The following is a 144,179-nucleotide window of genomic DNA, read 5'->3' as shown; positions in this document are numbered from 1 at the left end:
GTAATGCTAAATTATTGCATCTTTCTTCTGGTTATTGTCTGAGAGATATCGCTTCTAATAGACTGTTTGAATTGTATTGGACATATTTGTTTTCATTTGTAATGAAACCAACTTATAACTTAAGCATTTTAATTTAACCAACTTCAAAAATGGTGGTTGATAATTTTTTGTATGTTTTATACCTCCAAAATCAAAGAAAGAAATAATGCGAATAATTGAACTTTTTTGAGATAAAACTCAATTAAAAGCTGCAATAGCTTTTTATCATAATATTTTGGGAACTGAAAGTGTTTAATTTTGAAAATTCTATTAAAGTAGTAAAGGTCTAAAATTGGAGTTGAAGCGGAGTCACTAAAAATGCGCAGAATCGAACGGCTGCAAAGAATGTTTTTTGTATCGCCCGACCATAAAAAATCATGATGTAACACTAATGATCTAAGGCTTGATTCTGCGTCCAACTTACTATAAGTAGTTAGGCTATAGTTAGGCTGTAGTGCTGTAGCAAAGAACAGTGGCCCATTGTAATGGGACGCCTATCCGCCATCCTACTACGCCCGGCATCAAAATGTAACGACGGAGGGACAGCAAAAAAAGCATTAAAAATTAATTATTTTAAGGTGCAATTAAATTATCCTCATCTTCAGGTCATTTACGCCCTTATTCACAAATATTACTATGAGGTCTCACAGTGCGTGTGAACGAACAGGGTGACACACGAACCAATCACAGAGCTCTATTCTACGCTGTGCGTTCCATTTGCTACTTCACTTAAACAAGCATCGTTTGTGAATATGCTAATACTTATTTACAAAATGATTTTGGGGCAAACTTAACTCTCGCTATGTTCTTCAAAATGCATTACTTATTTTAAGGCGCAAAGCTACTCAAGATGTCACTCAGTGAAAAGACTAAGGTATATTATTATGTGTAGCACAAGGCTGAAGTATATACCAGCTCCAGCATCAGATGGCAAGGAGCAAAATTATAATCAGCTCATTTGTGCCCGTTTTCATCATCAATCCCTAATTTTTAACAAGGCAACACATGAAATTTGTTTTCATAAGGGTCACTTAAAAATTAGGGATTAATGGTGGAAACGGGCATTAGTCTCCACTGCAGGAGCGCGATCATCTTTTACAATTATATTAGGCAAATTGAGGATTCGGCCTGCACTCCCTACACTTGCCAGACTGGTTGGGTAGGCTTTCAAGCCTAGACAGCTACATAACAGATTAGTTTCAGTTTGATGTTACCGATGTTACACACAATAATTAGACAGAACCTATTATGGTAACAAAATAAACAATCCCCTAACGGATCCCTAAAGCCCGTTCGAAATACATTCAACGATTACCGAGATTTTATTGTTTCAACGAAAATGGTCAACGCACACCGCAACGTAACAACATGGCCGCCGATTTGTATAAACCTTTGCAAAATATTATCGCCGCAAACACGTGAAACCGCAATCGGAAATAGACGGTTATCTATGGATATTAAATTTGTTTAAATAGGCACTTTATATCCTTCTAATAGTATTTTTAATCGATATAAAAGTTGGTGAGGATGCATGGATGTTTGTTACGCGTTCACGCAAAAACTACGGAACGGATTTTGTTGATATTAGCGGACGAGGCGAAGAAGATCGGCAAGACCTGGAGCGAGATCAAGCGAGAAGCTCAAGACTGAACGAGATGGAGGACTGTTGTGCACGCCTTCTGCCCCATCTAGGGGACATAGGACCATAAGTCAAGTAAGTCAAACGCCAGTGTACTCGCGAGGCCTCTAATCGACAGAAAGCCATCGACATGGAGGCACATGGAGAGCTACCCTCGCAGATGACATCGAACACTCCACCGTGTACCTCGTCAGCGCAACCACGACCACTCTGACAAGAGTGCCAAACTAACGCCCATGTTCACAAACCTTACTATCAGGTCTCGCAATGCGCGTGAACGCACAGGGTGACACACGAATCAATCATTGAATCAATAACCGAGCTCTAACCAACGCTTTGCGTTCGATTTGCTGATTCACATGCAAGTATCGTTTGTGAATACGGGCGTAGGAAGACAGAAGTTTGTTGCAAAATCTATCTAATTAAAGCTACATAACCTCCCTCCCACAGTGAGACCATTTTAAATTTTAATGGCCTAAATCTTAGCAAAAAACTTAAAACCAGACCTTTTTTGTGGACGCTACGAACAGTAATATAGAATAAAAAAGTAGTGCAAGGAAGAAAAGTGGGAGCTTTTCCTGTATTTTCTGCAAGAAGTTGCCTGAGAGTTTAATCATGCGCGAGATAAGCAGGTCGCCGCCAGGGCTGCCTCCAACTGAAAATAATAAAAAATGTTACTTAAACCATTTTTCGATTATAACTTTGGTCATAGTTATTTAATTTTTAGCGTTAAGTGTCGCATCTCAAACTAATTTGAAAATTATAAATTTGAAAAAATCGAAATTGAACCCACGACTTATAACTTTGGTAGCTAAAGAGCTTCTATTCGTTGGCCTCCAGAGGGCCTAGTGTTTTACATCGTGAGCGCGTCAAAAAATTTAATGTGATGTATGACGGATTGTACAGCGCCCCTAGCGGGAAACGTTCAAAAACTAAAATTATCATACATTTTTTTAAACGCTCTCATGTAAACTTACACTCAGCCCACATTACTGGTCGTTGTGAAAATCCTTGGGGGAGGCCTTTGTCCAGCCATAGTCGTTATCTGAGTGAGGGTGGATTCGACCAAACAAGACTAAATTAATTCTCAGTTTTGACAAATTTCGCATACTGGAACTGTCAATGTGCCAGTTATGCCAGGAGTTATTCTCGGATAAAAGTTTGGTCGAATCGGGCCTGAATGAAATATTTTATACTTATTTTAACTATTTTTTACTATAGTAACTGCCACGAAACTAATAAACCCTTGTTAAATAAGAAAATATTTATCTAAATAAATATTTAGATAAATTATTACACATAACACTTTAAATGCGGCCAAATAACTGCCGTTCTATTAAAAAAAACTGAAACATTTTTTAATTTGACGCTTGCCAGACGGGGTGCCCAAGTAGCAATTGGTATTAATGGCAAAATCTTACTTGTCTTAACCCTATCTAAATTTACACTTAAGCTAAAACCAAATTAACTTAGAATAGAGATTTTTTTCTTTTAGACTTTATATTCTTCATCGAGCGCTACTTAAGCAAATTAAGAATACCCAAAACCAAGTTAAGTATTCTTTAGATAATTTGGTCTAAAGTTATTCTTAGCTTAAGTTAAAAAAAACTTATTTTACTAAATTAAGATTTTTTGTATGCTCACTTAATACTAAATAGTATAGATAAAGTATTATTTAAGTGTTGCAAAGTAAATAAAGTATTCGTAGATTTACTTAGGACTTTTTAAAGACCATTGTCTTAGAAATAGTTTTCTGAAGATTAAGTTAATTACTTTTTGACTAGAATTAGTACATTTTGAGAAAAAATACTCTTAACGGGACGATTTCGATAAAACAGGATCACGCACGCCTATTAATTCAAGGTAATGCACCTGCGTGCGCAGCTTATTGTATTAATTTTTGATACAAAATGCGTGCGGTCGCCCGCAAACTAAATTATGCTAACACTAGCGGCCGCCCGCGACTTCGTACACGTGGATCCCGTTTTACCCCCTTCATCTATCTTACGCGGTTTAGATTTTTTCATACAAATGTTTTTTCCCGCTCACTCCCGTTACGTGAGAATTTTGCAATATCCTGTTGTAACTAAGCTTTAAGTTTACTAAGATACCTGCATGCCAAATTTCAAGCGTCTACCTTAAGCGGTTTAGATTTTTCATACAAAAGGATTTTCCCGCTAATTCCCGTTCCCGTGGGAATTTTGCAATTTCCTGTTGTAACTAAGCTTTAAGTTTACTAAAATACCTGCAAGCCAAATTTCAAGCGTCTAACTTAAGCGGTTTAGATTTTTCATACAAAAGGATTTTCCCGCTAATTGCCGTTCCCGCGGGAATTTTGCAATATCCTGTTGTAACTAAGCTTTAAGTTTACTAAGATACCTGCATGCCAAATTTCAAGCGTCTAACTTAAGCGGTTTAGATTTTTCGTACAAAAGGATTTTCCCGCTAATTCCCGTTCCCGTGGGAATTCCTAAGTATATTATAACCTGCCCAGGAGTACGAAGAATAATTGTACCAAGTTTCGTTAAAATCCGTCGAGTAGTTTTTGTTTCTATAAGGAACATACAGATGGACAGACAGACAGACAGACAGACAAAAATTTTACTGATTGCATTTTTGGCATCAGTATCGATCACTAATAGTTATTTTGAAAATATATTCCATGTACAGAATTGACCTCTCTACAGAATTATTATAAGTATAGATAAGTAAACTCAAAAATAATATGATTTACTAAAATATTATTGTCTAAAATATTTTCGAAATTGTATGGTAAAGTTGGGTACAACATGATATTATACAATTTAACTAACTAGGTGACAGTAGGCCTACCTTTAAAAAAATCTTAACATAATAACTACCGAAAAATATTTACGCTTCTCAATCTTCTCATTGAATAAATTAGAAACACTGTGTTATTAAATTTAACAAAATCACAAATTGTTAAAATTCCATAAAAACACTTAAATAAAAACTTTTCACAATAAAATACGTCATGTGTTCATTAATACGGCAAAAATCATATGGCCGATATTCAATAAATTTAATTGCTTATCTCTGAGTGTCGCAATTACAAAGTTCAAAGAATACTTTACGAAATATGCGGGTGGTGCAATTTACCCGTCCTATATGTTATAACAAAACTAAAAACGTAAAACCCAATTAAAATCCTATTAGAACCATTTTCGACTTCCACACGGACAATCCGAGGAAGAAATCATGTAATTAATAAATTAGTTAGTAAAATAATGAATTGTTCTTTAATGTATAGCAGGACCAATAATTTAGCAAGACTGAGACAGAACGAAAACTATATAGTTTTAACTAAATAAAACTAAAGATCTACTTGATACCATATGCACTTAAGTAATACTTCATCAAGTGAATTTTAAGTGTAAGTTAAATCTAATGTTTCTAAACTAATACTATGTAAAGTAAAACTTGACTCAACTCTTTCTTCACTAAACTTACTAATTCAAAATCTTCTATACTCTTGCTACATTAAGACAAATTAGAATTACCGCCATTATGAGCTATGTGTAACAAAAAATAAATCAGAAATTAACCAATAATATCATAACAACAGGACATTTAAATTGAAGTACGTCTTTGTTACACTTTTTCTAGTTGCATAAATGTCTAGGAACGTTTGCATAAAATAAAATCTTATTTTATAACCTCAAAGTTTTCTTTTACAATACAATTTCGTAATATTTTATTGATCTTATTAGGTTTTTTTCAAGGCCCTCCTGTTTTATAACATTATCCACTGATTTTACACGAGAAACCACAATGCGTTTTATATTTCCTATGCAAAAATGACATTCACGGTCTATTCTAGACATAATATAAATTAGTTATTAAAATAATTTAATCGCCATTTTCATTAACCTTTATCTAAAGTTGATTTAGTGTTAAAGATCACAATGTTTACTAAATTAAAGTTCCTCTTTAATAAAAAGTGTCTTACATAGTTCTTCATGAAGTTAAATAAACCTTAGCTGTAAAAATAATTATTACTCTTAAATAAGTATTCAAGATATCTTCAACTCTATTTCCTTGTCTACAGTCATACTACAAGTTATATTATAGTACTTGTTTAGAAATTCTTAAAACTACACTCTTAATTAGGGTTCAAGTCTGCCTTAAGCATTGTCTTAACTCTGTCTCAGTGATTTCCAAAGGATTGTGCCCTTTTTTGCTTACCATTGTCTTGGGGCATAACTTCAAGATTTCTTGAGTGCGACTATTGTCTTGGCCAAGACAACGGCTGGAATTAGGCTACTAGTCTTCAAGATATCTTCAATGCCTTATGAAGATAATCTGTTGCTACTTGGGTGGGTAGACTGGATGTTCGTATATAAACTGTCCCTTAGTCACGTATCAGGCCACGTCTACGGGAATATTTTTTTACTAGGTGATCTCTTACCACACTCAGCACCGTATCTCATCTCGCAGCGATTCTAAAAGAAAGCGCCAACCCTATACTTTTTCGGCGGAACCCATCGGAACCTTTGTGTCTCCCTGCAATTCAATTTAGTGATAAGGGATAAGCGGGCCACGATAAACGGGACAAATAAAGTGGCCATCGGCAGAAATAATACAGGGCTTACGGCTCGGACGTGCTGGGAATAGGGCTGTCACAAATACAAATAATGGGACGCATGTTTGGGATATGACGTGTTTGGGGAGGGCAGGAAGTCGATATGTTTTAGGTTTAAGAGGAAATAAGGTAAATACGAGATTATAAGATAGGATCTATGGTTGATCTACGGTTTGAAGTCTATGGTTCTGCAAATGTAGTATTATATTATTTGTATTTGCATTAAACATTGACGGAAAATGTGATCTAAAACGTTTGAAAGCTGAAAAAAGAGTTTCTAAATCTTTTTCTTTCATTATACACAATATTCCTGCCCTTGGTCCCAACGGCCATCAGCTCTACGAGCTACTTATGTGCCCCTTTCGGAAGATACAGTGTGGGCAGGCCTCCTACTAGGTGGACCGACAGTCTGGTGGAGGTCGCGAAAAATACCAAGATGCGGGCAAGAAGGTCGAACCTTAACTCGAACTCCTCCTATGCTCTTCTGATGAATTTCGTTGCGGGTCCAATGACAGTTTAACTTTCCCCCCGAGACAAACTTGACCTTCACTGGTTGGGTTTTATTGGCGGTCAAGCTGTAGAACCTGGCTACACAGGAGTTGCAGCGGTGGGAACGAGAGGAATAGTCCCGTTAAATACGAAACTATCTGACCACAGAGTAATGTTGTTCAAAACACATCCGTATGATAAATGCCAAATTGGCAACGATAACAACAACGCGTATACCCGTATCATTCGAATTAGAAGTTGCGGCCCGCGGGATGAGTGACGACCGCAAAGCCATATCGTATTGCTTAGTGCTGTGCCCGACGCCCGTGGTATCCGAAAATATCTCTAATTCAAAATAAAATTTCGTTTTTTACGCATAACAAGGCAGGTCTTTGACCGCAATCGCACCTGGTGTTAAATGAGATGCAGTCTAGAAAGGTACATTATTCACTCTCGCCTTGAAAAGGCCCGGATTGTCCCTTGTCGTTTTTGCAACTCCTGTAAGATCAACGGCTTAGTTGCCAATGGCTGAAAATAGATTCCGGGCAGAAATAAATACAATAGGGATGTTTCCTGGGTCAAAAAGCAAGAGTTTTAATTAGTCCGTCAATTAACTTATCAAAAAATACTCTACACGTATTTTTCACTTTTTCAAACTAACTAAAATTTAAAGAGATAAAGCGCGCCAAAGTTCATAAGAAGAGGCCCGTGCGTGACGTCAATGCGTGCATAAAAGTGCCGCACGTTGTGGCGTCGTGCGGAACTTCAACGCACCATAACTATGTAATTTTATTTGTTAGATTGACAAATAAAAATATACGTGTCCAATATTTTTTGATATTAAACATGACGGACTAAAAAAAATTTTTTTAGGAAACTAGCCTATTCATACAATCCAGTTTATTTGGTTTACGGATATCAAACAAAAATATCCGAAAATCCTTTTTTTATCGTTCACCACTAACATCTGATAGCCAATGACCTATTTGAGCCTTCCCGACCCAAATAGCGATCGCTATCGAATTAATCGATTAATAGCTGCATCAATCGAATAGTGTATCGATGTTCAAAGCGAGCTCTGATCGGATGACTCGGGTTAGGATATTGTGCGATGATTTGAGCGAAATAAATGAATACATTTCGAACAATAGTTCGTAATGGACGGATTTGGTGGGATTTCGGTTTTCGACTATAGAACATAGTCGGACACATCAGCCTACACATTATCGTTGCAAATTCGCCCCTATCACAACTGCAGAAGGAACTACTGTATTTAGCTTCATATTCAGTCGTCCATACATACTCATAGATTGGTGAATAGAGTATCTAATTAATAGAGATATTATGGTCTAATAAGAATGATTTTCCTACCCGTCTGGCCAGCGTGGAGAGTACAGGCTAAATCCTCCATTTGCCTCTGGTAAATTAGAGAAGTCAGAAGTACTTACCTATATTTCTGCAGTGAAGATTATTAATATGACCTGATGATGATGACGATTTTAATCTACCCTCAGAATAAATAGATTTACCAATCTAAAGTCAACATCATCATCATCATTTCTGCACAGGACGTCTACTGCTGAACATAGGCCTCCGCCCGCGGCTACGCCCGCGTGCAATTTTGTCTGCCACAGAAAAACGTTATCGCGCGCGTGCATGTTTCAAAAACCAGGATGAAAACTATCCTATGTCTTTTCCTGTCTTTTCCCGGGACTCAAAGTATCTCTATACCAAATATCATCAAGATCGGTTCAGTGGTTTAGGCGTGAAAGCGAGACAGACAGACAGACAGACATAGTTACTTTCGCATTATTAGTATAGATAATGTGAACAGCTACGGATTGGAATTCCTGCCTGCTGCTATCTTTCCCGAACACTATAATCCGGGCCACTTCAAGGCCAGAGTGAATAGTAATAGGTAATAGGCAGGTATGTACCATCCTAGACTGCATCTCACCTAACAACATGTGATTGCGGTCAAATATTTGCCTTGTTCTGTATGAAAAAATCAATGTGTGTTACAATCAATGTGTGTTACCAGTGATAACTTATGGCTCGGAAACGTGGCCTCTCACTATAGGCCTTATACAGAAGCTCAAAGTTGCACAGCGTGCTATGGAGAGGGCTATGCTTGGTGTTTCTTTGCGAGATCGAATCAGAAATGAGGAAATCCGTAAACGAACTAAAGTCGCTGACATAGCCCGACGGATTAGCAAGCTGAAGTGGCAATGGGCAGGGCACATAGTGCGCAGAACTGACGGCCGATGGGGCAGCAAGGTTCTGGAATGGAGGCCGCGTACCGGAAGGCGCAGCGTGGGACGTCCACCTACAAGGTGGACCGACGACATCGTGAAGGTAGCAGGGAAGCGCTGGATGCAGGCCGCTACCAATCGATCAATGTGGAAAGCATTAGGGGAGGCCTATGTTCAGCAGTGGACGTCCTATGGCTGACATGATGATGATGATGATGTATGAAAAAAGTTTTTTTAAACAATTTAATTTCAATCTCTCACAACATCACACACGCAGGTCATCAAACTCATACAAACTTGAATATAGTCGCATGCTTTTAAAAGTACAAACATCAAGTAAGTCTACTCGTTACCTACCACACTTCCTCCGTTCCAGCAAAAACGCCATTCGTTAGTATTTTCAGGGTTCCGCAAACACGAAGATAAAATATAGAGATATATAACACGAAGATGAAATAAGATGGTGACAATGTTTTATCCTACCTAGTGTTTTTTATGTTTCAAGATAATGTAACTAAGTAAGTAGTGTCGGCCGTTTGGTGTATCTAGTGGTTCGAAACGGACTACTATTCCAGAGGTAGCGGGTTCGATTCCCGCACAGTACAAGCATTTGTGTGCATGAACATATTTGTTTGTATTGGACTGGGTGTTTTCTATGTATAATAAGTATGTATTTACAAAAAAAAACTATTTAAGTACGTTTATATCCGTTGTCTAGTACCCATAGTACAAGCTTTGCTTAGTTTGGGACTAGAAGCGCAGTGTAAAATGTCTAAGGATATTTATTTATTATTATTTATTATTGTTATCTAGTTGAGCCCTTCACTAGAATTAGACTTAATTGAGGGTTAGTAGCGTTTAAAGTCTTGAAATACTTACCTAATACAATAAAAACTGAAGTCCTAGAAACCTAAACTGCTTTCCATATATGCTGCCTTACATTTATATCATTACAACGGACAGTAAGAAAAAAAAATTACATGTCTTTAATTAAAAAACTCTTTAAAGATAGTATTTTCCATAGATATAGGACCTCATCAGATCAGACTTTTTAAATATTTGTTTTATCTTAGCATAATTAATTACCATGTATGGAACCCCGCTTTTTATCTCAATTTGTACTTGACCCGGCTTTAGTTTATTTAGAGACCCGGCCGGGATAATCGCCGGATGCTGTGCCGAATCTTACAATCGTTATGAGTTAGTTGGGATCGGTTAGTGTGGAGTCGGCTTTTGAATTAACTAACCTTGATTTAAACATTGTTGATTTAAACATTTATAAATCTTTCTCAATTATTGTGCTATAAAAACTTTTGTCTTTCTTAAAACTATTTAACCAGTGTATTATGATCTAAGGCCCAGTTTTTTTATTCATAGTTAAAATAAGTAATTGTTAAATTTTGCTACTAATGGTTAAATATTAACAAAATGTAAACCAATAGTTAAAAAAATTACTAAAAGTCAAGCTAACCATTGTTCGAAAAAGATTTTTTTCTGATATTTAACCACTTGTCATTTGACGTCTGTCAAATTTGACCATTGGTTATTTTAACTACGAATCAAATTACCGGGCCTAAGACCACAAAGCAAGAAGTGAATACGAAGGAATTAACCTTATGGGGGTTATTTGCCAACAACCCACCATATGTTTTACTCGGAATCCTATTCCGATTCTTAATCGTTAAGATTATTGTTAGGCAGTTCGAGTCAGGAAATAAAGGTAGGAAGAACACGGTGGAAGGAAGAATGTTATTAGCGGATTGGAAATTATATTTAACAACAGGAATAGCAAGGGATTGATTAGGATACAATAGCAATAAAATTATTTAAATCTTAAGAGTAAAGCGATCGCGGAAGAAGTGTCACGACGACATATTTCAAAATCTCTTCAACGGCGATGAGTGAGCGGAGATCGGTGACCGGCGTTGAAGCGAGACGGCAGCATACGTCTTCACGGGTGTGCGAGTGACGCAGATGTATTGTGACGGCCGCAGTACGCATGCGCCAACCATTCGGTCACGTTCAGTCAGGTCGGGGCTGGCCCAATCTCACAAGCGGAAGCGGATCGCTCCGAAATCTAAGGCGGTGGTCCAAGTTAGGAATGTGGCGGATGGCCGCCACAGTACTCCCCTCCGCAGACCGTGACTACGGTCGATAAAAATCGGGCAGCCGGACTCTTCGACCACTGGAAGTCCGCATGACGTCTTCTTCGGCAGGTTGAGCCGTCCTCTGAACTTCTTTGGACTCATACGCTGCCTTGAGCCGGTCAATGGAGACATTGACATTCTTGGCGTTGACGTCCAAGGTGAAGTACTTAGGTTGTCGGCTGAGAACCTTGTAGGGTCCAGCGTATGGTGGCTCCAGGGCGCCTCTCACGCGATCTTGACGAACGAAGACATGGGAAGAGGTGTGGAGATCGCGTGGAACGTAGAAGGCCGAAGTGGAGTGCCAGGTGGTAGGACGAGGAGCAAGCTTCGCCATGCACGCGCGAAGACGAGTCGCGTACTGGGTGACGTCAGCTGTGAGGTAGTCGTCCTTGGGGCACAGGAACTGACCGGGTAGGCGAAGTGCTTCGCCGTACACCAGTTCGGCAGGGGAAGACTGGAGGTCTTCCTTCCAGGCACTACGCATGCCTAGAAGAACCAGTGGCAGTGCTTCAGTCCACTGCGAAGCTGGAGCGTGGCACATGATCGCTGCCTTGAGCTGGTGGTGGAGTCGCTCAACGATACCGTTGGCCGCTGGGTGGTAGGCTGTGGTGCGGAGATGGCGCGCACCAACCAAAGTAGTGAGGGCCTGGAACAGGTGGCTCTCAAACTGGCGACCACGGTCTGTGGTTACCCGCTCAGGACAACCGAATCTGGCAATCCAGCCAGACACGAGGGCAGCAGCACAGGTCTCCGCGGTGATGTCCTTCAGCGGATACGCTTCAGGCCACCGAGTAAACCTGTCTATGACAGTGAGAAGGTACCTGTAATCACATGATAAAGGTAATGGCCCTACGATGTCGAGGTGTATATGAGAGAACCTCGAGGAAGGTGGAAGAAAAGAAGATAGAGGAGAGGTAGTGTGTCGGGAAACTTTGCTTTTCTGGCATTTTAGGCATTGCCTAGACCACTCTCTACAGTCCCTGCGAATCCCTGGCCAAACAAATCTTTGTGTCACCAGTCGCACAGTAGCTGATCTTCCTGGGTGGTGTAAGTCGTGTAGCACATCAAAGACTTGCTTCCGGAACTCGGGCGTAATGTACGGACGAAGAGATGGCAGAGACGTGTCGCAGTAGACAGGCGTGTTGCTCGCCTCAGTGGCAACTTTTTGGAGTCTCAAGGCTGTTCCATGCTTGAGAAGCTCTTGCAGCTCTGGATCACTCTCCTGAGAACGTGCAAGAGACTCATAGTCCACGGCGCAAGCTACTTCTTCGATCCGTGATAAGGCGTCGGCGACGATGTTGTCGCGTCCAGGAATGAACCTTATGTCGGTGGTGAACTGTGAGATGAAGTCAAGGTATCTGAATTGTCTAGGCGAACACTTGTCTCTGTTAAGCGAGAATGCGAATGTGAGTGGCTTGTGATCCGTAAATACAGTGAAGGTTCTGGCTTCAACCATATGCCTAAAGTACTTGATGGCTTCGTATACTGCAAGTAACTCTCGATCATACGGGCTGTACTTCTTCTGGGAGGCACTCAGTTTGTGAGAGAAGAAAGCCAAGGGTTGCCAGACTTGATCCTTGAGTTGCTGTAGCACGGCTCCTATAGCTACATCTGAAGCGTCCGTGACTATGGCAAGTTCAGCAGAAGGGTCTGGATGAATGAGTTGAGTGGCTTGCGATAGAGAAGTCTTGCAGTCTTCAAACGACTTCAGCATTTCCGGCGTCAAAGTAATAGGCTGTGAACCCTTGATCCGAGGGCCAGCAAGAATACTGGTGAGCGGTGCTTGGATCTTAGCAGCATTCGGTATGAAGCGTCGGTAGAAGTTGAGCATACCGAGGAAACGCTGAAGCTCCTTGACAGTCTTCGGTGGTGTGAAGTTCTGTATGGCTTCTACTTTAGTCCCCAGAGGCTTAGTTCCAGCTGCAGAGACTTGATAGCCGAGGAACGTAATCTCCGACTGGCCAAGATTGCACTTCGAAGTGTTAACTAGAAGCCCGTACTCTTTCAGACGTTCAAACAGCTGACGCAGGTGATCCAGGTGGACTTTTGGGCTGCTGGAGAACACCAGGATATCATCGAGATACCCGAAACAGAAGTCAAGGCCCAGAAGAACTTCATCGACGAACCGCTGAAAGGTCTGCGCAGCGTTCCTTAACCCAAACGTCATGTATGGGAATTCATACAGACCAAACGGCGTGGTGATGGCAGTCTTGGGGATATCAGCTGGATTTACCGGAATCTGGTTGTATGCCTTCACCAAATCGATGGTGGAGAAGATGGTACATCCTGAGAGCTGGTAGGAGAAGTCATGTATGTGACGGATGGGATACCGATCTGGAATAGTCCTGGCATTAAGCGCACGGTAGTCGCCGCATGGTCTCCATCCGTCGTCCTTCTTCCTCACCATGTGCAGAGCAGAAGACCATGGACTCTCTGAACGTCGAGCCGTACCACACGCAAGCATGTCCTCAAACTCCTTCTTCGCTGCTTGGAAGCGAACTGGATCAAGACGTCGAGGCTTGCAAGATACCGGTGGACCAGGGCTGACTCTAATGTGGTGCAGTGTGTTGTGCTTGGGTGGAGAACGAACGCCTGCTGGTCTGGTAATTTCTGGGAACTCACGGAGAAGTGCGTGAAACTCGGTCTCACCAGTTACAGCTTTGACAGAAGCGATGTCGTCTGAGGTTCCAGAAGTAACAGCTGCTACGGACAGGGTTGTGATTCCATCGACCAAACGTTGATTTCTGCAGTCCACGAGCAAATTGTAGTGACTCAGGAAGTCCACACCGATGATGGGCTTTGAAACGTCTGCTATGATGAAGTTCCAAGTAAAATCTCGCCTGAGTCCCAAGTTCAGGTGTAACAGTGCAGGTCCATAAGTGTGAATGACAGAGTTGTTCGCTGCGACGAGATCATACTTGGTCTTAGTACAGGGCGTCTTGATAGCAGATCGCGGGAAAACACACAGGTCTGAGCCAGTGTCCACAAAGAACTGCATTTTCGATGTGCGATCCGTAACGAAAAGACGGCCTGTTGCAGAGGGGCAGTCGTGGGCCGCTACTTCCGACCGCCCTTGAAGTTTTCCGACGGGAAGCTGCAAGGCTGCTTACACTTCTTCGCCTTCGTACCGTAGGTGTAGTGGTAGAAGCAGTGTGGATGGTCAGGTGGTGGTTGTCTTGGTCTAGAGCGGCTGCGTGAGCGATTGTACCGGTTGTTATTTTGAGATCTCGCACGCGATCGGTTCTCCGACTCCTCAATCCTGCTAGTCAGCATAGCCACTTGCTTGGTCAACTCTGCAATCCGGTGTTTCATGTCGCTGTAGGGAACTGCAGCAGAGGAAGTGCTGGCGATTTGCGAGACTCGAACGCTGACTTTTAAAATTTCCTCATTGCCCATTGTTACAATTTGAAAAATCGCTCACCGCTTATGACCACACCGCGGCCTTATCCTTTTGTAGAATTTTTCCAAACTTCGACTGCTTCGGAAATTCTCCTTTTCCGTCGTCGGGGTCACCAGATATGGGGGTTATTTGCCAACAACCCACCATATGTTTTACTCGGAATCCTATTCCGATTCTTAATCGTTAAGATTATTGTTAGGCAGTTCGAGTCAGGAAATAAAGGTAGGAAGAACACGGTGGAAGGAAGAATGTTATTAGCGGATTGGAAATTATATTTAACAACAGGAATAGCAAGGGATTGATTAGGATACAATAGCAATAAAATTATTTAAATCTTAAGAGCAAAGCGATCGCGGAAGAAGTGTCACGACGACATATTTCAAAATCTCTTCAACGGCGATGAGTGAGCGGAGATCGGTGACCGGCGTTGAAGCGAGACGGCAGCATACGTCTTCACGGGTGTGCGAGTGACGCAGATGTATTGTGACGGCCGCAGTACGCATGCGCCAACCATTCGGTCACGTTCAGTCAGGTCGGGGCTGGCCCAATCTCACAAGCGGAAGCGGATCGCTCCGAAATCTAAGGCGGTGGTCCAAGTTAGGAATGTGGCGGATGGCCGCCACAACCTTTATTATGTACAGTCGATTATAAGACTTTACATTTTTGTTGTAAAAAAACATCTATAACAACAAAATAAGAACTCACATTGTTTAGCTTGGTGTGCTGTCGTCTGTGCATACTACAATCAAATCTGTCTCACACCCGTTTCACACAAATGCTCGATTGTTTTTAACTTTTTTTTCCTATACCATAAACGTTCACGTAAATAGGCGTAGACCACCAACTTTAGGTTGGCCAATAGTCGAACCTTAATTTCGAACTCTTCCTGTTCTTCTGATTAATTTCTTTGCGGGTCCAATGACAGTTTAACTTTCCCCCGGGACAAATTTGACCTTCATTGGTTGGGTTTTTGTGGCGGTCAAGCTTTAGATCCTGGCTACACAGGAGTTGCAGTGGTGGGAACGAGAGGTGGGAATAGTCCCGTGGCAAAAAGTTGGGTCGAGCTGAATCAGTATGAAGATGTTACGCAGATTACGCAGATTTGGTATCGGCTGATTCTTCATATAAATTAGAATCGGGCCCAACTATCGCCCAACTATAAGTCGGTGGTCTGCGCCTAGGCTTACGGTGGAAATCGGGCATTGGTTGAATCGAAGTTTAGTCCTCTTCCATACTAACCTACCTATCCTATTGTCCGTATGTGGCTCAGATCAAAAACAGTAGAGCGGCAAAAAACTCCGAAATGAGGGGTTTGCCGCCTCTGTGTCCGGTTGTTACTCTATCTCACGAAATTGGGGGGTCGCGTGGAGTGGGGAGGAGCTACGAAGGAAGGAATAAGTTATTCCAACTTACTTAATCCAATCTTCCTTTTGTTGAAGTCGGCTAAAGTGGCAATGGGCAGGGCACATAGTACGCAGAACTGACGGCCGATGGGGCAGCAAGGTTCTGGAGTGGAGGCCGCGTACCGGAAAACGCAGCGTGGGACGTCCACCCACAAGGTGGACCGACGACATCATAAAGGTAGCAAGAAGGCGCTGGACGCAGGCCGCTACCAACCGGGCAGCATGGAAAGCATTGGGGGAGGCCTATGTTCAGCAGTGGACGTCCTGTGGCTGAGATGATGATGATGAAGACTTAATTCAATTGATAAGTTTAGATTTTTTAAAAGTTAGGTAGGTACGTTACGGCTTTTACACCAAGAAATTTATTATTATGCCAATGAAGGAAAGCTAGTTAGAGTTAGTAAACTAGCACTTGCCATGTTTGAATTTGTACACAAAATCATTGGGTACAAATTAAAACATTCTAATGTTTCCGGACTACTTAAGGCCCGATTCGACCAAACTTTTATCCGAGAATAACTGTTATAACGCCTAACTACATTGGTTTTAGAGGTTCTGCTAAATCCTTATGTATACGAAACCTTCGTTTTCCACAGTGGCCTCTCGAAGGGAACGCACATCTCTTTCTGCATGACCCGTGGTTGACTAGCAGAGAATGCCATCCGGCATTAAGTCCGCCACAGTGCATTGTTTGTATGTGTGCTAAAAGTTTAAATAAATAAATAAATTACACATTGACAGTTTCAGTATGGGAAATAAAATAATGTCAAAACTGACGATTTACTCTTGTTTGTTCGACGAATCCACCCTAAATAAAATAGTCCAGTAACCCATACTTTGAAAGTTTATGTTAAGCTAAATATTTCTAACTCATTTAAATAAACTATTTATTACACACAACTTACTTCGTACACGGTAGCATCATAGCCTACCTATTAAAACAGTAAATTAAAACCTCCTTTTGTTGAAGTCGGTTAAAAAAACATAGAAAATACCAGAGAGGTTAACTCTATAGAAATTTATTCCAGCTGACTATATTGACAGGATAGTTGAGAAATAGAAGTAGTTTGTTTTGTTTTGTTGTTGCTTCGTAACTCCATGTTACAAGAAAGGTGGTTCAATGCCGTAGTTAATTGTACCACGAAGACTGTTTGTTTATTGTTGTAATTAACTGGCATTTCTTTGGTCTGATGCCAAAACATAATATTTATAAAACCCTGAAATAATAATAAGGTACTTGATACAAATAAGGCCTACGTTCTAATAAGGCCTATACATCAGAAAACACAGATAAACAAATCCAACTGGGATAATACTTCAAGGACACGTACTCATATGCCCTACAACCCGGTAGAGTGCAAGAGCGTCCCGATCCACGATCCCAGCACCAATTGGCACGCGTTCTTTTAAGGTGGTGGGTGATTTCGTGCTCTCTTATAAAAATCTGGCGATTTCATCTTAAATTTTCGGTAAAATAACGCTGTTTTAGATTAAGCTTTTCTTAGTAATCGTTTCTAAATATTTCTTACTAGCTAATAATTACCTTAATTTGTACTACTGGCTAGAGATGCATTATTTGTAAATTTTTAAAGACAACAAGAGCGAAATATCTAATAAGGCCTAGGCCTTATTTCAGCATGGTAGGCCATATTGGATACTTATATCAACACCTGATTACGGACAAATTCATTTAACTAAATGAGTAAAAGAGTAACTAAATATTTATTTAATAAGAATGTTACTAACAGCACAGAAAATAAAAAGAAAACAGAGTAAAAAAAAAATTACTAAACCTGTAAAAAAAGAAACAAAATACAAAACCAATAAAAAATAAGAAAAAAAAGCCGTATGTATAATTCTAAAGGATTAAAGCTAATATTATCATGCCTGTCTTGAAGACAATGTAGCAGATATGGTACCATAAAGGACTGCTTTTGGTGGTATCATAAAGATTGTGTAGGAGTTCGTAAAGATGATTCAGAAGCCTTTTTATGCCCTGGTTCTAACAAAAATTGAGATCTCATTTTGTTTACAAAAATTCAAGACTAAATGATGTTCCTAAACTGATTTATTTAAAAGGTTTTATGTGTAGGCCTTATTCAAACACGGTGTTTTAATAAGCCCTATACAAAAAAATAATATTGTTTGTTTTTGATATTTTTTTTTATAATTTAAGTAAGGAATCATTACTTTGTTACTATGAATATTTAATTTTATCTATAATTTATGAATTATTCTTAATAAGTGGAATTTAAGTTTATCTAGAGATATACAGTATATTTCTGTTTACTTGGTATGTAAAATTTTGATAACGCAAACAAATCGACGTGTTTAATGTTATAAGACCGCATTTTGTTTAATACAACCTCAATTTTAAGGTCTACAGGTATTTGAATCATATAGGCCTTATTCCGTGTAGGTGATTTAATAAAGCCAAAATCAGTGGTTTCGTAATTTGCTTATTTTAAATAGATTTAGTTAAAAATTGTGTTATTTTTTGTAATATTGCTAAAATTAAAGGATGGAAGAAGTTAATTAACCTTGTTTTTGTTGACTGGCCTTAATATTTATTGAAATATAAGCATTTAAAGTTAGGTAGGCCTTATTTGTATCAAGTACAGTTTTCATAGAAGTGATGTTGAAATGTATGTTATTTGACTGCCTGTTGATAAAAATTAAATAATTAAGTTATTTGGTCAGTGAATTGTGATTTACGAAGTATCGACTAATGAAAATATCCTTGGACCAGAAATAACTTACATTTTACACCTATTAGTCCTACTAATTTCTAAATGCGAAAGTTTGGATGTCTGGATGTTTGTTACTCTTTCACGCAAGAACTACTGAACGGATTTGTTGAAACTTTACAGTATTATTGTTTGTAACCCAGATTAACATATTAAAGGCTATAATTAATAATTATGCCGATCTGTGACACAAAAGCTAGTTTTTAATAAAACTTGTATTACTTAAACTAATATTAAAACCCACTTTAACACTTTCTGCAAATGCGTTTGATACAAACAAACTCTAATATAGTATACATAGTTATGTATAGATTCTGAGTCCATAAGATCTTACAGTGTTTATCTTTACATACACAGACGTACATAATTATATGTACTCAGTGCTCAAAGACAAATTTCCACGAATATACTATCAAGACAGCATAGATGCGGGTACTTAAAGGTTTTCCTGGGAATACTCATCTTCTACTATCCTTTAAAGGTCCTTTTGAGGTATATTATAACATAACGTACTTTGAATATGTGTAAGCTACTTTAGATTCTAAAGGTACACTCGTGAGTTTCGTGAGTTTTGTGAGTGAAAGACACGTCACGTTATGTATTAAGTTTGTAATTTGGCTGAAAATCTAATAAGAGACTTTTATTTAAGGTACTGGAAAGCGCAGCGAAGGACGTCCGCCTACAAGGTGGACCGACGACCTCATAGAGGTAGCAGGAAGGCGCTGAATGCAGGCCGCCACCAACCGGCCATTGTGGAAATCATTGGAGGAGGCCTACATTTAGCAGTGGACGTCCTGTCGCTGAAATGATGATGGTTAGCTAGCAATCAAGCCGCACTTGACCTCTTGATTGGGCCATTGTGCGCGATTTGTGGTTTATATTCTTACTCCAACCATCTCAGATTCCCCCAGAAAGTTGCGCTTCGAGCAATAGTTAAGGTGCGCCTCAAAATGGGTGCGCTTCAAGGTATACCTCATTGTCACAAACCTTGCTTATTTATATTAGTACCGATAGTAACTGACGCCCGTATTTTACAAATATTACTATGAGGTCTCACAGTGCGCATGGACGCACCAGGCCAGGGTCACACACGAACTAGAATAACAGATCTCTATTTTACGCTGTGCGTTCGATTTGCTGATTCACTTAAGCAAGCATCGTTTATGGATACAGGCGTTAGTTTCTTGCGCTGCTTCTTCTCAGCACTGGCCCATTTATTGTCCCGAAGCAGTAGTAGAGTTGATACTGGGACGTGTCAAAGTGCTTTTTAGTTAGCCTACTTGCAAAAATAAAATGAGTTTTTAAATCTGAAGCTCAGACCAATATTAATTATCATAATACAACACGAATCCCCACGTCCGTCAGTTGGTCTGCGTAGCCGAGCTTAATTAAACTATTAATTATTGAAATTAATTTGCCTGCGCCGAATACTTCTGGAGTAATGAATAAAACCGCGTTATTGTGATCCAATTAATCCAATATTTTGTGTCAAACAGTTGCGACTAAAGTATAAATTTTCAATTATTATCTACACTATCTTATACGTATACGGCTTTGCCCGCGTAGGCAATGGTACCAATTAACAGAAGGTCTTCATAATCGAGCTTTCAGCTTATCAAAGGCGGAAATGTAAATTTAACCCCTTATACATTAATATTTGGTGCCCTTACTTCTATGAACTGTCAAAATGAAACTTCCATAGATTTTGGAGGACAATAACGTCACTATTTGGCTAACTCAATTAACTAATTGTTTATCAATTACAGAGCAACCAAAAATCATAATATTCAGTTATTACCTTTGACATCTATTCCACTTTAGTACACGAAACGCCACTCTTGTGGCGGAGTTTTGGGCTGACACTGTGTAGGTTTGTTGTCGACACGACAAGAAGAAGAATACTTAAGACAGAAAAATCTGCTACTTAAACATGAGGCTTCACTATCCCAAGAAATCCACCGCACGATAGTTCCACAAGCCTAAAATCACTCTTAACCACTTCGCCGCCAGACAAAGTCGCCCTAATGTACATTTTCAAGCCCCTTACTTAAGAAAATATTGTTAATTTTTAAGAAAATAACGATAATCGTTTGAACAAAATATTCAACAAAATAAACATGACTCTTCCCTATCCCTATAAGAAATCTACACGATAGTTCAAGCCTAAAATCACTCTTAACCACTTCGCCGCAGACAAAGTCGCGCTGATGTCTAGACAATAATTTACATGCCGACGCATTGTCGCCCCAACTCCGAACTCGCAGACGAAGCGAAAAGTTGCGGATTCGCGCCACAAGTTGTGACAACTTGGAGGTAGGGATGGGTAGCTGACAGCTGTCGATAAATTGGTAATATCGAATATTTGTAAAAAAAAATGCATAATCTTTAAAAATCCATTTTGTGGTACATTCAGACAAATAAGTGAAAACTCTAGAATAAATGAACAGTAAAATATCAGGAGTATTCATCCATAACACACTCCTCTTTCACATCTAATAATCGTTTTTCAATACTTCTTTTTATCTTAATTATCTACTCATTATGTTTATTTCACAACAAGTATCTGATTACCTAATCGTCGCCGTCGCCGTTTGTTGTCTGTAAAGAAAGCATAACTACTATTGTTTTTTTTATTCGTAAATGGTCGAAATAGTCTGGCTCAATCAGACTAATATGGCTTAACGTGGTTGTCTTGACAAGGTATCATTAAACATGACACCATTGAGTCATTACGTTTTTTTCATTACGAAACTTAGAAATGTCTTCAAAATTTCGTCCATCAAATACGATAATAATGCTATATGCTTACTCGTGTCATGGTCAATCATCCAAATCGACTGGAGTGGCTGTGCGCAGCTGTAAAGTTGCTACAGCTGTGTGCCCTAGTTCTAAAAATTGATTTATTTCAATTATAATAGTATCGACAATGTTATCGACTGTCACACCAACATCCCTATATCACCCAAGTCGACCGGAGTGGCTGTGTAACGATTTATAACGCACGGCCGGCATTAGGGAAGTTCTCAAACTTGTTTACAGAGGGCGTTGGAGCCTTTTTGCAGAGATTTATGAATTATTGTTGGGAATAAAACAATCTGTTGGGACAACTGTGCTACTTTTTGGATAAAGGACTGAATATTGAAGTGAAAATATCTTTATTACTTTAATCTTATTGTAGCACTCACTTAACTTACTACTCTCACTCTCCTAACTAACTTAACCGCCTCTGTGGTCTAGTGGTAAGACCAGACGCAGAGGTCCCGGGTTCGATTCCCAATGGGGCAAAATTTTTCTGTTCGGTTTGGTTGGTGGTAGGGCTTGTTCTAAGTCCGCCTGGCTAGCTACCACCATCTTATCTAAGTCTGTTGCCATAACAACAATGTTAACAGCATTGTTGTATTCCGGCAGTGAGAGTTGATAGCCAGTTCCTCTGTGGTTGAGGATTCCGGGTGAAGCTCGGTTCCACCTTCGGCCTGATCGTCACTTACCATCAGGTGAGATACAGGCCAAGAGCTTCCTCGTTGTGGATAAAAAAAAATAACTTTGTAGCTTTTTTCCACAACGAGGAAGCTCTTGGCCTGCATCACACCTAATAGAAATAATGATCAGGCTGAAGGTGGAAGATAGCTTCACCTGGAATCCTCAACCACAGAGGAACTGGCTATCGAACCTTAATTCCGAACTCCTCCTATGTTCTTCTGATCAATTTCGTTGCGGGTCCAATGACAGTTTATCTTTCCCCCGGGACAAACTTGACGTTCATTGGTTGGGTTTTTGTGGCGGTCAAGCTGTAGATCCTGCCTACACAGGAGTTGCAGTGGTAGGAACGAGAGGTGGGAATAGTCCCGGATTTTACCTTCAACTGTCGGCACACGACAGTACTCTTAAAGAAACCTACTTTAATTTTATTATCGTCTCTTTTTATTCATCTCTGTAACATTTAAACTTTTGTATACCGCCTACTCCAATATCTGCTTGGAGTGCTTGGCCCCAAAGGTGAACTGGAAGAAAATGCCATAAGGCATAAAGTTTTCCTTTTGTACCTTGTTCAACGTGCAAATAAGTTTTAATTCAATAGGTAATAGATTGAGGTGTTCTCGCCAGCACATAGATTCCCCTATATGGTATGTTAGTACATAGGTCCTATACAGGGTGGAAACGATAAGTGATCTCACTCGATTATTTCTAAACTGCACAACATATCGAAAAACTGGTTACTGTTCCTGAAAGTGCATCACGAGCTCTATCAAATGGTATCAATAATAGGTTACAGAATAAACTGGATCTTTAAGAAAATTCAATGTTTTCAGCTTCCATACTACTTTCATAATCAAGTGAGATCACTTATCGTTTCCATCCTGTATACAGATCAAAAGGGTTGGTGAGATCTGATGTTCACAGAGTAAAATTGACCCTTTTACGACATCCACGGAATAGTGGAGATGGACTTACAATCTTATTACATACTAGCTTTTGCCCGCGGCTTCACCCGCGTGAAATTTATTTTGTCACAGATAGTCATCAATTATAGCCTATATGTTATTTTGAGTTATAAACAATAATACTGTAAAGTTTCATCAAAATCCATTCAGAAGTTTTTGCGTGAAAGAGTAACAAACATCCAGACATCAGAAATCCAGACATCCAAACTTTCGCATTTATAATATTATTAACTAGTAGGAAGTAGGACTAACATAGACTTACCTAAACATAACTAGACATAACAAATGAGTCACGTTCTTAATATTTTGAGCAGTCAAACGATCAATAACTTAAATATTTTATGCAATCAAACAAACAATAACTTTGTGTCGAAAATCATTTAATAGAGCTATAAATTATTAACAAAACCCTCTATTTCTATCCACATCCGCTTACAAACGAGTTATTAAATAATTCATAATTGTGCTTAATTAGTTAAGAGACTTATATTAGGAACCAGACTAAAGCAAATACAAGGAATTCTTAATTTGGTCGTAAATATTTGAAATCTTGAATCTTTTTGGGCTATTGCAAAACGCAAATAATCTTTGATTTTGTCTGTCTGTAGATTATATCTGTCGATTTAATATTAACAGCTCATTTTAAGCCGGAAGACGTCCACTGCTGCACAAAGGCCTCTCCCATGGATTCCCAAATGAATTCGTGTGCTGTTTGCTTCTAGATGATTTCTAATATCTGAAAGTGTAAAACTAACCTGAAATCAGCTCTAGAATAAGAAAATATAAGCTGAAAAATCGTATGTAGTTTTCACTTTAATACACCTTCATCGTAGCGTTCTAAAAGTCGAAACCACGACACGAGTAATTTATTTTTCGAAAATTGGGGCTGCACACGCCAACTAAATATATTTAGGTACCTATTTAATTTATATTTTAGAGATCACCAACAAAATTACACCAATAATAAACTAACTAAAACAAAAAATGACCCATCTGAGAATCTCAATTTTATATCTGCATCTCTGCTCTGCATTGAAGTTGAACGGAGTTAAGAATTTTAATATTGTATTATTTCATCATACTAAACTTCTGTAAACATTTTTATTATTACTACATAATAAATAAAAATAGCAATTTAGTTACATAGTTACTAATTTATCAATATTAATTTGATAAACTATTCGATGACCCAACGAATTTTCCTCATCAGCACGTTACGTTTCCAACACAGAGAGGTACCTACCTCCTACCTATTTACCCACTATCCAAACTAAAGCAGACGAAGCCGGGGGCAAAGCGGGTATACAAACAAAATAGACCTCATCACAATTAACAAACGTGTATAACATTGTAGAAACACGAGATACAATGGCTGGCCTTATTTGGTCACTCCTACGCAAATTCTGTGAGCTTTTTTGGTGGGCGTTGGTTTTGTATGGATAATAGTGATACTTTTTCTTTACGAAGATAATTTGTATGATTATTAGGATTACAATAATTTCACAGTCATAAAAGTATTTTTTTGTTGCGAAGTAGCTCTTAGATATGTCGAACGTTTGCAATGGAGGAAAGTCGAACCTTAACTTCGAACTCCACCTATGTGCTTGTGATTAATTTCGTTACTGGTCCAATGACAGTTTAACTTTTCATCAGGTCAAACTTGACCTTCATTGGTTGGGTTTTTATTGGCGGTCAAGCTGTAGATCCTGGCTACACAGGAGTTGCAGCGGTAGGAACGAGAGGTGGGAATAGTCCCGAGCTAAATTACGTCCTCTGCTGGACAAAGGCCTCCCCCAAGGAGTTCCACAACGACCAGTCTTGCGCTGCTCGCATCCAGGTTCTTCCCGCGGTCTTCACCAGATCAAATTCAAATTCTTTATTGCACATTAAGGCCGAATTGCACCATCTTACTTTAACTTTGGTAAACGTCAAAAGTTTATCAAATTCCATACAAAAAACACCAGTTTTCGTTATAGTTACGGTCAAAGTTAGGTGGTGCAACTCAGCCTAAGTGACACTGTCAATGGGGGGCTTGCTGACACTCTTCCTTCTTTCGATCCGTTACATAAAAAACAAAAACCTAATCTTCGGTATGTCCACACTATGCTATAGTAAAAGGTGCGCCACCACGGCGCCAGAGTGTCGCGATACCTCGCAAACCGTTACCATCATCTAACCAAACTAGTTGACGTGCTAGTGTAGCCCGCGGGTTTGCTTGGTAAGGCCGAACTAGTAGTTATCAAGGTCACAGTTTACATGCCATGTTGTTGTTTTTAATAAGGTTATTTTTAGAAATAACTAGCGGCCGCCCGCGACTTCGTACGCGTGGATCCTGTTTTACCCCCTTTTCCCGAATTTTCTTTGCTATAAACCTCACGGAGCCCGAGACCTTTCCAACGAATGCAAAACCGTGGAAATCGGTTCGTGCGTTCTGGAGTTATAGCGTCAGGGAGGAAAACCCGACTTATTTTTATATAGTAGATTATGTGTAACGCAAGTAAAATATTGAATAAACAGATATTTTGAACATAGTTTACACTAGCAGCTGCTTGCGACTTCGTACGCGTGGATCCCGTTTAGGGGTGGACTTTTGCTAAATCCCGTCTTAGTGAGCACCTACGTTCTAAAAGGAACCCCCATGCAAAATTTGAGACTCCTAGCACTTGTAGTTTCTGAGATCTCGTGATGAGTGGGTCAGTCAGTGACCATTTGATTTGGATAGATAGTCCCCTAAAGTGTCAATATTTCTTGACTCTATCATAATATGTGGAAAGCTAGTTCAGTCTCTATGCCAGGTATGATTGCGGTCAAATACCTGCCTTCTACTAATGAAAAACATCTTCATTGCAGAAACACTATCCTCTCCAATTTACCAGAGAAAAATGCAGGATTTGGTATACTCCCCACGCTGGCAGAAGGGTTGGGGAAGTCTTGAGCCCTTGTCGCTTCTTACGACATCCACGGGAAGAATTGGAGTTATTCTATTCCACTCTTTCGGAATCACATGGATATATTTTTATCATATTGTTTCTTACACAAAATTGACAAAATCTATTCCCACCTACGCGTTATAACTTTTTCATAATAATATCAAAAACACGTGTAGAATTCGGGTAGCAAAATTCCGTGAATGCCAAGATTAGTTTTCCCCATAATTTGAGTTCAAAAGTTACTTGTTTTGAAACTTTTACGCGACGATTTGAGAATTTCTGAGAAATAAGACTCACTAAAATATGTATTTAGGGTTCCTTATTAAAAATGAAACCCATAGTATTGTTACGCCAGTATTCACAAACGATGCTTGCTTAAGTGAAGCAGCCAATCGAACGCACAGCGTTGAATAGAGCTCTGTGATTGGTTATTGTGTGACCATGTGCGTCCACGTGCACTGTGAGACCTCATAGATAACAGTAATATTTGTGAATCCGAGTTTAGATAAGAAGTTCTCTCGCTAAAAACAAAAATACTCTACAAAAAAAAATCACAAGCCACTAGAGTTTTTTTTTAATGTAACAAAAGATTTAGGCTGAGTTGCGCCATCTTACTTTAACTTTGACAAACGTCAAAAATCTGTCAAACTTCATATAAAAAGCACCGGTTATCGTTATAGTTACCGTTAAAGTTAGGTGGTGCAACTCAGCCTTAGTTGCCTTTCAGTCTGACCTTATGTGACTCTATCACATTCACTTTAATAATACACAAACAAAATTCAGTCAAATTGTGAAATAAATCGTATCTCCAAAAAACAAGCCTCTTTATAATTCAAACAAATGAAGGAAAATTTTATACTTTGTACACAAGACGTTGAAAAATACGTAACTACATTTCGTTTGTGTTTCGCTTGAAATTTGAATAACGTATCGCAAACTTTCACAAAGGATTCGTAAAGTTTTATCGAATTGTATGGAATAGCGAAATTATTCTTTGCTATCGCTTGTAATATTTAAATAACGTTGAAGTTATCCGCTTTGTCCAACCAGCCTTTGGCCAATTCTAAGAGAATATTTAAGTGGGTACGTTGTGTCAATTCAAGATTTCCTCCAGTCTGATTAATTAGAGATTGTAAGTAACTTTACCTCTTTATTTTAACTCTGTTATTCGTAATATTAAAACGACTTCGGTATAAGGTCTTATTCCACAAAATATCGATTTATGAATCGTATTTATTTAATTAAAATGCAAGTGAGCTTACAGATAAAGCGCTCATATTGCCAATTTGAAATTACATTCCAGGTAAAAACCTGCCTACTAAACTATTCTCTACACGATTTAACCGAATTTTTTATCACTGTCGCTTCCATAAAAGATACTATACACTACACATATTATGTATTTAGGTACTACACATTGTCATCATTTAATTTTCATTATGTAACATTTTAAACTTCATAATGTTTAAGTAACAAAATTGTTATCTTTCTAATATCGAATTTAACATCGATTTTCTTAAGCAACTGAATCGATTCTCTGATCAATCGAAATTAATCATCTCTACTTCGACATAGAAGAAAATTATTTTTTCTATGGACTTCCCAAAATCTGAACATTACATAAAAACGTTGCATCATCCTTCGAAGTACATTTCCATGTAGAATATTATTCTGACCTCTACCTTACTTGTAACTTTGCTACCGACCAGTTCTATTGACCCTTCCACCTCCAAAAACTTAAGGATACTTCTACGAGAAGTTTGAACTATCATAGCTCAACTTATCATTGCCTCTTGTTGCCGTGGTCCACCACAGTTTTTGGGAGAACTTTTTGAATCTTATTCCCCAGTCATAAGGACGGTTTTAAGGAATGTGATGGCATAAGAAAGTGGTATATTCGTTACTTGACTGACGTGGGGCTTTGAAAAATGATGTCTCTCTCAACCCCACTCAGGGTATGAAAAGGGAAAAGACGAGCGAGATGGAGCCAAGAAATTATGAGGCTTTGATTTTTTTTAATGAATTGAACTTTGTAACTACTGTTATTTCTTGTCTTGATTGACAAAATTATTTAGTGTAATCAGCTTTGACCTCATGTACCTATTTGGATCTTTCACAAACAATATAACTAAGAACATTCGTACAAACTTACGTTTTAATTAAGTTCGATAAATAAGTACCTACTATTTATTGTACCACACACAAAAGTGACTAAAAAGATATAGGTAGTAGGTATTTAGTCAATTTTTATCACATTTTATGATCCTTTAAAACTTCTTTACCGACACTTGAACTATCTAGGAAAAAAAGACCACCTAAATATTCTATTTCTATCTTCTTACCTGTAAAATTATTTCATATCTTCGTTCATTCGCTTCAGCCAAAAGACCTGCCTCCATCCAGCGCCTTCCTGCTACCTTTATGAGGTCGTCTATCCACGCCTAACCAAAACCTTTGGAAAAAATCAACCCTATAGAAATAATACCTGCTGACGTATTGCATAATCCGCTCCCGCACCTACCTGACAAAATACATGATTAAACTTCAGGTTGAAATATGATCGCATTGACTTTAACCATTACTCAACGCGTCCGTCAATGATTAAAGTTTGCACATCCATCTTGGGGACAATTTCCAGGAATTATCTTTAAACTTATAATGGGGAAGCTAGAGCAATGCCAAGGAGTTTTAATTTGAATTAACATTAAGCCTTCACTAGACAAAAGCCTCCTCCAAGGACTTCCATAACGACCGGTCTTACGCTGCTCGCGTCCAGGCACCTCTCCTGACCCTCACCAGATCGTCGGTCCACCTAGTGAGGACTTGTACTCGTATAATGTTATTTGCATGTCACAATATCTGGGAATCGAACCCATGACCTCCAGATGGATACCCAAATATTATCCAATTCTTTTACCACTAGACCATAGACGTGTATTGCTTCATAAAACCTTAATCTAAAAACATGTAATAAGCATATCCCCAAGCATAAGAGATACAGTCAACAAAATCAAACATTTTGAAGCAAAATCGTACATATTACAACTGGTTAAGGTACCAATAAGTTTAGCCTAAAGTGCTGCCTTTCGTACGTAAATAGGAGGTATTTTTAATACAAGTGTTTTGCTAAAAAGAACTTATTATGAGTATAACATCTCTTACAGGCTAAATAGCCCGTTATGTGTCGCCCTATCCTGAAATATCCAGTTAATGCTTGTTTGCGAATTAGGGTTCAGTTGGGTGTTAAAAATATAAAAACTGTAGAAAAGGCTATAAAAATAATTTTACCAACGAAGAAGCTTTTGGCCTACACACTACCTAGGGACTGCTGAAAAACATAGTGTAGGCAGGCATCCATACTACTTGGTAGACCGAAGGTCTGGTGAAGGTGCAGGAAGCACTTGGAATAGAAATATTTTGGCGAAACCTTGGTCCAACTACACGAGTACAAACCTACCTCCTAGGCAGAAACTGTTTGTATAACAAAAATATTCACTTAAGGAACCCCTTCATAAAAGATCCTCACTCCTACCCAATTTGTACGTCGCTGTAACCCAGCTTGCATCTTAATATCGTTGCTTTTTAGCGTCAAATATGATCATTTGCGACAAAATGAATTCGTATTTTACACAATTATTAAAACACCAACCAAAACAAATTATCAAACGAGGCTATCAATTCTCGCCCCTGAAATTCCTGTGTAGCCACAATCTACAGGCTAACCGCCAATAAAACCCAATTATTGAAGGAACCACGCGAGGTAAGTAAAAAATAAAATACATAAGTACGAGCATACTAACTTCATATTTGATATTACATACCGACTAAAGATGTTCTACTGTACGACTAAGAGTTCTATGTTCTTCTGATTAATTTCGTTGCGGGTCCAATGACAGTTTAACTTTCCCCCGGGACAAACTTGACCTTCATTGGTTGGGATGTTATGGCGGTCAAGCTGTAGATCCTGGCTACACAGGAGTTGCAGTGGTGGGAACGAGAGGTGGGAATAGTCCCGTGTACGAGTACGAGTACATTGTCACTATGTTTCAATTTGATTTTTGATTACCACTATGTGTGCTCCACAGCTGGACTATTAATAACATTATACCTAATTACTGATCTGATTATAATAACATTCATAATACATAAATATGTTTACGCTTTCACGATTATGTCATCGAAAAATCTGGCTTTCTCATATTTAAATTCCAACTTTGTTAGCAATAAACAATATTATTGTTTATAATTCTCAGAAACTACTCATACGAGTAAACAATATGATAAAACAAACACGCGAAATGTTTATATTCATGTGTCTCGTAGTTCAACTCCCAGTGTTCGAGCGATTGTGTATACGAGTGCATTGTGGTGATAACTTGTAATAGGACAGTGGGAGATATTGTGCAGAGGTAATTTGGCTTCTAGAATCAAGCTGTGTTAATAAAAAATCATTTTAAAGTTGTTGAAGATCATAGTTAGTCACTAAAAGTTCTTTTAGAAGACATTCCTAACCAGTGAAAGAAGAAATTCGTTGTAAAATTTTACTGCTTTACACAATCTAAAGTGAACTTTGAAATCTTCAAAAGACGCTCCAAATTCATTACCTTTTCAGATGGAGAATGTCATTATTCTCCTAATGACAACCTTAGTGCTGACTGAGGGCACCCCGGTCATGACGAGACAGGGTCTTCTCCGGCAAAAGAATCGCGAACAGTTTTGCACCAGTTTACTGAACTTCAACAACTTTTTCTACTCGATGGAGGAACGCAGAAACGTCAGCGGAATCCCAGCTGACATGAGCATCCATTGGAAGACTGGCAATGTGTTTTTCACGCTAATAAGTGAAGAAATGAAGATGAGCCTTCAAGTGTTACACCCCAGTGGGGAATTCGAGACTATTAAAGTTGCCGGGCTAGGCCAGTCGACGTGTGTTGATAACCTCAACGATATTGTTTATCTGGCTACTGATAACGGCGTTTATAAATACAAAGAAGACGGCTCCATCGAATTGTATACAGCTTTGGGAGAGGACGTGATGTATATTGCTGTGACCAGCGATGGGAATGCAATGTTCATAGCCACTTGGCCTCAAAACAGAGTTCATAAAATAACAAATGAAGGTCAGAAACAGGAGACGTTTGCAGCGATCCCCAACGGTCATGGATTGACTGTTGATACAAGAAACAACATATTTTTTGTAGCTACGAAAACGTCTTATGTTCTGAAGAACGGGCTGAATATCCCTATCAAAATCAAAGGTCTTCCAAGCGATAGGATGACAGGGGTTTTCGTTAGTCGATCAGATGAAGTCTTTGCTATGGATGAGAACAGTAATTTATACGTTATTGATGCAGAAAATGCTAGTGCACGGCATTTGGGTAGCTTTAATGTGGCTGGAGTAAATTCCTTCGCTATGGATTCTGCTGATAACGTACTTATTGGAGTCAAAGGAGCAATAGTGAAGTTTAATGCGTACGAGAAGAATCCATGCTCCGATTTTGACACGTAATTATTGATTGTTCTTATGAATGTGTCTTGACTAATACTCAATTAAAATGTATCTTGTTTTTAGTTAGTAGTTTGTTAAATGTTTTGTAAATAAAGAACATAACCAACACCAATCAAATGTTGCTACTACGGTCGACGGCACGTCAATGTAAACTCTAAACATTCTAGCTTTGTAGTAACTACATAGCACATAGTTCACACGTATCATATAGGCACTGTTGCATGCATTATAACATCTCCAACTGCTGTAAGTAAGTAGGTACCTACAGTCGACAGGACATCGGATTGTTTTTTTTTATTGCGAAATTGCCCCTATGATAAGTGCGTAAGATGCCACAGTGTTTATTATGCCATCGTCTCTGTAACCTACTTTAAAATTATTACAATAGTAGGTATACTGGCGTGCTACCACATTTCCCATTACTGTTCAGGACTATCACATAGAATTCTACGACGAATTCTCAAAAGCGCCAAAAAAACAATTTTCCTTTTCAATTGTTATTTATTATTTTAAATAGAAGTTTCCTGTAGCCAAAATAACACCTTTCTACATATTTTTGTGCTAATATAAGTATGTTACTACTTAAACAGCTAAGGAGACAGTTATGTTTCAAAGACTCTTCTTACATGCTTATTTTTTAATTAAACTAGTTACTAAACTTTTGGGGGAGGCATATTGTTCAGTAGTGTAGGTATATTTACTAAGGCTGAAATGATAACACTGATGATCTAAGTAGTTATGATCATAAACAATAAAATTAGGTATATTCATTTGTCTCAGGCGCTGTTTTCTTTTTTCGCACCCATTTTAACTATTTAAAACACGATCAGAATTAATTAACAAGTAGTATATTAGGTACATTAAATTTATAGGCCAGTTTCACCAGTTGCTGAAAAAAGTTCCTGATAGAACTTATTTGTCAAGGCCCAGAGTAGACGGTGAAACGCAACTGCAACGAAACTGCAGCTTTATGATGATTCATATGAATGAAACTGAAAGTTTCAAACTGGTCGCGTCATGTGTGGTCTCTCAACGGACGCTATGGCAGAAACTTAGATGCAACTCAAAAGTAACTAGCAGTTGCAGTTTCGTTGCAGTTGCGTTTCACCGTCTGTTCTGGGCCTAACAACACCTTTTGGTTTCACAGGTCTCGGGTAGAGACATCTGGCAGAAAAAGTAAACGGTAATCAATTTCTTCTTTAGTAGAACTTGTCTGTTTTATTTGGAACTGGTAAAACTGGCCTATTTATTAGTTTAACCACGATGTTCTATCCTACCTAAAGTAAGTACTTAGGTACTATTAGAGGCCGGCAGATCTATTCTCATAAATAAAACACTGGATACTTAACTTTCACATTATATTGCCTTATTTTAGATACAATTCATCACTTAGCACAAAAGCGCGCGGAGTCGTCTCCGCGCATCCCTCTATTCTGACGTTTGATGCTAGCGTGACATTGACGTATTGTCAATGTCACTATGACAGCATCTCATTGGCCACAACTATACCGTTATTTTAACGTTTTAGATTTTTCATAATTAACAGTACCTATCACTAGGTACCTAGTAAAATGAAGATGATGGGTTTGGTGTATTCGTTTAGCGTCCCCAACTTGTAGGTATCCCAATATTGACATCAAATAAAGTTAATTATTATCTTTTAGACCAAACACCACTAAGAAAGGAAAGAGACATAGCCGAAGGCGCAAACACAAGAAACGCTCTACGACCACCACTGAAGCCAACGATGATGATGAAGAGGAATAAAATTTAAGCGATATTAAATAACAATAAGGAATAATAATAAGTTTCAGATTTTGAGAAATGCAATAAATTATGTTAATTTACAATTGTTTATTTAATGCCATCTAGCGAGTCAATATGTTACTAAATCATCCATGGCGCAGAGACTAACGCCATCTGTGAACATAATTCAGAACTGCTTCCTGCTTCTTGACAAATAGTACTGGACAGTGCGATAGATGGCGGTAGTCTTTTATGATCGTGCTAAAATTAAAAATAATTGAAACAAAAATTCAGAAATTAGTAAATTTTAAGCTTTTTTTTTTCCTTGTGCATAAATATAAATTGCCCCAAATAATATTTAATTTTATTTACATTTTGGAAAAACGAAACGCAAAACTGTATTGCCTTCACATTGCGTATTTCCATAAATATAGGTAAAATGTTGTCTTGTCTACCTAGTTGTAATGTATTGAATTTTTATCTAAAAACCAGATCTTAATTCCTTGAAATAATAAAAAAATTAAAAAAGCAAATAATTAACTTGCTTTAAAGATTAGTTCTTAAAAATCTAATAATCATTGCTTTACACCAACATTCAATACAAATGATAGATTTTCTTATCAAAATGAGTATTATTATTATTAATTTTGAATAAATTGTGCTCAATCAATATTTTTTTAAGCAAAAATATCGTCGCGGTCAAGGGTAACGCGAGTGCAATTTTATGGCAACATCGATTACTCCTCCATTTGTAACCTCCATTCACAGTTCCGTTTGTCTGTCATTCATTTGTCAAATTGTCATACGCGTCGGTGATGTGTTCGTGCGCGATCGTTGCTCGTTGTTAAATGTTTTGTAAATGTTGTGCGTTTATGTGATAATGAGAAAACACGCGCTAGACTACCTAATTATTAAGTGATGAATGTGTTATAAGTTCAGTGTGCTGTTATAAATTTGTTGTTTTTTGTATGTCACCGGACTCCAACATGGCGGCACCACGGCACAAATCACAACAGAAAAATATATCTTCGATATTTTCGAAGTTGCACGGTGCTTTCTCGGATGCCGTATGCCCGACGAAGCTTGCGACAGACAAAAGAACATTGGACAAGACTTGGAAGTTGATGGACAAAGTGGTGAAATTGTGTCAACATCACAAGATGAATTTGAAAAACAGCCCGCCTTTCATTTTAGATATTTTGCCGGATACATATCAAAGGTTACGTGTAATATATTCTAAGTACGAAGATAACATGCAGGCGTTGAATAGTAACGAACATTTTAACATATTTATAATAAATTTAATACGGAAATGTAAGCAGGCAATAAAGCTTTTTAAGGAGGGCAAAGAGAGGATGTTTGACGAGAACTCTCACTATAGGCGTAACTTGACGAAGCTGAGTTTGGTGTTCAGCCACATGCTGAGCGAGCTGAAGGCCATGTTCCCTAACGGAACGTTTGCCGGAGACCAGTTCCGCATTACCAAGAGTGATGCAGCCGAGTTTTGGAGGACTAACTTCGGTAACAGGTGAGTTTCTTTACATTTTATTGCAACAGTAATGGCATAATATTATCTGAATTGAAAAGGCAGAGCTTTTTCCTTAACAAGTTATCACGATCCTGTAGCAAAACTGTTCTTTGCTACATAAATTCACTATGCAAATATGAATTTAATGTCTTTTCTACTTACAAATAAATTTTATACAGGTAGGTGTCATTATTATTTTTGGTACTAAGGATTAAAAACCAATTATAATCTAATTTTGAAGTAGCGCTCATTATAAAAGTAGCCGAAGTAGGTAATTATGTCAGTATCCTGTTAAAAATTCCATTAGCTCGTATCCGGTGATAATTCTGACTATTCTCCAGTTTGCAGTTATTTTAAATATCAATAAATTTGCCTGATATAGGTAGGTAATTAAAAACAAATGAGGAAAGTCATCAAATACACTTTATGAGTAATCATTGTGATGATGATGAAAGAAGAAAAGTCGTCATTATCATCATCATTACTATGACGTCACGTACCAGAAAATGCAGAGGAAAAGTATGATAATAATAATAGGGAATAATTCCTATTATATGAGTAAAAGTGTTCTTTTAAACTCCAATGAAAACAATCATAATGTAGGTTACTGTAATTTTTCCTATGATTTCAATTAAAAGTGTACCTTGCAATGTAATGCACCACAACAATTAATCTTATCATTGATTTTAGATCACACCGGCAAGGGCTTGTGGTTTAAAATCAACTAATAAAATGCCTTGATTCCTAAGCTAGCTTATTAGCTTATTTACCCCACTCATCAACTCTATACTGTAGTGTTGTGTAGTTAATGTGGCTATTAACTCACACATTTCTTTGCTAATGACAACACTAGAGACAATGTGACATCCATTCTTATGACTTCCTATATTCTTGTACAGTCCCGAGCGATCTGTGTGTTAAATTTTGAACTCTAACACAATGGCTTAAGGATTTGAACTATTCTCCAGCTCAATGTCACTGTACTTCCTTATTGACTGACAGTCTTTCTCATGGGAACAATTCCTGGATGTAATTAGTTAGGTGTTTTCGCAACTGCAAAAGTGCATTAGATAATTAGTGCATGTCCCTAATGACAAGAGTTGACGTTGTAAAAAAATATGCAACGTTTAACACATACATGTCAAGTGCAAAAAATTGTAATTGCTTTGTAAAATTAATTAGATATTAAAACATTTTACTTTTTATTGTCTTAAATCTTACCTAATAGTGTTGGCACATCAAGTTGGACATTGCTTGCATTGGTTTCTATAAATAAATAAATACCGTGGACCAAGCTAAAAGTGGGCCAAATCACTGGAAGGCTCAAAAAAATGTAAGTTTGATAAGCTGTAAAGCCTTTAGGCTTAAAGACTTAAAATAATAGGAATATTTATTTTGTGCCAGGTTTGTGATACATGCCTAATTTATGCGTGCCTACATCCTAAATAAATACAGTATCTCGCAATAATGTAAATAACTAATGTTTTCTAACAATTACACCAGCTACCTCCAGGCTCTAAATTAAGCAGAGTTTATGCTTTAAACTTACCTAATGGATGTATTACATACACAATACATTAATTTGCTCTCTGCAGGATACCATATGGTGGTATTTCACCAGCATTACATGTTAAACCTAGTACATAATTAATATATGGCTGGAGTTATAAAAATAATAAAACAAAAAATAAAAAGCTTTTATTTCCACAAGCATATTTACAATAAACTAGCTTTCCGCCCGCGGCGTCGCGCGCGTGGACTACATTTCTTTGCTATAAACCTCACGGAGACCGAGACCTTTCCAACGAATGCAAAACCGTGGAAATCGGTTCGTGCGTTCTGGAGTTTTATAGTGTCAGGAAGGAAAACCCGACTTATTTTTATTAGTAGATTAAGTTAATTAGAAATGTTTGTTCATTCTTGTGGTACCCTGTATGGGCAAAAGCCTCCAGGCTTTTGGCTGGAGTTATAGTAGAAACAAATGATTATGTAGTATTATTATCTTTAGTTATTACATAATTTATTTGTTAGTAATGGCCTAATGTCATCTGTAGGTCACCTCATTTTGTATTTGGGCAGGATAATAAAATTTTTCCTTATACTGAAACACAGTGAATCATTTATGGTATACCATAATTAATACCAGACTAAATTCAAGAACAATACAATTGTTTCTAGCTACGGCATGTCATTAGTATAGAAAAATTTGCATATAAATGCGTAGAGTTCATTGAATGCAGTTTTTATTGTTCCTGTTGTGATAAACTTTGAATTGTTTGTCTGTCTATGGATCAGTTCAAGGCCTAATTTGTTTTTTGTTACTGTAAATTAAACCTAAAAAGAAGCTTTAGACTCCCCGCAGACCACCGACTATTAGACGACTTTATCGGCCGACAAAAAGTCGGTGGTCTGCGCCTAGGCTTAAATTACTAGCTGTGCCCGCGACTTCGTACGCGTTAAATTAGTTTGAATACTTTTTAATTTAATTTTTAATTTATTTGGAAAACAAAACAGATTACATTCTTAACATGGTTTAAACAATACTTAAATGTAGATATAGTAGACTAAAATGTGACCCTAAATATGTTTTCACAGATTCGTTATAATACATGCATTAGGTAAGAAAAAAAAACCCGTTTTCGATACATTTTTCATTCATGTTCCGCTCCTATCAGTCGTAGCGTCATGTTTTAAAGCCGATAGCTGCAAGGACCAATAGTTCTGAGTTTAGCGCGTTCAAACAAACAAAAATTTTCAACTTTCCTATAAAATCAAGGCTATAAATATTGCATTAACATGACACCCGGTCATTGGTTCTAAAACATGATAACTATAGCCTCTTCGAAGCTCTCTAGGTATATATCGTGGTGTCGTGCTCACTGCTATTGGAAGGTAGTGTTACTAACGTTTGTCTTAGTATCCGATGTCCCGATGGACAATGTTGACTTGCCTCTTTATTGACGGCAAATGATCAGGTTTCGTTGATAAAGGGTCATTTTTTTGTTTTTACAGTCATAAGCACTGCTAAGTATTGATTTCAGACAGTACAAGCTATTTTAGAAAATGAGCTGTGTCTTTCTGTTTGTTTGTTGATGACTAGCTTATGCTCGCGACTTCATCCCTTTGAATTTGCATCTGTCATGTTCTTTGACAATAACTACAATATTTGAGCATTTTAAGCGCAAAACTAACGGGACTATTCTCACCTCTCGTCCCTATCGCTACAACTCGTGTGTAGCCAGGATCTACAGCTTGACCGCCAATAAAAATCCAACCAATGTAGGTCAAGTTTGATCGCAAAACTAGCAATTGTTTTTTCCTAAATAAAAGAAGCCTAATGCTAATGCAACTCTTAAACATTAGTATATATGCCCCAGCTGGTTTGGAGATTAGCAAGGACATGCAGCGAGTAAATAGGTACCTAAGAGGTCTTCTCCTCGCTTCCCTTCTTGTACAGAGAACAGCACATCAGATCAGATGCAAAATCGCGCATAATACAGCTGTATAAAAAAATAGGAGAAGCTTGATGTGCCATCGGTTACACTAAGCACTTTCACGTGTATTAAACATACTTGCCATTAGTACATTTAGTACATCTCCGCATGCGTCAAACATTATTGAACATGCGATAAGATTACAGGTTTCCTCTATGTTTTCGATTAATTGCAGGAAGTGACGCCGCTACATGGGAAACGATCCATTATGATATACCTAAAAACAACACCGTAAGGCCTAATATTGCGTGTTATCAGTAATAAAACACTGGGGTCAAGATTATCATAAGCTTTATATCAGCTACAGACATCGATAAAAAATATGAATGAAGGTTATCTATCCATTCATGAAAACGATTGAATGATTCTTTCATATTGCGATTTCTAGCGAAGGTTATCTAGTGCTTATCACAGGAAATACTTTATGCCTACAGTGATAGAACTGCATGCGTATGCGCAAAGGTATGGACTAGGGTTTTTCCACCATGTGTCGCGAAAATTGCCGAAAACACCCAAATTTCGAAGAACTGTAATTGAAACAGCTGTTATGAAAGAATTCGTCTATAAAGTCTGGATAATAGTTTTTCGTTTTCATACTATGGAAATTATTACCATAACATTAACGTTGAGTGGTAGAAGTTATCAATGTGGTAAGGCCATTTTTTCGTGAAAATTACTTGAAAAATTTGATTTGCAAACAAATTCTTTCTCAAATCTTAAGTCAAAAGCTTAAAAAGTTCAAACACATTAAAATCGTATCCCCCTGAACCTGAATCAAACAGAATTTATTACATTGAGAACATTAAACGAACCCGAAAATCTAACAAACATTGACATCAAAAGGTAAATCGCCCAATTCCAAAGCGGAAGTAGGTTAAAAAGCTATTTAAGTATTTATTTGAATTCGACTAAGTGAACCGATGACGTTTCCGCTGCGCGCCGTTTCATTCACGAATCTGGGGGTATTCCCAAAAACGTTTTCCAAAGTTTCGAATTCGAATGTGGCCATCCCTTTCACGTAAGCGTGATGCCAGCATGAGAGACAGTGAGCATATTATATCGCGTAGTAGCGATTTAAATTCGATTGGGATTTTCAAAAGGCCATTTCGAGTTTTGTACACCTTTCAAAGGCCAATAGAATCGGTATCCGATCAGTTGATTCGTGTTGATTGGTCAGGAACTACGACAAAGCAACAATAATTCTCAGAAACTTGAGTGAAATGGGCATTCATTTGTGTGAAAGTTAATTGGGTTATTTTTCGCAGTTCTGAACATCTGTTGTTTTAGTTGATGGAAATCTATCAAACTTTCCTAATTTAGCTTTAAATATTAAGAATAAGCATTTATTTTAGCAAATCTCTCAATAAGGTCAGTGATGATAAAATTACTTATCATCATCCCTTCAGTCCATGGCGTGGTGATGTCCAAGGAAGTTGGACTCTCTTGATCAGTGAGACCTCGTTTCGTTTCGATCACCAGATGAGGCAACACATTGAAAACAGTTTGGTTACGAATTTTCAGGCTTAAAATGACCTGAACATCAGAAAATATTCCGTGCTTCGTTAAGCCTTCGTCGTATACTTTACGATGTTGAGTTTATTAATCTTATGTATTATGTACTACGCATGTCTCGGTGTGCAGACGACAGCACATTACTAAACATGTTTGTTCCAAAATAACTCCTATTTCAACTACATAGGATGTGAGTTTAGCGTGATGTGCTGTCGCCTGTCCATAGTTTCTTATACCACGTACGTTTCTAATTTCGATACATACATGTTTTACTCAAATTATTCAAAAGTAAGTATGTCCGTTTAACTAATGGATCAGTAACTTTAGACAAAACATTTGACGGATTCAATTTCGCGATCGCTTCGCATCGTCTTTTTCTACATTTTTATTGCAAAGTGGCACCTATTTAAAACTACATAAGTTCCCGCTGTGTTTGGGATTCTCAAATAAAATTTACAAATGTTACTCAAGTCTACAGTTCAACGCACTTTTGTCAGCTGGCGATACCTTGAATTAACAACATTATTAGCCAAGTATAAGGTAACATTACACTGCATATCCACACTTCCTCCACAAACTTGCGCTAAATACGGGTCTTTTCATTACCACCGTAACGGAAGTACCTATTACGCCAAATGGTTAATAACAGCTGGTCAGTTCAGGCATTTTGTGCACCTTGTACCACGATGAAAGGTGCAAGCAACTGCCATTTGCACTGGATATGGCTTCGTTATTTAGGCGGCAATTTCATTAACTGTCCCATGCTGTTTAACTTTCAAATGCCTTTTGTTTTTATTACTGTGTCATCGGACTTTGACATTTAGGTGGCTGACCAAGTCATATAAATTAGAGCTAAATGGATGATCAGCTTCCAACGATAGAGGAATTCCGTCTCAATTTAATACTTTATGGACGCAGAAAGGATCCATTCCAAAAAATGCTATTACCGAGACTAAATATCAAGATCTTAGTAAAAAACTACACGGTGAATTGGATTATTCCCGTGTCACTAGGCGTAGTGTAGACTACAGGATCGTTATAACCCATGACCGACAAGGAAAACTTGACTCTTACATAATCAGTCTAGCTAGACTATTATTAGATGCTCTGTGACTGACCTGAACTTTAAATGGATCTGAGTGTTGTCCTTAATTACAAAGTTCATTAGAGGATTTCCTCTTCATTAAATTCATTATTTTAAGACGTAATGTAAAGCTTCCTGTTACATTTCAATTTGAAGTCGCTAGTGCTCCGTATTTTGCAATTATTTTACTTCTAGGTTTTATGTACATCTTGATGGTAATGCCACTTTTTATCAAAATATTTTCAAGAGGTTTAACAGGATCTAAGATCAATCGTCAATACGATACGATAAGAATTCAGTTGACAAAAAATGCACCAATCGTTTTTTGCGGAATTCACAACAGGATGTCTGACTGGTCCTGTCAGTTCTGCAGTAACTTGTTTGTTTATCAAACTTATGGTCATTAAAATTTTATAATAATCCACAATTTGACACTTCACAGCTATAAAAGAAGCTTGCAGACTCATTAAAGTGTCAACGACACATTTTAATCCAGCGATTCTCAAAGTTCAAATCCTAAAATTATCTTGATAGCCTCAACTCTTCCTGTGCCAACTATAACTCCCCTCAAAATTTATTAGGTCTCATTTAAAACCGACTACTAATACTGTCTTGAAGTCCAAATGACGAGATCACACCAGTTTGGGAATCTTTGTAGGAAGCCATCGCGGAATGTTGCAATATTTATTTATAAATGTTAATAAGATGCTAATCTTTAAATTGCAACTTAAGACAGAACAGTTTAATTTACTGCTAAATTAATGACCATACTAAAAATTTTATGGCGATGAATCGTTAGTTTTATTTAAAAACTATCTTTTCCTGCAACAACCTTCTTGTTTTTTAAACCTTATAATTAACGAAAAAACTGATGTTATATTAATTCCAATGCGGTCACTTATATAAAGGTGATAAATGAGTGGAAGTTGTTAGTGGATTCCACATTTTTATAATTTCTCTTAAATTATTTGAATTGTGTTCCGGTCAGAAGTAAGATAGCCAGTTCCTTTGTGGTTGAGGATTCCGGGTTAAGCTCCTTTCCACCTTCGGCCTCATCGTCACTTTCCATATGAGATGCAGATCCTCGTTGTGGATTTTGGAAAACACTGGGGATTCATGTTGTATGCGTAAGAGATGATTTTTGACCGGCTTCAAAAAGGAGGAGGTTCTCAATTCGGTTGGTATATTTTTGACCTATAGATTCAACCGTTGTTTAATTAGGTGTTTCCATGTCTAAGATATCTCTCTGTGTTTTATTAGACCCACAGTTCCAACGTAAAGTAGTCCAAACGCGGGAATCCAGTCGAAATGCCCGTCGGGAGCGGGCGGCGTACAAAACATCCGGCCGGGCTACCCATTCACGAGTGACGTCACTACCGGCGGCGACTCGCGGACTACATAAAACAAATGCCAGCGGCTATGTAAACAGTTTCCCAGTGAATGCACGGGAAACTGCGAAAGCAACGTGCAGAAGTTACTGTTTCGGAGTTGACTGTCAAACTATACATTTATGTTGCGAAATAAAACCTATTATACAACTACATAAGACGTCCCAGTGGTTACCTTGACGTGCCGTTGTATGGCTTATGGAAAATTTTATGAATGATGACTGGGTCTGGGCTCTGTACACGGATCTTTTTTGTTATTAGGATGTAGGCTATTTCCAGGGCACTTATTCAAGTCCCAAATATAGCTTTGGAACAATACATACGAATTTTGCACACTTTTTGATTGGTTCAGATATTTCAGAATAAAATTGAAATGCTTCAAAAATAAATATCGCCCGGAAACCTTTCTATTCAATCCCTTTGATTAATAACTTCCTATCTGGTTTCCTACGCTTCAAAGAAATAAATTAATAAAATTTTAATTATAGCAATTAATTAATGATGCTATTTGATAAGCCTATTATTCGATTATGTTTCATAAAACCAGCCCGAGCTAATATTAAGAGTATATTATAAATTCAATTACGCTGCATCTGACCCTCTGATTATAGTTAAGGGAAAACGGCCAAACACTAATGTTTAAATACATAAAAAAAATCTCTATGTGACTCTTTTCTATTTGAAAGTCTACATTACGTACTAAGCTCACTCCGTAGTCAGCACGTCCCACGTTATTTAGCTTTAAGGAGACAAAAAACGTAAACAATTAGGCGTAAATTCGCTGAAATCTTTCCATTTTAAGTGCATTAAGCACTTAAGTGCAAGATTATGGGCATATGATTCAAAGCATAGGTTTTACCGGAGCTGGAGTCAAATTCCACAAAATGGAAAAAAGTGAATCAGATCTTACTTTTATGAAGGTATGATGCAGGTTTGATGAGTCAATTGATTGGGAAATAATATTTAACATTTCCTTTCCTAACATACATACAAGTCTCTTTAACTGTGTTCAAATGGAGTGTGCAAGCAACTACCCAAGTCTAGAAGGCAAGTGTGGTTGTGTTCCCCAGTCGATGAAGCATATGATGTCGTGCCCTGCGTGCCCAAACAACTGCACGCAGGAAGATTTAGTGAATGCTACTGACAACGCCACTCTTGTAGCAGAGTTTTGTGCTGACACTGTGTAGGTTTGTTGTCGACACGACAAGAAGAAGAAGACACTGTTCTGTTGTTCTGTTCTCTTTGAGCTATCTCCCCAACTAAAAGCATAAATTGAAATCCTCCCAGTCGTAACTACGTTACCCAAGTACGGAAATGAAGCCTTTAAAGTTATGCTGTTACGGGTGTAACTAAAATTAAGAGTTCCGTTTCAACTTTAACATTTTGCGAGGATTCGTTTTGTTAGTTTGATGCAGTATTAGCAGTATGGTGTTGGTGAACTTTATCTCTAGGGTAGGGACTGCTATTGAAAATTCACGAATGTATATGTAGATTACGTCGTTATATTGAAATTGCTGTTTCTCGTTCTAATATTAACACGCGTATTACAAAACCACGCTAAAAGTTTTACCCCTTTATAATAAAAAGTCACACGAGTCATTTCCATGTTAAATGTCCCGTTAAACAAGTGTTTAACGCGCGTGTAACTTTTATTACCTAGTAAGAGAATTTATCTCAAGTATGGATTCAGGTTGAATTGTGGTATTTAGACCAAGTATAAGAATCTGAATGAAGGGTGTATGTGTGAGGGAGGATTTCTGACCTGAATATAAACGCTTCGTAGAAAGATCTGCAGTATGTGTATGAGGCTATCACGAGAAAGCAAGATAAATATGGGGTAGTAACAAAATAATAGCTATATTTACGCTTCCACCGGTCAAAACAACATGAAGCTTAAAATTTCATCAATGATTGCTTCATCCGTCCCACAGGACGTTTACCCGATCTCATACATCCATACATACACAGCATTATACGTTTATTGCGCTACAAAAATAATTATGCCGACGGGAACCGTTGTTTTTCACCAACTTCGTGGCGGTCGGTATATCAAAGAGCGTAGGCGTGTTCTTATAACAGCTTACTATAACAGCGGGTATAAGTTGTATTCGGAGGTTGAGAAAACAAACAAATATGTATTCCATTATTGAAATAATCGCTGTAGTTATATCTAAAAATATGTCTCCTAAAGAAAGGTCTCTTCTAGGTATTTTGGAGGTGCGCAGTAAATAAATGCTATCATCAGAATAAAACAATAATTGTTCCGGATTTGCAAAAAAAAACCCCTTCTAAAATATAAAACAAGCTTCCCTGTACGAAGCTACGGGGACACAAAAATAGTACTTTATTGCTTGATAAGAGAATTACGTAACCAAATAACAAATGGCTTTAGTTAGGGATTCTCGCAAGATAATAAAACGCCATATCACGTACGTATCCAAGAATGTGCTGTACAAATAGGGGCCATAAAATTAGATAACTGCGAGGGATTAATTACTTTGATAATATGAGATACGCGAGACGCGAGCTAATAGTAAAGTTTTATAGAAACTGAACACTGAGCTTCGGTGGGCGGGTAAACTACCTACACAATCCAAAAGAAGAAGATTCGTAAAAGCTAATTCCCTCCGGCGATATTAAACATTCCGTTAACAAACGCCACGTTGCTGTCTCTTTGTATTTACAATCACATTATTCCGTCAAATTGGTATTTTCCTTTGACGAATGAGGCAAAGAATACGCAACAAGAATTATTAATGGAAAACGAGATGGGACCCCCATCTCAAGTTTCCAACCCTGCCAGGCCTTGCTTGATGTTTTATCAGTTTCGCTTTGACACTTTTGGAGTTACCCTTACCGCAAAGCTCAAGGAAATTAGGTCATAATCCTAATATGATGTTATATGAGACTTCGCGTAACAAGTTATAACGTAACTACTAAGTACGAGTAGATCATCGACGTATAATGAAAGGCCTTTGTAACTCTGGATTACATGACAGGCGCGTATCCATCGTTATGCGATGGATCTGACAGTATATTTAAAAGTTAAAACTTTCACAATTTCATGAGAAGTTTGATACCAAAATTTACCAAACCAGATTGTGTAATACACAAACAAATAATTTGGCTATCTTTAAAAATAATACAAGAATAACCACAGTTATTATTGTTCCATACTTTTTAACGCATTCAAATTCAAGCAGTCTTTCACTTTGATAACAAAAAGTAATTTTTTTGCATAATTTTATATTCTCTCCGTTTAAGCACTCATGTTCTGTTAGATAAATCAACTCCTTTATCAGATCTTTTACCTACAAGAGTTGCAAATTACCAAAAAACAGATAATTGTTGTTATCATGAACACTTGCTTGTATGAAGAGCCAAAACCACATGCCTTTCCCACATTTCTCAACATAAAATCGTTTGCCGGTTCCCATTAGACCGGTTTGCAACAAATCGAATGCAGATTCGTGATCTCTCCAAATGTCATGGTTTGCAATCTTACGTCCTGTTGACATTTAACTTCATCCAACATAGCGGAGCTAAGTTGCACGGATGTTTTGGTATAAACACACAATAGATATTAGGAGACTCGTAAATGTAACAGTGGACAGTAAACGAAATAGGTTATCCTAGATAATACTGATATTTTTACCGTTATCTAGCAAGGTAATTCGCTAACGGGACTAATCCCACCTCTCGTTCCCATCGCTACATCTTCTGTGTAGCCAGGATCTACAGCATAATCTACAGCCTGACTCCCAATTAAAAAGCAAAGGTCTAGTTTGTCCCGGGGAAAATTAAAACCGTCATTGGACCCGCAACTTCATTAATCAGAAGAACATTCATGCCCATCACGATTACTACTGCTTATTTTCTTGTCTAAAACTAGCCAGTGGCAATTTTTAATTCCTTTTTCGTGCCTCTTTTACCGCAAGAAATTTGCAAGTAGCATAGTAACCGTAAAAGGGTAATGTTACTTCAAATCTATCGATATAAATAATGCTAAGACCATAAATAAGGCGACACAGACAGTTGTACACCATCCCAACGTTACATAAGCCCAAAAGACCTATAAATTCACACCTCCTAAGTGCTTTCCCCTCCGGATGAGCCCACGGATGCCATGCTGATGGAATGGGATGTGTTTCAACTTTCCGCTTCCTCGTACCCGTATTTATTTTGGGTGATAGAAAAACGGTTTTATTAATGTCGAGATAAAGCTGTAATTGTAATGAATCTCGGAAAAGTGTGTATAAATTCTGGAGCCTTTGAATTTGCTGTTCAATTTGTCAACATGATTCTGTATCATGTAATTCATGTAGTCAAGTGATATTAGGATGATTACGCTGTATGATTTTCTTTGGAAATTCGGAATTACCTGTATCTTCAGTTAGCTAAGTTAAGATTTTCAATTGACCTATTCTCAAAATATTTCAAACAATCCCAACTAAGTTCTAAGACATCTCTGTTTGCGATGAACTGAGAGCCATAAAAAGGTCGTTGCGGTCAAATTATACATTTGTTTTAATAAATGCTTGCGACGATTCTCTTTAGTGTAGTTAAAAGTATCAGCCCATAGCCGCTTGGTAATAAACCAATTGAGATCGTCTTTGCGAACTTGACCTCTCGTAAAAACTGTAACGACACGCTTCATTCTCGCTGTGTAACAGAATGATCGCATTCCAATATCGTCTTTACTAACAACGATACAAGCTCCAATTTGGGTTAAGACGCCAGCTCGTTCCATTTCACTAGAGCGGATATGATTCTCGGCATTTAACGTAACGATTGAAGGTCGAATATCGCTTGCTACTTCGATTTTGGCATCAATTGATTCTTATTTTTTTCCACCTTACTCTTCTTGAATGGATTATTTTTGTTCAACTGTAGGTACTTTCACATGCTCGGCACTGGATATGTGCCAAGGGCTTAATTTTATCGAATGCCGACAATTCTCCTTTTACGCTCTCAGAGTTATTAATACAATTTATTTTTGTTTTTCTTCCTTTCTTTTTGTATTCCAAGAATATTTGTTGCGTGCTCTGTTGTGCAGAGAATAAATTATATCGAATTAAGAAATACTTCAAAGATTCGCTTGAGCTATAAATACAGCTACTGTTAAATGTAAAACAAACATTCTGTCCGTCTAGAGAGGAAGTGACACGTCTCCATGTAACGCCCTTGACGCACATTCGCTTGTTTGTACGCCCATTTAATACATGAATGGTACGCAGTTTTCATTGATACTGCGAATGGGCGTGTCTAGATTACTAATATCATTGGATGTTTATGTTTTCGAGTACGTCACTCTCTCTGCACTTGAATATATTGCTTGAGTATAATCATTGATTCTCCGAAGTTTTGTTTTAGTCTGATTTTCCTTCTATAAATCGCACTACATTGAGACAGATTAGCATAGTATTAAATGCATAGTAATCTCGAACAGGAAAAAATATAGAAACGGAGTAGTGGTTTGCATCAAATGACTCTTTAAAATCATTCGTATGGCAGTAAGTAAGGCAAGAAAATTAAATAATTAATTGTCAATCACTATTGCGGTCTGGTCTAAAACATATTCTTCCCCATCAGCAATTCATTTTACAAAACCCATTCCCAATTCAATTTGCTTGTCTGGTCTATGTAGACGACCTTCTTACCCCCACAAATGATTGAAATTATCAATGGAAAACAGTAGGCATTGGCTTCTGTTGTTTACTTGAAACTTCTTCGCCTCTGTTATTCCATGGGGCCGACGATGAATCAATCTAGTGAAATGCTGTTTTTGTTTTGTCCAAATTCGTAAAGTTTTGTTTTGTAAACAAGAAATTTCCCGTTAGCCAGTTCAAGGTTGTAAACTATTTTACAGGCGTGCAAATGCGTAGGAATGAATGAATCGAGGTGTCAGGTTTGATTACGCAATCGATCATATGGTTATCAATAGGACTTTACCTTTTTTATCTGTTATTGAACGAAGAATGAATGCCGCAATCTTAATCCGAAGATATTGGTTATCAGAATTAAACGGAAACCTTCGCCCATTGAGAAATTGTATGTTCATAATTTCGCGATAATACAATGTGTTAAAAAATATTCTGGGTAAAGTTCAAATTCACTAAAATTTTGCGCTTTCTCTGTATTATTTATAGGAATTTGTGGCATATTTACAGACTTCCACATTTTATTTAGCTGTTAATAACAAGTAACAACTTTGATTACTTACTAAAGGAACTCATTAGAGCGCCGTATACATATAGCAGCAACTATCCACCATATAAATTAACTGAGTTTGACACCTAATCTTATGTGGGCTGAGTTGAATTTCTTCTTATGTTTATCATGTATGGGTGTTATTGACAAAGTTCTTCAGAACTTCCTAACGCCGATTATATTTTTTCTCGTTTATAATTTTATGTCGATCATCAATGCTGCTCATGCAAGCCACATAGCCCTATACAAGAATCCCGCTATGACTAAGAGTAAAAATATAGTATAGAAAATATGAAAATGGTGTTTAATATTGAGAAACTCCAGCTCCAATTTCAAACTTTTACTGGTTTAATGTAGTCCCTTTTCAACCTTCTTGGCAGGTAAACATCCAGTATTCCAGTGCTTTAGTTCCTTCTGAATAATGTACATTAACGAGCAAACCTTCCTTTACAAAGTAACAGATATTCTGTATTTCAAAGCAATACAACAAACAAAGCCCTACAGACTCCGATGTACAAATGGGATGAAATATCACGGAATGTTATGTTGAAAACTGCTGTTTCAGCGTACGTTTCGGTTTCTGAGAAGCTGATATTGCAGATTTTTTCTGCTTGAGGAAGCATAATAAATAAATACCGAGTCGAAGACGCTGTTAAAGGAATTAAAAATATGTTCGAGCTTTGTCATTTTCGTTTGTGTTCGTTCATGTATTTTTTATTGCTGTTGAAACGAAGATTGAGGAATAATCCATATTTTTAACATTTCGTTTTTTTCTTCAATATTACTTTCGTAGCTGGAGTGGTGATGTTCATTAGAATCTAATAACGTGGGTGGTTTCATTGATATTTAATTGCTTAGTTCGTAAAATTGTGTTTGAAGATAAACTATATTATTTGGTACATTATTTAATAGCCGGCCTCGCCTTTGTCGATATCTCTATAATAACTTGAATGGTATCTTATCTTTGACGCAATCGCAATCACTCGATTGCACTTGAAAATCGTTCATTCAGAAAACGATTATTACTGATTTCAATGAATAAGTGATGTCATGTTTTTTCCAGTCTAAAAATATATTCATTGTTACTGGGTACAATTAAAATTCGACGACATAATAATAAGAAAGGAGAATTTACGAAAAGTAAAAAGAATAGCAGCGGTGACAAACAATAGATCTACATTCAAAACACTTTACTTTGGCTTCACAATTCACATGTTGCGGTTTAACACGGTGAGTTATGTATGCATACGCTATACATTATACAAACACTGATTCAGTATTTAACACCCAGTAAAGAACTAAGCAAGTGATAAAACTTGAACGTGTGAACTCGCAGATACCCCTTAAGACTTTAATTCTGCTGGTAATTTGGTCGGTTTCTAATTTGTATGAGGAATCGGTCGATACCAATTCGTTGTAATCTGCGTACTTCCATACTGATTAACAGCTGGACCCGACCCTACTATCGGCTGACAAAAATACTGTTGTTTGCGGGGTAATTCTTGTAAGACAGTTAACCTAACAGTGGAAGAAAAGCAATCGTTTCTAAAATGAAACCTTTACTGTAATTCCATTGATTGATCCAAGATAGTGCATTGATTTATGCATTGCGATGGGCGGTCAGTAATTAGCAAAAAGGGCACTGGGACAGTAGCGGTGAAACGTGGTATCTCAGGATCGGCATAAGATGGATCGGACGGAACGTGCTTGAGATCCGCTTTCTGGGATAAATCAAGAGGGTTTATTGAACACTCGGGTCTTGGGATCTTCCAATATGTTTCTAATTTTATGATTTTACCATCTCACATCTCGTTTCCACCACAGTAACTCTTGTACAGTTTTAATCTACAACTTGAAATCCAATGAAACCTTTTCAGTGTTAAGTTATTTTACTCCAGATACTTTCTTAGAATAAGCTTGAAGCAGCAACTAAAAATTTTAAACCATTATAATTTCTTAACTTGTTGTAGAACCTACTAAATTGTACATCAAGTTTTACTTTGATGGTCCTTTTTCTTGATTGAAGTCATATTCAAATTCAAACTATTTATATTAAACCTGAGTCGTACTTTAAAATGTAATTTACTACAGAAGCCCTAATTAACCCTTTAACCCTAAGAAGGAGCGCGATAAAAAGTCTGCAGCTACGAATTAAATGAAATTGAAGCCAAAAAATTCTATGACGATATTTCGTATCATGAATTAGATTCCGCTGGCTTAACAGTCTGTATGAATGGTCTCACATTAGTTGTGTTGCACGCGCATAACCTTGCCGGCTGCGCATCGGATCGGATGTTACTATTTTAGTTTAGTAGGTCATTATACGAGCTCGGCGGGCCGGGTTATAAACGGAACTATTTGGCCCAAGAGTCCAAGACGAAGGGGCGACTTCTGATCCGTCTGCACTAGACATTGCGACCTGAATGGCTTTATTGACCCAGAAATCATAAAATCGACAATCTTGGAACAGTTATGGATCAAAAAAATCTGACATAACATTATGGTTTGTGAGCATTTAAATTATAACGAAAATTAAATTTTTCCATCTTATGCTACTCTTATGTAAACACTGTATAACGTATCACAATTAGGGATTGCAATCGAATATTCGAATATTCGAATATTCGAATTTTCATTTCAAATTAGTATTCGAATAGTAAATTTACATGTATTCGAATATTCGAATATTACAAAAATAAATAGAAAATATAGAAAGAAGACGACTTAGTGTTTGCAAATGCAGTCGGAGGCATCAGATACATATCACCAACTAAAAGAACTAGTCATTGATGCTTCCGACTGCATTTGTGAACACTAAGTTGTCTTGTTTCTATCTTTTCTGTTCATTTTTACGTAGTTGTGTTTTTTGTTTTTTCAATCATATTTTTATTATTCGCAACTTTGATACAAATAGTATAAAAGAGGCGATAGAGCGAAACCAAGATTCCAAATAATTTGAAAGACGACTCTATTGAGCAAAGTTAGCTGACGATGCTGAAGATGGCGGACGATAACGTCAAACAAAAGCCGAGGTACTGGGTGAGATCGAAAAGATTTATGGACAGCTAATTACCTCCAAACCTGTTAATAGCTCAGCAATAGACGCAAGAGCTAGGTTAACGCGACACTATACCAAAGACATCCCGTATATCAGCCTATACGAGATTAGGAAGGCTCTCAAACAGCTAAAGAACAACAAGGCACCAGGTGATGACGGAATAACCTCGGAGCTTCTGAACGCAGGTGGAACATGGAAACTCGTTCAGATACTCTTTAACTCCGTCTTACTTCAGGGAACAACGCCAGAGGCATGGGATAAAAGCGTGGTGGTGCTCTTCTTGGACTATAAGAAGGCCTTTGATTCGATCGGGACTTAGGCAGTGCTGCAGTCTCTCCGGCGAGGGCGATTCCTCTGCGGCGATGCGTGAGATAGGGTGATGTTATATGTCCGAAACCGTTGACGGCTTCATTGGAAGACGCTTTCAAGCTCCCTGAATGGAAAGAATTCGGCATAAATACCTATCAATGGCAAATACATCACTCAGCTGCGGTTTGCTGACGATATTGTGGTCATGGAAGAATCGCTTGAAGACCTCGGCACAATGCTCAAAGACCTTAATCGAGTCGCCCAACAGGTAGGCCTTCGGATGAACATGGAAAAAACGAAGCTTATGTCCAACGTCCATGTTTCGGTTAGAGCTAGATCCTCGAGACAGTTGACAAGTATGTCTACCTCTGAAAAACGATTCGGCTAGGTAGATCAAATTTCGAGAAAAAGGTAAATCGTCGAATCCAACTCGACTGGGCAGCCCACAATAGAATAGGCCTTATAAAAAAAGCTCAAAGTTGCACAGCGTGCTATGGGGAGGGCTATGCTCGGTGTTTCTTTACGACATCGAATCAGAAATGAGGAGATCCTAAAGATTTCTTTCTTTCTTCTTTCTTAAACGAACTAAAGCCGCTGACATAGTCCAACGGATTAGCAAGCTGAAGTGGCAATGGGCAGATCACATAATACGCAGAACTGATGGCCGATGGGGCAGCAAGGTTCTGGAGTGGAGGCCACGTACTACAAAGCGCAGCGTGAGACGTTCACCCACAAGGTGGACCGAGGACCACATATAGTAGCGGGAATTTAAGGCTCTGGATACAGGCCGCTGCCAACCGGTCATTGTGAAAGTCATTGAGAGAGGCATATGTTCAGCAGTGGACGTCCTATGGCTGAAATGATGATGATGATGAGAATTTTATAACTGTTTTAAAAACTATATTGTTAAATAGTTAAAATATTCGTTCCTAAAGCAATAAAAACATTGATATTTTAAGTGCTTTTTATTTTTTTGAAAATATTCGAATATTCGAATAATATTCGAATATCACTGAAAAAATATTCGAATATTCGAAATGGAAAACTATCGAATATTTGCAATCTCTAATCACAATAGAAGTGTAATTACAATTTGCAACTCGCAAAAGTTTCAACTTTAATGAATTGCACGAACCTTTACATAGAACAAAAGAAAGTAATGAATGGTTCACCAAAGTTACCTTCGTGTGTTTTATACGATATTAATGAATGAATAATTAAAACAAGGAACAAAGCTAGTGTGAGTTTCTGTGAAGGGGGAAAGTATTTGCCATAGTATTTTAGCAAAAAAGTTGCCAAAACTTTTGGGACGAAGCAAATTATAGATTCTGAAATGTTATTGGAAATTGATTTACTGAATTGATTGCAGAATGAAAATTTGGTATTAGGCGAAATAAATTATTTTGCTGAATGAAGTCAGATCTCAATTCTCATTGATTGTTCAATAAAAGTTTAACTTTACTTTTGGACATTGTTTTGACTTTATACGGAGTTTTATACTCGTACATGAAACATCATCTGATTCTTTCGAATGATGATATTTAATATTCCTTCAAAGATATCACGTTTAATTTATAATTTAACTTTCATCCAATTCCACACATTTTTGAACTGTCATTGTGACCGTAAAGCCTCGGATACACTGGGGTTCTCCAACAATGCTAAAAAAAGCATCATCTCCAAAGCTTTAAAATCAAACCTTAAAAATTAAAGCGATGTGTTCAAAACATTCCGGTCAACAACTACCCACATGAACCTCGGAGAACTTACTGGTTCCTTAGTGCGTACGAAGCTTTAGGCTTCTTGATGTATTTGAAAATATTATGAATGTTCAATCATGATCTGCAAAAGTAAAGTGGTTTTTGAATTGTCATCCATATTTAATTTAGATCTTCAGAAGAACGTTCAAGTGTTACGTTTCGACTCAAATAAATCTAAACAAAGCTATAATACATTATCATTTGAAACAACCAGCGTAGGTGGACATTTTCTTTGGAAATGAAGGCTCAATGGGTTTAAAAGCCAGACTTAATCACAGTGCCTTTGTTAATAGTCTGTATCTAAGTCTAGAACAACGGCAAGTAACAAGAAATCATCCGTCTGTGTACGTATTGTTTCCTCTAGGTTGAATTACGGTGACTCTGAATTATTTCTGTACAATTTTCTAGCCAAATATACAGTTATAGTTGTTGCAATTCACGAAGGGGAGTGAGCTTTAAATGTGGCTCGCTATACTGTTCAAATAAAGCTCACTCGCCTTCGTGAGTTGCAAGAAATATAAATACTAAATCACAGCTACATAAGGTCATTGATGGTCGTTCGTGTATTGAGCTACATGCTAAAGTGCCAGTGGTTTCGGATTCGAATCTCGATGGGGACAAATGTTAGTGTGATGACCTTGAACAAGGTCATAATAGTCACCATAGAGAAAACGCTTTGTTTAGTGTTAGACCTAGAATCCTAGTTGATTGATGTGATTGTTAATATTAGTACAGTCTACAACACGTCGAGACTATACAACATAACATCTATAACAACTAAAACCACAAAAAGTATAAAGAGTATTCCATTAAAAAGCAAACTGGGTCGTTCAACTAGCAACTAAACCGCAAAAAATATAAACAAACAATAAAGCAATACGTTTTCCGCTACGGTACTCATTAAATGCAAATAAATTCTCTCCCCTCTGGCACATGTGGTCAGCTAGTCGCTGCGCCGGATACGGCTATAACCCTATTGGCAGTATAATAATATCAAGTTCAACTTTTATGGGATCCCCTGCTATTGTGTTTGCTCCTGATGTCAAATTCTTCCATTGGACAGACAAAATCATCACTTTCATAGAAGCATTTGGTTTGGTTGAAGCTTGCATTGTCTTACGACACCAAAACTCTTCGAGAATTTGGTTTCTCTTGTTTTTTTCCTTACGAGATGATTCACTGTTGTGAATTTTACGTAAAGGAACTTACTCGGCTAACATTTGCTCATCGTCAAATCCTGTGCTGTTATGATTGTGATTATGCTATTTATGTGATCATGTCCATGTATGACCATTTATTACGTTTTCGTTGATCGATTCATTAACATTTTCTGCCTAACCAACTCTATACATGTATTTCATTTATTCCCATGAACAACTTAGCAAGTTAATAGCAACGTTTATATTACTAACGACGCAATTTCGCACGAAAACAATTCTGTGAATTCATCCGTAAAAAATAATTAGGTGTGGTGACAGTTGTACCCAACAGGAAAAAGATAATTTTTCGTCGGTGGCGGCAATTGCTCTGCGGGTTCGCGGTTAGAAGAAATTTCTGGATGATGGAAAATGAGACATAAATCTCATAGAAATATTAAATAATGACGCCAGTTTAGTAGTTGACACCGATCACTTGACGCGCTCATTATAAGCGTTGAAAGGCGATTCTCCTAAAGATTTCGTGTAGCTATCGTCATTTACTTCCTGGAAAATCGAAACTGTTACATAATGATGCCAAATAAATAACATTGGAAAAATTATGAAGTTTGAAACCGTCACAAGACTTACAAGTGCTGGTGCTCATCACACAATCATTTTGACCCCAGCGGGATTTGAACCTGCAACCTCAGTTCTATACGCGAGGGCTAGAGCCCTCAACTTAAATTATCCAGCTTTCTTGTACACTCGTTTCCTTTTTCCTTCATAGCGGCAAGTGTGGCAACGCAAAATTAGGTCGTAATGATTGGTTGCTTTGCTAGCATTACGTTATGTTCACCACGTACCATTGGTATTCCCGACTAGCTTTTGTCCGAGGCTCGTGTTATGTCTAAAGTTTCAACCCCTTTTTCTTTTAGAAATTCCACCCAATTTTTCTCGTCTTCGTCTTAAAAGTAACATATGTGATAGAGCTCCATTCGTTTAGGCTGGGCGTTGATGACAGGTATATTCAGTAAAACCAAATATTCAATATCTTTAAAGCTTCTTCGATCCTCTTAAAATTGTCTCATCTAGGAAAATTTCTAAGTTTTCTCCTCACAGTACATGGGCGGATATTACGGTATCAGATGGTGGTATTTGTTGACGGATATCGTCCGCATTCCGCGTCCGTTATTCGTGACATTCATTGTGATCTGCTAGTTATCTAACAGCTATTGTACTGTTATCATCTATTCCAAGTATCTCTGAACATGAATACGTAAATGGTAGGTAGCTAAAGAACCTTCCAATTATCCAAAGGTGTCGGATATTTCTGTAAGAATACTTCCTCAAAAGAAATGTGAAGAGATCCGCCCAACAGTTTATTTCTGAAATCGATTCGCTTCGGCGTTTTTTGTATAGTTACTTTGCTCCGTGAAGCGATTTCGGAATTGATACTGACACGAATGTCACTTAGTTTTGTCTAGGGAGACTGATATATGTACGGAGCCATCTGCTAATAATGCGTATTACTCAGCTAAAAATGTCACTCACATTGAAGCATTAACTTTACTGCATTGTAAAAAGACGAAGTTACAGTTACATCCTACATGCAATGACAAATGGCCCGCCATAAATCCAAGATGGCCGAAGCGGATGTGACGGATGCGCAAGCGCAGCGAACAGATGACGGCGATCATTACCGGTCGTTTTCTTGCTCTTTTGGCGTTAAGCAGGCGGATGCATTGACTTCCAAAGTGCATCTTAGATTATGCGGTTTTGTACAAACGACAGCACATCAAGCTAAATACTGTGGTATTATATGTGGTTGTAATAGATGCTATTTTTCAACAAAATGTATCTTAGAGCTGTCGACTGCATCTTGTCTTGAGCAAGCATATCCAATAATATCCATGGCCATTTTACTGGTTCATTGTTGAAAAGTTAGTTCTTCATTGACAGCATAATCATAAGAAGTCTTATTTATTTAGGCTAGAGAAACTTAGTCGCAAAAATATTTATCACGAATACAATGTAAAAGCTTCCTATGTAAATAACATGAAAGCTTTCGTTTGATACGAACGGCATTCCTTATATTAATTCAATTGTTTCAAAATAAATTGATTAAAGGCCGCATCAAGCATCAATATCGTAAATCAACATCAGAAATAACTGCCATAATGGCCGAGCAAGCAGGTGCAGTCATTAAGTCAACAGATAAATGAATACTGCAAACAACTTTTATCCATCACGGATCAGAACAGACTGGTTCTGCTATGTTGGTGTCATTACACTTCAATGATGGATCTATAAAAAAGGAAGCAAGGCAAGTTCTGGGGAGTACCGGTACTACGAAGGGCTGGACTTATGCTATATGATTCCCGGGAAATGGGTTGCGTACCCAAAGGATGCTAACGGAACCCTATTAATATGCCTTGGCTATCTATGTCTGTTAGCGGGTATTATATTTTTTTATCTCATGAACCCTTATATGTATAGTTAGATGGTTGAAATTATCACAAAGCCACAACCACAAAACGACGCCACCGACATATTTACATACTTTTTCGTGTGGCGGCCTATGACGCCGTGGGTGCCATACGAAAATGTATGAAAACTACAGAAAATACGTCGGAATAACCTGCCCCCTAACCCGTATAAAAAGCCCTCAAGAATCGTCTAGATTACCGATTGTCACCACTGACGAAAAATGGGAAAAATAATCCCGATTGACACAACGACGTATTCAAGGCGTTTTTTTTTCATTGCAATTTAAAAATGTATTAGAAATTAAAATATCGTAGAATGTAATTAAAGTGACGTTCAGTCTCTTGCTATGCACGGAACCCTCGTAAGTGCGAGAAAGACTCCAATGGTTTTTATACATACATGACTCCAATCATTACATTTGCATTTGCCCATAGCAACATTGTAGGCATTGGGAACAGGTTTGCAGCTTTTTCATGTGGTTTCATCTAAAAATAATACACGTGAGACATAAGAAACTTGAAATCAGATGGAAAAACAGATAGCCCTCAGAAATGCTAGTAAGAAACTTAAGCAATATTGCTCGTTGTCCTTATGTAGTTATCTAACTATTCGAAATTACTAATTTTATCAATATTGAATAGGTAAACATGTTTACAAATACGAATATCATTTATTTTGTGTCCAAATATAGAATGTACTTAAGTTCTAAATTGGTTTTCATCATATCATTTAGGTCAGCGCTGTATGTAGTAGGTTGTAACATATCATATTAATGAGTGTTTATTACGTTTAGTATTCATTTAGGGATGAAACTTGTACGTAAAACCTATAATTTCCATGATAATCATTATTTGAATGGAAAAATATTTAGGTACATACTACGTACGACCATTGCGACAAACCCAAAGCCATGCGGGCAAATCCACGGGCGGAAACTAGTCCATAATACAGAATCGTGATTATAATGAAAGACATTGTTGATCCGAGTCACCATTGTGCCCGTGGGAAATGTATCGCGTGATGGTAATATCTCAAGCCAAGTCGGTATTAAATTGTTATAGGCGCACTAATTAGGAGACGCCGACAAGACCCCATGTCTTTCTGAGAATGTGTTAAGTTCCCGAGTATTTTGTATGAATTTCGCATTAACGCCGATAATTTGGTCGGCTTCTGTATTATTTGTATATAAGGAATCGGCCGATGGATACCAAATATCAGTGTTTGTGTACTTTCATACTTGTTTATGTCGACGGCCGACAAAAGTCTTTATTATCCTGTAGACCCAAGATGCACGCCGTGATAACTTTTATCGACGTCAAAATATGTATGGGCAAAATCGGTAAAATGGCGTGATAACCGCTTATCGCGGCGCGCATCTTAGGCCTACTGGGGAACTCTAAACTGGGCATGATACGTATTTTAACACCTTTTCTTTAGTGTGTAAGTGGAGACGGTAAGATGACATTTGAGCTGTCCTTTCTATCTAGGGTGCCAGTATATCAGAATATTATACCTTTCAATGGACCAGTAGTTACTAGTTAGAGAGAACTTTCCTAGCTTTGGTTTCTGTTCTTAGACGACGTAAGAATGACTCGATGTGGTCAGTGTAAATTATGACTATGACCTTCGGGGGTTTGTTAAGTCTTTGACTGAACCATTCTGATCGTACAGCCTCATAATTCCTAACACCAGATTCATTACCTCATTTTCAAACTATCAATCCCCCACGACAGGACAATAATTTGCCAAAACTACATTTTGATAATTAGGAGTTTTCTGTTTCGGTTCAAAATGGGGTTATGTGGCAAATATAAGACCCATAAAGTTGCTACATACTCTACAATGTTTATTTATTGATGTGTAATTTTTTTGGATTCCTTTCTTACTACCCATAATGTACCTATTTCTGGTTGGCTAAACCACAATACCACGTTCGTATCAAAATAAACCACTTTCTCATAATAAATCCTTTTTCTTTTGTATATCAATCCTGAATTGTTATTTGATTTCTAAAACCCCAGCTTATAATACGTTTGTTTGTTACAGGTACGGACCTAAGTCTGATTGGATCTGAAATCGACCTGATTTTGCTTGCGGTTTGCTAAGGATTTGAATGTACTAGCAATCCTCTTACTGCGTTCTAGTCACTAGTTGCATCTAGTTCCCAACAATGAACACTTGTGCAACCACAATTTGCACAATGCATCCCAACGATCTCACCTCTCGCTCGCTCATTCAACAATAGCGGTTAGTTAGACAGAGATACAATGTGCAGCCCACCGTGAATGGCATCTGGAAGGTTATTAAAATAATGCCTAATTTACATGGGTAATGAACTCATTTGGGCGATACGTTGTTGGAATTTTCCCATTCAATTGCACAATGATGTTATGATTAATCGTATAACTTGGGACGAATTTTAATTAATCAAATGAATGTTAAAAAACTATATTGAAAGAAAGATACATTTATTAAAATGAACCTGACAAATACAGGCAATAACATATTATAGACATAACAAATTGACACATAGTACCTATATTGCTGTAGAAACTGTCTAATGTTGTCCAGGCATGAAAATTTTGTCAATGTGACCTTATTCACGCACGTCATCATTTTCTATGTCTTATGTCCAGTGAATACATAACTAATCAATCAGCAAAGTACACTACTTCTTTTTCGAATAGCTAAAACGATATCAGCTCTATTTTTCTTTTAGTTTTCAAACAGAAACTTATGACAATAGCAATAGCACTCAATGGAACGAAATTTTAAACCAAAGAAAGGAGATTCTTTAAATTGCCAGGTTTTTTGTAATATAACAATCGCATGACCACACACAATAAAACAATGCTAACAACGTTAGGCATCGGTGTTTAGCTTCGGTTTCATAAGCGACACGCCATGCGTGGAATAAGCGCAACACCTATAGTTTTGATAGCTACGCAATAAGTGAGGTACACAGCAGTATAGAAGGCCAAAACTGGATAAATATTCACTGAATGGCAAAACACTATACAAAGCATGTACTGTACAGGGTGAATCAAAGAAACGCATTATGGAATGGATGATATAGGGAATTCATGTTTATCCTTGAGTGTGAATAGGATGTCATTAGAATTTACTCACTGACTGATTACAGTATTTATTCCGCAAGCAAAATGGATTCCAACAATGTCAGTAATTTCACGAAGTAAAAATCATCTTTAGGAAGTAATATTGTCAGATGCTCAACAGAAAGCAACATAAAATACACACACTTGCCTTTTTTCGCTGATACTTTGCCCTTAAAATGAAATACTTTTTTCCGTATTTGATTAGTACACATCTATAAAATATGGTGAATAAGTATAGTACCCAAAGCTTGTGTAAAAAGGTACCTACGAGCCTTTCCAAGAGAGGGTAAGGCTCTTGGTAATTGAATTTGACAGACAAATTAATTAAATCAGTCGATGTCTCCTGCGTGAAAGGGAACGTTAACTTTACATTCGTCAGACCTTTGCTCGTTTCCCTTAAAAGGACGAACAAACACCGCCTTTATAATAGCATGTTTATTTTTAGGAGGAAAGTTCAAAGCGGAGGTATGAGAGTTTCGAAATATGCATTTTCTTTGATCATATTCAAAGATGTTCTTGTTATAACGTTGCAATTTGTGATTAATTAAATACAGTTAGCAGAGTCTATCAATATCAAATTCAATCAGGATCCTACACATTTTTTCACAAAAAGAGTCTACAAGTGCCTGTCGTCGTCCACAAAATTACACCTCTCTAGTCTCCAAGCCAAACTTGGAGGGACAGATAGTCGGTCATGACAAAACTATAAGTTCCTTGTCTATCCTACGGAACCCTGAAACGATATTTTCGTTCAAAATTTTAACGCGGCTTATTCAAAATTGCACTGAACTTATTATCTATTCTGCGGCTGAACCTTAAAAGAAAATGCTTTGTTCAACTTGTACACGATTTACTTTGTACAGTACAGCGCATCAAGTGTTACCCTGTGGCTTCTTATGCAGTTGTAACAAGGTGCCATTTTGCAAAAAAAAACATGTATAGTCTGATGTGCTGTTGACTGTACAAAAGGTAAATTTCCTCCGCACGCGATTACGAAATCTAATCTTACGCTTGTTTGCGTTGGAAAAAATAATCAAATTCTAATCTCGGGACTAACATTTTGGAAGATTACGTTTGGTTACAAATTTTTGGGAATGAAGGGGAGAGTAGAGCTGATTAAGTTTCAGCTTTTATCTTTTAAACCTCACTGCAATTTTATCACCCATGTATTTCATAAGAAGTAAGGGAATATACTCTTCCTTAACTCTCTCCCAAAGACTCTGCTTGCCTATTATCTAGGTGCCTTTATGACTCGAGTGGTTGTTAGGTATTTACTGAGCGGTAAAAAAAATCTCAATCCCAAAAATAAACAATCTAAAACTGTCAGCACTTTGTCGTTTATCTATCCAGTTTTGGTAACTTGAATTTTGGTGAAATTGCCAAATCAATTTTGTATTCATATTAAATCCAAAACCAACAAACCCTGTACTTTGAAGTAAGAATATCCTTGCTCCATTCCGTAACTTCTTGTCCTTCTCATGGGAATAGCAGGACATCAAAGATCCCTAATTGATATAATACTGCCGGCATATTGTTTATTGGTATATCTCTTAAGGTAAGTTCCATCAATTTACCCTTGCTGTGGTTGCATGACCTTTAGATCCCTGCATAAATTACATGATTCACTGGAAACTGTTCCATTGGCCCTAAAGTTTACTGCCTCATCTATTATTTGGTGATACAGTTGAGGTTACGGTATACCTGTTGGCCTGTTGGTACTAAAATGGTGTATAGTAGGGTTTTTTGATCTTATAAACCCCAGAGTACTTTAATAATTTCAACAATCTGACGGACCCCTTCCAACCGAAAAAATATATTTTGGAAATAAAAGATTTACAAATGTTGGCTACATAGTAAGACGGTTGTTTATGCCTCGACAGAAAAAATTTATTGGTATATATTAAATCCCCAACGTGCATGTCACGGGAGATGGAAGCGATCATGAAATTGAATTTTCAACCGACTTCAAAAAAAGGAGGAGGTTCTCAATTCGACCCGTATGTTTTTTTTTTTTTTCTATGTTTGTTACGCGATAACTCCACCAATTATGAACCGATTTGAACAAATCTTTTTTCAGCGTATAGGTAATACTTCAAGGGTGGTCCCATTTAAATTTAATAATAAAAAAAACAACCCCCAAGGGTGGAAAATTGGGGATGAACTTTTTTATACGCAATATCTCCGCCGATTATAAACCAATTAGAACGATTACTTTTTTGTTGAATAGGTATTATCAAAAGGGTGGTTTCATGCGAATTTGAAGAAAATATTTCACCCCCAAGGGTGGAAAATTGGGGATGAACTTTTTTATAATATACATTAAGAATATGGTCTCAATGTACTGCCTACCTTCAGTGGTAACATCAAGGTAATAATTAGTTAACTAAAAAGCAAAAAATAAGTTAAAGGACAGTGCCAATCCATGTATGGAAGTTGGACCAAGTGCTGCCCAGAATGAAACTATAGTGCATTTTGTTCCTCAGGCCAATACTAATTTGTAAACCGGAGCGCACTGAAATCTATCCCTGGAGTTAAGAGAAAAAAGAGTTTTGTTTCGAATTATTCACATACAAAATATCATCGATGTATACCTACTACGCATAAGATTTCGCGATTTTGGCATTAAATAACACTCGTTATGTTGAACTTAACCATACTGCATCCGTTTACCTTACTTTAGTACGACTTCGACATTATTTATAAGCGATCAAGCGCTGTTGCAGTAGTTTGGTTAGTTGAGCGAAATTAATTATTTCCAAAATAGAGCAAGAAGTTTTAGCTTACAATAACTTCAATAATCAATTGTAATACACCAATAAATTGATTTCTCGCAAGGATAGAGAACTAAAACTTCTTGATTCATTTTGGAAATAATGATTTCTGTCAAGTAACCAAACTATTGCAACAGCGCTAGATGGCTTATAAAGAATGTCTAAGTCGCACTAAAGTAAGGTGTACGGATGCAGTATGGTTAAGTTCAACATAGCGAGTGTTATTTAATGCCAAAATCACGAAATCTTACGCGTAGTACGTATACATCGATGATATTTTGTATGAAAATATTTCAAAACAAAACTCTTTTTTTCTCTTAACTCCAGGGATAGATTGCAGTGCGCTTCGGTTTACACATTAGTATTGGTCTGAGGAACAAAATGCACTATGGGTTGATTCTGGGCAGCACTTGGTCCAGACCCTGGCACTATCCTTTTATAAAAAAAAATAAAACTGACTCCAAAAAACCTACACTAAAAAGTAGAATAATAATTACTAATTACCTACTTATTTATTAGGACGAATTATTAATATTTATGTAGGTATACCATGATTGATACTTTTGGAGTCGGTGCAGGCAAACTTTACGTTTCATAATCTTGGCACCGACTCCAGAAGTATCAATCATGGTATACCTACATAAATATTAATAATTCGTCCTAATAAATAAGTAGGTAATTAGTAATTATTATTCTACTTTTTAGTGTAGGTTTTTTGGAGTCGGTTTTATTTTTTTTTTATAAAATTTAACTTATTCACGAATGTTTTTTTTAAGAGGGCTGTTTGTATACCACCAACAACCAGCATAATATTAGATAGCATGTTGTTTTTTTCCATTTCTCCATACTGCTAAAATGTCCCTCCACTCGAAACTGGATAATATATTTTATGTAACATACTAAACTCAATTCCAATAAAAAACGTACTTAACAGGATGGCATTGGTCCAATAAAATTTAACACTGCCTTTATACTTATCGCTTCACCGTTCAATTGGGAGTTCCCTCAGGGCAATGCATTATATTCGGGAGACTTCTCTGCAGGGACATGAATCCGTAGGATTGATTCGTCCCGTTCAAAATTTACCTTTCTAATAGCTTCGACGTTTCTGAGAATTTTTTGGTCAATTTAATTTTTTAATGTTCATTCGTGTTAAAATTTCACGGTATATATCTACGGTTCTTTTTCCTTGTTATATTTTTGAGGTGATGGATAGTCTGACCGATTACACTTGCCTTGCAAACTTGTGTGAATTAGACATTATATTCGTTTTTTTTAACTGAGAGCAACGAACTCATTCGCGACATTTATTATTTACTTCATGAGTACTTACAGCTTGACCTTTGGGCTGTATTGCTATTACATAATAAATGTCACGTTTTAGTCTCATTTCTCACAGTTCTAAATGAAACGCGAAAGTTTAGAATCTTATCGTTTTAACCGAATCCCCTCCACTGCTGGACCTTTTTCTATCAATCTTTCCTTACTGACTTAAACAATGACCTTCTTAAAATGGTGTTTTATTGACGCAAATCAATATTTAAAAATAACTGCCTAACTGAAAATAAAATCAATGCCCACAAAATATTAACTTCGAAATAAATGGTGGACACAGCGATAACAAGTTGAATATTTTAAAGCAACGTTCAAAGATATTTCTGAATTATAAAATTAAGCCTGAAGTCATATTCAATGAATCGTAAAATTAGTGTCGAGGCCGAATTCAGTTGATTCAGCACAGAATTGATTGCTCTTCACTTATTTTGGGAAAACGGTCAGTTTTTCTCATCTTTATAAATACTCGGTCTTTCACTTGACTTAATCAATGCTCTAAATAGAGGAATGTGTGTAATATTTTTAGATCTGATCAATATGAGCTCACAAATTCACAATGCTTTTGTATTTATTTGTCTGACCCACTTTAACGTCAAAGTTTTCTTCAGCGGCGGGTGTTTACCTTATTAAATATTACTTAACTGTATTAAAATGATGAAAGCGTTAAGCTTTTAGTAATTTCCTTATCGCCTTTGTTTTTAATACCCATTATCTTTCTTTTCCCGGGATGATTCTTAGATGTAGAAAAGAAAGCTTAAAGTGTACTTCAAACGGCCTTCCCTGTTGCTATGCGGGAGTTTACCTTGTTTGGTTTTTGGGGTATTAATTATTTCCCGAAAGTGTTCCCCTTTGTCTCTAAAACTCTTTATTACCCTCGTTACCTAAACGGTATGTTATTTTCGTGTAAAGAACGTCACTCACCGATATCGTTCGTTCGCGAGCATTTGGTACGCGAGCGGTTTTCTGGCGCACATTTATTTCGCCAACCAATCAGTTTTTGCCTTTAGTAAGCAGGCTAATTTATGCAGTGTTCCGTGCGAAGCGAAAACAGTCGAACGCTGAAGAAGCAGGACTAAGATTCGAGACGCTACGCTGGTAGACTATTGTGATGAACCCACTCGTGACACAAGCGTGACTTATTTCTGCTACTTAAATTATTAACATTCTCTTAAAAAGTGGATGTAAGTTCGCATGGTTCGAGAACAAAAAATCGCACAGTAAATAGCAAAACGAATTCTCCTGCTGTTGAGTACGCCCCTTAATAACTTCTTCAGGCCTAAGGCGTTTCTCGGAGTTGGCGTTGTTGGATGAGAATTGTTAAAGGTAGATCCGTTTTCAGTTAAAACTGAAAGCACTGAAAGTCTCAGACGTTTCATTTTACTCTCCAGAATTATATGATTATAATTGTAATTCTTGTTGCTTACTGAGGATTTCATAATCGGATACGTGTCTAAATAAAAATCGTAGTAATTTTTTAATCGTTGAGGGTAAAAAAAGTTTCACGTTCGATTTAATATAACAATTTATAGTTTATACTTGAAACATTCTACTATTTATAACACCTTTTCATTGCAATTTACTGCATTTATTTTTTTTCGCTCAGGAAATAAATTGAACTTACCAACTTTAAAATACTAATGAAAAAAATAATGTAATAAATAACGTGTTAAAATAATCAAATGTAATTTTAGCGTGCTGCGTAAGAAATAAATTCATAAAAACGATAAATGAAAAATTAATTGGTTCAAGTAATTATTTCAATCAAGGCAACAATTATTACTTATTACGTTGTTACACGAAACTATTGTTTGAAACTGGTCCCAAATTAAACGCAGCGATTTGTCGCAAAGAGTTCATTATCAACATTTAAGATTAAAGGCAATAAAAGCCTTTGGCAATTTGCCCTGTTTTAAATTTTAGGATCCGAAATAGGTTTTCGAAGGCTCTGGATCTGGTAATATAAATTACTAAACCGGCTGACAAAGAGTTTCACTAATAATAAGCTTGTGAAGTTCGCTGATGAGAAAATTTAGAAAATGAATCGGAAAATTGCTGACATGAAATAAGTCTGATAAGTAACTATAAGGTGGACCGACGACCTCATAAAGGTAGCAGGAAGGCGCTGGATGCAGGCCGCTACCAACCAGCCATTGTGGAAATCATTGGGGTAGGCATAATTATCTTCAGCAGTGGACGTGCTATGGGTGTAATGATGATGATAATGTAACTATTTTGTGATTGGGAGTGATTCTTTTCTACTTTGCCTAGGGAATGCAGAATCGGTTCTGGTTTGAGGAACCGGGTTTTTCGGGTCTGGTGATCATAAGAACCGGGAGCCCCGGTTTTTTCGGTTCTTTCGGTTCCAAAAAAACAACATTTTGATTATTATTTTTTTATTGAAATAACACTTCTTTGAATAGACTAGGAATAATCAACAAACATGATTTACAATATTTTTCTATTTTTACTAAATTCTTCTCCCAAAAATACCACAATCAGTCTTTTTCATCCAACTTATCGATATATTTGACTATTTATATATTGACTGTCAGATGCAAAGCAAATAAAGGAGAAGTAGTGTTGCCAACTCTCACACAAAAATATTACCATCATCATCATTTAATTTTAAACCATAGGATAGGACGTCCACTGCTGAACATAAACCTCCTCCAATGCTTTCCATGTTGATCGATTGGTAGCGGCCTGCGTCCAGTGCTTCCCTGTTACCTTTATGATGTCGTCGGTCCACCTTGTGGGTGGACGTTCCACGCTGCGTTTTCCGGTACGCGGCCTCCATTCCAGGACCTTCCTGCCCCATCGGCCGTCAGTTCTGCGTCCGGGTCGGGCTATGTCCGCTGAATCCGCTGACTTAGAAATGAGGAGATCCGTAAATGAACTAAAGTCGCTACTTTAGTTCATTTACGGATCTCCTCATTTCTGATTCGATCTCATAAAGAAACACCGAGCATAGCCCTCTCCATAGCACGCTGTGCAACTTTGAGCTTCTGTATAAGGCCTATAGTGAGAGTTTACGTTTCCGAGCCATAAGTCATCACTGGTAACACACATTGGTTGTAGACTTTCGTCCTCAGGCACTGAGGTATTTTGGATGAAAAGATGTTGCGTAGTTTGCCGAACGCTGCCTAGCCGAGTTGGATTCGACGATTGACTCCCTTTTCGAAATTGGACCTACCTAGCTGGATCGTCAACAATCTCGAGGATTGAGCTCCCAACCGAAACTGGGTAGGGCGCAACATGGACATTGGACATAAGCTTTGTTTTGTCCATATTCATCCTCAGGCCTACCTGTTAGGAAACTCGATTAAGGTCTTTGAGCATTGTGCCAAGATCTTACAACGATTCTCAATCAGTATCGTGGGCAAACCGAAGGTGAGTGATGTACCCGCCATTAATGTTTATGCCGAATCCTTTCCATTCAAGGAGTTTGAAAGCGTCTTCCAATGCAGTGGTGAACAGTTTAGGAGATATAACATCTCCCTGCCTAACGCCTCACTGCAGAGGAATCGTCCTCGTGCTCTGCTCCTGTACTCGGACCGACATGGTGGCGTTTTTGTACAAGCACTTCAGCACCTCGATATACCGATAGTCAATACGGCACCGCTGAAGAGACTGTAAGCACTGCCCAAGACCCGAACGAATCGAAGACCTTCTCATAGTCTACGAACGCCAAGCATAGTGGCAAGTTATAGGTACTCGTCAATCTTCTGTATAACCTGTCGCAGCGTAAGCGCAAACAAAAATATGCCAGTGGTTTTAAAAAATTGTAAGAAAAATGCTTAAAATATTTACATATCTCATAAAAAAAAAAAACCAATAAGTAGGTAATCTTTATTAGTAGCTAATCTGATATCTTTAGGTTCTCTGTACGTTCGCAATGTTCTTGTTACGACTCATGCCTAATACCTATAACAGATTTTTAGATAAATATGCAAAACCCGAAAGTACCGAAAGAACCGGGTTTTGAATTTTTAAAACCCGGTTCTTAAGCTGTCGAAAAAACCCGGGTTTTCCCGGTTCTTTCGGTTCCGGGATTACCCGGGTACAAACCCTAACTTTGCCGGAACTACACGGCGAATTTTCCCGTTGAAGCGACTAAGAGACAAATTTGCGAACATCAGGCCTCCCCAACCTATTTGGCCAGCGTTGAAAGTGTAGGCCATAATAGCTTTTTGCTTTGATAAATTAGTGTTAGGGCTTATTCTAAGTCCGCCTAGGTTACCACCATCTTACCTACGTCTGTCGTCATAACAACAATGTTAACATCATTGTTGTGTTTCGGTAGTTAGTAGTAACTAGTTCCTCTGTGGTTGAGGATTCCGAGTAAAGCTCGCTTCCTTCAGCCTGATCATCTTTTTCCATCAGGTGAGATGCAGGCCAAGAACTTCCTCGTAGTCAATAAAAAAATAGGACATAATACAATACCCTCCTAATGGAATCACCTGCTAATGTAATAGCTATGTTACACATCCAATGTATAGTTATCTCAACTGGTCGAAACCTTCTCGATGCTATAATTAATCAATGTCACTTACAAGTTAGTTCTGAACTCGAGTTACAGGAAAAGTTGCAGCTGTTAAGAGGTTTCTTTGGGGTCCGTAAATTGACTTAGAAGTAATACTTTAGTGTGATCATGATGATATGGTTTCGTAGAATAAGACAAGTCAATACAAAAAACTACTCAAAAAGGTCTTCTGATGCAGATGTAGTTAAATAAATATTTTAGACCTAATTTGATGTTGGTAATAACATAATATCTGAAAGTTTAGGATCCACAATCTTTATAGACAGTCAGCTCTTTGTAAAGTGCGTAAATGTGTTTAAATCTAACTTTCGCTATTCCACTAGAGTCACAATCGCAAATTATTTATTCCAATGGCAGTAATAACTTAAGTTTTCCAACAAAAGACCACCGCTGTTTCTGACTCGAACCAAATCGTGCGAAAAGAAAAATTGCTCTCGGCCTTTGAATTATTATCCAATTTTACCTCCGCTACAATACATTTCGTTCTCACAGAAACAACAGGCTTCCAATCATCTACTCCGAAATCTGACAGCTAGAATAATCACTTCTAATTCTACCGAAGCCGTATTAATATCGAAAAGTATAGCTATACCTTAGTCCTATCTCATTCCCATTTTATCTCGGGCATCCAAGCGCTCTCACAATACCCCTCGATTGTATGCATTTAGTGATGGGGCGAAGGCTTTATTTTATAGGATTAAGGATCAAATTAAACTTGATTCAAACTCGAGTATAGATTTGTAATCTGTAATTGGTTGAACTCCAATGTAAGCAATCGCAGCTTGGAATGTAATCCGTACTAAAGTTTTGCTGTATATGAAGTTACTACGATCCTATGTAGACAACTACGTATAGATTAATCGGACTTAAGTATGCAATGCATCAGCGGGTTTTAGTGCTTCCAGACGCTTTAATGCTAGCATATTTAGTCGTAAAGATATAAAAGAATCGCAATCGATATCTCAACATAGAAAAGATTGAGTTGTTTGCAATGAAGTTTATTTAGGTGTACTGAATCTAACAGAACGACTTCATATTACCTTTAAAGAGTGTATCGGGTTTTCATTCCGTGCCATGCAATTTATCTGATACTAGCTTTCCGCCCGCGGCTTCGCCCGCGTGGAATTTTGTCTGTCACAGAAAAACTTTATCGCGCGCGTCCCTGTTTCAAAAACCGGGATAAAAACTATCCTATGTTCTTTCCCGGGACTCAAACTATCTCTATGCCAAATTTCATCAAAATCGGTTGCGAGGTTTAAGCGGGAAAGCGTAACAGACAGACAGACAGACAGAGTTACTTTCGCATTTATAATATTAGTTGGGATTCACAAGTAATATTAAGTTTGCCTAATTGCCTTTATACTGACTAAAGCAACAAACCAAGAGTTAATGATATCTGTAATTTCATCTCTGAAATTCGGCTGATTCGATGCCCCAGTACTCAACATTTCTTTATCAGGACTCGAGTCAGACAATTCCAGTACCTCTAGCATGAACAACTTTCGTCTTCGAATCGTTTGCGTATTAGACAAAATTTGATTCGAATCTCAAAATAAGTTTCGTGCAACCATTTCTCATACTAAGTTCACTTTACGACACGTTCACAAGGGCGCAGTTGCGTTGCGTAGTCTTTTGATGGCGATTCGAATACGCAAACGATTCGAACTCGAAAGTTTTTCGTGCTAGCCGTACAGATACATCCCTACGCTAGGTATTTCTTTGAATGGAACCCTTGCCACCTTTCCACAAGGTTCTATTTCTGACTCGCGTGATCCTTCGGGTCCGTTTGAGAGAATAATTGCGAATTCTTGTTTCGCATGGTCAAAAGTGGGTCGGAAATTGGGCTGGATCACGCAATAATGTTCTGTATTATTCCTCAATTTTTCGCCAAAATGATTATTATTTTGGTACATACATTTGTGGGTGGCCATTTGAGGGGTTTATTTTTAGTTTCTTAGACCTTACAATCAAATGTTATTTGGGGCACACAGGTCGCCTAATACGGTATTACGGTAATCTGTGTTGGGGCATAAATGGATAAATTGGTCCACGAGCGATAAATGTTTCAAAGAAACAAAAACGATTACAAGAACATGGGAGTTAACCGAATCCCTAAATAGGAAAGTAACCTGTCTGTCTGTTACATTTTCACGCCTAAACCTTTTGATGAAATTTGGGTTTACTTAGCTAGGGATATTTTGAGTTCTGAGAAAGAACATAGGATAGTTTTTATCCCGGATTTTGAAACAGTAACGCGTGCGTTTAAGTTTTTCTGTGACAGAGAAAACATCACGCGGGCGAAGCCGCGGGCAAAATCTAGTTTGTGTCTATATTTTTTATACCAGTACATTATTCCCTCTGTCTGTCTCTAATGACGTAGGTGTTCGTACGTATTTCGTAGGCTGTAAACCATTAAATTTCACCCACATATCTGTATCGATTTCGTGCGAACTACAAGTTTCGGAAGCCGTAGTAATTTGTTAATTAATACTAATTACTTGCTGTGTTAGTAAACAAACGTCGGTTGTTTGGCCGGGAATAAATCAATCTAGTACAACCGTAACGAAGGCATTCGCCTGTGTAATGGCGCATTCCAGTTTTATGAATGGGTCTTATGTGGGCGTGTGACCTGAGATTGGGACGTAGGTTCTCAAACATGACCTAGATCCTAGTTTACTCCTATCAGTCCTATCTGAGATTGATGGCCATAAAAGCTTTCGATTTCGAATCTAATAAAAATGGTGCACTTGTTGGTATTGATTCAGTGAGTAAGATTATTTCTTTCCATATTACTACATATCACTTTCGCAACATCCAGTATGGCCGGGCCAGTTCTTCCATTTCATCATCATCATCATCATCATTTCAGTCGACGTTCACTGCTGAACACTCACAAATACCTACATAGAAAATACAAAAACATACATAGGCCTCCCCCAATGATTTCCAAAATGGCCGGTTGGTGGTGGCCTGCATCCAGCGCCTTCCTGCTATTAAATAATGATTAAGAGCAACTTAAGTTTTATAATATTTGGCTCAATGCTGCTCATATTTGAAAACCTCTGATCTAAACCTCGTGTTAGATCAATGAGGGTTTTCGCGATTGAAAAATCCGCCAGATGGCAATACGTAGACGCGAGGTCCAAATGCTGCCTGATTGGTTGATTTTGACATATCTGTCAATGTCATGTCAAAAATAACCAATCATGCAGCATTTGGACTTGGATTTTAAACACTCATTAAGAAAAACAGGCCAAGTGCGAATAGACTATCCTCTGAAGGGTTTACATTCATTCTAGCACCCTTTAAGTAAACCAAAATAATATCATAAAATAATTATACACCAATAGTAGGTACTTATGTAGTTTCCTACCACTTTGTAAATAAAGGATATACAAACGCAACGTAATAGAATACATGTATATTTGCTATTACATTGTTGTTAATAATACATTATCATGTGTAAATAATTATAGCAGGTGTTTGTTTCCTTAACCAGGCGATATTAATTAGTAATTAAAATTAAACAGGTTAAAACATGCTTTGAGCTTATAAATAAAGTTAAACTAAATTGTAGATTTCACGATATTATTGGTAATTAACACGCGGACAATAAAAACTGTAATTAATAAAATCAATCTCCTTGGAAAACTCGACTTGAAAGCTGGTTCTTGTACTGAATACTGAAGCTGCTTTAAAAGCCTTTGTAGTCAACAAGAGTGTCTGCTTGACCTTTAGGTAAATCGCAAACGTAGACACAAACAATACTTACAGGACTTAATTAAAATACACGCGTTTCTTGTCTTGATTGTGTCTAGACCAGGGTTTCCCGGCCTTGTTTCGCCGAGCCTCCTCGAACAAAGAAAATATTTTCATGCCCCTTACATGCGCATTGCGCATAACAAATATCAATGACACTAATCGCCCTCGAAACCTTTCAGCCTATAGTCATAATGATCCGAATCGAAAATCCGATTGATTCTTGTCAAAGGCCTAAGTCGGTCATTAAAGTTAGACGCCTGTGACAGTGAAATCAACTGTTAGAACGCACACGATATAAAAGAGACCGCAAATTCTAAAAGACTGACATTATACATCTTAGAGAATATCAGTGTGTGTTTAAGTGGAATTACTGCACATATACTATGTGCAAGGTGAACTTAACAATTGTAGAAACATAATAAGAATGATGTAATTGGCACATACTGCACTATTACTGTGTAGCAAATTAAGTAAGCGCGAGTATTCACGTAATATTAAGTTATTATGTGCTCTTACTGCTAACATAGTATGTGAAGAAACCTACAATCTGCTCTTTACTGCGTTTATGATAACATGTATCTTCCGTTCTAAGATAGATAGAAAAAAACGGGTCTTTGATTCTTATAGATCGCGATGTCAGGATTCAGAATATTCAAAACAATCATAAATGCAGTAAGTGGTACTTACTGCGTTTATAAATTGTGCGGCAGAGTAGGCGCACACCGTTGATTTTTCGTCGGCCGATAGTTTAGTCGGGCAGTTGATCAGTATGGGCATGTATGCGAGTGCGCACACTACGCCGAATTGATTTGGCCGATTCTTCATAGAATTTAAAATCGGGCACAACTATCGGCCAACTAAAAATCAACGGTGTGCTAGGCTCTTACTAGGATCGTTTATCGTATCTTCGTTTGTGCATCGCCTTATTCTTCGACAATCGTCAGCTAAAAGTCTCGACTTGATTGCCGTTAAGATATTTATTGGATTCTCATCACTTTCCAATTCAAGTGCCGCTTTTAAAATATCCAGTTGAAATATTGTTGCTTTTGTATAATAACTTTGAAGATTTCTTTTGAAGTCGTCGCGTACAGATTTATTGGAGTCAGCACCAGTCAGTACCCTTTTCATTTTGTTGGAAATAGATATCGTATTGAATTGTAGGGACTAGATTTTCGATTATTTGGAGAGATAGCGAGAGCTGTTACTAGGCTTTAGTTATTAGGACTGTGATGACAGTCTAGCTCTTAAATAATAAGCCTAGGCGCAGACCACCGACTTTTAGTCGGCTGATTTTAATTTGTATGAAAATCAAATCGATGTAATGTGCCTTCTTCCATACATACATGTCCATACTAGTTAACTGCCCGACTAAACTATCGGCCGACGAAAAATCGGTGGGATTCGCCTAGGCTAAGAGAAGTAGAAGACGCCCACTGGTTCACGGTGGCCAAGGACTTTGAGCTTGCCCATACAAATGTTTCAACAACCCAGGAATCCTGGCGCTGAAGAACGAGGAGAGTCTACCTCAAATAATGGGAAATGGCAGCCAAAATGATAGCCTAGGACTTGAATTTTTGAAAACACTTATTTTGGATCGGATACTAGTTCTGTCTCTTTGTCTGGGTGTGTTTTGTTTCTGCATTGGAATTTAACGACACTAAGAATACACTTAATGCAAACTTGTTCTTGCTATCTATAGTCTTAATAGCTTTTTAAATACCTACTCCATCCTAAGTAATCATTAGAACCGGATTGATGTTATTGCCTACTTAATTCTGGTGCGACACGTTGTTAATAATGTCAACTTTCTTGTCTGAAGCGACGTCTGATCGAATTGCAGTTATGGTAACCATCTCACCTCATTTGTCTAGACAGTTTCTTTCTGGTCTACCCAGTTTTCCAACATATCACATTATTTTGTTTATTAATTTATTAAGGAATATTTTATGTCATTCTTGAGAACCCTATTTTCGTCTGATTGATTTTGACAGTTTGCTCTGAGACTAATTTAGCCTTCACTGTACTGTTTGAGTTTTTATTTTAGATCCTGGATATACAGGATTCGTCTCAATAAGATTGAGAGGCGAGAATAGTCCCGTTATGTTCTGCCGTATGCATGCAGTCGTTATGTTCTGCTCACTTCTGCCGTATGCAGACTTTTCTCCCACTTTTCTCAGGTTTTTTCAAGTAGAGGTAACCCTACATGCAGTGTAACCTGCATAGCGAGATAATCTGCAAGGCTAACTGTGCCATCAAGTGTACCGTTTAGAGGTTGCAATCGAATATTCGAATATTCGAATATTCGAATTTAGATTCCAAATTTAATATTCGAATAGTAAATTAACATGTATTCGAATATTCGAATATTACAAAAATAAACAAAAAAGATAGAACGAAGACAACATAGTGTTTGCAGATGTGGTCGGAGACATCAAATACACAGCAGATACACGCAGAACTAGTCATTGATGCTTCCGACTTCATTGGTGAACACTAAGTTGTCTTCCGAAACCAAGGTTCCAAATTACCTGAAAGCGACAACTTTATTACTAACGATGCTGAAGACGGCGGACGGTAACGTCAACTAAAGCCGAGGTTCTGGGTGAGATCGGAAAGATTTATGGACAGCTACATACCTCCAAACCTGTTAATAACTCAGCAACAGATGCAAGAGCTAGGCTAACGCGGCACTACACCAAAGACATCCCGTATATCAGCTTATACGAGATTAGGAAGGCTCTCAAACAGCTAAAGAATAACAAGGCACCGGGTGACGACGGAATAACCTGGGAGCTTCTGAACGCGGGTGGAACACCGAAACTCGTTCCGTCTTACTCTAAGGAACAACGCCAGAGGCATGGGATAGAAGCGTGGTGATGCTTTTCTTAGACTATGAGAAGGCCTTTGATCGATCGATACTTAGGCAGTGCTGCAGTCTCTTCAGCGGTGCCGTATTGACTATCGGTATATCGAGATGCTGAAATGCCTGTACAGAAACGCTACCATGTCGAGCCGAGTACAGGAGCAGAGCACGAGGGCGATTCCTCTGCAGCGAGGCGTGAGGCAGAGAGATGTTATATCTCCCAAACCGTTGACCGCTGCATTGGAAGACGCTTTCAAGCTCCTTGAATGGAAAGGATTAGGCATAATTACCTTTCAATAGCGAATACATCACTCAGCTACGGTTTGCTGACGAAATTGTGGTCATGGCAGAATCGCTTGAAGACCTCGGCACAATGCTCGAAGACCTTAATCGAGTCTCTCAACAGGCAGGCCTTCGGATGAACGTGGACAAAACAAAGCTTAGGTCCAACGTCCATGTTTCGGTTGGAGCTCGATTCTCGAGACTGTTGACAAGTATGTCTTCCTCTGACAAACGATTCGGCTAGGTAGATTAAATTTCGAGAAAAAGGTAAATCGTCGAATCCAACTCGGCTGGGCAGCATTCGGGAAACTATACAACATCTTTTCGTCCAAAATACCTCAGTGCCTAAAGACGAAATTCTTCAATCAGTGTGTGTTACCTTTACCAGTGATGGCACACGGCTCAGAAACGTGGCCTCTTACAATAGGCCTTAAAAATAAGCTCAAAATTGCACAGCGTGCTATGGGGAGGGCTATACTCAGTGTTTCTTTACGAGATCGAATTAGAAATGAGGAGATCCGTAACCGAACTAAAGTCGCTGACATAGACCGACGGATTAGCAAGCTGAAGTGGCAATGGGCAGATCAAATAGTACGCTGAAATGATGGCCGACGGGGCACCAAGGTTCTGGAGTGGAGGCCACGTACCAAAAAGCGCAGCGTGGGACCACCCACAAAGGTGGACCGAAGACCTCATATAGGTAGCGGGAAGGCGCTGGATACAGGCCGCTGCCAACCAGTCATTATGGAAGTCATTGGGACAGGCCTATGTTCAGCAGTGGACGTCCTATGGCTGAAATGATGATGATGATGAGAATTTTATAACTGTTTTAAAAACTATATTCTTAAATAGTTAAAATATAGTTCCTAAAGCAATAAAACCAGCAATAAAACATTGAATTTAAGTACTTTTTAATTTTTTTGAAAGTATTCGAATATTCGAATAATATTCGAATATCACTGAAAAAATATTCGAATATTCGAAATAGAAAACTATCGAATATTTGCAATCCCTAGTACCGTTACAATGTCACAAAGCAATATCAATTTTATAGCTTTGTAGCGAAAGCCACAACAAACTGTTCAGACGACAAGCTTATACTAAACAACGAATTACAAGCTTCCATTTTTATTGGAATCGAACTTCACTTTGCAAGAACTCTTACATTGTATCAAAAAGAAAAAAGATTCAGCCCCAGGTGAAGATGGTGTAACGTACTCTATGATTGAGAATTTGCCAGAGGTTGGACATAGTATATTAATAAACCTTTATAATGATATTTTTCGCACAAGTATGATCCCAAACCAATGGCATAACATCACTATTGTACCAATCCCCAAACCTAATAATCAAATGTCTGAACCTAAACTTAGGCCTATATCACTTATTTCTTGTATGTGTAAGATATTTCACACCATGATTGTGAGACGCTTGGAGTGGTACGCAGAAAGGAATAAAATCATCCCCGTACATTCTACTGGCTTTAGAAAAGCTCAGTCTTGTGTCGATCCCCTAATACGCCTTATTACTTACATACAAATTGGCTTTTCTCAAAATTTGCCTACATTAGCCTGCTTTCTAGATATAGATAATGCCTATAATAATATTTTGGTTCATAGAGCTGTCAAAATTTTAGATGAATTGAAAGTTGGATCTTTAATCTGTAAATATTTTTGGAATTTTTTAACTAATAGACGCTTAAAAATAAATAGTAGTGATGAAGGTGGCTTAGTAAGGTACACTAGCAAAGGTTTAGCCCAAGGAGACCCAATCTCACCTTTACTGTTCAATATTGTGACCTCTAAAATCTGTCAAGAAATAAAAAATGTAATGGTTAGCCAATATGCAGACGATTTTGTTTTTTACACAAGACATAAAAATATTACTCAATGCGAAACAAATATTCAAATCAGTATAAACTCTATGATAGTCCTTTTAGCGGATTTGGGTTTAGAGATATCACGAAGTAAAACAAAATATTGTCTGTTTAGCAGGGGACACAGAAAACAGGTACTAAATTTAAGAATTTTGGAACATCCTATTTTATCAGTGGATTGTATGAAATACTTAGGGATATGGCTGGATAGATCTTTACAATGGAGAAAACATATCAATGAAACATACGAAAAAGCACAGAGGTTTTTAAATATTTTAAAAGTTTTGGCAGGATCTGGATGGGGAGTTCATCCTAAACATTTGAGAACATTATATATCACACTAATTAGAAGTAGACTTGATTATGTATGTTTTCTATACGATAACAGTGCCAAGACTAATATTGCAAAATTGGACAAACTTCAAAACCAGTCTCTAAGAATCATTGGCGGTTTTATAAAAAGTACACCCATCCATGTAATGGAAAGTGAATTATGTATTCCACCCCTGAGCATAAGACGACATTTCCTTTCCTTAAAGTTCTGCCTCAAAGCTCGTGCTTGGGCTAACAGTGAATCCATACAACAATTAACTGAACTAAGTGAACTATGTCTTGATAGTTACTGGGCTAATAAAAAGAAACCTTTACTTATCACTGCTTTTAATAATACAAAAGAAAGCAATATTTTTTCAACATATCCCCTTCAAATGTTTCAACTTGATATTTGGGTAACAAATATTAATATTCAAAACACTATAAAAATTGATTTAGAATGCATTAAAGTTTGTAAGGAATCTCTAGACAAAGGTACGATTAAATATGAGGTTATCAGAGAAATAAATCATAAATATGGAGCATGGCTGAAAATATACACAGATGGATCAATTTCGAAAGAGGGAAAGGGAGCTGCTTATTTTTGTCCCAATCAACAGCATAGGATGTCTTTTAGATTTACAGCAAATGTGTCTATAATGACATTGGAACTAGTTGCCATTTATGAAGCGATTCTGTATGCAATTAAGATTAAGAGTAGTCAGAATGTAATTCTCACCGATAGCAAAAGCGCTTTGCAACACATAGCTCGGACCGCCTCTGGTTTCAGAGGGGTACCGATAGCTTATCAAATACTGGCAAAGCTTCATGACTGCAATAATACTGACATTGGCCTTAGACTTCAGTGGGTTCCATCACACATTGGTTTAAATGGAAATGAAGAGGCCGACAGATTGGCAAAACTAGCTGTGACGAACGGAAATGTATACGAAATTTCCTTATTTTATACGGAGGTTCTTCAGTCTTGCCGGAGACTATGCCGAACTGAGTGGATAAAGCACTTTGACGAACGATCTAAAAGTATAGGTATCTGGTACAAGACCATCCAAAGTCAGCCTCTTCAAATCCCGTGGTGTTGCAACACCAAATTAAATAGAGGTGATATTGTTACATTACATAGATTAAGATCCGGGCACTATCCTTCGAACAAATTTGGGTACCTCATGAAAAAAGTTAGCTCACCTGATTGTGATTTTTGTGGACATGGCACAATTGATGACGTCCAACATTTGTTGACGGAATGTGTCCGGAATGAGAGTCAGCGGCGAATACTTATGTCAGCGCTGCAGCTGGACCGGCTTGGGGTTGGTATCTTTCAGAGTATACTGAGCGAACCTACTTCCGAGTCGGCTAGTATGTTGTGTGGTATGGTAATCAGTCGTAGACCCTAACAATAACATTGTAATAATATTAAAAACACAGAATAATAATGTAGATAGGTACAATAGGACTGGCATGTCTTTGTAAGATAAAAGTCCTTTATCAAATAAAAAGATTAAAAAAAAAAAAAAAAGCTTCCAATTTTAGGCAGTTGATTTACTTGATTTATCGTTGATCGGCAATGTGACAGGTACATTCGAGAGCGCATTAGACCACATTTTAGCTGCAAAACGGTACTTATATCGACTACATAAAGATGTCACGGAGATTATCTTGACGTGCCTTTGTTTGCACGTGTTGCATCTAGGGTATTCAATATTGCGGGGTCCCATTGCGATGGGCATCGCTGTTGTTGTATAGTTCTTGCAACTCACGAAGACGAGTGAGCTTTACTTGTGTGTGTACGTGTGCATGCACATAACGATAGTGTAATGTCTATCAAAACTTTTGAAAAACGAACAGTAGCGAGCCACCTCACTTGTAAAGCTCACTCGCCTTCGTGGATTGCAACAACTATACTTTTTTTTCTTTCTTATACCTTTTTTGTCTTTGTTTTCATCGCTATAAATGTTTCTTTCTTCCAATATCGTTGGTTTTAACACAGAATGCACTGTCTCGTTGATTATCGCCATTAGCGTTTGCAATCAAGAAAGTGGTGGGTGAGTCACCGGACATTTGTTATTCGTTGCACGTGCTGCATAGAAAAAGTTCACCTCATTATACTTGCTTGTTTTAGGTGTGCCCTTTGCGTATTTTTCATTCGTTAAGTCTCGAGCGAGTTTGTTCTATGGGAAACTTGGAGTGCCCTGGCTTCGCACGGGTGGCATAAACCTTCCTCTTGGATTCCGTTACGCACTTAGTTTAAAAGATACATAATAAGCGAATAGATAGTGGAGGTGACTAGGTTTTATACTATGTGAAGATATGCAGGTTTTTAATTTCTTACACCTTTCTTTATCCTTGGCCTTATCATTCATCATCAATACTCAAATCTGTGATTAGGTTAATATCAATATTTGGACTAATCATAACATAAATTTATTTATAATCATAATTAATTTATCATCTGGGCTATAGACATTATTTTCTTTCTCTTGGATGTTTCTCATGGCCTTTATGAAATCTGTTTATATTACTATCTCAAGCAGCTTAACTACTTTGTGTTGAATGAATACTGTTAAAAGCTATTATAATTTACGGTACTATTGTGTGCTTCTTGACACCGATAGTCTTAAATATAAAGTCTATTCTAGAACTCTATGTTAGCCTTCGTTAACTTTCCTCATCATCATCAGGCCATAGGACGACCACTGCTGAACATAGGCCTCCTCCAATAATTGCCAGCGCCTTTTTGCTATATTTATGAGGTCGCCGGTCCACCCTGTGGTTGGAAGTCCTATGCTGTTTTCGGTACATGGCCTTCACTCCAGAACCTTGCTGCCCCATCGGCCGCCAGTTCTGCGTACTATGTGCCCATTCCATTGCCACTTCAGCTTGCTAATCGTTAACTTTAAACCTAGCTAATTCCCAACAGTCTTCCTTTTTATGTTATTCTTAAGTCACAGTTTTATCGCCCATGTCGTACCCCGTTTGGATCGTATACCTTTACGACACGTCGCATGACTTACGAGGCACTTCGTACCGTGTACAGTTAAACTGTTAAATGCTCGGTAAAATGTGTAATTGCCTTTTTAGGGGTCCATACCTAAAGAGTAAAACGGAACCCTATTACTAAGACTTCGCTGTCTGTCTGTCACCAGGCTGTATCTCATGAACCGTGATAGCTAGACAGTTGAAATTTTCACTGATGATGTATATCTTTTCTTTGCGATTTGCTGCTTTAACAACAACTACATATTAATAATAGAATCAAGCAAATATTTAAGGGGTGCTCCCATACAACACACGTGATTTGTTTGTAGTTTTTTTCGCAACAATATTTTCGTACGGAACCCTTAGTGCGCGAATCCGACTCGCACTTGGCCGGTTTTTACGTCACACGTCTTACTGTTGTCTGTCACTTTACTGTTTTAATTGGCCATATCGTATTCTTGATGACGGTGCTTGGAATCACACGGTTATTGGCGTTTGTTTTGTAATGGTTTACTCATAAGACAGACTACAGACTTTTACGCCCGTATTCACAAACACTACTATGAGGTCTCACAGTGCGCGTACACGCACATGATGACACACTAACCAATCACAGAGCTCTGTTCAACGCTGTACGTTCGATTTGCTGCTTCACTTGAAGCAAGCATCGTTTGTGAATACGGGCGTTAGGCGGATTCTAAACTAAAAAATTGCCCTTGGATAATATTTTGAAGCTTTGTTAATAAATTACCTATTAAAGTAATTTTGATCCGAGGTCCTCCGAGGAGGCGCAGTAAAGACTCTCTCTCTCGAAAAGCTGTTTTAAAATCCACGCAGACGAAGTCACAGTTTAAAACTTGTCTTATAAAACACATCAAACTGAAAAGCGGCGAGCGAAAAACTCAAAGCTATCAAGATAAACTATCTAACTATCGCATTAGTTAGAATTTGAACGCATCACACAATCTGTTGCCACAAGGAAAAGGAAGCGACAAGGAAAACTTGCGGCTTAGCATCATACCGCGGCATATCAGACTATACATCTTTGTTGCAAAGTAGCCTGTAATACAACTGAATAAGACACACTACACTACTATGTTTAGCTTTATGTGCTAGCATCATACATTTTATGCATGGGTCTTATCAGCTGCATCCGGTGCTGGAAATGCATGAATAAATCAATCAATCTCACTTGGATGAGATTCTAACGCTTGCTAAAGAGGCCGATTATGCGAGTAGCAGTTAAGTAGCTACGATCTGGCTTATCTGTTAGTTTCTTAGCAACTTTTTTACCTGTTGAGTCTGAATGCTTTTGATAAGTTGGGTGGATGAACATTTTCAGGATGCTGTATTATGGAAAAGCTAAGTGAAGATTTAAGGTGTTATCATACTTATCTGCATCGTCTTCATCATTTTCCACAGGACGTCCACTACTAAACATAGACCTCCCCCAAAGTGTTAATTCTGCCTTAAATTTTAAAAGATATAATAAGAAAATTAAAATATCTATTGTTCCGATATTTGGCTAACAAAGAGGAAAATCACAGAACACGGAATTTTAAACACTAGGGAAATGATGTCAATATTTTGGGATCATCATTTGTTTGCAAGATTAATTAAATCTCTTGGTGTTGAGTGCTGACTGCTGATCATGGCTAGAAAGTGGTAATTCGGGCCGATGCGTTTCCAATTCGTCGACCGATTGCATTCAGTTGCCACACAAGTGTGCCATCAAGTCTTGATGACAACTATCGCACGGCCCAACCCTACCACGGAAGATTTATTATCTATACAGATGCGCTTGCGACGTTATAAGTAACGGTTCCCGCCATTAATTGATCCGGAACGGTGCCGACGCGTAACGGCGAATCCGACGATTAGTTTGATCTTATTAACTTAATCGGTTGTTAAGTTATGTTTTGTGCGATTCGCCTCGGCTGGATTCGGACATGGTTGAGTCGGATAACTGTCGCGCGATTTTGTTTTGTTTATTTACAAGTTTGTGTGAGGTCATTGATACTTTTCTTCAATCTCAGTGAACTCTAGACCGTATATGGATAGTGTTAACTTATTATACTGACGGTGGTACCTAAATTAAGTAAAACCTTCAAGGGACAATTGTTATAGAACAGTGTTTTTCAACCGTTTTGATGACGCGACCCCCCTAGCATGAAAAAATTTTTTGCAACCCCCCGACCGATCGCTTTTTTTCATGCCTTTTACGAAGATGTTGTAGGCACCAAATTCTTCAATCTATACAACATTTATGCATTTGCATAATTAGATTTCGGATAGATCTAGCTTTAAACCTTTACTGTTTTTTTACTGAGGTAGTTTTTACGACCTCTCGCGACCCCCCTATAGAGGCTTCGCGACCCCCCAGGGGGTCGCGACCCACAGGTTGAAAAACACTGCTATAGAATTATTCAAAGCCTCACAAAAGTTATGTACCTACTCGTATGTTCTAACGAGTCGTTGCTGACAAAACTTTGCATGAGAGCACTAAAAGCCTTCATGAATAGGCTTACATAACCAGTATCTCATTACATTCTCAACTATAAATTTAAATAACTAGTGAAGATAAATAATAGCAAACAGAAACCTTTGACTCAAACATGTTAGTAACACTTGTTAAATAATTGACTGTGGTTGTATTGTATTGCTTGTAGATAGTAACTCAGTATTTCTTGTAACTGAATTATACAGACGACAAGACATGAAAATATGTAACAATTATGTCATGATTCTAAATGACGATCTGCCGGGCTAGGATTAGCGCCGTGATAAAATCTCATCGATGATTTTAGACGACAAATGTATGGGCTTATCGCGTAAAATCGATAAAATGGCGTTATAAACGCTTATCGCGGCGCGCATCCGAGGCTTCCTGATGGCTTTTCTTTCTTTCTATTCTTCCTTTCGTTTCTCCCAGTCCTGCGCTGTTTATTTTTAAAATGAGTTGGCATTTTGAAAAATAAATCAATACCAGTCAACTAATGTAATAGCGTTTCACGGCTCGACTATTTCCCATCCCTAATTGCTTGCAAACAAATGTCTCTGCATTCTCGTATGCGTGGCGTATTCGCAATTCTATGTGCTAAATTATTGCTCGTACGAACGTTTTGCAATGTTTTTAGTTAACGAACCGATAGTGAATGGTTTGGTCCGGTGATAGATTCGTGGTGTTTTGCATTAAAATATCTTAAGGTAAGTGTACTAAGTGTACACTATAGACAGAAGCATTTACTTGTAGCAGAACAACGAGCCGCTCCTCGATCAAATGTCTAGCTACGGGACTATTCCCACCTCTCGTTCCCACCGCTGCAGCGCTGCAACTCCTGTGTAACCAGGATCTACAGCTTGACCGCCAATAAAAACCCAATCAACACCCAACAAAATGTCTAGCTAGTGACTAGTGTCTACCACGAACCAAACTTTGTTACATTTTTAGATTGGTGATTGGTGGCATTGGGACACGAAGTTTTGAACTTGATAAATCTGAATGAAAGGGTGTATTTTTAGTTTCAACTTGTTTTGTATACCGTTGACGAAAACTTTATTTTCAACTTCCCTTGCTGTTTTGTAAAACGTTGACCGTAAAGTCCGTAAACTCTATAAATAATGTTGTTATAACTTTTCTTTCATTTTGTGTAATTGTTCCATTTGGTTAGGACATTGCAGGATTATTTTTAGTCAGGAAAATGTATAAAACATTCTATTTTTGTGACAAATATAGCCTTTATTATAGTGAATGAGTGGGCAGGCCTCCCACTAGGTGGACCGCCGATCTGGTGAAGGTCGCGGGAAGAGCCTGGATGCGGGAATCGCAGGACCGGTTTTTATGGAAATCCTTGGGGGAGGCCTTTGTCCATCAGTGGACGTCATTTGGCTGATACGAATGAACGATCGATAGTGAATGAATTTTGAAGCTCGCTTCTCTCCATCAGGTGAATGTTCAGGCAGGCCAAGAGCTCCTTTGTGGGTAAAAAAATCCTTGTAAGCAGTATAATATTGACTTCCAAACTAAGCAAAGCTAGTAAGTACTATAGTTAACAGGATAACAGATAGGTAGAATAGAATTTTTTTTTGGAAATATTAATATTAATTTGTAAAAAAAACAGTACCCCAAACGTCACATCATCATCCCAATAATAAAAGGCTTTACGTAAAAATAAACTAGGCATATATTTTTCCCAGGCTTAGCTTAATAAATGCCACGCGGCTACAGTGTTTATTAAATTGCCATCGTCTCGACTTATATATATAAAGGAATAAAGATTTCCTCAGGCAATATAAGGCGTTATTTATCCAGGTAGAGAATTTACTCTATATTTTTTTTATTCTCATGGACATAAGGTTCGAAATGATCAGCTTTTTTCTTTACGATATTCCCGAAAGATTATCTTACGTAGAATGTAACTCAAACTCATATTTCTATTTAAATCCTTAAAAGAATTGGATGGATCCGTCTGAAGGGAAATCTACGTTTTTATTAATGTTTTATTGTTTCTTTTATTGTAGATTGTTGGTTTATAATGGTTTCCTTTTTTTTCAGGTATGTACTTCTGATTGCGTGACCTGGTTTGAAGTATCATGTAAGTTAAACAAATGGTTAAAGTGAACTCAAGTGAACAGAATCAATTCTCCGATGGGACATTATTCATCATGTTACATATTTGATTTATGGCTGATTTTTTTAGGTTTAGGCTCTTAATTTTTTGACCATTTTCACTCGGACAATCACTAGTATAGATCGTTTAAACCACGATGACGCATCCCACCATACTTCCGCTAATGTTTGAGTGTTATCGGTACACCCTAAATTATCCATGAGTGCACACACACACTACAATAATGACGCTCGGATTGCTCGGATCAAACTCTCCGCTTCCCTCGACCAAAAATTGGTGGGACGCGTCTTCGTGGATGAAACGATCTTTACAAGATTTGTGTGTTACTCTGAAAATTAAACTGCATTTGCAAACTTCAGCTTGTAACTTCTGAAACTTGAATTCGGTTATAATTCAGTTAAATCTCACGCAGAATGTGTTTTTCATTTGGCATACATTTTCATTTAAATTAGCTTTTCTATATTAATAATTTCGTCAAGGGGTACGGTAGACTGGATCGAAACCTTATATGAATAACAAAGCATAAAAAAATATCGATTTTGAGTCGACAACATATATCCGCAAAATTCGGATAATGGAGAATTTCGTTAAATTCCGATGGCACTGACAAACAAACCGCTGTCGCCATCTTTAGTAGTTCACCATCCACTCACTATTTGCTGGGTTGTCATGTCATCGATCCATAAATAAATGGAGATCAGTGCGTTTCGCGATTTTTATGATATACCTACTCTTTGTTATGTGTTTTTTCTTTAAACCTGATATTGGCCGATTCAACCACAGAAGAAGAATATTAGCCATAACCTTAAAAGTTGAAGTTCAAATGTCAATGTCATTTAGTTTCGCACAGTGATAAATTCCAGTGACATGCAATTTTTGTAATGGCAAAATATTTGTAAGAAACTGCAAACAAATGCAAATGTGCAGTCGATGTGTGGAATGCGACAACATTATACTCGGTAAGCGGCTTAATATTTTTTTTTATTTAACCCGACAAATAATAATAAATGACCACATGCATAGCCTGTGTTGAGTTGTTATCAACATACAGAAACAGACACGATTTTTGCACCGTTTTTTCTGATAACGGAATAGACTCCTTCATGCGCAAGTTCCACTTGAGCTCGGCTGGTTCTTATTATAAATAATTGTGTAATATATTTTTGCAGATAATTTCAATTATTGCGAGTGTTGTGGCTTAGAAACAATTAGGCAGTTAAGAATAAACAAGGCTCGGGCACTATCAAACCTTTTTCCAAAAAAGCAAAAAGCTGCTTCTGCTGCATCACAAGATTTATTTGATGACTTTCAGGTAAGTTAATAGTGTAGGTCACTGAGTAAAGTAAAATAAATATAGAGGTGGGAGGATATACCTACACCTTACCACATACATTCACAATACTTATTATTATTTGAATATTTGTCTAAAAATAAAATATATTTCTCTTATTAAACTCAGTTAGCTCAGATGGTAAGAGCGCGACAACGGAGAAGTCGAGGATGTAGGTTCAATTCCTGCATGTGGTGTATTTTTTCATCACATCTTATTAAATTTGTTTAAATAAGAGTAACACAATATAGCATTTAAATTTTAAATTAAAACTTTAAATTAAAGCTTTAAATTAGCTATTCATAAATATATTTCTCTTTTAAGGTTGATAACGAAGAGTTGACGCTAATCGAGGATTCATTGATGATTGATGATGCTTCTTCGGACAACAAGAAAAAACAGCTACTGTCAGTCAGCAGTGATGATGCTTCTTCGGACAACAAGGAAAAACAGCTGCTGTCAGTCAGCAGTGATTTTATTTCTTTATAAGAAGAGAAAGAAAACATATCAAATGGCGGGCAGACCCCCGAAAAAACGTAAATATTCAAGCAGGTTTAGTACAGAATATCAGCCCCCCCGGGACTAACTATTTATATTTAGCACTTTCAAATAACACCATTCAAGTATCAGTACATTCAGTTGGTTCTATGATTTATGAATGTGTTCAATGTCAAAGAGTTATTTACATAACCTATATTAACAATTGAATTTGATTGTTTTGTAAATTTGTCTTAGTTTATTTTGAATGTTGATTTAAAATAAAAATAATTTGTGTAAAAACTTTTGCAGTTTTTATTTACCATATTTAATTTTATTAAAAACAACTAACGAAGCTTTGAGAACCGATGACTACAGAAACATCTATCTACATTTTGCACCTAGAATTGTGTATTATGAGTCAAATTTCACCCGAGCGAAGCCGGGTTTTCATCTAGTAATCTCATAATTTTGCCGACATCTTTGCTAAGGAAATTTCGAGGCTCCCCTAATTGGCATATTTTAGGGTTTATTTATGAAAAATGGTTTAAATTACTTTTTCTGTTGTCAAATGTCTGATTCTTGTATGACGTAGATAAATTAATAAAGAACATAAAATTGATCATGAAGAAATAGCGGCAGACATTAAAAGTGTTTCCACAATAAGTATTTATTATCAAATTTTAATTATTTAAAATACACTTTCAGGGTACTTATAAATGTCCCCGAATACAGCTTACTCTACTACCACTTTGGACCAACATATCGTCTAATGGTCTAAGAAGAGTTGGCTGAAAAACTCAAGTCACCTTTGTCAGCATTTTATTAAGCCGGGTCCAGACGGGTGTGTGTGTGTGTGAGGTCCTTTTCACACGTCCCGGTTGCCGGCCTACCGGCGCCGGGTATCCGGTGGTGAAGTGTATGGGCATGGTACGTAGCTTTCACATGTTCCGGCGTAATTAATCCGGCATGCCCATACACTTCACCACCGGGTACCCGGCGCCGGATAGCCGGCAACCGGGACATGTGAAAAGGGCCTAACGCTTAATGTAATGTATCGTGTTATTTAATGGAAATAGTATGGGCAGCACCTTACATGTAATGCTCGTAGGTGTACACGTAGAATTCGTGTTACATTACACGGTGGATTACATTACACATTACATCCGTCTGGACTCGGCTTTAGCCAAACAAAAATTCAGAAAATCAAATTCTTTATTAGTTTGGCTTTTTCAGGGCAGTTAAACACGTCCTTAATGTTCACTGACCTTAAATCTATATCTCTACCCGAACTAGTAACTTCAAAGTTATCTGACACTTAACTGACACCTATTGGCAAGCACGTAAACCATTAAACTATTACGCAATAATGACATCTTGACCTGAATTTTAACAAAACATTCAATTAACTGAAGCCACTAATTCCTTGGATGCTATCTGAGGCACGCGACTGTCAGTTGCCATGGAAACAGATGAAAGAGATTAGTAGAATTAATAGAAATTGGGCTGCAAAGTCCTTGCTTAGATAGAAATTGGCAATCTTGGAAACAATGTTGACTGACGTTGACAATGAGATGGCCATGCTTCTATTACATTATTATAGACGGAAAGCACATCAAGCTTAATGCCGTGGTAGCCTGTGTACTTAACGGGACTATTCCCACCTCGTTCCCACCGCTGCAACTCCTATGTAGCCAGGCAGGATCTACAGCTTTTGGCCGCTAATAAAAACCCAACCAGTGAAGGTTAAGTTTGTCCCGCAGGAAAGATAAAATGTCATTGGAACCGCAACGGAATTACACCAAAAGAACATAGGAGGAGTAAGTTCAACTTCCCTCCAATGCAGCCTGTGTACTTGCAATGGGTTCTATTTTGCAATAAAAATGTATAATCTGATGTGTTGTTGACTGATAATTTTGCATGCGCTATTCTTCTTCTGGACTGATTGAACTCCAATTTTCATTTCCATAATTTCCCGCAAAAATGAAAGTTCTTATATGCCGTCCATTCATTAAACTCCTCAAAATTGAATACTTACAGAAAATAGTACAAAATTGCTGTTATCGAATCTTCTGGAAACGTAACAGTATCACTGTTTCTAACTGGGTTTGCAGTGGACTCCACTACCCTACTGTCTTCGTGACATCTCAAGGGGTATCTTGACACGTGCCAGCAGCAAGATTTAGAACTAACACTACACGTGCTGGGGAGAACGTGTTTCGCATTGAGATTTAAGATAATTTAGTTTTCTGGAAAGTTGAAAATACACCCCCGGGTGTTTCGGCGCTGGTGCAAAGTTAAAAGGCTTGAAGTGAGGGTTGAGTGGATGACATGAATCGGTTGTGCTTGTGATCTATGGCATTGAACAACTCTGTGAGTCTTTTGCTTGTAGTATTCTACGAGTTACCTTACTTATGGTTTTAATCAAAATAATACTTTGTCAATTGATAAGTTAGTATCTCCTTTTAAAAAGACTGATTATTTTTGTACTTTAAAAAAATGAATTTCCTCCAAGAGAACAATAGGTACCTTGTACCTCTGTAGTTTGGATATTCAATTTACGGAATCGCATTTAGCAGATCTAACGAATGTCCGTAAAATAAAGTAGGTTTTTTTACGTTAGCAACTCTGTGGATTTTCGTAGAAATAAAATGCTTAAAAAGGAAGTCTGGTTTCATAAGCAGTTACGTTTGACTCCATAATATTATTTCAAATTATTATATTTGAGTCATTATTACAATAAATGCCTCGTTCTTTTTAAAAATACGTCGGAGAGAGATAATTCTTGAATATTAAAATAACACTGGACAATTTTTACAGAAAATCCAATTTAAAACTGCCCTAATTATGCGTTTAATTTGATCCAGCATTAATTATGAGAAGAAGGAAGAATTTCACCGCCGGATTAAAATGGACACTTCGCAAAAACATGGAGCTTCAATTTCACAAAGAAAGAAACGCCGTATTGCCTTCATTACACTCATTATGCCACTCAAAAGGTCCCCTGTGGAATAACAAATTAGTTCTGCAGACCGATCTGGGGACAACACAAATAGAACAGCCAAAACAAATTAACTGTACATTTGTAGAGCATGTGACATTTAGAGAATATTTAGGCGGTATACATTTTTGAGCTATACCTTCGTTCGTTTCAGCCAAATGACGTCCACTGCTGGACAAAGACCTCCCCCTAGGATTTCCATAAAGACCGGTCGAATTAATTACCTTATTTTAATTTACAATGGTGACAGGTGCAACGTGATTTATATCTTGAAAATTATGTAATGAGAGCTGGTCAAAAATAATATTACTTACATAAGTTGAGGCAACGGACACAATGACAATTTCACTGTATTGGTTGCTACTCTGAAAAGATCTTGCACCATTTCCCTAGCTAGTCTAAAGACATGACTTGACTTATGGTCCTAATGACATGAGTATTAATATTAATTTGGAAGCTAGCTAGGAAGCTTGGAAGGTCGTGGTCAGGTGAATGTAATTCTTAAACGCAATGGTGAACTTAAATGAATTTACTACCAGTTTCTAGTGAAGAATTAAGCTACCTGCCCAATTTTTTTCTGATTTTTGTGATGGCTAGAAATATCCCATTCTCATTACTTTTTGAACACCCCTAGTACATTATTATTACGCGTTAACCAAAATGATCAGGCTGTTCATATTGTGTTGTGCCAGCCAAAAAGGAACTCGCGGCATACTTTCCTTCCACAAAATGTAATTGTTTCCATGAAAATAAGTCACGTTGCAATTCGAAAACACTTAGCTTGACACAAATTGGGCATTGCCCCAGCTTAAGCATTATACCTACTTACACTTCCATTTATTTACTAAATATTTCCAGTTTGGTTCGGACACAGACTTTTTGTGTTTTCCCGTAACATACCTAAATAGGCTTAATTATTTATAGCAATCAATTAACCAAACAAATAATAGGTAGGTGCTTCCTTGTTCTTCTTAGTCGGGCACTCTTGTCAGAGTGGTCGTGGTTGCGCTGACGAGGTGCCATGGTGGGGTGATGACGCTTCCTTGTACATATATGTCACCGTAAAATTGTGAATTCCGTCAGATTATAATCTGACGTAGTTAAATTACAATCTAACCTAACCTAACCCACTGTTAGTTTACAATCTAACGCGTTATATTATAAACTGACATTGTTCACAATTTCACGTTGACATACTTGTATACAACCTTGTTAAAACTATTTTGTCAACGCTATGACGTATAACCAGAAAACCTTCCATGTACGTTTGTGAAGAAAATCGTATTATGAAACTAAAAACGAAGTTCTCTTTGATAAACTAAAAAGGCCGCCTACGGTTATCATGTTCTTTTCCAGCTTTCATTGTTACGGTCAGTTATTTTTTGCAACATATTACGCAGCCAAACCCACGTGAGTCACCGTCTGTCACGCGTTACTACGGAACGTTACATATCGTAGGCGAAACTGTACAATGTCACACTATAGTGTGCTGTGGCCTACGCGATGCCTACGCTTTGTAGGGCTGTTATTCTAAGCTATTTTAAAAATGTGATGAAATAACAATGCAAATATTCCTCTAATTACTTAAAAGTAAGCCCATGCTTGTGTTAGAACTGCAATAATCTCGAATCATTAGTCCGAAAGCTTTTCTATGGTTGCCGGCTCTGAACCAACCATTAATCTTAATTAATTTTATCTTCGCAAGCATTTTACCTTCTACCTACAGTCTACCATACCATGCTATTGTGTTACAAAATCACACCTATTACAACTGTATTTAGCTTATTGTGATGCCATCTGTACAGTGTACACTAAAATTGGCAAGATTCTTTATATTCATTTGAAAAAGTGATACTATTCTGATATTACAAGTTGCACAGCCCTGCAAGTGACATGTGGCCACGAAATGGCGCTATATCACGGTTGATTAGCCCCCTCACCCCGCGTGTGCCCACCGCATCAGTGTCACTGTCACTCCGTGTGTCTTCGGCCTAACTGTCAAAACTTTTCATCGTTAACGTAGTGGTGGGTTTTATTTTCATTAATGTACTGGTTTAGGGTTAGTTTTGACCGTGGGTGGTTTTACCTGACGAAAAGAAATTGTGCGGTAATTTTCCTAAACTGAAACCACACGTGAGACGTCCTCCACCCACACCCACAAGGAGGACAGGTGACCTTATGAAGTTTGCAGGACGGCGCTGGATGCAGTCCGCTATCTGAGAATCATTGGGGGAGGCCTATGTTCAGCAGTGGACGTCCTATGGCTGAAATGATGATGACGTGGATGAAAACTGCATGTTAATTTCCACAAAAACATGCCATATTTAATCTATATCAATAAAAGAGAAAGGTTACTGACTGACTGACGTACTCACTTACTCATTACGAAATCTCAGAAACTACAAGTCCTACGAGTCTCAAATTTTGCATGGGGGTTCTTTGTAGAATTAAGAACGGATTTTACGAAACTCTACCCCTAAGGGGGTAAAACGGGATCCACGCGTACGAAGTCGCGGGCGGCCGCTAGTTGTATGATAATGGTAGATCGGTTGTAATAAAAACAAACATGTCTGCTTCTTTTCTAATTTGTCACGTTTGCTCTAAAAATAAACACTCAAAGTTATTCAATCCCAAATAACTCACGACAAGCGACAGATTTCTCTGCTATTTCATTTATCACAATCCTTGCTATGCCAAATTGATATGACAAGACAGCCTGAAGGGCGTAGGGGTGCCATATTCCCGTGACAGGTTCAAAGGGACGTGTGCCGAAATAAACTGCTTGAGGCTTGTTGTCTTGGGAACCCAGCAGTGGCTTATGTGTCGTTTCTGTCAATGACGTTTTGACACGGGACTATTCCTACCTCTCTTTCCCACCGCTGCAACTCCTATGTAGCCAGGATCTACAGCTTGACCGCCAATAAAACCCCAACCAGTGAAGGTCAAGTTTGTCCCATTTGACGTTTTGACAGTGAAGGCTGATGATGATGAACGGTTTCAATTTTCATCGTCAATTACTTACCCCAAACTAAGTATTACGGACGACGACACGTCAATCTAAATAAAGTGACATCTTATAGGTATCATTTATAACAAAAATAAATCATCATCGCTCTAGCTAGACATTACACCTCGTATGAGCAATCTATTAAACTTGTCAGGAGAAAAAAATAATGTGTTTGCGCCACCAACTTCTCTGAAAATGAATATAGATACTTTTGTTATTAATTTTGACCTGATAATAAACAAGTAACTGGCATTCCACCCACACAAGGTGGACCGACGACCTCATAAAGGTAGCGGGAAGGCGCTAGATGCAGGCCGCCACCAACCGGCCATTGTGGAAATCATTGGGGGAAGCCTATGTTCAGCAGTGGACGTCCTATGGCTGAAATCTCTCGGGCACGGTGGCTATTAAGCAAGATGTTTATTTATAATTCCAATTTAACCACAAAACACCATATAAATGTATGGGATATGACTCCCTGTTATTTTCACCACCAATACTTATTACTGTCAGTATTTACAGCTTCACGGCAAATGAAACCCTTGAAAGGGTGGTCCCAGGAGATGCCTTAACAGTCAGGCAGGATAAAAGCTTTCACTGTTCTTTATAACGGCCCGACATTCAATAAACGACGTGTTCTAACCTCGTTTTCATTTTATTAGACTAGCTTTTGCCCCTGACTTTACCCGCGTGATCTTTGATTTGTCACAGAAGGAATATGGCGCGAGTGCTCATTTAAAGATTGATAATATTCTAAGTTTTTTTTGGGTCCAACTATGTCATCTAAATCGGATCAGTGGTATAAATAAGCGTGAAGACTAAGAGGTAATAGACAGACTTTACATTTATGATATTAGTACTGATCATCAGACGTCCACTGCTTGCTGGACAAAGGCCTTCCCCAAGGCTTTCCATAACGACCGGTCCTGCGCTACCCGCATCCAGATTTTTTCCGCGACCTTCATCAGATCGTCGGTCCACCTAGTAGGAGGCCGCCCACGCTACGTCTTCCGGCCCGTGGTTGCCACTAGAGAAATTTGCTGCCCCATCGTCTCTACGAGCTATGTGCCCCGCCCATCATTTGCTGATCAACTAGCTGAACCCTAATATCAAAATTCATGAGTGCTTTTAGGTACCTATTACCTGCCAGCTTCATCAAAAAACGCGTTAAAAGCTCCGAAAACATTTCGGTTAACGAATTAGTAAACATGGAAGCTTGCCAATGGTTACCGTCCTACCCTCACGCTCTGATGTCGTTGACCTGGTGAATTTGGTAATTAACCTTTGCGCCTTACTTAAAAACTTATAAAATTGTGCCAAATTCTCCTGCTTACAACTGAACTACTTTTTAGAGGAACTTCTGTAGATTCTTTTAATCTAGTCTTCCAGTGATTTGGCCCACTTTTAGCTTGGTCCACGGGCCAAGTCACTGGATTGAATCTTCCAGTAACTGAGCCTACTCTAAAATTGTAGAGTAGATTTTTGTTGATTTGATGTTTAATTTATTAATAAAAATATTGAAGGTGGAAGTACAAACTGGAAGAAAAAATAATCAAAAACTCAATCCAGGGACATGGGCCGTGGACCAAGCTAAAAGTGGGCCAAGTCACTGGAAGGCTTTTAATCTAGTCTATGCGTCGAGTTGTCTTGAATGATAAACGTCATCAAGCTCATCTTTGTTGGTATCATGTAAGACAACAGCCGCAATAAATATGCGGTGATATAGTGCAGCATCTCACACAACGTTTTGAGTTACCCCGCCACTCGTAAGGATTAGTGATGTGCTTGCATCTTATCGATATGTTGTAAGCATTTAAGAATAACGTTAGAAGTGTGGGTGACGCTTAACTGCTTAAATGCGCATCGCAAACCTCTGTCGAACGATTCAAACTTCTATACAAACTCAAACACAAACTGCATTTTTAGTCTTTTCCAGTAGTATAGGTGCTTACCACAACTTACCAGTATTACAGAAATTTCATGATTTTTTTTCAATGCGCGATCTAGCTCCTGAAATGCACCTGTAACGCCCCCTGCGGGTGTCTATGGGCCCATAAAAAGGCTCTTATCTTCTAATTCTAAAGTCTGCCACTGTTGATTGACATTTACAAATACTGTCCAACGTCATTAGAAAACTAAGCACAAAATACAAGCAGCTATCTGCTATTGTCACCAACCGCGTGTTCCATATGCATTCGTATTGTGCTCGTCAATGATATGTATCTTCCAGAATACAATGCTGACGTGCCTTTTGTCGGCACTCCGATGTTTTTTTCCTCTTCTATTTGCATTCGATGGATGTTCTGACATGTATTGGCTAGGATGGCCGTTTATAGGAAGTTAGTTAACACTTGATTTTGATTAAGTACAAATTAAATCTAAATATCAAAAAAGTTAAACGCGCGATGAACACTGGTTTAAAATGTCATTTTAGAGACAGATTTATTATCTGTGGTCAAAATGTTAGGTTCTTTTAGGTCCCATTTGCTTATGTAATTAACTTATTATTTTAATTGAGGTGAAATGCAAATATTCCTCGATTATTTATTATTATGTTTTCTTTAATAATTACTGATGTTTAATTAGGATCATTAGTAGTTAATATCATTTATAATTACTATCAGTTACACGTCTCTTCATTAGACTAATAAAATTATTACCGCAGAAATTCTTGTCGGTTTTTTCTTTTATCTATTGAATCTAGATTAGCTTGTAATGCATTATTCAATTAAGCAAAGTGGCATGTTTAATAGACTCTAGACTTCTTAATACTCCTACTAGTGCTTTTACACGGAATATCTGGAAAACTATCGATATATCGATTTTTTATATCACTGGAAAAAGGCCATTTTAAAGATGAAATAAAACTTTATAAACTTGATAGTTGTCTATTAAACGAACCGCTTGCAAATCAATCAAGTTACACAATAATTATTTTAATTATAAGAAAAAATTGTGTCACACATGACTAAATAGTTACGTCATGTCATTGTTCCGATTTGTTTGTTTACTATTAATAGCTACACAAAAGATAGTAGTGTAAAATACTCAATACTATCTGCATAGACAGATATTTAGGTATTGTCTGAGCTAACTCAGCGCTTAGAGTGGTTGTCTAAACATTCTTAAAACCATTTAACGTGCTAATCAAACTCGGTAATCACTTATCTCCGCTCAAGAAGTTATTTTCGTCATATTTTAATCACGAGAAGTTTAATGGCTTTCTCGAATGTTCTATGACGCTTTGTTTGAAGTCTGTAAATTGTCTTTTACAGTATCTACTTATGCGATATTATAATTTATTGTTAATAAAATGTTTGCAATGTTTAAACACTATGAAGTACTTCGAATTGACATAAAGGGAACGAAAAAAGTTGTATCGATGTTCACTGTATCTTCCAAATAATATCTACTGAAGCTTTTATCGATACCTAGTTAGTACATTTTCCAATGATTTGGTCTACTAGAACTAATGAATTGCTACAACAGATACCTGATTATCGGTTTTACCAACGCAAGTCTCATTAATACCCAATCATTTTATCGATAACGAGTGTGCACAACACACACACTACCCCGGTGCTTTGCTGTCCCACCTAATAAAAGTGGGTGCTATAGATTACCTCATCTGACCTACTTTCAGACGTTACTCAAGTGTAGGGTTACCAATATCCATCTGCAAATTGAAACACTCTTGAAAAAGAGCCATAGATTAAAAGAAGCAAACAAGGCACATAGAGTTTGTTTTATTTTTCGTTTAGGACTTGAGTTCCTGATCAGAATTCAGAATAAAGAGTTGGTAACCCTACTCGATCCAGCTTTGGATTAAAATCCTAATGCTAAGGCACACGTTTCCAGCTATAGACGGTACTACGTTTCCTGGTATAGACGATACTACGTTTCCAGGTAACAAAGAACCCGTAATCTCAGCAGTAGTATCATCTATAATAGATGATACTACTGCTGAGATTACGGGTTCTTTGAAAGCTTTACTGTGAGCTTCAGTTGTTTATGTGTAATGTAAATCATTGTAAGATCGGATTCCTCGTTCCTGGAACTGCTTACTTTATAATTTGGATCTCAAGGGTATCTTGACAATTCTTACAATAGGCTTTTAGTTGGATAGGATGTAGAGATCAATAAGAGTATTTCAGAATTTTACAGTAGTATTTTTGAGAGAATCGAATAGGTACTATTCGTTTTCAACCGACTTCAAAAAAGGAGGAGGTTCTCAATTCGACCCGTATGTTTTTTTTTTCTATGTTTGTTACGCGATAACTCCGCCAATTATGAACCGATTTGAACAAATCTTTTTTCGGCGTATAGGTAATACCTCAAGGGTGGTCCCATTTAAATTTAATAATAGAAAAAACAACCCCCAAGGGTGGAAAATTGGGGATGAACTTTTTTATACGCAATATCTCCGCCGATTATAAATCAATTTGAACGATTATTTTTTTGTTGAATAGGTATTATCAAAAGGGTGGTTTCATGCGAATTTGAAGAAAATATTTCACCCCCAAGGGTGGAAAATTGGGGATGAACTTTTTTATACGCAATATTTTTAATTTTTAGTTTTTTTTTGTGTTCACGCATTTGAAGTCGGTTTTATTTTTTTAAAAAGTTAATTATTCGCGACGATAGACGGTTCAAGAATCTTGCAAATTCAATAAGGCTGAATAAATTTACTACGACCTAATATTTTGTAAAGTTAAAGATTTGAAGTATAGAGAAAATTCCGTCTGTTTCAGCAATGTATTATTTAGAGAATCTTATTTACGACATTACTGAAGTAATTTAATTTGTAAACATGTGAATTTTAATTTATACCTATCATAAGTATCATAAGTACATCTGCTTGTTCTGGCTATTGGACAACTTGTAAATTATCTACCTACACATGGACCTATAAAAAAAGTCGGACGGATTCTCATCAACAAAATACTGTGACATTAGGATACACCAGCTTGCCTGTACGTACAGCCCGGCACGCACACATTCACACCCTGTTACACCACTTCAAGTGCAAACTTCACACAGTTGACACATTTAAGCAGCGAAAAAACAACACGAATACGACATGTCTTGTGTGATGAAATTGTGTAAAAACCGTTCTGTTCGAACAAACAAAAATTAAGGAATCACATTTCACAGGCAAAATAATAATCCAATCACTTATTTCCCGACATTAAAATATTGAAATTAATTGAAATCAAACGTCATTCACTCGAAAAAATAATACGTCAAAGACCAGTGTTCTCAGTTATTTACGTGGGAAAATTACCCGAAATATGGGAAATTAATAATAATTTTAGGACTTTTTAGTTATTTATTACGCATACTATGGAAATAAAATAATTTATCATAATAATTGTGTTTTAATGGGATATATTTTCATAGGCAAATTTGATCCTTCCCAAAAATGTGGAACTGCAAAATTCAAATTTTCTTACATTGATTTCAAGTCAGTGTCAGGTTGTATGTTAAAAAAAATCTATCAGAGATAATAATAATATTGATGATGCATAAGATTATGATTATAATGTACACAAGATTCGTAATTTGTAACTGCGTGAATCATTTTTGATCAACATTATGTACATAACTACATACCCTGACACACTGACTTGCAAACAATGTAAGAAAATTTGAACATTGAAAATTTCGCGCCTACCTCAACGCATTCACCTTTCATCCTTTTAAAATGGCACGGAATAATTCTGTCTACATTTCCAAGTAACATCTGCCGATCTATGTTTTTCTTAAAATAAATGGGTAAAATGTTTTGGCTAACATGGCATCCCTAAATTCACTCACACAATAGACAAACGCCAAAATTTTGCGTCACAGTTTTGTTGTAGCGCGAGTTCCGTCCGCCTTTTTTTATAGGTCCATGTACCTACATAAAATTTATTAATTTTTCATGTAAGTGACTGTAATGTTTTTAATGAGAAATAAATGTTCTTTAAACCTAAGTATTGATTCAATTTATGAAGTTTATGTTTATAAACTTCAAATCTTACCTACTAATGGTTCACTTACTGGACTTGTATAACTGTGCAGTGCAATAGCTACATTTCGTCATGAAGAAAAGCTTGTTATATAAATCCCCATGATTATAGAAAAATGTGCCAGGAGCATATCTTTGGTTGCATTTATTTCAAGAATTCACGTACGGAACCCGGAATTTCTATGACCCATATGTCGTTGTGGCCACGGAAGGACCTGAGGACATTTTTCTATATCAATTTTTATGGCAGACTGCTACATAGAATACTTTATTGGTCTTGTCTCCTTTATTTTTGAGATGGACAATTATTGACCTGTTTTAGACAAACTTCAGCAAATAAATGTTGTGAAGTAAATTGAGGTATATCATCGATTTTCCAAGACTAGGTTACTTGAAAGTTGAAATTTGTAAAATCAAAGAGAAACTACATATTTGAGCACTTTTAAAATACTGACTTTATCTTCCAATTTTCTCCCAACTATTCTAACTTACTCAATTCTAGCTTTTACTTAGTCTTCCTAACTGGCGAAATTCATGATTATTTGCACCTAACGCTGTTATAGTGTTATAGTTCGCATTCAACGCGTGTTCGCCTCGGGCGAACTTCGTAATGCAATCGAGAGCACATCGAGCTGTACATTAATGTTGCAATATCGCTCTTATTACGACTACATAGATGCCACAGTGTTAAATTTGAAGTGCTTCAAATTCAAAAGGCGCCCGACTACGGGAAGTGGGTCAGTGGATTCTACAGATTGCAGGTTATTGCATTTAGAGACCTAAGATGAGCCGCACATTTTAAGGGGAGAGGAAATGAATGACCTATTTGGCTGAAGATGAGTACGTACACCATCGTACGATAATGGACTCCCAACTTAACCCCATCATCATCATCATTATCATCATTTCAGCCACAGGACGTCCACTGCTGAACATAGGCCTTCCCCAATGATTTCTACATAATGTCTTTGTTATAGGTGCTATATTACAACAAAAGCGCAGCCTGATTTACTATACTATGTAGTTCCTAGCGAACATACTCTTTTCAGAAAATAGTAAAGCAATTCGGCCTTTTCTATTTTAAAGAATCGACGAGTCGGAATAGAATTCACCTATTCAATTTAACGCTTGGTCTCACGGGCTATTTATAGTCTGGAGTTTATTGCATTTTCCCTAAATTCTAACGGGACTCGGGAATAAAGGATTTTCCACACTGGATGCGGTCTGCGGTCTGGTCAAGTGAACGCAGCCCGCATTATGTATGATCAAAATTGTCGGTCAGGACAATCGATCAGCGGTCCGGGTTAAACAATCTATCAACGGTTGTGACAAGCCAATCTTTCTTTGCTCGGTGCCCGCACGGTCAGATCGCTTCAAACAAAATGAAGAGACACTGACAAAGTTGTTCATACATGATGCGGCCTGCGTTCACTTTGAGTTCACCGCAGATCGCAGAACGCATCCAGAGCGGAAAATCCTTAATGGTCAGCAAACGGGACTATTCCCACCTCTCGTTCCCACCACTGCAACTCCTGTGTAGCCAGGATCTACAGCTTGACCGCCATAAAAACCCAACCAATGATGGTCAAGTTCCTTAATGGTCAGTGAAAACTTATTTTATAATTGAAGATCAAACGAACTTAACAAGTGAAGTTCGATCATAATTATGTGAACAGCTTCATTCGAAGCGATTTATACATTTATTGGTTTACATATTGTAGTAGCGCCCCCAAGCACTAGCCTTCCACGCATTTTTTAAAGTTATTTTTATTTTTTAAGTCGATTTAATAAAATTCAATTTGATTGAATCGAGTTTAAAAAATGGCAACACTTAAGTGACGTATTTCCGAGTACCCCCACTACGTAGCTCGCTTTAGCCGGCGGCCATTTGCTGCGAGTCATTTTGTTTACAGCTAAATCGTTTCATATTTTAATTTTTAGTTTCAGATTAAGGGAGGGTTTAGTTGATAGGGTGGGTGTGTATAAATCGCTTCGAATGAAGCTGTTCACATAATTATGATCGAACTTCACTTGTTAAGTTCGTTTGATCTTCAATTATGTTTCACAGCTTCATTCTTTGCGATTTATACATTTATTGGTTTACATATTGTAGGATGTTGAGAGAGTAACTATTACGAAAATAAAATAAAATGTGAAACGAACAGGTAAGTTTTTATTTATGTCATTAAAATAATGTAACATAAATATATGTATAAAGAAATACTATATTATACTATAATCAATAACATTTCTTTACAGAAAAAATCATCAGGAATTACAAGCATGCATCTAATATCGATTCAGCAAACTGATTGGAGTTTGTGACAATTTCCTTATTATAAAATTTTGCAAAAACTGAGGATGAATCACTCCAACCTGCAGTTTTCCTAATAACATCTATATTGACCCCGGATTTGTTGGCTGAAGAAGTCGCCGCGTGACGAGTGCTGTGTGCAGTGAATATATCAGTGTTAATGCCACTACATTGAAGAGTATTTTTAATCCAGTGACTTAGAGTTTGTGATGTGACTTTAGAATATGGACGTTTGTAACTTATGAATAAATGATCATTATCATTTTTGCGAAGTGTTTGAGTTTTACGAATATACTCTTCTAAACATCCAGCGGGACAAATTTCGGGACGAGAATTATAAAAGGGCAATCTTAAAAAGGGTTGAAATGAATTTGGTTTTGAGGTTTTTACTAAATCCGGTATTTTAATGGTAATATCGATAGATGGTTGAGTAGTGATATTACTTAACTTTATCAAAGATAAAGTTTGGACACGGTGAGCAGTCACCAAAGCCAACAAAGTCAGGGTCTTTTTGGAAAGTGTTTCCAGATCGAGATCTACGTTAGGCCACTTTTCTGCCAAATAATTTAAAACAATATTAGGGTTCCAAGTCATGTTATACTTTGGTACCGTGGGTCTCAATCTGAAAACACCTTTTATAAACCGTTTTATACGGTCATCATCTAATAATTTTTTACCTAACAATAATGACAAGGCGGATTTATAAGAATTTATAGTACCATATTTAGCCCCTTTATCGAAAATACTCGTGAGAAAATGAATGATTATAGGGACGGAAACTTTCATATAATCATAATTATAGATCGCACAATAGGTAATCCAGGCTCTGATACAGCCGTTATATTGTTTATATGTATTGTCTGATAAGGAGGCTAACATAATTTCGACTGATCTTGGAGATAAGAATCTTTTTAGTAGAGCTTGCCTGACAACTTCGCGGCAGCTAAGCGTAACGTCTTGTGAAGACTGTGATGCAGCCTGAAAGGAGATTGCAATAAATTAATATTGGGCTCAAAATACATAACATCAGAAATGACAAATTTTTGAAAAAGAGGGAACCATGGTTGTGTTGGCCAATATGGCACTACTACGATGCCTTCTGCCTTGTCATTTACAATTTTTTGTAATACCTTAACAATAAGTGAGAATGGTGGAAAAGCGTAGAATCTAATTCCATTCCATGATATGGTAAAAGCATCTGTAGTCCATGCATCAGGGTCAGTTTTCCATGTGACATAAATTGAACATTTTGCGTTACATCGACTAGCAAATAAATCTACCTCGGGCAATTCAAATTTTTTAATTATATCTTTATAAGCATATTCGTTTAACTCCCACTCAGTGTCCTGAAACTTTTTCCGTGAAAGTGAATCCGCATCATTATTTTCTTTAGTGTTTATGTAGGAAGCGAAAACAATTATTCGACGCTCTTCACACCATTCCCAAAGGTGCCTTGAGAGTTTATTTAAGTGATTATATTGAACACTACCCATACGATTAATACAGGATATAGCAGTTACATTATCTATACGAAGTAAAATATTACAGTCAAACATCTCTTTAGCGAAACATTTAAGTGCTAGAAAAGCAGATTTCAGTTCCAATTCGTTAATATGTAAAGATTTTTCATCATCCTTCCAATAACCATAGCTCTTTTGTCCACAACAGTAGGCGCCCCAACCAGTAGTAGAGGCGTCAGAGAAAATTTCAAGTTTATATTGATTGACCTTAAGTGAAAAATATCCAAAGTCTATATGATCTAACCACCAATTTATATCCTTTTGTAATGAACATGGAATATGTATAAATTGCTCATAACTTGGGTTTTTAAGTAAACATAAAAACTTATGGCGTTCAAATAGTTTGGTGTATAACCAGGAATATTGTATAGCCGGGCAAGATGATATTAATAAACCTATTATCCTCGCGAACTCACGTAATTTACATTTACGGGTATTTTTGAATGTTAAAAGTGTGTCTTTTATTTTAATTTTCTTAGCTTCAGGTAAAGTTAAAGTCATTTCTTCAGAATTAAAAATGAATCCCAAGAATTTTGTGACTTTTTTAGGAACCAAACAACTTTTTTCAGTGTTTAGCATAAACCCTAAGCTCTCTAAAAGGGCTTTGGTTTGTCTAACATTATTTTTACATTCAAAATAATCCTGTCCGATACAAAGCATATCATCTAGATACATAACAGAAAGCATCCCACGTGACCTCAAAAATTCTAAGACTGGTTTCATCAACTTTGTGAAAACATAAGGTGCCGTGCTTAAACCGAAAGGTAAGCAATTAAACTCTTACATAATGTCGTTATATTTAAAACGAAGATATTTTTTATGAGACTCATGAATCTGAATAAAAAAGTACGCGTCTTTTAGATCTATTGATGCCATGAAACAATTTTCAGTAATAAGTTTTGATGCGGTACGATAGTCCTCCATCTTAAAGTGCTGTGTTTTTATGAATTTATTTAAGCACTTTAAATTAAGAATGAATCGTTTACTACCATTCGGTTTTGGCACTAGGAAGACACTAGACAAAAATTGTCCTTTAACAGGATTGCATATAGATATGGCATTAATTTTTAATAAATGGTTAATAGATTCGTTAAAATCTTTATTTTCACTATCCGAGCGAGGATAAACACTAGGGTTATTAGTACAGATTGGCATTGAGGAAAATGGTATCTTATATCCATTTATCCACGATAAAATAGTGGGGTCATTCGTGATATGTGACCACTCATGTAAAAAGTATTTGAGTCTGCCAGCGTACAGTACCTCGTGATCTAGGTGCGATGAGTCCTCCTCGACGACGGCGGCGGCGGCTGATGAGGCGGCGAGCGGTGCGGAGGCCGGTACGAGTCGCTGGGGCCCGGGCGCGTCGTGCGGTAGGCCGGTCGACCTCTCGCAGCAGCGGCGGTTGTCTTGTTGTCGGCCTTCCGTTGCTGCGGTTTGTAGTTTAAATTATTAGTCTTACTTGTACTTGGTTTGTTAGCTGGATTTTTATATGTAGGTTTTGGTACGGTTTTCAATGCCTCTCCAGATTTTTGGATGGATTTTGCAGTTTTAATTTTTTCCGTAATATTGTCACCAAAAAGTTGATTGTTTCTAACGGTGTTAACCAATGAATCCTTCAGTTCAGTATTAATCGAAGTAATAACGAAATGCCTACGAGTCTTAGTCTCGTGGAAATGTATGTCACATAAAATGCGGCACGCATCACTTATTGGCTTTAAAATCTTTTGTTTGGATGTTTCATTCGAAAGAATTGAGTCTACAGCTGTGCCTAAAGCAGAAATAGCTACTGCAAGCTGTTTTTGTTGGTACATTAGTGCCGAATCTCGTTTCACCATAACATCTCGAATAGCGGCCTTAACCTCAGGATTTAACGTAGGTGCCACTAATAAATCGCAATTATTTGGTACCGAATATTGCTGCATAATTTGGTCCTTAACATCTTTTTGAAGACCCTTTGCTAGGATTTCTTGCCACCTGTTGGCGACGTCTTTGTGGATAGCCGGACCGAGAGTGGCTTCCGCCTTAGGAGCGTCACCCAACAGTTGCAAAATATCATCGTCTAAAACCGCTTCGGTAGGGCTTACAGACTCGGATGGCACGACTTCTTGCGTCTCTTTTGGCGAAGAGGGTCCAGGTATAGATTTGGAGGGTGATATTAGGCCCGGTGCGGCACGCTCCGGGGAGTCAAGTCGTGCCGGTGATACTGGGCACGGTGACTCAGGCCACAGTGATTCAGGATGGTTTTCATCCTGTAAGCTTATTACAGCACTGCCGACATCTTCCTCGACGATGGCGTCGACTGAAACAACCAAAGAGTTTGGTTTTTAGACGTGTCGCATACTTTCGAGAGAATTGCACATTTTTGGAGGGCCAAATTTATCAATACTCGTGGCAGTGTTAGCCCAAAAAAGGCAGCACGTATCACATTGATTTAGCAGACGCGACAGTGGCAGCCCAAAGTTAGCAGCACGTATCGCTCTATGGCCAATAGGTTGATTCAATAAGCGTGACAGTGGGAGCCCAGAGTTGGCATCACGTATCACTATTGGATCACCAAAAATATAAAATAATATTTTTTTTTACTTACGGTTGGGTTCTTCGTCCGATATTTGGACATGTTCACGAGTCTTTTGTAGCTTCTTCTCCAATTTTTGTATTTTACGCCGTATTTCTTCTTCAGAATTATATTTTCTCTTATTTCCCATGTTGAAAGCGTAGAGCTCCGAATGTACGTGCGAAGGCTTGAGCACGAGAACGCAGAATGACTCGCAGCAAATGGCCGCCGGCTAAAGCGAGCTACGTAGTGGGGGTACTCGGAAATACGTCACTTAAGTGTTGCCATTTTTTAAACTCGATTCAATCAAATTGAATTTTATTAAATCGACTTAAAAAATAAAAATAACTTTAAAAAATGCGTGGAAGGCTAGTGCTTGGGGGCGCTACTACAATATGTAAACCAATAAATGTATAAATCGCAAAGAATGAAGCTGTGAAACATAATAATGCCCTGTTTTAAGATCCTATATCTAGGTCAGCCTTGTTCTGCCGGTCGTTGACAGGTTATTGCGTTTCCTCGAAGGCTTCGACGGAAAAGCTTTTCCCAGTAAAAATGTTGTTTATTTATTCTAGAAAATAGCCGTCTTGCTTGATATTTACCGATATTTCTGTAGTGTTCTGTGTTAAATAGTAATTACTTTGTTGTATAAAATAATTTAAGGACTATAATTCGCTGCCTGCTGCTGTCTCTGCTGAACACTATAATCCGGGCCTTTTCAAGGCGAGAGTGAATAGGCACTTACAGGGCAGATGAGTACCATCCTAGACTGCATCTCACTTAACACCAGGTGCGAATACCTGCCTTGTTATGTACTTTATAAAAAAAGTAAAACCATCTGCTACAGACCCAGAGCAGGCCTGTTCATCTCCGCGAGTTTACATCGAAAACAAAACACGCACGATTGCCCCCTACAAGAGTACTATTCGACAAGGCCTCACATACGAGCGAACATTGACTCACGCACGCGTATTCTTGTGTATGATGGAAAAAAATAAAGAAAATGGTGCACTAAATATTGTGCAGTAACTATTTAACTGCCTAAATAATAATAAAAACACAGAATGTACTTTTTTAAGTAGCCTCAAGACACTGAGAGGTAAATAAGTAGTTAATATTATTCATGATAATTCATGCTAAATCATGTATTTCCTCCGCCATTTTCTGCAGATTGGCACCTCACGTCACATCATTTTACCGAAGTCAGCCCTATAGCTTCGGCGCAGTACCGATCACTGACGTTTGTCAACAAAACTTCTGACAAACTTGCTTGACTCTTGAGACAAGCTAAATTACACCATATTGTTAATGACATTGAGCATACATTTTTTTAAATACCTTCGCGAAGTAAAACTTCTGTACGTAGTACTCATTATTATTCTGTGCCCAGAGGTCCTAGGGTTTGATTCCCAGCGGGGGCAGATTTTTCTGTTCAGATTGGTTGATGGTAGGGCTTGTTCTGTCCGCCTGTTTAGCTACCACCATGTAACCTTAGTCAGTCGCCATAACAATGTTAACAGCATTGTTGTGTTCCGGTAGTTGGAAATAAGTTAGCCAGTTCCTCTGTGGTTGAGGATTTGGGCTGAAGCTCGCTTCCACCTTCGGCCTGATCTTCACTTTCCATCAGGTGAGATACAGACCAAGAGCTTCCTCGTTGTGGATAAAAACTACTTTGTCGTACATTTACGGTTCAAAGTACCACTTGATAACGTCATTAGGTGTCATTAGTCTATGAATTTTCTCCGGCTTTTATAGCCTCAACTACTTGTATACAGGAAAACATTATAATCATCTTGCAAACTTTAACAGCTGTTTTACTCATGAATATAAACTACTTTCATTATGGAACAAGCTTAAAAGTTTTTCGACTAGCAATATTCTGTTGAATATGCAATACAATATTATAGTTAGTTGCATCGTTTAAATATGCTGTTGCTTTATTAAGCAGATGCCTCATCTTTTGACCTCTGGAGTCAAATTTTGGCACCAAAAAGGTTTTATGTACCTATTCAGAAAGAAAATCAAAACTTGCATTGATTCATAGATTGAGACTTGCGATTGGATAATATTTGGACCGACAAATCCTTTCGGAAATTGAATTTAGTTTAAAGCATTTTAAACTTAATTCAATTTCCGAAAGGATTTAGGTATAATACGGATCTAAATCTGCTAATATCTTATTTAGATAGATAATAATTTAATGACCTAATTGTACTTGTAAATCAATCAACTGTGCAGATATCTATGTTTGATGGAGTGTGGGAATCTTCCCATCTCATCAATTGGGAATTGTCTTTGTTTGAAATAGGTATATGTCTTAGTTCTTATCTCTCTTCCAACAGTCTATTGTTCTGTGGATCGAAATACAAAGGAGAGGGTAATGGGTATAGTATAATGAACCCAGTATGTAGTTTGTGATTTTGGCCCCATTTCTGAATTAAGATATCCAGCTTAAGCGTCTTATCTTCTCAATGATTATTTTTATATGCAAAGTTCATCATCAACATTTCAGCTATAGGACGTCCACTGCTGAACATCAATATAGGCCTCCCAATGATTTCCAAAATGACCGGTTGGAAGCGGACTGCATCCATCGCCCTCCTGCTACCTTTACGAGGACGTCGGTCCATCTTGTCGGTCGACGTCCTACGCTGCACTACCAGTACGTGGCCTCTATTCCAAAATCTTGCTGCCCCATCGGCCGTCCTGCGTACTATGTGCCCTGCCCATTGCCACTTCAGCTTGCTAATCCGTCGGGCTATGAAAGCGACTTAAAATCGTTTACGGATCGTTTCTCATTCGATCTCATAAAGAAACACCGAGCATGAGAGGGATATGCTCGGTGTTAAAGAAAAGTTCATACTTAATTAGAAATAGAGCACATTGAAACCAAAAATCTCAACTCAATTCAGAAATCGGGCCATTGCTTCGTTCGATGATTGAGTAGCTTATTTTATCTAAGATGGATTACAATACCTAAGCTATCTTGTATTTTTGTTTTTCAGTATTTGTGAGGTTTGATCCCAAATCAATTTCATTAATTGAAACTGATTTATGAAAAAGTCTTATTTATCTTAGAACTGAAAATGTAACAGTTGTCGAGTGGGTTTTATTCCACGTAATCATCATAGGCTTTTTACGAAAATACGAAGAATTCTATTTACAGCAACTTATCGTTTCTGTATTCATTTTTACCAATTTTCAAGCGACATGATTTATGTAAGTGAACTAATAGATTTTTCTCTAAATACGTAGACATATGACGCAGATAATGTCTCCTATTATTCTATTAACTTTCTCACATATTACCTTTACAATTTGTTGTAATAGTAAATTCTCATTACAAATAGGTCACCTCTAAATTTCGAGACGAATTGAGGATAAAGGCCGCTTTCCACCATAGCGGAGATGTGATGGTGCGGAGACGAGCAACTTAGCAGAAGATGTTTGAAAGTGAGCGTCGTAGATATGTAGGCTCCTCTAAGCGCACCCATGGAAGGCGTAGTAACTACAGGTCTAGAGCATGAGTCAGTGCAACACACCTTCGCACAAGAAGAGGTCTTTTCATTACCGCTTCGCTCCGTCTCGCTCAGTGCAACGTATTTTGTATGGAAACTCCTCAAATCTCTTCTTCTCTTTGCTCAACCGTTTCCACTGAAGGTGAGCGAACACGAGACGTGTAAGAAACAAAACTATTGGTTCATCATCATCATCATCATAATTTTAGTACAGGACCTCCACTGCTGAACATAGGCTTCCCCCGATAACTTCCACATCGCACGGTTGGTAGCGGCCTGCATTTGGTTGCTTACTTAACACATATTTCGTCTCCGCTACTTATCTCCGCTTTGTTGGAACACAGCCCTAAAACCGAGTGTAAATAGCAGTGAACTCTACGTATCTAATATGCATATGAAAGGTAGAATACAGTACCTTTTGTTTGTCTTGATTGTTGGCACAGCTGGATTGGCAGTGGCTTATCTTATAAGCGTGGTGTAGTCTTGATGCATAGTGATCACTTGGATGTTCCAACTTGGAATTTATAGTTTGTAGTCTAGTGGATTAGTAAGCTAGCAACGTATTGACATAGTATGGATCTAACTACTATTTCCAACTTGAGTCATATTATAATAATCTTTGAACTTTACCTGTCGCAACATACAGGGTGTTAGGTTATTATACTTACTCTTCTATTGTCACTTTTTTCCTGATAGAAACATGACCAACCTGATAGAATTGAAAAATAGCGTCATTGGTTTACCGTGCTAAAGTGCTAATAAAGACATAAGGCCTCGTTCACCATCTCCGAGTAAAGTATCAAGCAGGCAGGCTTCTCGTTGCTTAAAATCACGAGTAGCAACGAAACCATGACACTGACAAGACTGATCACGTGACTTTGAACGTGTTAGGCAGTAACTGCTTCGATATTTACTCGGAGATCGTGAATCGCCCTTTAGACTTCAGAATAATGGTTCGTTCTGCAAATAAATCGATTAAATGCATGGCTGGTCTTACACCACGCCTCCGAGAGCGTGTTTCGCGCCAATATCGTACGTTCGCAGTTTATCGCGTCGTAAACCAAATGGATTAGTCCAATCTACTCCATTCAATGGATGCCATTAACGGTTTCATTCACTCCCGACCGCACATTAGGTGTTGGACAGATAAACTAGCGCATAGAGGCAACGAAGGTGTGGGCTTTCGACCACGAAGACCGTTTTCATCAAAGCGGAGAGGAGATAGATGATAGAACACAGTTTATTGTACACAAGGCAAAAGAAGAAAATGAAGTACAAAAAAGAGATGAGGAGATCCATAAACGAAATAAAGTCGCTGACAGCCCGTCGGATTAGCAAGCTGAAGTGCCAATGAGCAGGGCACATAGTACGCAGAACTGACAGCCGATGGGGCAGCAAGAAGTGGAGTCCACGTACCGGAAAGTGTATCGTAGGACGTCCACCCACGAGGTGGACCGACGACCTCATAAAGCTTTCGTTATTTCCACATCACCTCACTCCGTTTTGGTGGAAATCGGGCCTCATTCGCGGAAATCATTATACAAGCGTTGGTAATGGAAGTTGAGAATAAGGGCTACCTTTTCTTTTTTTATTATTTTCTATTGACGTTCATAAGTGCCACTTGTGGTCTAAACTGAATAAATATTTTTTGATTTTGATTTTGATTTTGATTTTGAAGGAATACCTAAGTACTTCAGAATTTTATTTTCATGTATTTATTTGCTAGAAGGATCCGTGTTCCTGGAATCACTTAATTTTTAATGAGGTTGAAAGATGCTCAAGTTGCTCTAGGAATTGAACGACTTTTCTTGGCATATCAATATCCAACTAAAAACAAATACAGACATGTTTAGTGTTAGCGATGCTTCTGCATTGTAACTTAGTCCGACATAAATTCTGGCACTCTTATATGCCAGTGAACACATTCTCCTTGCATTAAAAAATAATTTAATAAACAATAAGCGTTTTGTCCAATAAACGTTTTGTCTTGTCTTTACAAATGACCAGTAGCAGAATTTATGAGATTCTATTTAAGCATCCTCAGCCAGTCAACCCCTGGGCTATGCAGAAAGCTGTGGGTGCGGAATTATCAGATATCAAAATTAAATAACGATTGATTAGTAGTCCATGTAAAAATCGATTGATAGTTCTGCAATAAATAAACAAATATTAAGCTCCGAGCGGAGTCTGTTAGACAACATTGTCTGTGTGTGTGTGTGCTACCAGTTTTCACACATGTCGATTAAAGTACCATTTGGATTTAGGGCAGTGTCTGTGAGCTTTACATAGGTGATGGACTGATTACTGCCACTAGTGATTTGTCTCGTAAAAGCACTTCAACCTAGATTCAACAAAGGACAACCAAAAAAAAATGTAATGTAGTAGGAAAACGTTAATGAAAAGTTGTATGTAACCTTAACTAAACATTTTTATGATACCTACATGGAAAGTAACTACATACTACACTGCGTCTAACAATACACCAATAGTTTGGTGTATTATAAATTGCAAACTTACAAAAAGTATAAAATGTAACATGTCATAGCAAAATTCTCCTTGTGTAAATTCCCTATTCACTTTCCAAATAATTTTGTTGGATATAACCTGCATGCAACGTATAACGTCAGCACTTTTATTTACTTTCTGTGCAGGTTTCCATTTCGAAAACGGATCGCCCAGGTGGCCAAATTGTAATGCCACCTGGAGGGAAAGTACTCTTAATACTGTAGATAGAAAATTTTACTCAAAGAAAACATTCCTTTATTTTTGAAAAGAAAGAAAACTGCATTCAAAGATTTCCAAAAAAATGCTTGCCCGGGAATCGAACCAACTAAAATCTGTTAAAAATTACACCCTGTATTTTTATTGCATCGATCGATAGGGTTAAGAATAAGGATGAAATCTCTCTAACAACAAACCTAATACATAAATGAAATGAAAGGAAAACCATTCTATCTACAGTATTAAGAGTACTTTCCTTCCAGGTGGCATTACAAAATTCCACCCTGTATACCTACGCCGACACCGTATATTACCTTCAATGTCGGCCAAACGAGAAATGTCGGCGCTTACATTATTGGGTTTGGGATCATTGGATTATGAACAGAGGATACGTAAATTGTAGCAAGTGCTTCTAGGCCTGGAGATAGCGGGACTTTAGGTTCACCTTTGTTGAAGGTGGTTTCGTCCCTGATGTCAGAGCTGTTAAAGGTAATAATATTATTTTAAATGTTTATCAATTGATTGAATATCTGCCAAACCTTTTGTCAAAAACACTCAATCCAAAAAGTTTGACAAGACTTATTCATTCATTCAAGCATAGATAGGTTGAGGTAGATGACTATATTTATTTCTATGTACACGAACTAACTGCTCAAAAGAGACCCGGATAGTTAGAATACAGTTAAAGGGTTGCCCATTATGAACCTACAATAATCACTTGTAATAATACCGAAAGGCAATATACAAACAACTGACTCTCATACTTTCGGATGTAGTCAGATACTATCCCCAGGGAGTGCAGGGGCTTATACAGTTAATGGGGCAACTAAGTGGCTGTTTGGGAGGACTTATGGGTTGGTCATTGGGTTAAAGATGAAGACTTAGCTGCTACACCTGTTTAGTTTAGATGTTGTCTGGGACGTACCGGTACATAAACAATTGTGTACCCCATTTCAGCAACACGTTCGCTTCTGAACGTAGGTCTCCCCCGATGATTTACAGATTGTCCTGTAGGTATCGACCTGCATCCAGCGCCTTCCTGATACCTTTATGACGTCGTCTGTGTACCTTGTGGAAAGAATCCCTGTAGAAGAATGTTTGTATTTGAAAAGTCATGAAGATTATAATAAGCAACTTGTACTTATACAACGAACGTTTTAAATTGTATCTTAGTCAGCTCTTGGGCTATCATTTGCGTTAAAGCAAAATAAGGAGGCTGTATTCATGAATGTAATATCGTTAATGTTGAGAACTTAGAGCCAAAATGGTTTATCAAATGATTTTCAAAAGCTGACACTATCAACATGGCGACAAAAATACTATTCTGTCTGTAACCAATTACGATATAATATCTCCACATTCATTATCAAACTAAACTTAATTTAATTTAGAAATGCTCCTGTGCAATTCAATGAAAATAGAATATGTATTTTCTTTACTAATCTGAGATGAGATCCAGACTTACGTTAATCCTTCAAGTACCTTTAGTAGGTTTAGTTTCCAAAAACCTTTATTTACGTCTGATTCATTTAGTTCTGATATTAAAGCTTAATGGCTTTCACATTTGCATACAGTTTGTGCTAGAATTAATTACGAACACACCGCTTGTAGCAGAAACCACACTGACGTTACATTGAAATTCAGCGGTCACCTAATGAACTGCTAGCTGTACGCTACGGCTAACAAACTCAAACACGATTCCAATCCGGCGCCGTACAAAATGACTGGATTTGCATACTGCGTCCCGGCGAGGATTTTGCTGGTGCTTTAAATTCACTTTATTGGACACACTTTTGTCTTTACCCCTTTTCATCTGTTTATGGCGAAACTATTTCTCGTTTGTTGATGAATGTATCCTCTTTTTCCACTGTGTCCAGCAAATTCGTTGAGATATGTCATTTTTTACTGAAGAGCCAGTGGCAGTGGATGATGGGTCCTAGAAGTAGAAGGAACTATCAAATAAAACCGATGTGACTGTGCTTTCCATAAATGATTTTGATGTTGTACAGAAAATGTAGGTAAGTATAGTATGAGCAACTATTATGAAAGAGAGTCGTAATATTCTTTTACAAATAGGTTACTATAATCTGCATACAAAATGTTGACGAATCCTTTCCCTCCAAGCTACGATTATCGCTGATCTGATTTCGATCGAATATTGAATGGAAATATTGAGATGTATTGGGATTTTTACCGTGGATACGGCAGAAATTCCGCAGTATTTTCGTTTCTGAATTTTTCTCGAGGAATTTTCCCTTGAGCCGCTAATGATCGATCAGTTGTATTCAAAATCGCTCAATAAGAATTAATACGATGAATAACTGTATTCATCTAAATCCACGTCTTCAGTTTTACTGCGATTATGTCGTTTGTATCAAAGACTATATTCCTCAAGCATTTCTCTAAATAAACATAGAATTTGCTTTTACTGTTTCCCCATTTCCTCCTCTCAAAGTAAAAAAGCAGCTGCATTTTTAATGGCCAATTGCGCGCCAAGTAAGGAAAAGTAGCAACGCTTACAGCCACTTTGAGCAGTCCTCATTCATATTTGATTCCTCAAAAACCTTCCACCGAATTGTTACTTCAATTTCTTGCTTAATAGCAAAGTCCAGTCTCAAGAATTCTCACAAAACAGTAGCTGAGTTTTCAATGGACCATTCACAACGGACCAAGTACGGAAAAAGTATCTATGACTCAAGTTTCAAATAGCATTTTGAATTCCCAATCAATTTCACACACCATTGTTCTGGTTGCACAAGAGGCGACTAGTTGTCGGCTGTCGGCGTAGTACAGGAAGAACGGTTAGTACATGTGAATGTAGGTATTTGGTTACCTGGGGTGCGATGGTGAGGGACCTCCTCGTGGTGCACCCTGGGCAACGTCCGCGTGGTCTGTTCACGCGGGCGGCTAACTTCTCACCTGCGCGGCAGGTCTCGTCAACTCGGCGGGCCTGTGGGGCAACCCGTAACCCACAATTGAGTGGGCCGGGGGCCGTCGAGGCATTTGCCCGGGCCACGATGCAGGGGACATCTTTAAAAACCCCCACAGGTGGGGGCTGGCGGGGCGTTTGCCCGGGCCCATTCTTTGGAGGGCCGCTCTCGGTACTTCTCTGATCAGCAGAGCTGACCGAGCAGCGGCATAGAGCAGACCGTAACCCGCTACGGCGGGCCGGGGGTCCTGTTTTACCAGGGCCGCGAGGAGAAAGCCTCTATAAAAAACAACTGGAGGAGGGAATTGGGGGTTCCCTCGAAGCCAGAGAGGCTTGCTCGTGAGCGAGCCTCTAGCCTGAGGCGGAGCTGCGGACGAATGTCCAACCAGTACAATAACTCGCGGCTCCGTTTCTTTGGGCTCTGGTGGAAACCGTCGGGTTTTAGTGGGTAGGCCCCGCCTTTAGTGGGTAGGCGGGGAGAGTCCCACATAACCCACTGGCCGTCCCCATAGACCAGTGGGTATGCGCAAAGCATTTCCCGACGAAAAAAAAAAAAAAAAGGTATTTGGTTACCTATAGATAAAATAAAGAATAGAACAGCTAGTAGAACTGACGCCGTGGGGCAGAAAATATCTCGCGTGGCGACCACGTCCCGGAAGACGTAGTGTGGACAGATTTCCCACTAGGTGGCCGACGATCTGGTAAAAGTCGCGAGAAGCGCCTGAATGCAGGCAACACATGACCAGTCGATATGGAAATTGAAAATACTAGCTTACGGGACTATTTGTGTGTGAATCCGACTCGGATTTACCCGTTCTTTACAGGTTTTTACCTTCATCATTCCATAAAGTAATTAAATCGCAGAAGTTAAATTCGAATCGCTTCCCGGGATTGGATCCATTCGCAGATTTCATAGAATAACAGCTTCTATTTCTTCCAATTATCATTAATTGAATTTTGAACACTCCAAAATCACTTAATTACTTCTACCAGGAAAAAAAAACGCTTCTGTTTTTCTTAATTTCTGGGTAAAACAGGTGTTTTCGATTAAATTGAAATTTCGCTCAGATTATTTTGTCTTGTTTGATCATACAAAATGAAGATGTAGTGTGAGGGATTTTCTTTAGATTTGTTTTTTCACTTGCTTAGAAAGTTTAGGTTTTATTATGTTTTGTTTGTACTCGTATTTGTAAATTAAACACTAGTATACAATCTAACCTATTTATTTATGATTAATGAAAAGTAACAATCCCTTTTCATTGATATTTTCAAATCTTTTATAAAAATATAACCTTTCCATGCAATTATTATTGTATTTTAAAAGTTTGGTATGGCTCTTTTATCTTTGCCCGGGCTATCGATCTAATATGGCACCGAGCAATTGTATGAATTCTTAATAAACACATTTCCTTATACGCTCCGTGGCACGGATTCGGCCTGGCTTAGTAATGCAAGACCAACCAAATGTATGGTATCAATACAAGAACAACAAGTATGTACCTATGGTATCTACAAGCACAGCGATTTTAAGATTTTGTCTATGACCTTCTCACTCACTCATCAACAATTTGGAATGAGTGAGAGAGATGACTATATCTAAATTGTTTCCTACAAGGTCTCAGGTAATTAATGACTAAGCTAAACTTCTAATTGACAAATAAATCTTGATTACACCAAATTGCGAAGGAGATTTAGATCCAAAGCTGAAGGCTGATCGAAATTGTTTCACAGGTGTGTTTGGCAGGACTTACTTTAAAATCAATCGCAGTATTGCTCCCTTGAAAAACATTGGGCACCTACGAATTTTCTATGTTCTTATACTGATTCATTCATCTTGTCAAGTTCTTAGAACTATGCCGACTTATTTTAGATGAGTTGTTACAACAGATGTCTTCATCAAAAATATGAACACTATTGCCTATTTTGGAATAAAAATAATTCCCGAGAACGAGACATTTGTCATACTCTTCATTATGTTTTGCCTTCTTTTAGAATCATCATCATTACGTTAGCGTATTGATGTTCTTCTTAACGAGCATAAACGCTTTCAAAATGTATCACTTTATTTCACATTTTATCAAATCACATTCTGCATCTTTCAAAATATTTTCCCTAAGCCCGTTTACAGTATCAATTTCACTTCGTAAGATATTTTCTCAAACAATAACGGCCGCTGCGCCCCTATAAAATACTTTATTATACCAACGCCATTGGGATTTATTGGTTCCTTATGCCGCAGTTTGATAGTGCTTTGGAAGTACACTTGCGAGCAAAAGTATGGAATCACTTACATGAAGTTGTTTCCACGCGATCTTGTGTACTAACCAATTTGTTAGTAACAAAAAAAGTAGCACCATTTTAAAGATTAAACTTTTAACTTTAAACTGATACCAAATTCATTTAAATCACATCAGAATTTAAAAAGATATCCCGCCTAATGTGAAGAAGTAAGGAAAAAGACATGTATCAACTGTTTGATACGTCGCGAGTTGCAGCCTATTTACCCCCCATAAAAGCAAGTGTTTTCAGATTTTTGCTTTCACACGTTGATCTATACACATCTCCGCTTCTTTTGACATTTTACCTGGGATTCTACACCTTCAGAAGCAGCACAAATCGTTGCACTATTGCAAGAAGGGCTCAGCCAGCGGGCTGTCGCACATCAGCTCCACATAAGCCAGTCCTGGGTTTCGAAAGTTTTAAGACGCTTTCGGGAGACTGGTGGCTTTATCCCGAGACCAAGTTCTAAACATTGCCGGTGCACATCACAGAGGGAAAACCGTTTTTTCATTTCAACTTCTCTACGAAATCGTCATTTGACTGGTATCGACGTCCAGCAAGAGCTCAGAAATGTTCGTAGGATAGCTGTTAGCAAGTGGACAGTTCGTCTAAGATATAAACAATAGAATTTGACTCCAAAAAGGCCTGCCACAGGCTTGAAACTGACGGCAGGTCACCGATAAGCACGCTTTCAATTTGCTCCTACACATCTCGATGGGTAGTCGAGCAAGCCACCCCCATAAGCCAATGTTTTAACGAACCAGCACTGCACAAATCGCTCCCCAGGCCGTCTATAGACCCGACCTCTTCGACTGCTGCACTGCAAAAACAGTCTGCATTCATCGGAGAACAAAACTCGCCTCCATTACTCGCCTTCCGAGTGCGAGCTAATTGAAAGCGTGCTTGTCGGTGACCTGCCGTCAGTTTCCAGCCTGTGGTAGGCCTTTTTGGAGTCAAATTTTATTGCTCATATCTTAGACGAACTGTGCACTCGCTAACAGCTATCGTACGAACATTTCTGAGCTCTTGCTGGACGTCGATACCAGTCAAATGACGATTTCATAGAGAGGTTGACATGAAAAAACGGTCATTGCTCTGCGATGTGCACCGGCGCTGTTCAGAACTTGGTCTCGGGATAAAGCCACCAGTCTCCCAAAAGCGTCTTAAAACTTTCGAAACCCAGGACTGGCTTATGTGGAGCTGACGTGCGACAGCCCGCTGGCTGAGCCCTTCTTGCAACAGTGCAACGATTTGTGTTGCTTCTGTAGGTGTAGAATCCCAGGTAAAGTGTCAAAAGAAGCCGAGATGTGTATGGATCAACGTGTGAACACAAAAATCCGAAAACACGTGCTTTTATAGGGGGTAAATAGGCCGCAACTCGCGACGTATCACACAGTTGGTACATGTCTTTTTTCTTACTTCTTCACATCAGCCGGGATATCTTTTTAAATACCAGTGTGATTTAAATGAATTTGGTATCAATTTAAAGTTAAAAATTTAATCTTTAAAATGGTGCTACTTTTTTTGTTACTAACAAATTCGTTAGTACACAAGATCGCGTGGAAACAACTTCATGTAAGTGATTCCATACTTTTGCTCGCGAGTGTATATTGAAAAGGCAAATTTGATTTTAGCTTCAAACATAGGATTGCTAGGTCCAAAAATACAAAAGCAATAAGTGTCATAGCTCACGAGTGAGTACTATCATCATCGGTTGCCTAACATCCTGATGCGTGCGCTTGATATTGTTATGTAGCTCGACTTGCCTGACGCGGCAGCCACATAAAAATCCGGATAAGACAATATTTGGCCGGACAAGACCGTAAAAAGCCAAACATGACACCAGGCAACCCTATTGGAGCAGTGATCGCCATCGCCGACGCGATCTGCACGATTAATCAAAATTAAAATTTGTGTCATTCTACTCGCACAAATGCGAAATTATGCGAACGTCAGGTCTCGTCTCAAGTGCCGACCACGGGCCAGAAGACTTATCGTGGGTTGGGTAGGCCTCCACTAGGTGGACCGACGATCTGGTGAAGGTTGCTGGAAGAACCTGGATGCGAGCAGCGCATTACTGGTCGTTATGGAAATCCTTGGGGGAGGAGTTGACTAGCATTGGATGCCATTTGGCTGAAACGAACGAACAGGCCTCGCCTGGCCAGCATGGGGAATGTACGCGAAATCCTCCCTTTTGCTTCTGGTAAATTAGAAATGATCGTCCCCCTGCAATGAAGACTAAATGACCTGATGATAATGATGAATTTCACAAATTCCATATTTTCAGGACCAAAGAAAATTTATCGACTCGAAAATAATACTTCCCTACTAAAGATTGTGCATATCTTTACAATGAGTCAAATTATAAACCAGAAACAATTATGTACAAATACGAATTAATTTAATTCCGTTAGCCGAACCACATAACACAGCGTTTACGTTACGTAATGTAACTAATGACGTAGCTATTCACCGCGTTACAATGTTTTAATTAATTAATGTTCAATAAACCACGAACTCTCATGAACCGCTGTTATACACAAGAACGTGTAGCTTAGAACATGTTGAGGGTAATCTTCAGTTGAGGACAGCTTGTTATATTCATCCTCAAAATATTAATGAGTCTGTTAGCTCTGGGCTACTTTATTCAGATACTCCTAGCTAGAGCATACCAAACAAAACTGACTAAGAAGCGATTTGTTCCAGACAGTCCAGTTATAGGTATTCCTGAAGATTTTTGCTTGATTTTTTATTAATTTACCACATTTTATTAATGTGTTAAAATTATGCTCGTGCGTGAATACATTTTTTAATTCAATTTAAATAATACAGAGCAAATGGACTCGGAAAATATATTGGTAGGTACTGAATCACATCTGCCACATATGGGATTTGAAGTTTTGAACCCATGAACCGCTATGCGCTGAATTGGTAATCTGGGTCACAAACATAGTCAGTCATCGAATTTAACTTTTGATTACTAATATTTCAGTGCTGATATTGTTTTGTCGTAGAACTGCCATACAAAGCTCGTAGAGCTGAATGCCGTTGGGACAGAAAAGTTCTAGAGTGGCGATCACGGGCTGGAAGACGTAGCGTGGGCAGGCCTCCCACTAAGTGGACTGACGATCTGGTGAAGGTAGCGGAAAATACCTGGACACGGACAGCGTATGACCGGTCGTTGTGGAAATCCTTGGGGGAGGCCTTTGTCCAGCAGTGGACGTTATTTGGCTGACGAACGAATTGTTTTACCTTCAAATATACACCTACGTTGAACATGTCGAGTTGCTAAGTTGACATGTTTTAATATAAACCGATCCTCCCTTTATTTTTAGACCGTATAAGCCAAGTATAAAAGGACTGGTCGGGACCGGTAACGGCCGGCGGGAATGGGAACTCATCCCGGTGAAGGGAACGAAAAAGTCGTAGAAATTGTATTCCAAACAATTTTGTGGCAACCCTTTTGGAACAGCCATTGGTGATCTTTCAAATCGAGCTTTCAATACGAGTCATGATCACCAACACGTTTACGAACCTCGTGTTTGTATACAGATGACATTACAGGGGACTATTCCCACCTCTCGTTCCCACAACCAGTGAAGGTCAAGTTTGTCCCGGGGGAAAGTTAACTGTCATTGGATCCGCAACGAAATTAATCAGAAGAACATAAGAGGAGTTCGAATTTGTTGATACATCTAACTCTTTGTTGCAAAGTCGCACCTATTACAGCTTGGTAGGATTTTAAAACAACTTGAAAAAATCGAACTGCCTAAGGCGGGAATTGAACCCACGACCTTTCGCTTGCCGGGCGACTACTTTTCCACTTGGGAAGATGTCGAAAATGACAGCTTAAAGTGCCGCTTGTTGGTGCTGGTAGACTTGCACTCAGCACAAAATCAAATAACTTCACTTTTCTAGATGCTTCTGGCATTTTTATTGACCAGTTGTTCTTTCAAGGATGAGACGATGATGACAAAACAGTTATGCTTCTATGCTTCTCAATACTTACCCGACGGTATTTAAAAACACATTAGCAATACAGGTAGCGACGGGTGGGATGTGACACGGTTGTGTGATTAGTACGCGTTACATACAGTATTATGTAATTATGTATCACGTTAGAACTTTGAGGAGTTGGAGGGTAATGCCTCTCCTTGGAGGATGATACGTATAATGGCCCGGACTGTCAAAACAATAATCCCCTGGATTTAAGACCACATGATATTACACAAATTACAGTTATATTAGGGGTGGACCAAGTATTATCTATGTTGATCCTTCTAAATTCTAAAAGATAAGCTTTTTTGATTGATGCTGATCAAATCTGACTTAGGTATCGAAGTTTGTGCCTAGTAGGTAATACCAGGCCTGTTCATCTCCGCGAGTTTGAAAACAAAACACGCACGATGGCCCACCTACAGGACACTATTCGACAAGGCCTCACATACGAGCGAACATTGACTGACGCACGCGTATTCTTGTGTATGATGGAAGAAAATAAAGAAAATGGTGTACTAAATACTGTGCAGTATTTAACTGCCTAAATAATAATAAAAACACAGAATGTACTTTTTTAAGTTGCCTCAAGACACTGGGAGGTAAATAAGTAGTTAATATTATTCATGATAATTCATGCTAAATCATGTATTTCCTCCGCCATTTTCCGCAGTTTGGCACCTCACGTCACATCATTTTACCGAAGTCAGTCCTATAGCTTCGGCGCAGTGCCGATCACTGACGTTTGTCAACAAAATGGTGCTTGACTCTTGAGACAGGCTAAATTACACCATATTGTTAATGAAATTGAGCATACATTTGTTTAAATACCTTCGCGAAGTAAAACTTCTGTACGTAGTACTTATTATTATTCTGTGGTAATACTAGTAATAATACTAGTTAGGACAAGAAACTTAAAGCAAGAGTAAATTAGAAGTTGTTGAAGTGTATTCCAAAGTTATTAAAGGATAAACTAAAGAAAAACAAAAATGTTCAAGATGTATGAAAAAATTGCAACAAGAAAAACACCAATTACTTAGAAAATAGAAAACAGAGGCATCATTACTGTAAGGTTGTTGTACCTTTACAAGCATTGACGAAAGAAACAAGCAGAAAAGTAATAGTAGGTACATCGCGTATTACTGATTATATCTTTCGATCTTTCGTTATTTGGAATTTTGTTATTAGTAACGTGTTCAAAATTATACAGGGTGTCGTGTCGCTTTAAGTATGGATTAAACAAAAAGTACTTATTTTACGGCTCAAATGCAACAAAGTTGTTGAGAGAAGGAAGTTCAATTCTCACAAAAAACCTTTCCATACAAATTGTCATAAGTAACAGCAATTTTTTTTAGAATTTAGACGTTGTTTCTGTAGGAAAGTTGTTGCATTTGAATAATACAATCAATATTTTTTTTTTTTTGATTCATACTTAAAGCGACACCCTGTATAACAGACACAGACAAGCCCTAATTCGTTGGTTTAACTTCGGCACTGTTTGAACACAGTCCACATTGAATCAGCAATATTAAAAGCAGTCGAGTCAGCCCGCCATGTTGGTTTTGTCAGCCATTTTGATGTTATTGGTATTAACGTCAGCATTGTTAGTGTTAGACTCTTTCTATCCCAAGTTACTAGGTTTTGTTGCCAGATGATCTCAACAAATTAGGTTTACTTGAAATTATATCATTCTCTAATAATTTTAACTGCAAAAGAACTGATAGCTGATCATGAGAAGTTCTAGAATTAATATTTATCTGAAGACCGAGTCCTAGTAAGGAAAGTGTACTAAATTTTACTCATGCTAGAAGAAAATAGCCAAGAATCGAGGTTATCTGGGTCAGCAGAACATACAAGATAGAAGTTCTGGCATTTCCATGGTGGAAAAACATAGACAAGGATCGGGCTCATCAGTAGAGAGGAAGAAGAAGAAGAAAAAGAGGCTTATGACGGCAGTAGAATGATAATGATGATAATCAACAACTAAACCTAATATCCTCAACAAACATACAGTCTGTAACTGGAAATGAAAGTCCTCAATGTACAGTCATCAGAATCTTCAGACTATTCGTTTTAGTTGTAAACTCGAACGTATTACAACGGCATAATACCATGACATGTCTGCACAGACGAGAGCACATCAAGCTAACACTGTTTTGATCTATCTTATGTAATTCCAATAGGGTTGAGTTTGCAGCAAAAATGTGTACTCTGATATGCTGTCGCCTATACAAACTGAAAGTGGAAATGAAAATTTAATTCCGACAATGGGATCAGCCGTCCCATCCTCCACATTAACCCAGTTTCGCGGAAACGGGATACACGGCGATTTCAGTTGATACCGTAATTACATGATAAAAATTTAATAACCTACTTTCTTTGGTTTCCTTTCAAAGTGCAAATCTTAATGCGGGTTGCAGACTAACGCCCGTATTCACAAACGATGCTTGCTTAAGTGAGGCAGCAAATCGAACGCACATCGTTGAATTGAGCTCTGTGATTGGTTCCTGTGTCACCCTGTGCGTCCACGCGCACTGAGAGACCTCATAGTAATGTTTGTAAATAAGTACGGGCGTAAAACACTGCCAAGATAACTACGTATTTTAACGTAGTTATCTTGGTTTTGAATAGTCATAGGGCTATGGTAATATTCACAAAATGTGGCGTACCTACTTACTTTTAGTTGTGTGCTCCAGCCAATTTTTATTGTTTGGTCCAAAGGCTAACTGGTAGAATAAACTTGATTGTGATGTAAATCAGTGGCTTATAATTTGAAAGACCGTATGCAGTACCTACAGATGACGGCACGTAACTTTAACACTGGTGTCTTATTTCATTAGAATTAGGTGCGATTTTCCAACAAAAAATTGAGTTGACCGGACTTGCCGAATTCTGCACCCCAGCTCATTAAATCAGCGTGGCCGGCTCGGGCAATTTGTTTGTCTGTCTGCTGTCACGGGCAGCCGGCCCCTCTGATATTGGGATATTAATTCCGGTAATTGCAAAATACACGCGCCTAGGGCTTAAGCCAGTTAGAAACGCCAGGAGAGTTGGTCTTTTAGATCTTTGCTGGATAAAGCTGAAGATTTTTTTTATAATTGTTGGAAAATACACGCGCCTTATAGTCTAGGCCAGTTAGAAACGCCAGGAAGAAGAGGGAAGAGCACTCGACTCTTAAGGTGCATTTCTCGGAAGGGACACTTCTGGACTTGCCGAATCCTGCACCCTAGCTCATGACAGCACACGCTCTCTTCTTGGTACCTTACTACTTGGTATAAACTTTCATTATTTTAACCATTCCCTGTACTTCTTTTAATGTACAACATTTAAGTTGTGCTGTTGTGGCTGATTCTGCCGAGTCTTGGCTCGGACATGTCTATTAGTATTTAATGACGTCATTTTGTGCCTCTGCCTTTGACGAATTAATTAAAAAATATTAGTAATTAAGTGTCAATCAGGACAACTTGCATATAAAACGCGACGGAATCGAACTGGTCGATTCCTCGAGTGGTCAATCTGATACCTAATTGGGCTACTTTCACCTCTAAAGTCTGTTATAGTGTTTAAAAAAGAGCATCAATTTATCTTTCTCCATTAATTGTTCTGAATAATTTCGTTGCGGGGCCAATTAAAGATTTTTTTTATCCCCAACGGGAAAGCTCTTGGCCTGTATCTCACCTGATGGTAAGTGATAATCAGGCCGAAGGTGGAAGCGAGCTTGACCTTCACTGGTGGTTGGGTTTTTATTGGCGTAGATCCTGGCTTCACAGGAGTTGCAGCTGTGGGAATAGTCCCGTATATTTCTTCATTTATTAACATTATCCTCATTGTCCACAGTACCCTGGTGCCATGGAAGATCTTTCGCGAGGAGTTGAACAACGTGCACCCCATATCGTCGGGTCTGGAGACGATGGCCCTCAAGACCACCATAGACCTCACCTGCAACGACTTCATATCGAACTTTGAGTTTGATGTGTTCACGAGGTAAGTGCTGTATGTTACTGTTAGAGAAATATACCTGTCTCAAGGTTAGTAGAAGTGGTATGGTAGAGATATCTAGGTACCTGGTACATATTACCTTTCCTGAACTCGCACCAGGGGCCTGATTTTGAAACTATTGTCACGACTGTTTTTAATATGAGAGTCTGTAAACTAAGAATATACCGTCACATAATCATAATGATAGCCAAAACAGTGATTTGTATTGCCGTAACAATTTTTCAATTGCAGAGCTACACTTTTTATCCACAGCAGTCAAATAAACAAAGCTATTCTAAAAATTGCATGATGTAAATAACAGGAAAGTGTTCCATGGAAGTTTCAGAAAATTCCAAATATTCCATTAAAATTGCAGACAATTGTAAATATTCCATGAAAGGAATTTCATTAAAATTCCAGGCTATTCCAACCCTGGAGCACGCTGCTGAGGAACTGGCAGCTGCTCGCGGTCACGCACCCCGGCTACGTGGCGTTCCTGACGTACGACGAGGTCAAGGCGCGGCTGCAGAAGTACATCAATAAGGCTGGAAGCTATGTGTTTAGGTGAGTCTTCATTTCAGCTAAAGGACATCCACTGCTGGAGAAAAGCCTCCCATAAGAATTTCCATAACGACCGGTCCTGCACTGTCCTCATCCAGGTGCTTCCCGCAACCTACTACAATCACGATCAGTCTATCGTTGGTCTTTATTAAATACAAATATACAGCCGCAAGCGTCTAACACAGTATTTTCTCATTTCGGAATTGAGTCGTGAACGGGTGAAACTGCTTAATGTCAATTTATAGTTGCAGCCCACTTCATCAAGAGCGGGTTTTCCATAATGTATTGAGACATTAAAAAAATAATGAAGTGGTTGCGGATTCATTGACTGTTAATTTCCTCCTGAACTTGACTTTCGCTGGTAGGGTTTTTACGGCAGTCCAGCGGTCACCATAGGTCCTAACAGCGGTGGGAACAAGAGCCAGATTTCTTGCTCTATAAGTGTATAATGTGTGCCAGTTTTATAGTTGTTTTTTGTTTATAGGTTATCATGTACAAGACTCGGCCAATGGGCGATAGGCTACGTCACAGTCGACGGGGAAATCCTGCAGACGATACCTCAGAACAAGAGCCTGGTGCAAGCACTCCTTGATGGCTACAGAGAGGGATTGTGAGTATACTTCCATCAGTCATCATCATCATCATCATCATTACAAGACTCGGCCAGTGGGCGATAGGCTACGTCACAGTCGACGGGGAAATCCTGCAGACGATACCTCAGAACAAGAGCCTGGTGCAAGCACTCCTTGATGGCTACAGAGAGGGATTGTGAGTATACTTCCAACATCATCATCATCATCATGTACAAGACTCCGCCAGTGGGCGATAGGCTACGTCACAGTCGACGGGGAAATCCTGCAGACGATACCTCAGAACAAGAGCCTGGTGCAAGCACTCCTTGATGGCTACAGAGAGGGATTGTGAGTATACTTCCATCAGTCATCATCATCATCATCATCATTACAAGACTCGGCCAGTGGGCGATAGGCTACGTCATAGTCGACGGTTAGATCCTGCAGACGATACCTCAGAACAAGAGCCTGGTGCAAGCACTCCTTGATGGCTACAGAGAGGGATTGTGAGTATACTTCCAACATCATCATCATCATCATGTACAAGACTCCGCCAGTGGGCGATAGGCTACGTCACAGTCGACGGGGAAATCCTGCAGACGATACCTCAGAACAAGAGCCTGGTGCAAGCACTCCTTGATGGCTACAGAGAGGGATTGTGAGTATACTTCCAACATCATCATCATCATCATGTACAAGACTCCGCCAGTGGGCGATAGGCTACGTCACAGTCGACGGGGAAATCCTGCAGACGATACCTCAGAACAAGAGCCTGGTGCAAGCACTCCTTGATGGCTACAGAGAGGGATTGTGAGTATACTTCCAACATCATCATCATCATCATGTACAAGACTCCGCCAGTGGGCGATAGGCTACGTCACAGTCGACGGGGAAATCCTGCAGACGATACCTCAGAACAAGAGCCTGGTGCAAGCACTCCTTGATGGCTACAGAGAGGGATTGTGAGTATACTTCCAACATCATCATCATCATCATGTACAAGACTCCGCCAGTGGGCGATAGGCTACGTCACAGTCGACGGGGAAATCCTGCAGACGATACCTCAGAACAAGAGCCTGGTGCAAGCACTCCTTGATGGCTACAGAGAGGGATTGTGAGTATAATTTCTTTATGTTCAATGTTCATGTCAGTCCTTTCGCTCTTGGCAGAGAAATCATGACCACATTGGCCAGACGGATTGAAATCATTCCTGTGTGTGCATATTGTGCCTTAGCTCTTTTGTCGCCTTTTACGACATTGACATACAGAGTGTGAGTTGTCCTGTGTTCTACATAAAAGTATACAGGGTGTTTTTAGTTGATCAAACAAATAGGGTGGATTCAACTACTCAAATACGACTACTTTTCCTACACAAAAAATAATTGCCATCCCCATACTAATCGCTGATGATAATTTGTATGGAATGGATTTTTAAATAATTGAACTTTGTCCCTTCGAAAAAATGGTTTCATTTGAGCAGAGCAATTATTTTTGTTTGATCAAGTATAAACAATTGCACACATTTTACATAATTATTTAACGTATTATCTTGTAGCTTCAAACCAAATGCTACACATTTCTCGCTGCCCATTATTGCCCCATGACTCAGGTAAGCTAACCTCGCAATTGGGCCATAAATGGACACACATACTTATACATTATACTTGTACACAGTTATGAATCAGCATCGGATTGCGATGCAGATATCTTATGCAGATGTGACATGAATAAACATACATTTGTGCAATATTGTTGAGTGTGTTTATGTTAATTCAATGAGCGAGAAACAAAAGTCGAACCACTATTATCCATCTCTCGAAGGTTACATTGTCGGAGTAAATATAAATTTTCTATTAGTTTTTTCCATTAATTCAGTAATAATTAAGGATTTGTCAGCAGGGCATAAACAAAAAGAATGTCTAGACCGCACCGTTTAGCTCGGTTGATAACTCACAGATCCGCCCCCATTGACTTTGGAGAACACTGTCAGGTATTAGTGAGTAGCAGGGCCGGATTTAACATTTGGCTTTTTGGGCATTAGCCCAGGGCCCCGTGGATTCAAGGGGCCCCCAGCTTACTCAAGTCAAATAATTGTTTTCTATAATTTGAGTAAAATTAGGTGGGTCCTTAAGTAGTATTATCCCAGAACACCCTAGACCCACGGTCCGGTCCTGGTGAGTAGACACTACCCATCTGGCAGGGAGCCTCACATAACCACTACTGGTTCCCCCGTTCTAGTGGGTATGCAAATTACGGCATTATTTAAGAAGATTGTATTCAGTTAAGAAGTGTATCAATATACACCTTAATAATTTCCAGCTACCTGTATCCGGACGGGCGGGATGTGAACCCGGACCTCAGCAGCGCGATCATATCGCCGGCGGAGGATCATATCACAGTCACTCAGGAGCAGTACGAGCTGTATTGCGAAATGGGTTTGTAACCTTAAACCTTATTCCAAAGAAATAAAGTTCAAAATCTGTTGGGGAACTTCGTTTAATTGTATACATCTAGCGCATAACTACATCAAAGGTCTTCACAAGTGACTGCGTAAAAAAATGACATTAAATGTATGACGGATTGTACAGCGCCCCTAGCGGAAACTTTCAAGAAACTACAATCTTCATCGAATGCGTTTGACGTAGACTCACACTACGCCCCTGGATGTGCTTCAGGATTGTATCTTGCTTGTATCAGTTATGCGCTAAATTGAAGTACTGTGTTTTGTACAAACACAGATAACATGTTAAAAGTAACGATTAGATATTTTTGTATTCCACAAATTAGTATTTTTTTAATTAACGAAAAATAATTATTACTATTTTGTGTGGTATACTATCGACGACATACAACTATCCATTTCCATTTTTGCTCTCGCTCTCATGAAATGGTGATTCTTTGCGATAGAACGAGACGACATGATCGTCAATGGGTGGGTTGTTAACACTGTTGCTGGTAGTACAATAATAATAAAGTGTGTTATATTTATTTATAATTTCTGTATCTCAAATTACAGGTAGCACGTTCCAGCTGTGCAAAATCTGCGCAGAGAACGACAAGGACATCAGAATAGAGCCGTGCGGGCATTTGCTGTGCACTCCCTGTCTCACCGCTTGGCAGATTGTAAGTGGCATAGTTTACGAGTACAATCCGGTCAAATTAACTGCGCACCTGGCTGCCGTGACGTCACATCGACGCTCTGGTACGGACGGGGCGAATGCGGGGAGGTGTGTGGGTGAATGCTGAGGCATTCCAGCGAAGTGCGCAGTTAACTTGACCGGGTATCGCTAAGAACTTGTTAATTACCAAGAAAGTGACACCAACTGGTGAGCCCTGAAGTGCTAGGATGACTATCGCATTTTGCACTCACCAGGATGGCACTACTGTAGAGTAAGATCCTGTCATACCTGTTAAGCTTAAAAACAATTGTCCTCATTTATTTTAAAAGCACTTCTGTCTTTGCATTTAATAGATTGACCCTATTTCATATTTTACAGGACTCTGAAGGCCAGGGCTGCCCGTTCTGCCGAGCGGAGATAAAGGGCACAGAGCAAGTTGTGGTTGACGCCTTTGTGCCGCCTCGTCCGCCGCCGCAGGACGCTAAGTAAGTCTTCATCATCACCATCATCATACGACTCCAGGTTCCCTAGGTGGACCGATGATGTCGTGAAGGTTGCGGGAAACACCTAGATGCGAGCAGCGCAGGAACGGTCATTGTGGAAATCCTTGGGGGAGGCCTTTCAAAATCAAAATCAAAATTTTCTTTATTTGTTTAGACCAGTGTTTTTCAACCTTTTTCATGACGCGACCCCCTAGTATGAAAAAATGTATTGCGACCCCCCGACCGCTCGCTTTTTTTTTCATGTCATTTATGATGTTTCAAATATGTTGTAGGAATCGAATATTTAAATACATAACTACAACATTTATGCATTTGCATAATTGGATTTCGAATAAATCTATCTTTAAACTTTACTGTTTTTTTATAGAGGCTTGGCGACCCCCCAGGGGGTCGCGACCCACAGGTTGAAAAACACTGGTTTAGACTAATTAAATTAGTTCTTGCAAATCGTCAAATGAATTGCATGTCTTTATCTAGAAATGGACGACATTACACTCAATCATATTACTCATATGTCGGCCGTTTGGTGTAGTGTTTCAGAACGGACTACTATGCCGAGAGGTCCCGGGTTCGATTCCCGGCCGGGCAGAAATTGAAATGATGAATTTTAATTTCTGTGACGGGTCTGGGTGTTTTCTATGTATAGTATGTATGTATTTACAAAAAAAAGTATTTAAGTATGTTTATATCCGTTGTCTAGTACCCATAGTACAAGCTTTGCTTAGTTTGGGACTAACGGCGCAGTGTAAAATGTCCAAGGATATTTATTATTATATTAATTTGTACTTTGTTCGTTTCAGAAACACGAAGACTGCAGTCAAAGCCGTATCGTCAAACTCGTCCGGATCCTCTGGGTCTTCAGGGTGCAATGGATCAAGTAAGTGACATTATGTATTTTTTTATCAGTTTTCGACCTTATACTAAGTTTATAAGGTTCAAATTATATCGGCAATATATGGGACAGAGTGATACGAGAGAAACACGTTTGTACTAATAATATGGCACTTACAACGACTGTATTATCAGAGTAAATACAAATGAGTAGGTCATCTTCATAGAAACGCCCGAGCGCAAACGTATTGACGCGCGCTCACATACAAACCGCGCTCGGTGTGTTTCTATGAAGATGACCTACTCATTTGTATTTATTCTGGTATTATGAAGCCGTTTGTACAATTTAACCATAAATTTAATGAGGGTTTTCGCGATTGAAAAATCCGCCAGATGGCGGGACGTGGATGTAGGGTCTGACTGCTGCGTGATTGGTGGATTTTGACATATCTGTCAATGTCATGTCAAAAATAACCAATCATGCAGCATTTGGACCTCGCGTTTACGTATTGCCATCTGGCGGATTTTTCAATCGCGAAAGGGTTGTAATTGGACTTATGTGACGGGTCTATGTAATTATTTTGTTACCAGCATGAAGCAAAGTAGATGATGATGAGTTCCGAAATTGAACTCTATGATCCTAATTTTAAAGACCATTTTGCAATTTCGAGTGACAGAACTTTTCCAACTGCGTTTTCAGGTGCAGAAGTGACAATTTCCAGCAATTCAAACGGGTGGTCTTCTAGAAACACTACCTTCAACGGCCTGACTGATGACATCGACGATGCTGAGGTAATTTGACGCTTATATTCTTTAGAGCAGAGTTCATTTTCAATTAAGGTATTATTCTTAGATACAGTAGGTTTCATAGACAAAAATATAGAAGTTTAATATTGCCTACTATTATTTTAAACATAATTCACGGGCTCCCTAACCCGTCTGGCCAAATCCCCCATTTGCATCTAGTAATTAATTTCGTTGCGGGTCCAATGACAGTTTAACTTTCCCCCGGGACAAACTTGACCTTCACTGGTTGGGTTATTGGCGGTCAAGCTGTAGATCCTGGCTACACAGGAGTTGCAGTGGTGGGAACGAGAGGTGGGAATATTCCCGTAGTAAAAAGAGAGGCTCCTGCAGTGGACTAAATGACCTGATGACTTCTTTAAAACTAATTTAATTTTTACTACTTAGATAATGAAATAGTTTTCAACGAAGCATGGTTTGCATTTTATGCCCGCTGCGTGTGGCATGTATTGTTTTTGTGTTGCCAGTTTTTGGGTGTTTCAAAATGCTTTTATCATTTGTATTTTGCCTTCATTTGTCATGGTCGCTTGAAACTTATTTACTTTTTTCTGTCAATATTTTTTATCATCTATCGGTCAGATCTACAGAAAAATTGTTGACTAAAAGTATCTTAAACTGGACTGACTATTCACAGACTAATGTCAATTTTAAATTATCTATGAAAATTTGGTTCTTTTTCGTTAGTTTGCTATAAAGTTTGAAAACAGACTAACTAATTGGCGCCACTAACAATTGACAAGACCTTACTCTATAGTGGCGCCAACTGGTGACTGCAAATAGTCATCTTACAGCTTCAGCCACTGGCAAATAAGATCCTGTCACTTGCCAGTGACAAATAAAGTAGCGCCAACTGGTGATATCAAATACCTCATTGATACAGCCCTTAGGCTGATTTTTCATACGCTGGTTAACTTTTAACTGAAGAGTAAGTTTGGCACATTGACAGTTTCAGTATAGGAACAATGTCAAAATGCCAATTTTATTCTTCAGTTAAAAGTTGTCAGACGATTGAAAAATCAGCCCTAAGAGCTATTTTGACAGTTCGTAGCACGTAGAAAGAGACGCACGTAGAATGCTTTCTCTATCTGGTATAGTAAATACACGTTTTACCAAATACTAGTGATATCCAAACCCCTTTTATAGTCCTATAATGTAAATAAGACGTCAAGCGACCAATGCATGTAGCCCATCCTTTAAAGTGTGTTGTTTGTTTTCCAGAGGCACCAGAGAAAGTCACCGCATGCTTAGTTTGCACGGAATCATTTATTGACGCTATTGTATGACGCAGTCACAACGGTCACATTCCTTCGCTATTTTGTATGACTCTTTGTGCAGTTGTGAACCGTAATATAAGACCCATTAAGGTTGACTATCTTAGAGCAAACTTCTGACCATGAAGGCTAATGTGTCAAGTTGCGTTTAATTGCTCTCATATCTAGTTTTTATCTTGTGTCATACCGATCACGTTCCTTCGGTATATTGTGTGAGACTCTTTTAGCAGTTGTGAACTGTAATTAGACCCATTAAGGTAGAATATCGAGCAATATTATAACTATAAGAACTTTAATACAGGCTGTCCCAAAATTATAACGTCACACTGACTGACACCAGAGGTAGATGAGCTAAGACGCATCAAACAAGTCTATTATATCCTATTTTTAAAATAACTAATATTTCTCAAAATAATATCAAAATTCATCAAACTTTTCTATAATAATAAAAAATCTTTGGACAATTTTATACAGCGCCATGTAGCCCCAAAGTAAGCAACTTGCTTGTGTTATGGGTGCTAGCTTAACGGATATTAGTATATTCATACTTATTATACTATTCTTTGGACATTGAGAACTAAAATTGGTCATATCTCAAAACTTATGAAACTTTTCTATGGATAATATTAGGCTTGTTCAATGCCTCATAGGCCCAGCTACCTTCAATGTCAGTGAAGTGCTAATTTTAGGACACCCTGTTTAACCTCGTAAGACCGAAGAGTAAATTTTGTCGACTTCTAAGTATCGCCGAATGTGCTTTCAGAAGAACGAATAATTTGTAGTAGTAAACGCCGAGCACTTCGAGTAAAAAAAATTTTATGTTAGAGATTTTCTTTTGCATTCATATTTTCAGGGGCCCTATATAATAGTGCATAGAGCTTATTTTAGGTGAAAAATAATAAAAAAATGTTTTCTCTTAAAAGAACATTCGGTATTACAGACTATAAAAAGGAAAAGTAAATAAATTGTATTTTATACTTTAAAGTAAAACATAAATGTAACCTTCTTAATAAATTAATACTACATAAAGATACAATAATGATATTAATAAATGTAACTGAAAAGGAACAACGGTTTTAATTTTATTTAATGTTTCATAATTAGTACTTTTAAAAGTACTATCGGTTTTATAACATACAATAATGATAGTTTAGAATGTACAAGAAGTAAAGTGAATATTCATGTTAATTATAATATTTACTAAAATAAAAATCAGAACATTCTCATGGTAAATTTTCTCAATCATATCATAATTTTAAAAGTCCAATACTCAATCCCATCTCAATAGAAAAAATATACAAAAATAAAACTTTCACCATCAAGACCGAATGTTCCTTGCAAAGAACTATTATTTTCAAACGAAAAAAAATCTTACAAAACTACTTCAAATTGAGAAAAATATTTTTTTTGCTTGTTTAGCTGTATTTTAACTTAAATTATACTGGTCAGTTTTGCAATTAAACTACGTTTACGCGAAGAAAAAAAATTAATGGCACATCATGTCTTCTCGGACGAACCACCTTGTCAAAGAAAAATGATAATTTGACAGTGACATTTTGTTTTTTTTATAAATAAGTTCGGATACCTGATTTTGAATACTTTAAGCCATAGACTATCACTCTTTTTTTTCGATTGGCGCGAATTTTTGAACTTAAATTTATCGCTAAAGTTTTAGTTCCTCTGAAGGCACATCCGGCGATACTTCGAAATCACCTCCGAAAATGTCTCGGCGTTACTGACTACAAAGTTTCAGTTCCTTCTGAGGCACATCCGGGCTTACGAGGTTAAAGTCCGGTTTCAAATGTTCTCAAATCTAATTTCGATCTTATGGCGTCACAACAAGGACCGATATAAAACCTTATTTATGGCCCATTAAAGTTGACTATCGTAGTGCAGACTTATGACCATAAGGGCTAATATGAAAGTTTTAACTGCTCTCAGATCTGATTTCGATCTTATGGCATTGGTTTTAAGATAGAAAATGGGTCCTATGTTATAGATCATGACTGCACTACATAACATTGTGTGATACAAATTCCTTATTTTGTGTTGGTACAGTCAACAGCAATATATCTATATGAATTTCAAAATGAGCTGAATGTTGAAAGAATTTAAATTGATAGAAATTAGTTTGGACATTTTTATTTGTTATTTTGAATAATCTGCTCGCCTTAAAATCTCAAATATTTGAATATTTAACTTTTTGAGTTTATGCTTTTGACTGTATATACGTTTTTGCTTTGAGTTATTTTTATGTTTGATGTTGTTACAACCGTTATCCAAAACAAAGGACTTACGTTTTGTTTTTATTTAGTTTTGTTTTGTATGCTGGCTTATTTAATATTTAATTTTGTTTGAATGAATTCTAAACCGAGAAAATTAATTTAAAACGGCAAATAAAGTATTAAATATGACAATACAGAAATACATTGTAATATTTGAACATTATAATAACAATGTGTTTTATTATATTGATATTTAGGGCCCACTTTTGAATGGCTAAATGTACTTATAATAAAAAAATCTGTTATCAAATTCTAATCAACATATAAAATTGTATTTTGTAAAATATAATGGTTTTTGAGTGATCTCTTCCATTCGAATTAATTTATATGTTTTTAAACAAAGCTTTTTACATAAGAAGTATCCTATAATTATTCTTTATTTGTTATTTTCATTTTCTTCTTAACGCCTTTATGTGGATTTATCGTGTTTCATCATCACAAATTAAAATGAATAAACCATTCAAAGATTATATTCTTATTTACGCACAAAAATTTCTACAAGTTAAACAAATTCTATAATTTAAGTAGTATAATTATTTTTTACTTCCATAGGTTTTCAGTTTGTTTCTTTTTCACATCAACTTTTGTTACTTAAATTGTAAATATTATTATTTATTTAACAGTAATAATATCGTAATAATTTTAGTTCAAAGTAAAATAGGAAATTAAACGGTTTTTTTTACAATTTCGAAGACTTAATTCAATTTAATTCAGTCTTGTAGATTTATTTGTATAATATTTGACGAATATGATTGACTGAAAATTTATATTTATTTTCTAGTTTATATTTCAAAATAGTCTCGTTCTAAACAGTAGTATTAGGTTATTAATGAAATGATAGGTTTAATTTATACAAAATAATATTAAATTGAAATATATTGAACATTTACAAGTAGGTATAGGGTCACACATGGTTTTAAATGCCAAAAAATTGGAGTTATTTAAATCCTTAATAGTTTTTGCCAGAGACCTACATGAAATCTCAGACAATGATTTAGCTTCTCAATATAAATTGATGCCCCTCTAGACATTATTTTCGAAATCGCTTCGGTCATACCGATCAGATATGTCAAAAGTGACTAGCAAGCGGCTGTCTTTACAAAATGGCCTTTCAATTAATATTATTGACATACGAGTATTAAGTAAAATGAGACGTCATAATATAACGCTACAAAGTAATATTATTATGATGTTTATTGCACGTAAATAGAGTCGAAAATTGACTAAACTCAATTGTTTTATTATCTATGGTCTATGGGTAAAGTGTGTCCCTTACCTACTTGTAACACAAACCGTACTTAGTAATGCAATAGTATTAATTGTGACTTTACAAAACTAAAGTTAAGTTGTATTAAGTTAAGTATTGTCTACGCTTAGATTTATTATTTGCATTATTATTATTTTTGCCGACTTCGTTCATTATTTATTTGTAAGTTTTTTAATGTTGACAATTATACGCTTGGTGATATGTGCTTTTGTGTTTTTTTTCTTTGTGGCTGTTTTATTGTGGTTTTTTAATGAGATTTGTAAGAAAAGGACAAGGAATTTATTATGAATGAAAGGCAATTATTTAACTTCTGAAATTAATTTTTGTTTTTGATAATATAGATTTGCCTAGACCAAATTATAGATCTAAATCATGCGTTTTGATACAATGCTCAAAATTCAATTCAAAGATACATTTTAGATACATATACATTACATATTATAATATTAGTTACATCTTACATAAGATAATGGCAATACTATGGCCACTAAATTTAGACCTTATTGCCTTTATTTACAGTTAAATTCAATGTAAAAATTAACTTTATGCCTATACGTGCATGTTGAAACAGATTTTCAATGCCTATATCAACATACTATGCATGGTTTACTGTGTGTTGAAATGCACTATAGTGGCGCATCTCTTCAGAATACAAAGGTAGGTTGCATCTTTTTTATACACTAAATACGGCTACATTTTTGTTGTAACTATAATTGAAACACATTGTTAGCTAACCAGTACAAACCAGTGGTTTCTAGTTATTTATTTAGAGGGGCTATTTCTAGGGGCTATTTGCAATCATTTTCATAAGGATCAAAATTATTCATTCATTTGCTTATTAGAATCTTACCTAAGTCTGTCGCCAATGTTAACAGCATTGTTGTGTTCCGGCAGTTAGAGGTAAGATAGCCAGTTCCTCTGTGGTTGAGGATTCCGGGAGAAGCTCGCTTCCACCTTCGGTCTGATCATCACTTACCATCAGGTGAGATACAGGCCATGAGCTTCTTCGTTGTAGATAAAAAAAAAGAATATCAAAACGTGCTTGCAAATCTTCAATCACTATCTGCCCCTGTCTATCACTTCCACCACTAGGTATCACTGGTATAAATTTTACAAAATATCTCGCTGACAATAGTGACTGAGTTTCTTGCGCTGCTTCTCAGCACTGGCCCATTTATTGTCCTGAAGCAGTGGTAGGGTTAATACTGGGACGTGTAAAAGTGCTTTTTTTAAGCCTATTACAGAAATAAATGAGTTTTATGAGTTTTTTTTAATGCTTTTTAGGACTGGGCAGAATTCAACGCGGCGACGTCAACAATAGATGGTCTCAGGCCGTCTGTTCGATCCCCAGCCGCGTCACCACGACACTCCCCACTCGCTGCCCGTCGGGCCCCCGCCCCTACGCCCCATGAGAATGCCTATGGGGAGTTACGAGCCCCCCCTCTGCCGCCTAGGAAGAGTCTATCCCCGGCTGAGCCGGCGATACTAGCTGCTTCGAGTGTGCAGGATATTACAGCACATACCGTACAATGTAAGTTGATAGAGGTCTGCGCCACATGAGAACGCGTGGTTACTAGTCAACATGGGACTAAGTAAGATACATGAGAACGCATATGGGTAGTTGCGAGCCCCCCCTCTGCCCCCTAGAAAGAGTCTGTCCCCGGCTGAGCCGGCGATACTGGCGGCTTCGAGCGTGCAGGATATTACAGCACATACCATACAATGTAAGTTATTATGGGACTGCCCCCCCCCCCCCCCCCCTTCTCCCAAGGAAGAAAAAAGGCTGCGTCTAGTTTGCAGGCAGAATATCACAGCACATACTATACAATGTAAGCTATTATAGGTCTGCGCCCCATGAGAATGCGAATGGGGAGCTGCGAGCCCCCCCCTCTTCCCCCTAGGAAGAGTCTATCCCCGGCTGAGCCGGCGATACTGGCTGCTTCGAGCGTGCAGGATATTACGGCACATACTATACAATGTAAGTTACTAGTTAACAGGGGTGTGAAACTAGGGGGGCTGTGGTGCCCCCCCTCTGTCCCCAAGGAAAAGCCCCTATTGCTTCTAGCGTGCAGGATATTACAGCGCATACTGTACAATGTAAGTGACTAGACTGTAAATTTTGGGAGACTGTTAGCCCCCCCTTGCCTACAAGGAGGAAACTGGCTGCGTCGAGTGTGTAAGCAGGATATTACAACGCATACTATACAATGTAAGATAATAAAGCTATGAGAACGCCTATGGGGAGCTACGAGCCCCCCCTCTGCCCCCAAGGAAGAGTCTTTCCCCGGCTGAACCGGCAATACTAGCTGCTTCGAGCGTGCAGGATATCACAGCACATACCATACAATGTAAGTGACTAGACTGTAAATTTTGGGAAACTGTGAGCCCCCCTTGCCTTGCCTACAAGGAAGAAATTGGCTGCGTCTAGTTTGCAGGCAGGATATTACGGCACATACTATACAATGTAAGTGACTATAGGACTGCGCCCCATGAGAACGCCTATAGGAAGCTACGAGCCCCCCCTTTGCCCCCAAGGAAGAGTCTATACCCGGCTGAGCCGGTGATACTGGCGGCTTCTAGCGTGCAGGATATTACGGCGCATACTATACAATGTAAGTTGCTAAAGCCATGAGAACGCCTATGGGGAGATGTCCCCTAGGAAGTCCAAGGAAGAGTCTGTCGCCGGCTAAACCGGCGATACTGGCGGCTTCGAGCGTGCAGGATATTACGGCACATACTATACAATGTAAGTTATTATGGGACTGCGACCCATTAGAATGCGACTATGGGGAGCTGCGAGCCCCCCCTCTGCCCCCAAGGAAGAATCTGTCCCCGGCTGAGCCGGCGATACTAGCTGCTTCTAGCGTGCAGGATATCACAGCACATACCATACAATGTAAGTGACTGGAATGCGAATTTTGGGGGATCTGTGAGCCCCCCCCCCTTCCCCCAAGCAAGAAACTGGCTGCGTCTAGTTTGCAGGCAGGATATTACAGCGTAAGTTACAATGTAAGTTGATAAAGCAATGGGAAAACGCTTATGGGGAACTCCAGGCCCAACCACAAGACATCACAGCCCAAGGTACCCAAGAAATCTATTGAGGGCTCCAAACTGTGCTAACGCAGTTTGCTACAGGGCTAATCCCACGTCTCTTTCCCACCACTGAAACTCCAGTAAAGCCAAGTACAGCTTGGCCTCCAATGAGACCCAACCAGTGAAGGTTGAGAAGAGAGCTTAGACTGACTGAGTTTCTTGCGCCGTTTCTTCTCAGCACACTGGTCCATTTATCGTCCCGTAGCAGTGGTGGGGTTAAAGTAAGGCTGGGACGTAAGAACGATTTTAAAACACTATTTGCAGAAAATAAATGTCTTTTATGCATTTTTATGTTTTGAAACCCACAACGAACTTTTAAGAAGAGTATAAAAGAGGTTGGAAATATCATAAAACTAAGATTTAAACATACCATTCTCCACAGCGGAACCAAGGAGGCGGTCGTCGTTAGAGCCCGAACCGGATTCAAGGCACCGACTGACTTCCTTCATCACCGGCTCCACGGAAACCATTACGGGGATCATCGACACGAGACATGAAGTGAGTTATCTTCACTAATATTTTATAGATAAAGATGTATTATCGTTTCTTTGTTTGTATTGAGTATGCTCCGAATTTGAATCATTGACACAGGACATGAAGTGAGTGATGAGTTATTTGACTGCATAAGTATGATAGTTGACAATAGGACCTCCACCCTCAAGGTGGACAGATGACCTCATAAGGGTAGCAGGAAAGTGCTGAGCCGTTACAAGCAATATGGAAATCATAGGGGGGAGGCCTATGTTCAACAGTTGTGGACGTCCTGTTTATTTAAAAAAAAAATCTGTGAATGATTGAGAAAGTATTTGCATAAAGTACTCGTATATTTGTGGAAAACCTTGGGGGAGGCCTTTGTCCAGCAGTGGACGTCATTTGGCTGAAACGAACGAACGAACTCGTATATTTGTCTCTAAAGTATATTTCGAAATAACAATTCGTTTCACTTTCAGGTGCCACCAGACCCCCGAGCGTTCGAAAAGCCCCGTCGGGCCTGCACCCCCCAATCGGGGAGCCGACCCCTCCCCGCGCCGCCTCCCGAAAGACACCCCTCCGAGGACCGACCCACCGACCGACCCGACAGAAACCACCACATAGAAAGACCTACTGACAGACACACCCCCGAATACAGACCCTTGCCTAACCCCATAGAAAACAGGACCATTAGCAAAACAGAACACCTCTTAGCCAATCTAGAATGTAGGCAAGCGATCACCCCTAGCGTTTCAGATAGCAGACTCGTCACCCCAGATAGACTAGACCGGCCAGAAAGGCATTTACTGTTACCCGAAAATAGGATCAACTTAGAACGAATACAAGCTAGCGAGAGTCGATTTTCGAATGACAGAATATTCGGAGAAAGGAATGCTTCGAGTGAGAGACACAATGTGGAGTTGCGGCATCCCCCAGAAAGGCCTGACCGGGTGGATAGGTCTAGTTTCGATAGGGATAGGGTTGAGAATCGCGCGCCGCCGCGGCAAAGGTCGCTGCCTTCGACCACTAGTGGGAGTGTGGACCATCAGCCCACGAAGTCGACGACGATGCCCAAATTCCCTTCAGAGGATGCGAAAGATCCTCCGTATGAGAATGTCAGCGTGGAGAAGAACGAATTGGCTGTTGGGCGTAAGTATTCTTTGTAGTCACTAATGTTTATTTGGCAATTCTTAGCAAAAAGGATTCTCTTATATTTGAGTCGATAGGTGATTTTATATAGTTTTATCACATAGCTTGTAGATCATCAATTAAAGTAAAAATTTCATATTTTAACTTTAATAGCAACATTGAAAAAGATTGTTCTACTCTTCCCAGTTTGACAAGAAAACTCAGTAATGAGGGTTTTCGCGTATGAAAAATCTGCTAGATGGCAATACGTAGACGTGAAGTCTAAATGCTGCATGGTTGGTTATTTTTGACATGACAATGACAGATATGTCAAAATTTACCAATCACGTGGCAGTTAGACCTCATATCTACGTCTTGCCATCTAGTGGATTTTTCATACGCGAAAACCCTCATTCTTCCAATCAATAATCCTTTGCATTCCATACTTCTTAGGTTAACATTTGCATTATGACACTATTTATTCTCATCATTTTCATCATCCCTTCCACCCAGAGTCGTCCTCCTCCAGTGGAGAATAAATGTTCTGATGATGATGATGACTAGCTTCTTATATCTAATCTTATACCTCGTCTTTCCAGCAAAAAAGTTCAACCCGCTAACCCACGACAAGCACGGCAGAAAGTACGGCGACAATGTCTCCTACGAGAACATAAACCTGGACTACATAGCGCGTTTGGTCGGCGAGGGTTACCCAAAGGAAATAGTCGTGCGCGCTCTTGGCATCACTCGAAATGACCTCGAAATGGCGTGCGATATATTGCACGAGTTCGGATCCAAAGTGCCCAATAAGTGTTGAAGATTTAAAAGGTAAAGCCCGTTTTCACCATCATTCCCCAATTTTTAAGTAACACATAACAGGAATTTTGTTTTCATTGGGGTCACTTAAAAATAGAGATTGATAGTGAAAACGGGCATTAGTGTTGGGTGGCTGTCAGCTGGTAAGTTTAAAGATATTTAAAAGATTGTGTGAAGTAAGTAACATTGTGAAACTTTGGCGTAAAATGTATGGCTTAGTGCGAGTTTACATCAAACGTCATTGCTAGCCGTCGATCCATCTACAAGGACCGACGACATCGTAAAGGTAGCAGGAAGGCGCTGGACGCAGGCCGCTACCAACCAGGCAACATGGAAAGCATTGGGGGAGCCTATGTTCAGCAGTGGACGTCCTATGGCTGAGATGATGATGATGTCATCGCTAGCGACTGTGTAAAAATGTCATTAAATGTATGATAGATTGTACAGTGTCCTTAGCGGATATTTTCAAGAACTAAAATCTTCATAGATTTAGCTAGCCACTACGTTCAATGCAAAATCGCACTACACACAGTAAGTGGTCAAGTGCAGGTTCTAAAAGTTTAAATAAATATCCTAAACTTAAAAGTTGACAGCCAAATCTGATGCAATTTTCATAATTTGTTATTCTTGTGGTTAGTGTAATGAATTTGTTTCTATAAGAAAATATTATAAAACTCCATTTTCACTAAACTCAAAAATCTTATAAAAACAAATTCATTTTAAATGCCAGGCTAATTCGTACCTTATGATTAAATGATAAGTCTGATTTTGGCATGTGCATAGACATTAACTTCTTGTCTATTACGATTAAGATCTTAGAATTTGGCTACACTTTTGAAAGCGCCACGATTTTTAAATCTTCGCATTTTGGAATATAATTCTATACGGGGTGAAAATGGAAATGATAGATTCATCAAATCATTGTAAAAAATTCAGTCAAAAAATCCGACGTTTCACCAATGTACATTTAATTGTGTATATTTTTGTCACTGTACATTGATATAAAGTAAGTTAGCGAATTAATGCCAAAAATATACGAATTAAATAACATTTTTGTACAATATAATATTTTATAATAATGTCATTCAATTAATGCTTATTAGGTAAACTCACATTATACACCGTGTTACTTTGCATTCTTGCCATATTCACAGAGATAAAAGTAGGGAACAATACCTATTATTTAAGATAAACAAGAGACTCCCATAAAGAAAGTACACTAAGATTTTATTAAATTTGGTTTTTCACTACAAATTGGAATAAACCAATTTTGTCTTGCACGTTCTACAGGTGCAAGTGGAATAAACCTAGTGGGCGTGGCCTAGTTCTTAATTTTATGGCTCTGGGTACCAGCCTTTTTATCCAGTCATAATAACTATTTTAAAATACTCTTCAGTTGATTTCAGATTTTCCTTTCTACTTTACGGGCTTAGGACCGTCAAAAATACGTAATAATTAATAGGGTTTCAATTAATTTACAACATTGTACCCTATTTTTACAAATTAATAAATTAAGTATGAAATGAAATCACCTTATTCACAATTAATTATTTATTTATAAGTTCCTACTTACAAAGTTTACGTACTGCGAAGCAAGTGTTCAAAGTGTCCTCCGTTCTGATGAAGGCACAGTCTAGCACGGCGAAGCGTAGGTTTTTCGCTTTAGTTTTCGCAACACATAAACGTTTTGTATCACAGTTTCACTAAAACAATCCTTTCATGTAACGCGTTTACACTGTTTTATCTCTTTTGCGCATACCAGTCGTTTCAAGTCACTCCAAAAATCCATTGGTGTCAGGTCCGAGGATCGTGGTGGCCAAGCTACTGGACCCCTCGTCCAATACACTGTTCACCAAACGTATTATTCGCGCACTTGACGTCCTTATTGTGGGGGAGCACCATCCTGCTGGTAGTAGAGCATTTGGTGTAACACTAAGGGTACGTCATCAAGCATTTCGTCTAAGACGTCTTGCAGACACTCCAAGCACCATTTTGATTAAATTATTCGTTGTGTTGTGTA

General features: G+C 38.1%; 3 protein-coding genes and 1 long non-coding RNA gene across 5 annotated transcripts; 3 read left to right on the top strand and 1 right to left on the bottom strand.

The window, feature by feature from the left end:
- The first annotated feature begins 30,394 nt into the window (after positions 1 to 30,394).
- Positions 30,395 to 33,450, top strand: LOC135084471 (uncharacterized). 2 transcript variants are annotated; one of them, XM_063979254.1, is made up of 4 exons: positions 30,395 to 30,500; positions 30,704 to 31,596; positions 32,748 to 32,783; positions 33,265 to 33,450. In XM_063979254.1, exons 2-4 carry the CDS (start codon positions 30,704 to 30,706, stop codon positions 33,365 to 33,367), a joined length of 1,032 nt encoding a protein of 343 aa, XP_063835324.1. In that variant the 5' UTR covers positions 30,395 to 30,500; the 3' UTR covers positions 33,368 to 33,450. The 2 variants fall into 2 exon arrangements, with proteins under 2 accessions (XP_063835324.1, XP_063835325.1); XM_063979255.1 differs by lacking the exon at positions 32,748 to 32,783.
- Positions 33,451 to 34,126: 676 nt separating this feature from the next.
- On the top strand, positions 34,127 to 143,272 carry LOC135084468 (E3 ubiquitin-protein ligase CBL-B-B). Its single transcript, XM_063979247.1, has 13 exons — positions 34,127 to 34,874; positions 125,298 to 125,444; positions 125,859 to 126,002; positions 126,484 to 126,609; positions 128,891 to 129,006; positions 129,588 to 129,694; positions 130,069 to 130,175; positions 130,994 to 131,070; positions 131,725 to 131,816; positions 137,936 to 138,182; positions 140,127 to 140,242; positions 140,695 to 141,364; positions 141,943 to 143,272. Exons 1-13 carry the CDS (start codon positions 34,315 to 34,317, stop codon positions 142,158 to 142,160), a joined length of 2,727 nt encoding a protein of 908 aa, XP_063835317.1. The 5' UTR covers positions 34,127 to 34,314; the 3' UTR covers positions 142,161 to 143,272.
- On the top strand, positions 86,589 to 87,798 carry LOC135084599 (uncharacterized). Its single transcript, XR_010259900.1, has 3 exons — positions 86,589 to 86,759; positions 86,970 to 87,112; positions 87,455 to 87,798. It is a non-coding gene; the product is annotated as an uncharacterized LOC135084599 (long non-coding RNA).
- LOC135084603 (uncharacterized) lies at positions 101,895 to 106,383 on the bottom strand. The gene is made up of 4 exons (XM_063979374.1): positions 106,050 to 106,383; positions 105,547 to 105,761; positions 104,723 to 104,889; positions 101,895 to 102,917 (listed from the first exon to the last, which is right to left on the bottom strand). The coding sequence occupies exons 1-3, from the start codon at positions 106,165 to 106,167 to the stop codon at positions 104,731 to 104,733; spliced, it is 492 nt and encodes a 163-aa protein (XP_063835444.1). The 5' UTR covers positions 106,168 to 106,383; the 3' UTR covers positions 101,895 to 102,917; positions 104,723 to 104,730.
- Positions 143,273 to 144,179: the final 907 nt, after the last annotated feature.

Source organism: Ostrinia nubilalis, chromosome 26, assembly GCF_963855985.1.
Source record: "Ostrinia nubilalis chromosome 26, ilOstNubi1.1, whole genome shotgun sequence".
NCBI lineage: Eukaryota > Metazoa > Arthropoda > Insecta > Lepidoptera > Crambidae > Ostrinia > Ostrinia nubilalis.
The sequence above is the reverse complement of the archived record's forward strand: the minus strand, read 5'-3'. Positions and strand labels throughout refer to the sequence as shown.

Coding starts and splice junctions, on each gene's coding strand:
- LOC135084603 (XM_063979374.1), bottom strand. CDS start 106,167: ATGGGAAATAAGAGAAAATATAATTCTGAAGAAGAAATACGGCGTAAA. Junction 105,762..106,049: donor ATCGGACGAAGAACCCAACC/GTAAGTAAAAAA, acceptor TGGTTGTTTCAG/TCGACGCCATCGTCGAGGAA. Junction 104,890..105,546: donor AAGTCGTGCCATCCGAGTCT/GTAAGCCCTACC, acceptor TACAAACCGCAG/CAACGGAAGGCCGACAACAA.
- LOC135084468 (XM_063979247.1), top strand. CDS start 34,315: ATGTCACCGGACTCCAACATGGCGGCACCACGGCACAAATCACAACAG. Junction 126,003..126,483: donor GCTGGAAGCTATGTGTTTAG/GTGAGTCTTCAT, acceptor TTTTGTTTATAG/GTTATCATGTACAAGACTCG. Junction 131,817..137,935: donor ATGACATCGACGATGCTGAG/GTAATTTGACGC, acceptor AATGCTTTTTAG/GACTGGGCAGAATTCAACGC.
- LOC135084471 (XM_063979254.1), top strand. CDS start 30,704: ATGGAGAATGTCATTATTCTCCTAATGACAACCTTAGTGCTGACTGAG. Junction 31,597..32,747: donor CCATGCTCCGATTTTGACAC/GTAATTATTGAT, acceptor TTGGTTTCACAG/GTCTCGGGTAGAGACATCTG. Junction 32,784..33,264: donor TCTGGCAGAAAAAGTAAACG/GTAATCAATTTC, acceptor ATTATCTTTTAG/ACCAAACACCACTAAGAAAG.